Source organism: Pinus tabuliformis, chromosome 8 (assembly GCF_031772625.1).
Source record: "Pinus tabuliformis cultivar Carrire ecotype Pingquan chromosome 8, CPIR1, whole genome shotgun sequence".
In the NCBI taxonomy this organism is placed as follows: Eukaryota; Viridiplantae; Streptophyta; class Pinopsida; order Pinales; family Pinaceae; genus Pinus; species Pinus tabuliformis.
The window spans coordinates 767,951,636-768,095,814 of NC_142294.1; the positions used below are offsets into that span (position 1 = coordinate 767,951,636).

Consider the following 144,179-nt stretch of genomic DNA (forward strand, 5'->3'; position numbering starts at 1 on the left):
GCCCTAATTCTTCCGGAGCTGATTGTAAGAGATCCGAGACTTCATTCGCTGAGCCGTCAATGGCAGGTAAGAGCCAAGACCTTAATCTCCATTTTCATATTATGTTTACCTATTTTTATCCATTTTTTGGATTTCATGGGAAGGATTTGGAAAAGAGAAAAAATTGCACTCGGTCGGCGTGATTTTCGGGCATGGATCCGCGTTGACCGGGAGTTAAGAAAACCGCCAATCGCGCTGTTGGTGCCATTGCTTTTAAAATAGTCACACTGACCCCATGAACAAAGAAAAAACATGTTTTTTTCTCAATTTGACTGCTTGAATCCAAATTTTTCGTCAAACGATGATCATTGACTTGATTAAATAGTTTTTGCAAGAATAAAATCATTGAAAATGGTGGATTAGAAAGAACGAGAGCATGAGGATATCAATACTCAAGCAATAGCTGATCCAAATTGCTTGGAGGCTTTGAGGACATGTGGGCTCCTCGAGTTCTTTCTCACACCAAGGATGCGGGCTCAACCCGAGCTGCTACAATACTTGATTAGTCTCTGGGACATAAATCGAGAAATTTTCATCATCGGTGACCAAGAGCTGGATTTGGAGACTTTAGACATTTATTTCATCACAGGACTGTCTCGAAGAGGAGAACCAATCAACCTATATGGGTAGAGACCGATTGGGGCAAGCGGGTCCATGCCACTTGACAAACATTGCCCAGAAGCTCTCAAATTCAAAAGTGGCAAGATCGAGATCGCGACTGTTCAGGATCTTGTGTTGAGAGTGATACTATTGACGATCAAAAAGTGGTTGGGTCCCAAGCACCACATGAGACTAATAAGTTGAAGTTCTGTATGCTATCAAGTGCACAATGCCTACTATTTGTAATTGGGGAAAATCTATGAAAATCAACATGAAGTGTTAGCTATCAAAAGCTAAGGTGGGAAACCTGAAGCAATTTTTCTTTGGGTCTGTGCTAGTGACCTTCTTCCTGTAGCGGGTTCTATTGTTCCAATACCAGCTGACTGATGTGGATCTATTAATGCCACGAGACCCATGAATGGTTCGTTGGAGTGATTTGATGCCTAGGGTCACAAGGGGCCAACAAATGTCCTACAATCCTACCTTTTTCTCGTGGCTATGATGACAACTGATCATAGTGGAGGATTGGCCTTACAGCGGTACCGACTTCCGTGAAGATCTGGATATGTCGCTCCCACAAGGGGAGCATTTTGACGATGAAGGTAAAAAACAAACAATTTTTAGTTTTTGATGTTTTTTTAATTGTTTTTTAAATATATGTATTCGTGACATTTCAATTTTATGAATGCAAATGTTGGACCAGAATGCCTTAGCGGGATGTCCCCGATTTCCAGGCACATTGCTCGTTAGTTTGATGTCGCTCCTTATCAGGAAGGAAGTGATAATGAGGAAGAGATCGCACAGAACCTTGAGGGATTGACCCATGGTATCCCAGAGTATGCCCGGGTGGGTGATATCCCGTGCCAGTACTAGAGGCACACGGTCGGGGTATCAGACCGGATCCACTAACTGCTGACTCATGTAGTCCGAGCAGTTACATGCTACCATGAGCATCATGATGTTTAGTGCATAGGTCTGGCATTCCATATTTTTTAGGCTTGCGAGCCACCAATGTATTTCGAACACACATATTATTATTTTGGGGTTTTGATGTATGACAAACATTATTGACACACACACACACACATATATATATGCTATATTTCCCTACTTACTATGATACAAATGATTTATTTTTTTGTATTTTTACATGTTTCGCAAATGTCTATCCAACACATAATTAGCTAATGCATCTGTCAATGTATTTATATGTTTAGGAATATGATGATATGTAATGTAATCAAAATTTCTCTCCAATAGACGAATACGTAGATACATTCTCAATATTTGAGGGTTTCTAACGAAATATTTCCCATTGAGTTGAAGAACGACAAGCTGTGATTCAAGGTTGACAACCAAATCCCAGATGCCAAGAGCAATAGCTTATGACAACAATTCGATAACTGCGCTATACTCAGCGATGTTATTAGTTGTTTGACCTGGAAAAATACCTTGAAGATCAATCAACTCACCATGGGGGTCATAAATGGCCCATGTCGCAGATGATAGATTCCGGGTACTTCGGCAAGCACCATCAACAAAACTGATGTGAGGAGACACCAACATCTGCGAAGCAACAAAAAACATAATAAGCAAGAAAGTTGCTTGCAAAACAACACACCAAACCACACTGCACAAAATTGAATAACACACTTATTGTACAAAAGTAACCATGCAGGATGACCTAAGCATAATACGTTGTGAGAGAGTCCATGCTCGGACTCAGGGAATCGATCAACAGATTACCACCGGAGTTTTACCCTCTGACATGATGAGTAGGCATCGACTCGGCCAAATAATAGAGTAGAACTCATATAAGGCTTTGCCCCCATGTCCCCTGGGCGAGGGAGGGTTACGAGTTAGATGGCAACCCACTGTAATAATGGGAAATTAGTAAAAACTCGGGAAGGGAGAAAAAACCTGAATCCATGAGGGGATAAAGGGGCCCTCAGTTGAAAGCTCTTGACAATGGCAAGCGAAACTAACATGGCAACAGAGAAGAGAACTACTCAAGACACATAGACATCACCATCGGGCCAAACAGGAATGAGGAACAATGATGAGTGTCGTTCCAAGGTGTTTCCTCCAAAGACATTACTTCCATGATACTCTCGTCAGAAAGCAAAGTATTGACTAAGGGATCAAGAGATTCCAAAGTACCAAGCCACGGGGATTGAGAATACTCATTGAGAGGTTTCCTCGACACAAAAGGATTGGAGGATACTAAAGGTGAGGCCGAAACAATTTCCACATAATTGATTTCAACCAGACTTAGCAGCATAACCTCACCCCACATATCAACAAGATCTGGTGAAGGTATGACCCAAGGATCAGACTTGACCGAGATCATGTTAACAGAGGCAGCATGAGGAGGTGAGAGCAGAAAAATTCCCATCTAGGCAAGATATTTAAAAAGCCCTGCCCTCACACTCTCATAAAGAGCACTGGTGTGCTTGACATATGGAACATTTCAATCTGAGGAGGAAGAGGCAAAGAAGGATAGTTGGTCGACCATGACTATCTTCCCTTAATGGGGGAAATGAATCAAGCGGAACAGGGAGGAGACTACAACATGCATGACATGGTTCCAACTCCGTCCGAGTAGAAGATTATAATTGAGATTAGTGTCAACAATTTCTACCTCAACGTGTACTGTCTTTGCCCACCAAAGTAATGGCAAGGTTGGGTAAGACACCGAATGGTCACGAATCGCGCCCATCGAAAGCTTCCAAAGCATTAGGGGATTGGTCCAGAGTAGGAGAACCAATTGCCTTCCAACAAGTGACAAACATGATGCAGGTGGAAGCCCCTTCATCGATGATAGTCTTATGAATAGTTTCTCATTGATGATGGCCTAAATGAGAAAGGCAATTTGATGAGGCAAACATGGAATGTGGTTTTCTAGATCAAAACATATAAGAGTGGAATCAGCGGGATCAATACCCCCAATAGCCGATAGTAATGATTTTGGTTGAGACGGACAGCTTTGAAGTACCTCGAGGGTGGACATGGCCGATGGCGCTTGAGCCAAATCCTCAACAATATTATAGTGTTGAGCAGTGCGAGTGTTGGGATTGTACAAGGACTTTCGCAACACACCTCAAGAAGGTGGTCGAACAACGGAATCAAGGTTATGTCATTCGATATGAAGAGGACCAGAACTTGACAGGGTAGAACAAGAAGGGGCATCTTCTTTTTCTTTCCCTACTGTGAGGATAGGAGTTTGATAATCTTTTGGTCTAGTAGCCACATTGATGGGCGTACTCATCATGAACACTTGTGAACCTCAGGAAGCAGATGATTGATGTTGGTCTACCATGTGGGTTTGTTGGGATGGAAACGACTCTTTTAGGATAGTTGGGGTCCCTTTGAGCAAATGACTAACTTTGGATCGTCTAGGACAATCCTTAGTATTGTGATCCTCCTCACAAATGAGGCACGGATACTTAGGCTTCCGTTGAGAAGCATCACCAGCAGATGACATAGGATGACCCTGTTTTGGGGCATCAGCTTTACCCTTTCCTTTTCCTTTCTTCTTACCTTTCAAGGATTTGTCCCCTGTAGTAGAATAAAGAGCGTGGACCTCTAAGGTTTTACCAGGGCTAGGTGAATTCTGAGAGGGACTATTGGAAGCAGTGTTTGAGGGTGACTTCCATTTGGAAGAAGATTTTGTAGGGACCTAGGACACTGAACCAATTACTCCATCAACAGGAGGTGTAACCTGTGACTTCGATGTCGTTGGATTGGATGATGGCCTCGAAGCATTGGGTAATAACTCATACAAAGTGCCAGACTGAGAGTAAATGAGATTTAAGTACTGGGCATGAGCAATGGCTTGCTCCTCTGTGACGCACCCACCCATAGCGATATCGCGAGAAATTGGAGCGACGAATGATTTGGTGAACCATTCAGTCAGTAACTGATCAACAATCTCAAATTTGATCAGACGATGCCTACGTCTCCATTCATGGATGTGATCGGAGATGTGGGTCACAGTGTTTTGCTTGAACGATGTAAGAAAATAGGTTCCAATTTCATAGCGAACCAACAATTGGAAATGCGTGAGGAAAGCCATGGATAAAGAGTTGAAGTCATGATAAGTACTTTGGGGGAGCTCGATGTACCACTTGGCTGCAGCGCCTGTGAGAGTTCATTGGAAGAGACGAAGATGAATAGAATCGTCAACGTAGGAATTCGAAAAGCACCAGAGGTGATATGTCATCACATGGACTTGAGGACCTTCTTTCGTTTTCCCATCGAACTTCGAACAATCGCTCGGGAACTTGGATGGGACTGGAGCCAATATGGCAAATGAATAATTGGATCATTCATGAGTTGAGACACATCTGGAAAATCTATTGTAGTTGAGAACAATAATTGAGTATTGAAAGGCATTAGAGGTCGATCAGCGGGTCCAACTGGAGGATCCCATCCCTACTGGTAAGGATTTTGTCCCCATAGTGGAGGGTTTTGTCCATATGGCATTTGATTTTGCCCCCACTGTAGGTTACCTTACCCGTATGGGAGGATTCTGACCTTGAAATCCTTGAAATTGTCCAGCCATAGGTTGTTGATAAGCAACATACGGGTTAAAAGGATGTTGAGCTTGTTGACCTTGGACATATGGGTTTTGTACCTGCTGTCCATGGAAATACGAGTTGTGAACCTGTTGGCCATGAACAAAAGGATTTTGTACCTCCTACCCCTGGACATAAGGATTTTGCACTTGCTGCCCTTGGACATAAGGATTTTGGACATGATGTCCTTCGACATAAATATTTTGGACCTGCTGTCCTTCGACAAAAGGATTTTGAACCTGTTGCCCTTGGACATTAGGATTTTAGGCTTGATGCTGCAGGGCTTGACTCTGACCTTGTCCTTGCAAAGGTTGACCCCGTTGATATGTATATAAGGGTTGTTGTTGCCCGGGTTGGCCTTGCTACTGCAAGGGCTGACCTTGCGGCTACAAACGTTGTCCCTGTGGCTGCAGAGATTGGCCTTGTGAAGACATAGGTTGGTAGGTTTGTTGAACATACTGCATTTGTGGTTGCATGGTTTGTTGCAACTACTATGAGGGTTATCCCTGCGGTTGTTGCAGTGGTCCCTGTTGCTGCATCATCGGCCCCTCCTGCTACATGGATGGCCCTTGCTACAATGAAGGTTGCCCTTGTTGTTGCAGAGGTTGTCCTTACTGCTGCAAGGGTACTTGAACAATTCCTGGATTGAAACCTTGAAAATTTCTGAATTGTATATGGCCAAAGCCACCAGGAATGGTGGTCAGACTAGGCTAAATGTACTATCCAAGCTGAAGGACGTAAGGTGGATTTACCATTCCTTGGGAACTATATGGAACATAAGGAGTTTAGTACTGAACCTGAGCCTCATAAGGCTGCTGATACTGGAAATTGCTTGACCCAGACGGACCAACGAGATTTTGGACCTGTTGGTACTGGACATTGCTTGATCCAACAGGACCAGCAGGGTTTTGAATAGCACCAGAAGAAGGATGATTCGCACCAGCCATGTGAGCCTGCGAGCTACTCACATTAGTTATGCCCGACACCATAGAGACATTTGGATTCTGCCCCCCAGGTGGTGGCACAACCTGTGCACTTACTGGAGGGACCGAAGGACTAACAGAAGTAGGACTCGAGACCATCGGTTGCATGGGACAAGTGACTTGGACTGACGAGACAAGAGGGTTCAAAATGGTGAGTTGCATCGGGACTAAAGTAACTACAGAAATCACCATTTGTTAGAGGGTCGGGTTCCGAATGATCAAACTTGTGGTAGGCATAGTGCTAGACACCCAAACAGGATCATGATAAAGCGAAGAGGCACTAAGTGTACCTGAGACCAACTGTGCTAAAGTCACATAATTAGGAGGTAAGTCCTGATAAACACTAATGGGAAAGCTTCCCGTGTAGGGGAAACCTTTAGGAGGAAAATGATCTTCTTCCTCTTCGACAGTGTGTGGAGTGGAAATCTCCGAGTGACCCGGAGAGGAGACTGGAATTTCGCCTTCGGGTTCCATGGGTGGAAACAAGAGACGATGAACGACTGAAGATGTTCAAGGGGATAATTCCAAAGGAATATTGGGTTGATCGTACAGACTATATGGACACTGCAGTGATATCACAATAGGGTCGAACAAAGGATTCAGAGGATAAACAACCAGTCCAAGCTGACCTTTAGAAGTCGACCAAATCTTGGGAGTCTCAATAGGGTTATCCAGAGATTTTGGGACAATATCAAAAAGTGACCCAGTATCTGAGGGAGGTAGAGGACGAGATGAACGAGATGACAAAGGTTGAATGCTCAGAACAATTCCAAGTTCAACACCTTGGTCCTCAAGTGACTACGGTAATTCAGGAAATGGCTCCTCTGTGAATCTTTCAGACAGAGGAGAGGAAGAGGAACTAGGTGAATCGGATGGTTCAGCCACGATGACTTCGTCTCAAATAACAGGAAAAGAGAGATAAATTTCAAGGCTTTAAAATGCACTTTAAAAGGAATACTCACGATTTAGTCTAGAAAAGACTAACAGGGATGTTATGAGATCGTGATCAACAATTTGTTAAGACACATAAACAAATTGGTGCTCTTTCATGTTTTAAGAGTCGAGAAAGAAACAAAGATGACTATATCACTTTCGATTTGAAATGAACTCGAAAGGAGAAGCGCTGGGACGATCTTTGAAATTTAATGAGTCAAAAAGATCAAATGACTACTCAGGATGATCTAGGTAAAAAAGGATTACCAGGTAACCGTGAACTGCAGAATACCTCCTGACGAACTGAGAAATATGGGTAGGCAATCTCCCCGAATGTTGTGTTCGGTGTATCACGTTTACGATGCAGCAGACTCGGCTTCCTATGGGTAAAGGATTGTAACCTAATGGGGTCTCCCTTTATATACGCGATGGTACGGGGAGCACAAGTCTGTATTAGCGTTGTCTAGTGTCGAAGCTAACAACAACTGCTAGGTTTAAAGATGTCGGAACACGTCTCTAGCCTAGACCTTCTAGATGTGATCGTTAGGTTTCAAATGTGCCTTAGGTTAATTGAGTTCATTTTAAATTTTATCTTGAATTATGTCTCGGTTTTCAGGCCTTAGCGATGTGACTCGGAAAATCCTATATGTAGCTAAATGAGATAAGACTTCACTTCGATGAATTATTTACACTAGAGAGGGTAGAAAACACAATCAAATGCAAACAACCAAGCAACTAAAAGCAAAATGATTTTTTTTCACTACTTTATTTTTTGAAAACAAAATAATGAATAACTCTTTCCAATTCCTATTTTCCTAACAAGTGCACTTCAAGGAGTCATTTCAAAAGTAAAGAGAATTCTTTTTCTTTTCAAATGCAAATGCAACTCTAGTCTTCAATGATGCTAACTAACGTAACGTATTGATGCAACAAACTAGAATTGTGTACTTTTCATGAAATGACAAAAGGAATTTTTTGTAAAACACCTCATTGAAAATTTTTTCAAGACAATCAATCCTCAAGCAAATGAAAAGACACAAAAAAGAACTTCTTCCAAACTAATGACGCAATGACTCTACCAAAAAGCAAGACAAGCAACGTGATCTATGTTGGAAAGAGACGTTTAAACAATCAAACGAAACTTTTGAAACTTGAATGATGGAGATCAAAGCAATAAGAGGACTACAAATGAAATGCAAGGAGTAAATTCACCAACTTCTTGACTCATTGAGTTCACAATCAGCTGAATGGATGACAACCTAGATTTCCTAGAGCCACTAACCATCTAAAGACTCAAGAAATCAAGCAAAAGAAGCCAAACCAACAAGTACATAAAACAAGCCAAATCAAGCTTTCCAGTCAAGGAGAAATACTCTAAAACACGCTAAGAGGTAGAAATCAGGAGAGCAAGACACACTAGTTGAGATTTGGGGTAAACCCTAATCTCCACCTACAGGCATCGGTGCGACTGCCTAACTGAAAACAAGCGCCAGAAGGGGGTCGGCGCGACTGTTTTAGAAAAAACCGCGGCTGACTGAGGATTCAAAGGAAAAAAAATAAAATTTTCCTCGGGTACAAATGAGACTTGCTACTGTAAATTTCATACTCATAGCAGTGAACCAGGAAAAGTAGAGAACACTAGAGGGAAATGGTGATACTAAAAAAGTTCACACAAAACCATGAAATTACAACCAATAAAACAGAACCACTGTCCCCAATGGAGTCGCCAATTTGTGGTGTAGGTAAATTATAAGTGTGGACACAAACAATTCCTCTAGCCCGAGAGAGCGGGTCTAGCCACAAATAAACAATATATGGAAGATATCCTTAGTCTAGAATCAAATAAGAGGGCCTACCTCTTAGTACGCTATTCCGCTTGGTGATGACCTTGCTTCCTCGCTCTAGCTATTTTCTGTTTCTTTCCTTCGAACACCTGAAACAAGTCAACAACAGCAAACAACAAACGTGATAACATACAAATTGCATTCAACCTACTTAACAGGTCAATAAACATTAAGCCATAAACATGTGAGATGACATTTCATGTAGGAAATAATTCGATAGTTGCATCTATATTAGTTCAAGAAGAGATTACAACCGATGTCTTGACATTGTTGTTCTCCTCCGACATATCCATGTTCCCACATACTTCTGCTAGCATCTCATGGATAGCCTCAACAATGGTAGTCTCAAGGCTCTTCTGTTTAGTCTTCACACCAAACCAAACTCACAATTCTCCCTTAAACACAAGCTAGAAAGCTACAAACTATGGGTAGCTTGTTGACTACTCCAAAATCAAAACCTCAACTAGAACTTAATTAGGACTAAAAGATAACTTGTGCTTGGGAAAAAAAGAGGTTTATATAGCTTCGATGGAGGGGATATGGTTCCTCTTTTCATGGTAGAAGGCCTTATCTCTTGGATTAGTTCCATCCTAATAGGGGAAAGGAGCCTAAACTGACCTCCTCGACTCCATCCAGCCTAACCATTTACCAGACTTTCATTACGAAGCTTCTAAAGCTGGAAGCTTTGGCTCCATATTTTAAAAAAATTCCAAAAGAGGATTGGCGCAACTGAGAAAGGGCTCAGTCGATCCGATAGGAGCTAGGGACAGTTGTAATCCCTGCATATCGGCGCGAGGACGACATGGTCATTAGCGCCAGTCTTGTAAATTGGGATACATAGAAGATTTTTGGGAAATGATGCAAAAGGGAATTGTTATGCTCATGAAGAGGGACACAATGGGACTTTCTTCATAATAGGAAAGCACGTTGGGTACACTGTAGAGGTCCTCTAGTATCGTGGACGGGGAGTACAGGGACAATGACAAAATGTTGTGTAACAATATGTCATTGAAGTCGCAATGGAAGTTGATCGACCACGGTCTCATCAATCCCATGTGTCAGTCCTTCCATGTGGCGCTCCACCTCTGATAAGATCCTAGCTACCTCAGGATCCCGTAGCGCATCCCGTGCTACCGCAATGACCTATACTAGTCCCATTGCCTCCTCATGTGGTTGTCTCTCTTTGCGACAAAGACATGTAGCACCTACTAGTCAAACAGGTCCCATATCTGCATGAAAACATCAAATAGTTTAGTCTCTGGAACATCAAATAAACACACACAAAAAAAAATTGTAAACTTTCAAAAAATTAATGGTCAAAGTATCTTACCTGAAGCATCCCTTTGCTCACCCTTAGGCAACTCGAGCTCAGGATCATCACGAAAATCCATCCCTACTTAAGGATAATCATCAATAATGATGAACTGTCTGCGCAACCACCCAAAGAAGGTTGCTGAAAAGTTGATCGCGGATGGGCCTCCATGTCGACTCATGTGGTCTATCCACCTTCTCATCCATGGAGTCCTCAGATCGATGGGATCAAGCACAATCTGTTGAGGTTGTAGTAATGGTACCTTCTCTATAGCAAAAGGACTAAGATCATGCCATAGATGCAGTTCTTCAACTTCCCCTCCTTTGCTTTAGAAGTTGTTCCTTCAAATTGACCAAGACACCCTCACTCTAGTTGAATATTATCGGCTTTAGACACTCTATCCCATACTGCATGTATGATTTGCTTGCTACATGTAGTGTTGAGCTACCTACCAATCTTGCAATAATGAACAAGATCATTCTCAAAGGTAATTGGGTCACATCCTTTATGTTGATCTTTCCATCCCTAGTAGGAAGGGCTCAAGGTCTGTAATAGATAGCGATATAGTCTTTCACTGTCTCACCGCCACTTCTTCCACCCAGAAGAGAGATGGGGGCAACTCACTTTGACAATCCTGTCAGAAAGTAAATATCCTCTACTTGTATCCAAGTAGATTCTCCCCAGACTTGAATGCCTATGCCTGAATATCCCATGAGTGGACAAGGTATTTCAACAACTCCATTTGTTGCCTCATACAAAGAAGCCAGAAGAATTTTAACAACCCACAATTTTTTAGCACCTTAGCACCTAGATGGTAGCAGGGTCATTTTCTGCATTCAAGTCTTGTTCCTCATGCTCTCTTTATCTCCAAATGAATGTCATTTTGTGCTAATGGGTACTTGAAACATCAATAATGAATCCATTGGTCTCTCTCCCATGCAAAAAACCTGACAATATTTGAGGCAAAACTGAAAGAAAACTTAGGGAAATGCGCCCAACGCACCCCAACAGTGTTTACTAAACCTCTGCACCTCTGCCTAGGTGCAACGAATTTTTCAACACAGGGGAGTGCATTGGTCCCAGGGTGTTTTTTATGAAACCCAGGGGCCTCAAAACCTTGAAAATTTTGCATGAAACACACAAAAATGAACCATGGAAAGATAGAGAAAAGTTTTAGTTCCTGCCTGGAAGCAACAACACTCGAAATGGTTCCCTGGATTGGTCGCAATCAGATGTAGAAGATCGAGGGAAAAGGGCTCCAAATGCTCATTATTGAAGGTAACATGTGAAATGGTAAAAATAAGAAGTCATTATGAATATTTATGGTCATTTTCTCATTATTTTATTCATTTTTAGTATTTTGACCTAGATATGCTTCATTTTTACTATGAAACAATTATGTTTAATCCTTCTTGTGGCGTTTTGAGTAGGCCGACAACTGTTAGAAAGTTTTCATTATGTTTGAATAGGTTACTTTGACCACAAAGTATACTTTTATCTCTTTTTCGGGCTCTATAAACCTACGAAAAAGAAACCCCCCTGCAGTCCTCTTTCAACTCTTTTCAGACTCCCAAAATATGAAAAGATTGCAGAGCACTTGTCTTTTTGAACTCGTAAAAGTAAATGAAAAGACGTATACTCAGTATAAGTTTAACCCTTTTCGGGACTAAGATAGAATAGCTACAAAAAGGAATACCTTAGTCAAACATGGCTAAGAGGTTTTATTGGGTATTGTTTTCTACCTTTTCAGACCTAAGGGACTACCTACGAAAAGGGACATTTGGAGTTTCCTTTTTTGCCTCTTTTTTAAACTCTCTAAACATGAAAAATATGTTGAGTTTTACCTTCACTAGACTCATTAAAAAATCAAACAATAATGGACTTGCTGAATTTAGGCTTCTGTGATCCATATCAAATTTAAAGAGAAGATTTTTTGGAAAAAATCACATCATAATTCATTTGTCGACGAGTTTCGAACCAACTAGTTGACAAATGAATTATGATGTGATTTTTGCCGAAAAATCTTCTCTATAAAATAAAAGTAATGTACTTGTCGAACATGAAAAGGTCGAACCAATCCTTCACAGGGTTCATTAAATATACTCAGAGGGATTCATCTGAATGATGAACTTATGGATCAAGCATATGTTATCCTCCTCAAGCTTGTTAAAAAATAAAGAGGTATTGACCAATATGGTTGGGGAAATTGGGAAAACAAGAGATTCCATTTTTCTAATGGCAGCGAGTCGCTCTTGAACACAACACTCTTCCACTTCATCTTTGTGGCTATTAGGTTGGGTAATTTGCTTGTCTTTTGGTTATCATACCATTTTCAAATCCTCCATTTCAGTTTTGGGTCAATGTTGCCAACTCTATTTAATGTCATTAGTGTGTTCAAGAGAAGTCATTCAGTTGATCTCTGCTACAATACTATTAAGACTTCATTTCATGTTTGCCTTTCTTGATCCAGTTCCATGTTAGAATCATTCTAATAATTTTGTCTCAATCATGATACCTATTTCGTGTCATTGATGGGGGATACATCAAGGTCCTCCTGTGACGGATTGCTTCCTATCAACATCAACACATCATCGAGGAAGTTGACTTAGAAATTTGGTACCTTGGTGCTTGCATACATCAATGACAAGTTTCCTCGCTCTCGGCAACAAGTTTACATTAATGGCCTTCAACCGAAAGATTTTGTGTGGTGTTCGACATCAACTCATTCATTCACACCATACAGATTGTACCATAGTACCTTGAGATCCATTAACATCATCGATGGTTTCTCTCGCATCTGTTAATGGCTTAAATAGTTGGCTAGTAATTAGATGGTGTCTACCATGTTCGACTCCAGCTCATTGATTCACATGGTTAGACTCGTACATTGGTTGGTCGAGTGAATGAGATAGAAGACCGCGAACTAGTTTCATCCATCTAGGCTACGATTCCAAGAGTTATTCAAAGATCACAATGTATGATGGTCGTGATCATATAGACAATCATCCAGTGATGGGTCCACCAGTTGCATCTGTGGATGTGCCTTTTGATTATTGTACACGTTATGTTGGCTTATGAGTTGAGTATGAGTATGCCTCCCTCAGCAAATGAATATGTCATGTTGTAAATGTATTGTAACAGATGAAGCTCGTTGGTTGTCCTTGATCCCGACTTGTCACAAGGTAATGCACTTCAGTCGTCAGTCATCATCTATGACTTTTCACTTTAGGGGGAATTTTGTTATAGGCCATTTTGTCATACCCAATCAGTGAGCCTCTTAATGGGATCAATCAACACCCTATTCCCCCTTGTCACTATCTTGCACAAATCCCTAAGCATGTTCCCTTCATCCCCCAAAATTTTAGCCCTAAACTACATCATCTGAGCCAGTTTGAGGACCAACACTCCCTATAAGCCTACTGGGGTGCGTTCACCAACAAGTTGCTCCATTGTGGCCTGCATTGGTCACCAGTAGGTTGCTCCCCTTTACACTTGTGTTGGTTCTAGAAATCCAGGAGAATGATCAAGATTCCAGAAGCTTCCCCTTCTAGGAGTTTCCAGAAGTTGTTTCAACTACTTACCTTGGATAAAACATTTAGATCCTATCCTTCCCTACTTTGGAGTTTTCACCACTTATCCCTTGATCTTGTCCCTCCATCAAAGGTGGATCTCTTACCCTAGATTGGTAATTGGATAAGAACTCCCAACTTACCCTAGATTGGTAATTGTATAAGAACTCCCAACTTACCCTACTTCTCTATATATTCCCAACCTTCTATGTGGTTGGGGGTTGGCTTTTGGAGAGTGATTCTGCCCTTATTTTGTTGTAGTGAGTGGTCATCATCTCATGCATTTAGGGTGATTGGAGGTGCATATTGTGACAAGGAAAGGACAAGTCAACAACTTGGAGGAGCTCTTCTACAAGATCAACTGCTACTTATGGTTGTGATTTCCTTCCATTTATATTAATGCAAAGAATTCATTGTTTTCCTATATGTGATGTTGTTATTTCACTTATATCAATACCATGTTGATCTATTGAATGAAGTAATTAGATGATACTGTATAGATCTTGTAGTTTCTTGGCTTGTGTTATCTGACTGTGCAGGTTCTAATTTTTGCATTCAAAGCTGGAATTAGAGCTTCCAAGCTAAAGAAGGAGCAAAGGGTGCGAAGGATTCCACGTAGGCCTCACTCCATTATCTATTTACTTTAAGGAAAAGCATTGTGTTCCTTGTCTCTATGTTGTTCCAGGTTAGTCACCGACCCAGGGGAGATACTTTTGTCCGCAATCATAAATCCCGTATAACAATTACATTATTTAAAGATTGCAATATTTCTTTTTTTGAGAAAAATTAATTTGCAAAAGGGATTTTAGTGAGGGTAAATGTGAATGCACATAAAATGGAAGGATGCAAGAGTTCTTGAGTTACATGTTCTTCATTGAGTCAACCCAAATTGGTATTTCTAATGGAGCTCTTAAGAACAATAAAATGATGATATATAAAGAGAATCTTCTAATGACTATTGGAGTACAAGGAAATAGAGCATCATTATGTATAATGACATTTTCATGTGTCACTATAACAATTCAAATAGAGATACAAAACCATCGATTCAGATGAGCACCAAACCACTTATGTGTTAGAAAAGCAATTATTCAAAGACAAAAATATAAGTGCACATTGTTAGGATGAGAATTTAACCTTGAACCTTGGTGGTGGTTTGATACTAAGAAATAGAAGTGAAGATCTCCACCTCAACTCTATCTACAAAATCACAATTTTCATATTCACCCTTGACCTTGACCTATTGCCCCTCAAGTCCATACCTTGCATAAATCTAAACCCATAAATAATGAAATTGAGGCTTCAAACTTTTTATGCTTCTATTTGTTTTAAATGGGGATTCCCATCTCGCTAATAGTCACATGTGTGTTGTTTTTGTTGATGCTACTCCAATGGGTGGCTTTGTTTGGTGATGTCTTATTACTTCCAACTTACAAATTTCAATCCCCAACCATGTCAAGTAGGTTGTAGATAAATAGGTCACACTGAATCCACATTAAATATTTGGATAAACATGTGTCTATTTAAAGCCCTTGATTTGTGAAATCTGACCCATTTGATCCATCCATTTCCATTCACTGCTCCATGGTGTGCCAAACATAAAATGGCCATGACCATGAATGATTACTTAAACATGCAAATAAAGAGTAGACTAATGAAATAATATCTGCCATAGATGTTTCTTACTCTAGTAAATGATTGTTGAACTACCAAAGATTCAAAAAGAGAGATAGACAACTTCCTTGCTTACGAAGGCACACTATAGAGGGGTGCAAAGGCATTGACGGGGAAATTTGTAACATATATTCATCTTGACAAAAGCGTGGATATGGTTTGGAATGTTTGAGACAATAGAAGAAGTGGCCTTGGTTTATGACAAAACCACTCTAAAGATGAGGGGAACCTGTATCTTTCTCAACTATTTTTTGCACATGGTGGCGAAGACCCTCTCATAGGAACTCAAAACCATGTTAGCTTCCTTGATTTCAACTTTCAAAACCCAATAATAGGTCAAATGATGGTACATCAATGTATAGGAAAAGGTCCAACAAATTGTTTTTAGAAACATTTTAGCTATCTCCAAAACAAATTAATTTGCAAAGTGTGGATTAGATGAGTACATAATAAAGGTGTGGATTTGTTTTACCCATGAATGGTAAGAAGATAGGTGGATGGTTTGATAAGTAGATTCCAATTGGTTATGGATAGATGACAAAGCTTTGAATAAAATTGCACCCTTTAGAAAATGCATTTAGCATAATTAGTTTTGCTCATTTAATTTTGTTGATGTTCTTTAAAAGTAATAATAAAATTTCCAACATCCAAAGTACCTTTATATATTTTATTTACAATAAAAGAATTCATATAACTCCCGTGTAACTTTTCTTACATTTTCTTTTCCAAAATTGGAATGGGAAGTGGTCTACTAAAGACATAAACATAACTCACCATTTTAAATAGATTAATCATGACATGTCTTTGAAATATTTTCTTTATTTAATTAAAATATTGTTACTGTATCAAATAAAAAAGGCATAATTATAGGAATCATTTCAATTACATATAACAAATGTATATATACAATTCCTTAACTTAAAATGTAGTTTCTACATTTAATGATGGATGAAATGTTTAATCATGACATCTCAAGAAGTAGTGTCTTTACTTTCCTTAATTAAAGAAATGTTGGTGATATCAAATGGGAAAGGAAAAATGTCAAAGTTCATTTCAAATGCATATACATGATCGGTAAAGCTAAAATCTAATTTATATAATGATTAATGGATTAAATAAAGGTTATTCCATTCCAAAATGAGTTTGAAGTCAAAACTCTTTCCATATATTTTAGCTTGATATTCATTTATTATCATGGCAGAACATAATACATATCTCACAAATTGTAATACAAGTGCATGTTTAACAAATTGTTGGGACACATGACAAACTCCAAGTGGATATGGACAAGCAACGAAGGCCCAAATAAAACTACTCCCTTAAAAAATCTGACATATTTAAAATTGTTTGTTACAGTTTGGTACAATCTCCAACATACAGATTCTACAATGAAATACAATGTTGGATGCATTCCACCTCTTCTAACTCATAACACCCACTAACAGACAGTCGTTGAAGTTGCAACACCTGCCTCAATCCATGTATTCTCTTCAACCTCACACACCCACTTGTATTCAAATGCCTGAAAGATAACAATGATTCCATATGTGGAAACTCCTCCAATTTATTGCAGCGAACAATTGCCAACTTTTGAAGTTTTGGAAGATGATGTATCATATGTATTTTTGTCAAATTATCATAAACCCTAAATTGTAAATCTAGAGTGTAGTTGGAAATGTTCCAACCTTCTCCACATTATTACAATAAGGCACTATAAGAATGTGAAGGTTGAAGAAAACACCTCTAACAAATGATACTTCTGATAACCCTGTCCCTACAACCTCTAATAGTTGGAGCCATGGAAGTATGCAATTGTGAATGGAAGAGTCCAAAACCTTCAATATTTCTCTTTCTCCATTCACCTCCTCAAATGGCAACTTGTAATTACCCTCAACTCAATCAATTGGGCCAACAATCCAAGAGAAGGTGACAAACATTTCAATTCCTTACAATTATGAAGCTGCAATTCCTTTAGGTTCTTTAAGTCACTTAGCGAAGCCGACAAACATTTCAATTCCTTACATACATAGAGCTGCAATTTCTTCAAGTTCTATAAGTTACATATGGTAGTGTGTCCAACAAAGGGCCCACATCCAAAGCTTCCAAATTGCTTAACTCTCCAATTGCACTTGGCAGTTCCTTTAAATTTGTACCTCATATATATAATGTGACCTCTAATGTGCCACCCATGGAGGGAAAACTTCAATTTTCCTACAGTTAGAGAGATTTACATACTCAAGTATGCTTATATTTCATAGTGTTTCGCTTGACATGGTTAAATTAGTGGAAGAATCCAAATCAAGATGTTGGAGTTTAATTAATTTACAAAAGGAATCTTGCAACCTTTCCAAAGCGGGGCACTAAGACAACTTGATCTGTAGGAGGTTGGTTAAATGACAAAATAATTTGGAAGTCTCTTCAAAGTTGGGGAAATTAGATAACTGAATCTATTGGAGTTCAGTTAAATTGCCGAAGGAATCTAGCAAGCTCTCAAAAGTTTGGCACGTAATCAATTGAATCTGTTGGAGGTTGTTTAACTTACCAAACAAATTTGTTGGAGATTGTTTAAATTACCGAAAGAATCTGGCAACATATCTAATTTATTGCACTTTTTCAAGACGATGTGTGGAGATTGGTTGAGTTACTAAAGCACTCATGCAATTACTTCATTTTTAAGCATTTTCTTAAGTCCAATGCTCCTAACAACTGTATAAGGAAAAATTATTATGGCATTTATGTTAGATTGACCTTGTCCTCCAGTGAATATTCACTAGCAGGACTAATCACGATTAGTTGTAAGTGCTTTAAATTCTATATAGACTTTGGAATGCTCGAGAGGGGAGCCTAAATCTCGAATTCCTACAACTTTGAAGGTTCCTACAAAATGTTCGATAAGATTCCACTATAAGAGATCACTCTTTGGAATAATCTTCTTTCAAGACATACATATTTGAATATTCATTGAACAACCTTCTTTGGAAATGTGTAAGAAGTTGTCATATCCTTTTTCATTTCAGGATTTTTTTGTTCTTACAGTTTAGTAGTTTACTGATATGGAATAAAGGACACTGACCCAATCCAAAGGCTAAACTATATGCTAATTAAGTATTCAACCTGGGTGTTTTTATTTATTAGCTTTAGCATTTATTAAAATTCAGTTTGGTGTAATAATTCCGAGTGGCATGGGTATGCAAGTGAGAGTAAATGAGGTATAATTTATTGTCTCAAGTACTACAAATAAAAATCTAGTATTATGTTGGAAGATGCAAATCCTCATTTATATAGATCTCATCCTTAAAATTCATTGTAATTTATCTTGTGAGGCATGACATTGTTGACCATCATGCGCTGCCGGAGTTTAAAATGGGAGGGAGTATACTTTTTAAAACATTCAAATATAATTCTAATAATAATATCCTATATATCGACATATTATATATATATATATATATATATATATATATATATGCCCATATATAGGATATTATTATTAAAATTGTGCTAGGATTGCTCTCGCTCCTTTGCCTCCTTATGATGTTTCTCCTCTAACATGTGAATGGAAGATTCAACATTGGTTGGAAATTTGAAATTGAACCCTTGCTCCACTAAAAAATCCTGATGGTGATGATGATGGTTGTTTAAATATTTCCACAATCACTTATGATGACTACAATCCCTCCTCCTTCCTTCTCCAAAAACCAAGAAATGAAAATGAGCAATCAAGAAGCCAATATTGGTTAAGATCCCATAGGTTCATTGGCCTGGCAATTCTTAGGGTTGTGGCACAAAATTTTCGAAACATTGCAATGTTTTAGAAAAGCGCACATTTTTTCGTTTAAGGAAAAATCACAATATAACCTTCACCTCGATGTATATAAATCTATGTGAGTATCCATGTTGGATTCTCTTACTTTCTTCCCTGCCAAAGTAGGATGGAACCAAGTGAAGTTGACTCCATCCTTAGGTGTATTAACAGACACTCAGTCATCCACTCTATAAATGATGTTTTGTGGAGTAGATACCGTGTCGCATTTGTTGATACGTTTTCAACAAACGACGAAGGGCACAAGAGAAACCTCCCCTTAATTTTTTATTTCATCATTTAAGATATTAACAGTCTCTATCATCTCAACAGATTGAGGTAATTGAGCAAATTTAAAATTAAAATGACCATCTTAATCTTATACATATTTAGCATATTTAATATGATCAGGGGAAGAGAGAGCATATCAAAGACTAAATGGAGAAAGGGAACACCAAAAGGAGGAAATGAATGGAGAACATGTGTAAATATATAAGGCAAAGTATGATTAATAATTAATTTGTAATATGTGTTGATCTAAAATAATATATAAAATAAATAATAGAATAAAATTCAAATTTTAATCACAACACTAAGTATTATTAAATATAGAATAATAGACCAGGACAAACATTCCATGTATACAATTATAATTACAACATAGGAGAATTTAGGATTTTGTGTCCAGGTCTATGGCAACAAGAAATGGTAGGGAGTGAGCTTGGGTGTTGTAATTATGAGAGCGACAAAGCATGTAAGATTGCCCATTCTTTCTTTGGTAGTGAGACATAGGTAGTAAGGCTTCATTTTTTTCATATTCAAAGGAGAATGATGGTGCTATTTGCATTCCTTGTAGATTAGTATTGCATGACATTGCTGTGAAGGTAAATCCTTGATGTTTAATGGTATCAATGTCAATGGTAGACATTGTTAAGGTCATTCCTTGAGATTTATGTATAATCAATGCCCAAGCCATCTTAAGGGGGATTTGTTTCTTGGTAGTTTGTTCTATGAGTGGAATTGGTACATGCTTGGGTTGGGTTTGGTCCCATGGGGGGCCAATGTATTTATCTAATGCCACAACAACATATGTTGGTAAACTTCGAGGGCTATGTCCTAGTGCATATAAAATTTTCATGCATACTCAGAGAGCACCATTAATTAATCTTGCCTGGACCCATAAATTGCAAGATGGCATAACTCGTTGGCCTACAAATAAAAATGTTTGTTTTTCTAGTTGGGCATCATCCTGTTGGTGTGCTTCTAAACCATTTTTTAACTATGCAATACTTCGTGCAATTGGAAAATGCAAGGATTCGAGCATGGACTTGTTATGGTTATAAAAAAGAATGTTTGTTCCAAAGAGGTGGATTGAAGTGTCAAATCTTTGGCGCTCTTAGATGAACAAAAATGTGTTTGTCCTAGAATGAAGGAGGTTCCAGTCATTTATTGTTGGTGTAGCATTTTGAATGTTTTTCAATAGCTAGCGGAAGCGTGCCTTAGTGCTAAGAATGTCTTGTTGTCGAAACGTTGTTTGCAAATTGATTAGGGTGGTAAAGGTTATCCATAAATCCTTCCTTGGAGTTGCACCTACATAAAGAGGTTTTTCCATTTTCAATGGAAGGTGGCCCAACTCCTCTACAGGAATTATTGATTGTTGAACAAATGAGCAATGATATCTGTATGGAAATGCCTCAAGCAAAAGACTCAATCTGAATAAACAATTTTGATCCTATAGAACTCATCTCGTCGATTCGAATAGACTAAATATGTTTCATCTCTTCTTGAAACACTGTAAGGGATTGACCATTTAAAGGCTGCATGCCTCTGATAGGAATCCTAAGCCCCAAATGTATAGTGGTTGCATGTATGTTAAGTGTCGTAACACTAGTAAGGGCAACAACAAGTATTGGATCGTTGGCTAATGGTTTCTTGAGAAGATAACACCTCTTTGATGCAACTTATTAGGTAGGCTTTTCTGGTGCTTGTAGTTCCTTGGATGATAAGCCTTAATGGCTCTTTTGGTTCTATTGCTTGTGAGTGTTGTAGGATTATGTCAAATTCATGTTGTTGATTTGTAGATAACATATTTTTGGAAGGACATAGAAGATTGAGTTCTTGTATGACTTCTCCATTCCTTTGATTGTATTTGATGAAGTTTGGTGCAACTTCTAATACCTATTTTGATATTTGTAGTTGACCCCATGGGTGGGAAGTGTTGATTCCTTGGAGGCCCAACATGTCAAGAGAAGTGAATTGGACATTACCTATAGGGACCAATCTTGATAAACGTTTCCAATCATTTAACTACATGTATGATTGTATGTTAATATGCGTAGGCTCATCTTTAGATGCTTGGTCATCAAACGATCATTACTAGTGGGAACAAGGAAGTAAGTAACATGCCATGCATGGAAGTCATTTCTTATGCTCTCCCAATTAGCTAAAATGCCTTTTTTTGAAAGAGATATGTCTTTAGAGAAAGAGAAGAAGGGTTTATATAAGAGTAGCTCACTCCAACATAACTCAACAAAAGCATTAGAATATTTATTTGGTATTGTAATAAAAAGTGGCCATACATGGACAACTCTGGGGATGTGTCTTTTTTTCCACTTTTTCATATTTTTGTGCTTGGTTATGTGTCCAATCTTTTGCAAGTTCAAGAAAATACATAACATCCAAGAAAATAGAACGAGTCAAATACGCATAAATGAAAGTAGATCTAGAAGTAGTCAGACAATTCATGAGAGACTTGGTGAAATATTTGGTGGATGTGTGGCTACATGTGACAAGGGGAAACTTTTGGAGCATATGGAAAGTTTCCTGGGCACTAATGTCATGATCTACAACTGATTCTGAGTGCAACCATCGATAAGCAATTGAGGCAGGGTCATATGGATGTGATGTTGTTATATTTATGGTTAACATGTAGCGATAGATATCAAATCTCCCCTTTACTTTGGAAACATATTTGGTAATGTATTTCAAAACTACATGATGAGAGAGCCTAGGTGGAAATCTACATTTGCTCACCATGTTTAGAGTATGTTAGAATTATGGATGTTCAAGCACTCATCATTGCATGTTAGATGATATGTCTTTTGGGTTGTTTCATCAATGTAGAGTGATGATGCCATTTGCACCTTCCAAGGGATCTTATACCTACATTCAAAGATAACCCCTTTTTCATAGACATGTTTTCTCAGTGCACTTTAGATGTCTTTGAACATGATTTAAGACGTACTCATAGTCTTCAAGTGGGTTGGATGTAAATACCTCGTGTATCTAGCAATCAAGGGTAATCTTGAATGGATTGATGCACAACCATGTATGTGTCTTGATAGTAAACTTAAAATTAGTTTAATAATAATAATAATATATTACAAATCTTAATTTTAAATATTTAAATGGAAATTATTTAATAGAGATATAATATAAAATAAATAAAATTTAACTTTTTCACTTGTTTATATATGGAATTTATATTTATTAAATAGAAATAAGAATTATATATATAAAGAGGGCTAATTTTGTAATAAATATTTGTTTTTTCAAAGTCTCATTAGAGTTATGTACAAATTTTAAATATAAGTAAAGTTTCCTATGGTATTACTTCTTATCTAAAGTTGCATAATTTAATATGTATATAAACAATATACATGTAGGGTTTAAGATTCTTAGTAAGGAGTGTGTCTTACAGTTTGGGTGTAAGATTCTTAACAATGACCGTGTCTTATAAATTTCTAAGAATAAATGATACATATTTACTAAATTCTAATTGATGAGAAAAGTTTTATAAAATATAAACCTTTTGTGCATATTGAGAATCAATAAATATTTTTAAAGAATAACCATTGCTCATTTGCCATCAATCCAAATCCAAACCTTGATAAAGATATATATTCAGTAAAAAAATCTATTATGATTTCTTGGACGTTTCTTGCTTGCATACATACATACTACATGGAGATAGCGAAAAGGTATTGAATTATGATTTTTTGGACGTTTATAGCTTCCATACATACATACTACATGATGAGAGCGAAAAGGTATTGGAGATGTTATGCATATAGATATCTTGATATCGTTTACCCATTATATTTATTGATGCATATATCTATATACATGTATAAATAGGTGGAAGTATAGATGCATCATACTTATGCATGACTACATTGCACATTGTTTGGTGGGGCTCAAGCCAATTGTGGCATGAGTGAGTTTGTTCTAAGGTGTAGGTTTTGAAGATTTGCAACCTCAAAGGTAAGTCACTAGAGAGATTGTTCCGCGAGAGATCAAAGAGCTTCAGATACTAGCACTGTCCAATTTGGGCGATATTCTTCCCTGAAATATGTTCATGCCGAAGCTTTGAGATTATTGAGCGTGCCGATGATCTCAGGAATTGATCTAGATAGCTTGTTATCAGAGAGATACAAATATGTGAGGCTCTGGTTCATTCGTTGGAATTCCATAGTAAAGTTACCACGTAATTTATTTAACGTTTAGATCGGGAACTTACAGATGAAGGAGGTTTGTGATGGAATAAGGAATAACACCAACGAAGGAATTTCTACCCATGTATAATATTGTCAAGGAAGAGAGGTTGTCAATTTCTTGGGGTATGGAGCCATTAATGGCGTGTTTCTTTATATTAAGTAATGTTAAAGTCCGAGAAAGTTGGCCGATGGCAATAGGCAAGGTACCTGTAAGGTGATTGTTAGAGAAATCCAATGCCTTTAATTTGGTGCAATTGGAAAGGGCTCCCAATATAGAGATTTTCCCAGTGACGAAGCTGCTAGTGGACATTATGATGATCCTGAGCTAAACCAGCTTGCCCAATTCTCCGTTACATGAACATGTAGGAAGACTTGAATGTTCAAAACCATGAGTGGAAGCTGAAATTAGGGCATCGTCGAGCCACACTGTAAGGACCTGCGGTCCAAGAACTCACCGCCAGTGCAAAGTGCGATGGAGAACGCACGAATGAATTGGAAGAATAATGTGAAAGTGTGAGCGGTCACGTATGTTTATACGATGATTGAGCGTGGGCGTTCATGGAGTAAAGTCGACGGTTGGAAGTGATGGTTGAGGGCGTTGGTCGACGGGCCGACCAAGCCACAAGCATGGACAAATGCGTTGGTTGATAAGTTAAACGGGTCGGCCAAGGGAATGGCATAACCGTGGACAACGTATAAGTTAGTCATGCGATGGCTCATTTGAACCATCGCTCAACAAGCATCTTCGCTCTTCCAACAAAAGGAGAAGTGCGTGGGAATAAGAGGTGGCCGCAGCAATATAAGGAGGTCACATAAGGTGATGCGCCCAACCTTGGGCGAGGCTACACGAAGGAGAAACGCGCTGTCTTAATCTTGGGTGAGGGCGCGAGAGGAGGTCGCCCTCCGAACGAAGAGAAGGGCGTGCACGGGTGTGGCGCCCGGTTGTGCGAAGGAGCGCCCGACGGTGAACAAGGGCGTGGGCGCCCGGTTTGTGCGGCGACTTGGCACGAGTTCTTGGGTGACTCGGGTGAGCGCCCGCTCGTCGTGCAAGTGTGCACGGTGTAACTTTTGGTGAAGTGTTGAGATTGTGAACGGAGGTGCGACTCATGCAGAGGCGCCCGTGTGTGGCGACTTTGAGACGTGCCCAAGTTGGGCAAACAACACGATCGTGCGACGAAGTGAACGAAGGGTTGGTGAGTTATGCGGCGACCGTGCGGAGGTGCCAATGAGTTGGGCAACCGAGTTTGCTGAAGTTTGAAAATTGGCTAAGTGTAAATTTGGGGTTTCCCAAGATTTAACTTGTACTTTGTAAAAGTGGAAAATTATATTGATTCGGGCAGACTCATATTGCAGGGAGTTGCCCCTCCCTTTATATTGTTGTGGATTTCTCTTGTATAATGTTGTTTATGTGAATGTTATGGGATTTCACTTGTATAAAGGAACACATTAATAATACTTGGTTGCGAAACACAAACTAAGTAGGATAAGTGGAATGTTAGGTGTAGTCTACAATCGTAAGTATTAGTGAAAAGAAAACGATTGGTAGTGCCGCACCTCGCTATAAGCAGTTGAAAGACTACCGCAGGTGTAGGGGCATGATAGGTGGTATCCGAGTTGGTGAATTGAATCAAGGAGTTGATTCTACGAAGACCGAAGACTTGAAAGGGAGTTCAAGTTTTGCAGGTAACAGGTGGAATATCAGGGTGATTCAGGTGAATGGTGAAATAGGTTTAGTAGAGGAGAAGCTTAGTGCTTGGGCCATGCTGAACGACAAGGCATGGCAGGTTTGGAAGAATGTCAAGGGAAGCTCTTGCTTACCTTATACAAGTTGAAGCATATGAAAGAAGAGAACCCCTGGATTCGAGATAAGCTTGAAGTCTTGGAAAGGAATGTTGAAGACGAACTTCTTCAAATTGGTTGGACAATGGAGCAAGATGAAGTTGTAGATTGTGCTGACAAGGAAGAGGAAGCCGTGATGACCAAGGATGTTGCAGATGTGACAACAATGGAGGATGAACTTGAGATTGATCAAGTTGGACCAGGATCGTGTAGTTTGCAGACATGGGTGGATGAGGATACTCACATGGAGGAGCCTCATGATGATGATGTAAGTACTATTGATACTTGTGTTTCACTTGAGCATTTGGTAGATGGACCGTATGCAGGGAAGGGCAAAGTCAGTTTGCCGATGCTAGGGAGGATCTTACCATGGATGACTATGATGAGACCTTGTATGGAGAAGCAAGGATTGTTGACTGTTGCAGGACTTGTTGGGGTTGTTTGTGACCTTATGATAGAAGGTACAAAGGCCCGTGACAAGGGAGGAACATGATGATCATTGCGAAGGATTGGGTCATGCTTTAGCCACATGGAGAATTGGCTAAGTGCCTGGCATGACTCATGGACAGATTGAAGGGCACACACTTGAGGTACGATGATGCTTGAGTGGACTTCTCATGGCCGAGACCAAGAGTAAGTCTTGGTGGAACCTTCAGTGGGGGAGCTATGATGGAAGGGACTCGAGAGGATGATGATATGGTTGGGTGAGCGAGTTCACTAGACCGAAGATTGCAGACTTGGATGAGGATGACCGATTGTTGTGATGGGTCTACTTGGTTGGACTACATGGGCAACTTAGTCATGGACGTCAGGTTGGAGACATGGAGCATGACAGTCTTATGCAGGGACATTATGCAGGAGCACTTGTAGAGGTGTCACTTATGGGCATCCAATGAGGAGTGCCAAGGCAGGGATGTTGGGCAGGTAGATTTGCTGGTGTGACATGGGGATGTTTTACTTATGAGCCGATGGAGAGGTTGTGCACTTATGTACAATAAGGCCATGGACTTGGATGGAGTTGTGAGCAGGCTATGGAGCATTCCTACTACATGGAGAGCTAAGGCATCTTGCAGAGACCTTTGGGCCGAGACTTGTATGCTTGCTAGAGTGTTGGTTGGAGATGACTCATGGAGCTCATGATGACATGAGGTTGTGACTTTTAGGGGCCTCATATATGGTGGACTTAGAGGATCTGAGGTCAGAGACTTTGATGCAGGATGGGGTGCATACTTTTGAGTACATGTATGGGAATGGCTTGAAAGAGTGACTTGATGTGGAAGATCGATATGAGACACTTTGGAGTGATGGAGTTACAACGATGATGATGCTTTGGTGGGACACTTGGGCATGGGTTGAGCCGAGACTTAACCACTTTTGACACATGGGAGCTGATTGATCTATGATCATGGGCAGCACATGGATAGATGAGACGGGTGTATACTTGTTTCTATGGCAGACTTGAGGGATGACACATTGCAAATATGATGGAGGTTGCTCCATGGACTTGGATGTGGCACATCGAGAGTCGGAGTTTGATGAGATGGTCGCTTCATATTGAGGAGGCACACATATGGATGATGATGTTGGGGTAGATGTGGCTGATTTCATGCAGCACATTAGTACCAGACATCATGAACATCATGTTGCAGATGAGATGAGGACTACTTCATGGACCTGAGCATGGCTTACACTTATATGGAGATGGATTCTTGATCGAGTTGAGGATGTGACGGGATGTTCTAAGAAACAACTGATGGTGGCATGAGGAAGTGCATTCTCATGGTTTGGGCGTGACAGTTGGACTGATCACCCGACTAGTTCGAATCATGAGGGGATCCAATGTACAGAGAGATGTTAACATTTGTTGGAGTATCATGGCAACAGTTCACATGAGGACGACACATGATGAGGTCGACACGATATGTTGCAGTGGGCATGTAGCTTGAGATGGAGGGACCAGCCTTCCACGATGGGGAGCAGCATGTGGAGATTGTGATGAGATGGTCGATGATCATGGATTGAGATGATTTCCGGTGTACGACATACCGATAGGGTGTATACCTTGGTATGGTGATCTTGGTGACAGATGGTTGCCGGGATGACACATGATGGAAACGGGAGTTCTACATATGTTGCAGAGATGGTTGTAGTATGTGGAGGAGTTGACATCATGGGTGAGACAGTTGTTGATAATCTTGGTGGAGGGCTACCAGGATGGTATGTTGTCGAGGATGACAACGACTTCAGGTGGAGGAGGATGTAAGGACCTGCGGTCCAAGAACTCACCACTGGTGCAAAGTGCGATGGAGAACGCACGAATGACTTGGAAGAATAATGCGAAAGTGTGAGCGGTCTCGTATGTTTATACGATGGTTGAGCGTGGGCGTTCATGGAGTAAAGCCGACGGTTGGAAGTGATGGTTGAGGGCGTTGGTCGACGGGCCAACCAAGCCACAAGCATGGACAAACGCGTTGGTTGATAAGTTAAACGGGTCGACCAAGGGAATGGCATAACCGTGGACAGTGTATAAGTTAGTCATGCAATGACTCATTTGAACCATCGCTCAACAAGCATCTTCGCTCATCCAACAAAAAGAGAAGTGCGTGGGAATAAGAGGTGGCTGCAGCAATATAAGGGGGTCGCATAAGGTGATGTGCCCAACCTTGGGCGAGGCTACATGAAGGAGAAACGCGCTGTCTTAATCTTGGGTGAGGGCGTGGGAGGAGGTCGCTCGCCGAACGAAGAGAAGGGTGTGCATGGGTGTGGCGCCCGGTTGTGCGAAGGAGCGCCCGATAGTGAACAAGGGCGTGGGCGCCCGGTTTGTGCGACGACTTGGCACGGGTTCTTGGGTGACTCGGGTGAGCGCCCGCCCATCGTGCAAGTGTGCACGGTGTAACTTTTGGTGAAGTGTTGAGATTGTGAATGGAGGTGCGACTCGTGTAGAGGCGCCCATGTGTGGCGACTTGGAGGCGTGCCCAAGTTGGGCAAACAACACGATCGTGCGATGAGGTGAACGAAGGGTTGGTGAGTCGTGCGGTGACTGTGCGGAGGTGCCGATGAGCTGGGCAACCGAGTTTGCCGAAGTTTGAAAATTAGCTAAGTGTAAATTTGGGGTTTCCCAAGATTTAACTTGTACTTTGTAAAAGTGGAAAATTATATTGATTCGGGCAGACTCATATTGCAAGGAGTTGCCCCTCCCTTTATACTGTTGTGCATTTCTCTTGTATAATGTTGTTTATGTGAATGTTATGGGCTTTCACTTGTATAAAGGAACACATTAATAATACTTGGTTGCGAAACACAAACTAAGTAGGATAAGTGGAATGTTAGGCGTAGTCTACAATCATAAGTATTGGTGAAAAGAAAACGATTGGTAGTGCCGCACCTCGCTATAACCGGTTGAAAAACTACCACAGGTGTAGGGGCGTGACACACGCCATATCATGGGAGATGAGGGCTTGCCACAACGGACAGACCACTAGTAGTGAAAGATTAGCGAGGTTAAAAAACATGTGGTTAGTCATGAATCACCTCGATAAACACAAAAGTCTCTAGGCATCCGTCCCCTAAAATAACGCTTTCGACGTAACCATATAAAATGTTCAATTTTTTCGCATTGAAATGCACATACAAATGAGAAATATATTTAACCAAAACATATTTGATAGCAAAGGAGAAACGATCTCGTAATTAAATTGGTCTACAAGACCCGCATGATACCCTTGAGGGCTCTCCCAGTGATGCTGCTACGTTTGGTCTAGACGACCCGCATGATACCCTTGAGGGCTCTCCCAGTGATGCTGCTACGTTTGGAACGCTCAACGGTACGAAAGAAAAGCACAAAAGCACGCTTCGTTTTTGAAAGAAAAGCACAAAAGCAAATAAAACAGAAAGTTTTGGTAGATACACGTATTTTCTGGAAGCCTTTGAAACCTTTTGGCAATGGCACCAGAGTTTGATATTTCAAGTGCGTCAAACAAAGAATGCATGTTACAGAGAGTTGACGGGTGGTTGGCAGCAACAATGGAGGGCACAAAGCATCGAGGGTTGATTGTCAAGCAGTAAACCCTTGCTTTTAACCCTAACTTTGGATGTCACATGCATACGAAGAGACTACGGAGGGTTTGATTCCCATGCCCGACACAAAGTTTGAGGGAGGGAGGGTGCCATTGACATTACTCGTTTTAAGAAGCCAAAAAACTACTTTCTGTTCATTTCAAGATGCGGAAATAAAATAGAAATGATCAGAATTAGAGCTTTATGCCCTAGGGCAATGATCTATACGCATATATGGATGCGAGTATCGTGCATCTATTGGATTAGGTGTCGGGGTTCCTTTCAGCCCAGAAAAATGGGCAATCACCACTTGGGTACTTCATCACTGAATCATTATGGCGGGTGTAGGAGAAATTTGGGGTACCACATGTTGTTGTGGAGAAGTAAACATGAGCACAGTTCCCGTCCCCTTCCTCCAAATGCATATAATGTAAAAAGTAAGCCCAAAATGCTGGTTCTGGCCATTGACTTAGGCAGCCTTACTGGTTTTGCAGGTGCTGGGGTTGTAGCATGTGTTATGATGGCTGCTGTGATATATATCAACACGATGCTTCTGATAAAGGAGTCCATTTCAATTTGATTCTAGGATCGATTCCAAGATGATATCATATTTATGGCAAGAGGGTGGCCTAGATGAAGCAGACCTTGCCAGGGTCGGATCGAATGGAAGGGATTATAAGACCAAACTTGATAATGGAATGATTGTTTCTGCGGAATCCCATGAAATGATGAGTACTTCTATCATGAGACAGATTCAGGATGAGTTGTAGGTTATAGGCACAGCCAGGCATATAAATCTTGAGGTATTGCAAGGTTATATTTTCACAGCACAATGCCCATCTATTAAAATATGATTTCATGACCAATGTGAGTCTTGATGGTGCTTTGAAGAAAATCAAGGATACGCAGTTGTAGCGGAGCTGGCCGATGTGGCATAAAATTGCAGTTGGCACAATCGTCGATCTCGACTATCTTCATTTTCAATGCAATGCCCATGTTGTACTACAGGCAATTGGTTTTGGAATAGCCATTGCTTAGAGGTAAACATGGTCTTCACCGCCAGCTTTTTCTTTATCAATGAATATTCCTTCGTTGCTTGATTCAAAATATTCTACAGTCATATAAGTGCGAACGTGTTATGAAAAATTTTGATACAGGAATATCTGTTGTATTAAAATGCATGCTAACGTGGCATTACTCTTGTGAACAAGCGGGCACTCTTTTGCAGCAGCTCTCACACATATTGCTAAGGCTTGTGTCAAACCTTTGCTCTGAAATTGTGATAAAATTAGAAAAAAGCACGATAACAATTTTAATGAGAGTAGCATTTTCATATGAATTTCCCATTATTTTTCATTGAAATAGTTTCCATATCAAAATTGAAATACAGTAAAATACTCCAATCTTCTTTTATATATACAGAGAGAGAGAGAATGCTTCCCTCAACCATTAATATATGTTGTACAAGTAATGCTTTAAATTTCTTAATAAAATATCATCTGCAATAGAAGAAATTGTTACATATTTATTGCCCCAGCTATACGCCTGAAGGGAAATACACAATTAGTCAAAACTAAGAAAAACAAGTATCTTAGTATGCCATACCTTGTCTCAGTTCCCTTGAAAACTCAATGTCGTTTGATTTTTGAAAATCTCCTTTTAATAGTTGTCCAATGATTTTACTTTCTTGGTTGCATTACTGCTCATCTCTACAGGGTCCAAACCTTTTGATCCCAATGTGAGGATTGTTTATGTCTTATCTGATCTCAATTCCTTTGAACCACATGTCTTTGATATTCTGAATATCTCCTTTTTGGATTTTCCCAATGGTTTTACCTTTATTGGTTTCACTACTGATGGATTCTATGGGATCCAAACACCCTGATCCAAATGGGAAGATTATTCCATTGGGTGTGATGCCCTTTTCCCTTTCACTTCTTGACTTGAATTCACCCCCATTCGTGTTCTTTCCTAGGGAATATTAGGTGGGGGGCTAGCATAATCTGCTTCAAGCTAGCAACTTCGGCTTCAGATTTGTTTTTGTTGCCAGGGTTTCTTTTTCTACTTCTATTTTCTCATTCATGGAGGAGCCATCCACTCCTATAAGTGTTGGTGTTCAACACTTGGCTATCAGATGGGATTTCTATTCCACTTTCCTATTTTTTTCCTAAGGGATTCTTGGAAGATTTTTCAGCATCCATTCTTTGTGTTGGACATGAAGCCACCATACTCAAAGCATAAGTTTTTCTTCTGGACCTTGCCAACTATTTCAATCAAGCTATCTTCATCCAAGTATTTAGAGACTGTTAATTTTTAGGACAACATGTTCTTTGCAGAAGACAGAAGTTTCAATTCTCTCATTAGCCCAATTATTAAATCATTAGCAATCATGTGAAACATTATTATGATGACAGTAACTGAGAAAAGAACATGTACAATAAATAACGAAGACAAGCCAAGACAAGAGGACACAATAAATTGGCTCAAGCCAGGGAATATCCCCAAGATGGGGAAAACCCTTGATCATATCTTCTTATTATTAATATCGAAAGTTCAGCAGAGAGAGAAAGTACAATAACTTAAAGTCAAAATGACTTGACAATAAAAAGATCCAACCTTAGACAAGATGATGGCTCAGAAGGCTGTCATTCCAGCACTTTGTTATCTGTAGATACCCATGGTCTGGTTAGGGCTTCTTACAATACACAGCTGTCTTGCTTAACTGATTCAAAACACCTCCTTCAAGTGCGGTTTATCCAGGCATACTAGGAGCTCCCCTTTGCTGGTTTCTAGGGCTGATCTGAGATAGATTAAGCCCTCAAAACACTCCTGAAGATAGTGACATATCTGAGCAGTCTTGTGACCTCAGAACAAGCTCATTTAGGCCTGCGTCTTAACTGAACCAAACCTCAGGAGCTGCGGCCTTCCTGCACAAGATCAACCTCATACAAGACAGCCATAAACTGTCTTCCAAACAATCCTCTGACAAGATGATGGCTCAGAAGGCTGTCATTCCAGCACTTTGTTATCTGTAGATACCCATGGTCTGGTTAGGGCTTCTTACAATACACAGCTGTCTTGCTTAACTGATTCAAAACACCTCCTTCAAGTGCGGTTTATCCAGGCATACTTGGAGCTCCCCTTTTCTGGTTTCTAGGGCTGATCTGAGATAGATTAAGCCCTCAAAACCCTCCTGAAGATAGTGACATATCTGAGCAGTTTTGTGACCTCAGAACAAGCTCATTTAGGCCTGCGTCTTAACTGAACCAAACCTCAGGAGCTGCGGCCTTCCTGCACAAGATCAACCTCATACAAGACAGCCATAAACTGTCTTCCAAACAATCCTCTGATCCACGGTTACGTTCATGATGGATTTCGGCCAGCAAAAGCTTGTGAGAACTGCCAAGAATTTCCTTTCTCTCCTGTGGCTTACTTGACAGAAGCATCTCGACCTTGATGTAGAAGAGAGAGACCCAACAACAACTAGCCCTTTATCCTCCAAAATCTCGGCTATTTCAGACAAAAATGAAGCCCTTTCAATGTGTGAAATGAGGGAGACGACACTCCAATATATACAATTCGTTGTGGTCAAGAGACGTGACTATTGGGCTTATTGAGCCGACATATAGGTGAGGCTGAACTTGCTAATTTTACATGGGAGAAACATAAATTCAAAATCATACTTCTCCTTAGCTGAATTTGATGATCTTTATATCGATTTGGTCCTCTTGAATAGAGGAATTCAATGGAATGATTATCTCCATCAACGGAGCTGGCTGGAGTGGAATTGGGCCCTAGTTGCCAAATTTAACAGAGACATCTACCTTTGCAACAACTTGGCAGAGGTTGTGAATCGTGATATATCTACCACTAGTTTATGGGAAGAAAAAATGAAATTTGGAATCCTCACAGTAGAGCTCCAATTTCACCTTGATATCACAGATTTTGGGGTCTGTTGGTTGCAGTTTTGCATGTAATAACTAGAAGCCCAAAATTTTGATTTGGTATGGAGTTACAGCCTAATATGACCTCGAACCACTGTTTTTAGATTATTTGTGGCCAGTGGTTCATATTTAGTTGATTTTATGAATTTCTCTAGGCAAGAAGGATTTGGATTGTAAGTATCCCTCTCTAATATGTTTTCACATTCACTCTAGGAAGTGTTTGTAGTTACCATATAATTGGGAGTTGTTTTAATTTCTTAACTTTTAGTTGCTTTTTTCTATAAAATTTTCTTGTGGGAATTGGATTGTTTGAATCAGTACTAGAAAAGCAAAATGTAGATGTTGTGCTTTCATCTATTTCATGGAGGATAATGTGTTCATGTGAAGAAAGTGCAGGGCTTTAATATCTAAATTATATTTGTATCAGTATTGAATTGGAAATGGTTTTATGTGCTTCAGAAACCCATCTTTGAATCTTCACAGTGGAGCTCCAATTTCACCTTGATATTGTAGAATACAGGGTTTGGTCACAATTTCGCCTGTGATAACTAGAAGCTCAAATTTTTTGCCCTGGTATGGAGTTATCACCTCCTTGAACTCCTGTTTTTAAAATATTGAATTGATATTTGTGGCCTGTGGTTCATATTTGATTAATTTTATGATTGTTTTTAACCCAGAAGTTTTTGTATTCAAGTATCCTTCTGTAATATGCTTTATGTTGATTGAGTCTTGACTCTAGGGAATGCTTATAGTTACTATATCATTGGGCGTTGTTTTAGTGTCTTAAGTTCTGATGACTTTCTTCTGTAATTTTTTTGTGGTGCTGAGTTTGTTGAATCAGAACCAGAAAAAACAAATTTTAAGTCTTATGCTTTTATCTATTTCATGGAGAATAAGGTGTTTATGTGAAGAGAGTGTAGGGCTGAGTTGCATGATACAATGAAATGAGTACGAGTTTCTGAAATGAAAATATGCTGGAAATGTGTCTTCCCAAAAATTTGGAAACAAGGAAATGCTATATACATGTATGTATGTATGTGTATGTATATAAAGAGCACATTATATTGAAATCTTGAAAGAAAGAATTATGGATAGATGAGCAAGACCATCCAAATGACAAACATAAAAATGATAAGTAATGTTCCACCATCGTTTTTTATCATTAGTATCACACTTTGCCTCTTGTCTAGCCATTGCATCTACCTCGATCCTCTAGGGAAATCAGTGAACTCTACCCAGTTTTGATGAAACCACCTAATCAAAGCCTTAAAATATGGTATGAAAAGCTTAAGTTTCCTAACCAATGATTTTGATTTAAGTGACTGTTACCCATGACAGGGGAATTCAACAATCCACAACACCAACATTGGGGAACATAAAGGGCTTGATTCTCTTGATTGAATGCTAATCCCATACCTTCATACACGATAGAATTCAATGAAAATGTTGCAATCCTACCAATCCTGAAATCCTGACAGCTGTTAAGTTTGCTGATTTTTGAATGGGATATGAAATTATATATCCTTCATATGAAGTCTGATGAGGTCATAGCCACTTGCAAACATCTTGAAATAATCAATGGTAATGTTAAAAATTCAAGTAAAAAGATAAAAAGAAATGCTAAAAGTAATTAATGGTAATGTTAAAAATACTTAAAGGATAAAAAGAAAAGATAAAGGAAATCTCAAAAGAAAGATAAAGAAAATGGAAAGATAAAGGAAGTGCCAACTTTTGCTTCAAGAATTTAACGTTACCATTAATTGCCAATATTTTTTTGCCAAACCTAGTTAAATCAATTCAAGATAGGTTATTTAGTGTTTGAAATGCATCTCATGGATGTTGTATGGCTCGAAAATGTGTGTCCTTTTTTGCATACTACAAAGCATATTTCCCACGAGTGGTACATATTCATATGGTCGGATACATGTTTCAAGGCCGTACCACATTGATTTCTATAAAGAAATGCACTTTGTTTAGCACCTCAAGTGGTGTTTACTGCGGCATACCTGCAGGGTTTTCATATCAGCAATACTTTTAATATGAATATTGAATTGGAAACATTTTTATGTGCCTTAAAAACCCATTCGCCAGGTGTTCAACACCTATCTACGAGGTGGGATTTCTATTCCACTTTCTTATCTTTTTTCCTAAAATATTTTTGGAAGATTTTAGCATCCATTCTTTGTGTTGGACATGAAGCCACCATACTCAATGCATCTTCTACATTTGAAGGCTACTTGTTCATAATTAAGTTTTTTCTTCTATACCTTGCCAACTATTTCAATCAATATATATTCACCCCGAGTCTTTAGAGACATCCACTTTTGCACGCTACCGGACATAGGTTAAGATATATCTATTAACAGTTTATGGGAAGAAAAAATGATGCTTCCCCATAGTACTTTGAATCCTCACAGTAGGGTTTTGATTTTGCCTTGATATCATGGATTTCAGGGTTTATTGGTCGTAGTTCTTCCTGTAATAATTAGAAGCCCATAATTTTTACTTGGTATGGAATTACAACCTAATATGCCCTCAAACCACTTTTTAGATTATCTGTGGCCAACGGTTCATATATAGTTGATTTTATGGATTTCTTTAGGCAAGAAGGTTTTGTTTTGTCAATATCCCTCTCTAATATCTCATGTTCACTCTAGAAAGTGTTCACAGTAACTAGATAATTGGGAGTTGTTTTATTTTCTTAACTTTTGTTGAAATTCTACAAGGTGTGCAATAGAACAATTTTTGCCAGATAATTATTCCTAATGATTTTTCACAGCGTATTTTATGCCACTGCTATCATTGAATATTTATACTCAGGAAATCTCAACAGTAAATGCAGCAAAAACAATAAAGATTATATAGAAAGACAACCATGCACAATTGAGAGAATATTTTTATCCCGGGAAACCCAAACTTGGGAGAAAGCTTGACATCATTTCTTAGGAGAAATTATTCTTCAGCAAGGTTTACAAATCAACATTTTGTCTAGACATTTATGCCAATAATTGAATTCAAATACTGGTCAAACCTGGTCAAATTATCTGTTGGTAAATGTTGGTCAAACCAGCCAAAATACACAGAAGTCAAAGCTAGGCAATCACATGGTCAAAACTAGATTGCAGTCAACTTTGGCCTTGTGGTCAAACTTCAGTACTGCAGTCAAATCCATTGGTCAACATTTTGCACGTGCAGCCATTCTGCAGCCAAATTCAGTTAATGCCATGCGGTCAAATCTAGTCCAACCTCTGAGGTCAAGCGCGGTTAATTCTGGTCAACTCGGTCCAAAAACAGTTAGGTCAATTTTTGTCAAACAGAAAAAACTCGTTGGTCAAACTTGTCCTTCTCACACGTGCGGTCTCAAGAGGAGAAATGGAAATGATGAAGAGAGAGAGAGAAGACTTGCTCTTGCTTGTTCTTCAAATGAGACATCACAATGTCTTATTTATACATGTCAAAGGGGTGTGACAGCCCAAGGGACATGTCCCTTCACTAGTTGTCTGACTTGACTTTTTCTTGGGCTGACTTGTCTTAGTAAAATAAAAATTTACGTAATTTATCTAGGGCTGACTTGAAGACCCTTTAGCCATGCAGGAATACCTCCCAATGCTGCACAAAAAATCAAGACTCCCTCTTAACGAGGGAGGTATTCTTCTTAGTTGAAAACATATTTCTCCTTACTTGAAATTTCTCCTCCACAAGAAAAGTTCATGAGCTTGCTATGTTGATGTAATGTCTTCTCACATGCATGTCTATTTATATAGATCACTCCATCCTGGAGTAGGCAATGTGAGTATCATGGGCCATTTTATCCCTAGCCATATTAGCATGGCTCCATGGGTAAATGTATCTCCCCTGGTTAAATCAGCATGACCTAGCCAAATCAACATGGCTTCTTAGGAGAAGGTCTGCCCCTAGGCCCTAGTTTTTATACTATGTATTCTAGCTGTACTAGTGATCGAGGGCCATGATCCTTGGTACGAGAGCCCCATGATTCTTTTATTGTTGGATTAATAAAATAATCGAGTTTTGGGCTCAACTCTCTGTGTACTTTATTTGGTTTCACTGTTGAAGGTTTTTTCTGTGCAGAGTGCTAGAAAGTTGAGGGTTCCTAGTGTGTTTGTGTGCATGATTAACTTCAGACCAGATCTAGGGCTCAAGGAAAATTCAACATGGTATCAGAGCTTCTTTGAAGAGCACGTGGGTCAGAGTGTGCACAAAAGGTAGAGTGAGTCAGTGGAGGTTGTGTAAGTTCAGAGGGAGTCTAGCTTGAAAGGGAGATTGCGAAGGATTATCAATTGCCCTATGGAAGTTTGAATCTTCAGGTTCTAATGAGATAGAGAAGTTTTCAGCCCATGCATGGTCAACTATAAACCATGAGAGAACATTCATGGCAGTGCAAGGAAAGTCGTAGATCTTGCGAGCATAGGCATGGATCATGCTGGAAAAGTCATGTTGCATGCGAGAATACCATGCAAGACAAATCTTGGCCAAGTACAAAGAAGTTGTGGCACATACAAACATGGATATGGCTATGCAAGGAAAGTCATGGCTCATGCGAGGATGGTCATGAGAATGCAAGGAAAGTCATGACTCATGCGAGGATGGTCATGAGAATGCAAGGAAAGTCATGGAGTTGGAAGCATGAAGGAAATACCTTCCTCACTTAGAGGGAGTGTTAGATTTTGGGTAGCTCGAAAGGTATTTTCGAGGAAGGATAACTTGCCAAAAAGAAGTTTGTTGGGTGATCTAACCGAAGTGGGGTTTTGGACCCAAGGTAGTGGGTTTAGGACTAAAAGAGAAATAATAAGTTATTCTAAAGGGTCCAGAGGCTAAAACCCTAGATCTAGAGGTTTCCTAAGTGACCCAAGGAAAATGATAAATAGAGGAGGCCTAAGATGAGGCCTCACACATTATGTGCAAGAGAGATGTGATCTCTCTTTTACTAAGAGTGCCCTAGGAGGGCCAAGTTTTGCTGAAGGAGGCCAAGATACTCCTATTCTAAGAAGGCCATCAAGGGAGCAAGGGCAGCGGGGGCTAAAGAGTAAGGTCGAGGAGTTGAAGGCCTGATCTAAGGCCAATGTGGAAGTTTATCCCATGTTCCTGCTAGCTGTTGTGAAGAAAAGTCGGAGGAAGGGTTTAGGGTTGAGCCAAAACACCATAGTAACTCATTTGAAACAAGCAAATCGAGTTGAAGAAGAAGAGGAAGAACCTTAGAGAGTTGTAGTAGGAAATTGTGCAAGTTTATGGTCTATTTCGTGTTGGAAGGAAGGTCGAGTTTGCTCAGGAAAAGGTCGAGATTAATCTGTGTTTTCTATGCCATAATAGGGCTTTGTCCAAACCAAGTTTAGGAGGAAATATCACCAAGATTATGGGTATAATTTGTGCCCTAATTAGAGTCTGTTCAAGTTGAGTTAAGCCATCTAAATTCAGTGGGAGGTCTGTGTATTGTTCTATGTATAAGGAAGAGGATCGAGCCATTGGAAGAGGTCTTACAAGCCACAAATTAGACTGTTGTGGAGGGACAAAAGGCCATAAGTGTTGCGCTGTGTTTTTGTGGTAGGCCAAGCCCCCTAGGGAGGCCGAAACTAGTATCAGAGCCTTGGAACAAGAGTTGCGAGTTAGCTTAGTTGCAGAGAGATGGCTCTAGGGCAACGAAGGGACTAATGCATTGGAGTTTTGAGTTGCTAAGTATTGTATCTCAGTTTGTTTACAAACAAAGTTATGAACAACGTACTATAAGGGAAAAATGCATAGTGGCTTTGAATGGAAATTATACTAAGAGTAGTAGACCTACTTGGAAGATGATATATGCAAGTATTTGGGGTGGCCAATACTCAGTGAGAAGTTGGTGGATAGAGAAGTACAAGGAGGTGCTTCTCTGTAGTTAATATTAGAATATTCCTATTTAGTATTTAATACTCATTCTTCTAGCTGTTGCTATTTTTATTCGTTTAAGCAGTTTCTTAGATGAAACTGAGTGTTTCCAAAATTCTACATAGAAACTTGATGTTTCTATTATTGTAAATATCTCTGTATTATCATTGAGCTTCTTGCTCATTTGTAATTAATTCATTCAATATTCTTTTATGGTATCGGAGCCAGAAAAAGAGATTTCTTGAACAGTTATTCTCTTCGCATCCTAATCTCTTGAGTTCTTTCATTCCTTTCTAAGGTCGAGCCCTCTGTAAGCCAGGTAGCCTTCACTGAGTCTTAGCCTCGGCTTTGCTCACTGTGATAAAAGCTTACAGTCGTCTATCTCGATACAGAAATGGATTCTTCTCCTGCATTATCATTTCTTCATGTCTAAGCATTTTTTTTTGAGAAACTCTAGGATCTGGTTTAGAACAAAATTGCCGATTCTGTTTGGATAATCGCAGTCGGTTCTTCCTGCACCTCTGTCGTGTTCTCATAGGGCAGCAAGATCTTGGTGTCAGAAGTGGGATCTCCACAGGGTTTTAAGAAGGGACAGGGCGTGCAGCCATATTCACATTCTCTTCGATCAAACGGTGGCATCGAGAAATTCCGCAGAGCCTTGCACTTCATCCGCGTCGTCCATTTGATGGGATCGTGGTCAAACGAAGAATTTTTTGCCGTGGCACTCGTGTGTTAAAAAGGGCACTTACGACTTCTGATTAGACAAGGGAGACGGAATTGGCGTAAGCGTGTCGGGTATTTTTTTTATATCGTTCTCGCCCACGTATAATCGTTTTTTTGGTGTGTCGGGCATTATTTTTTTTATATATCGACCTGATTCCAATCCGGAAGGCAACAGAGGCGAATAAAAAGGCCAAATTCGATCAATCTGGCATGGCATCGGGGGCCCAGCTAAAGACAGATTAGTAAGGTGTTTTCGTAGGAACCCACCTGTGTTGTCGGCCCTCCACGGATTTTCTGCCCCTAAAGTTAGCGAATCAGCACAATTTGTGAGACGAAAAAGGACGTCGGCCAGGCATTCGCTTTCGCCGGATCCAGATCTGACCCCTCGGGGTTTCTCTTCTCGCTGGCAGTCATTACTAGAACTGATATTGAATTTCCCGTATAGTAGCGGCAGTCATCGTGAGTACAGGGAACTTGGGTTCTCCATTATTTACGGCAGCAGCAAGAAAAAAAAATTAGCAGAAATTCAAAAGCAGTGTGTACAGTTGCAGAGTAAAACGGAAGGTTTGCAATTTTCTGTGGAGATTTATTTCTGCTGGGTAGATATATATATATATATATTTTAAAAACCTGTCTTGCAGAACAAATTCTGTTTTTTGATTTGCACCAGGATAAGCGGGCAGCTACATTAAAATTTGTGTCAGACTTCTGTTTTGAAAATGGCCACGCTCACCAATCTGATGTTAGAAGGAAATCAACGTTTTAATGGCAGCAACTATAACATTTGGAAACAAAGGATGTTGACCATTTTTGAATACAGGCGTCTTGATCAGCTCATTTTGGGCAAAGAGCTTCGTCCCGGTACAACTGGTACCGATCAAGATAAATTTGATGATCGAAATCGAGAGGCTGTTATGCTTCTCAAGCTCTCTGTCGCTGATGATCAGTTACCGCAGATTCCTTCTGGCAAGACAGCTGCCGAGATTTGGGAACAGTTGAAAGAACTGCACGAAACATCTGACAAAAGCAGAGCTTTTTTCCTCAAAAATCAGTTGTTCTCCATCATGATGGACGAACATATGTCTTTACAGGAACATCTCAACAAAATTAAAGACATTCGAGATCAGCTCGAAGCTATTGGTAGGACCATGGAGGAAGAAGATATGGTAGTCATTACGTTGAAAAGTCTACCGAAATCTTATGAACATTTCATAGAAACACTCAACATTACCACCACAAATGTTGATTTGAAGTTTCCAGAGTTATGCACCAAACTCCTGCAGCAGGATCGCTGGAAACAACGGTTTGGTAGTGGTGCTTCATCAGTGTCTTCGGAAAATGCATTTGCTGCAAAATATCAGTCCTCTCAGTCCTTTCAGCAGAAAGGCTCTTCTTAGCCTTTTGATCCTGCTAGGAAGAAAAGTGTGCAGTGTAATTACTGTCACAGGTTCGGTCACATGAAGAAAGATTGCCGACAGAAGATTGCTTCTGAACAGAAGAAACAGGGAGGGCCCCATCAGACAGCAAATGTTGCAGAACATTCTGAGCAGACAGATTCTGCCTTTTACGCCTTTATGGCTAAAAGGTCTTCAGATCATGTTCCTTCCTCTGCCTGGTACATTGATTCTGGTGCATCACGCCATTTCTCTCACAGGCGTGATTGGTTTATTGACTTCTCACCTTTCAGTGATTCCGTGGTATTTGGCGGAGGTGAAAAGTACACAGTAGTTGGCAGAGGTACAGTTCAAATCCAGTCTGGTGGGCGCACACTCATCTTTCTGAATGTATACTATGTCCCTGGTATGGAAATCAATTTGCTGTCTGTCAGCCAGATTATGAGGAATTCTCCTCAGCTTGATGTAGTGTTCAGTGCACACAAGTGCTCTATTATTGACAGGGAGACTAGTCTAACAGTTGCTGTTGGCCTCGAAGACCATGGTCTATACAGACTACTTGACACCGGTGACTCTTCAGAAGTGGCTCTAGCAGCACGTGTCTCTCCCATCAGCACTCTATGGCATCAGCGATATGGGCATCTAAATATGCAGTATCTCTCTCAGCTCTCTCGGGAGGGACTTGTGTCAGGATTACCTGATATTCAGACTCAGCAGTTGGGGGTATGCAGCGCCTGTCAAGCGGGAAAGCAACATCGGTCTTCATTCAAGGATGGAGAATCTTGGCGCGCATCTAAGGTACTCCAGTTACTTCATGCTGATATTTGTGGTCCTATGAATACAGCTTCTATCACTGCTTGCAAATATTTTTTACTTATTGTTGATGATTTCAGTAGAAAGATGTGGGTGTATTTTTTAAAAAATAAATCTGATGCACTTAGTACATTTCAGAAGTTTAAAACCATAGTTGAAAAAGAGTCTGGCTGTAACATCATGACCCTTAGGACCGACAATGGGGGGGAATTTTGTTCTTCAGCTTTTGCCAACTTCTGTGATATTCATGGCATCAAACGTCAGTTAACCACCCCCTACACTCCTCAGCAGAACAGTGTTGTCGAGCGTCGCAACCGCACGGTTGTTGAAATGGCTCGTTCCATGCTACAACACAGGAGTGTTCCAAAAAAATTCTGGGCTGAAGCAGTATTTACTGCTGTTTATCTTCTTAACCGATCACCTACTCAGGCTGTTAAAGGGAAGACTCCTGAAGAGGTTTGGTCTGGCCGTAAACCTAAGATCAGTCACCTCAAAGTATTTGGCTCAGTTGCATATGTTTGGATTCCACCTGCTAAGCGCTCTAAGTTGGATTCCAAAAGCCAGAAACTCATGATGACAGGTTACAGTGATCATCACAAGGCCTATAGGCTGATAGATATAGCCACCGGTCGTCTTAGCTTCAGTCGTGATGTAGTATTTGATGAAGATAGAGGATTCTTTCAGTCTTCTTCTTCTGAGCAGTATTCTGAGGATCAGCCTCACAGTGTTCTTCTTCCGGTCGGTCCACCTGATGGGAGGGATGATATAGCATCAGTATTTGATAATACTCTATCTGAGCTTCCTCCAGAAAACAACCCTCCTCTTGATGCCCCTATTGCTCTTGAGTCTTCTCCACCTCCTCCTGATATTGGTTCCTCTACTCTTCGGCCTAAATGGTGGGCTAAAACCATTGGTGATCTCCGAGATGATGAGCTTCTTGAAGGTAGAATTTCTAGACATAAGAACAAACAACAGTCTACAGTCAATTTTGCTCTTATGGCTAACCTTCACAGTATTTTTGAGCCTCAAACCTATTCAGAGGCTAAGGGTACATCTGAGTGGGAACAGGCTATGGAAGTCGAATTCCAGAGTCTTCAGAAGAATCACACCTGGACACTTTCTGATCTTCCTGCAGGGAAAAAGCCCATAGGCTGCAAATGGGTGTATAAAGTGAAATACAAAGCTGATGGAACCATAGACAAGTATAAAGCTCGTCTTGTGGCTCGAGGGTTCTCACAGAAGGAAGGCATCGACTATGAAGAGACTTTTGCTCCTACAGCCAAGATGAGTACCATAAGGCTTGTCCTTGCCCTAGCAGCTCAGTTCAATTGGAAAGTTCATCAGATGGATGTAAAGAGTGCTTTCCTAAATGGTGATCTCCAAGAAGAAGTCTACATGACGCAGCCTTCAAGATTCAAGGTTGCTGGTCAAGAACAGAAAGTGTGTCGATTAGCTAAAGCCATTTATGGATTGAAGCAAACTCCTCGGGCTTGGTACATGAAAATTGATCAGTACCTGACAGATTAGGGTTTTCAGCGGAGCCCATCTGATGCAAACCTGTATATCAAGCATACTGCTGATGATATCTTGCTTGTGGTTGTCTATGTGGATGACCTTATCATTACTGGCAGCTCTGCACATTTGATCCATGGGATCAAAGAAGATTTATGCAGAACTTTTGAGATGACAAACTTGGGACTTCTTCATTACTGTCTGGGGGTTGAAGTTTGGCAGACTGAAAATCATATTTTTCTCTCTCAGTCCAAGTATGCAAAAAATCTTGTGGACAGGTTCAGAATGCAGGATTGCAAACCAGCCACGACTCCTATGGAACCAGGGCTCAAACTTTCATCACAGTCATCCTCTCCCCTTGTGGATGAAACTTTATTCAGGCAACTAGTGGGCAGTCTAAGGGACTAATGCATTGGAGTTTTGAGTTGCTAAGTATTGTATCTCAGTTTGTTCACAAACAAAGTTATGAACAACGTACTATAAGGGAAAAATGCATAGTGGCTTTGAATGGAAATTATACTAAGAGTAGTAGACCTACTTGGAAGTTGATATATGCAAGTATTTGGGGTGGCCAATACTCAGTGAGAAGTTGGTGGATAGAGAAGTACAAGGAGGTGCTTCTCTGTAGTCAAAGGAGGCAAAGGACTTGCCAGGTTTTAAGTAAAATGTGGATTGAAAGGGCTGAAGGAGAAGTGCTTCTCCAACAAGTAAGCTGTGTATTTGTTCTTGCATTGTCATTGGGTAGATTGCAGATTCCAGGCCCTAGTTTGTATACTATGTATATTAGCCATATTAGTGATCGAGGGCCATGATCTTTGGTATGGGAGTCCCATGATTTTTTTATCTATGGATTAATAAAATAATCGAGCTTTGGGCTAAAATCTTTGTGTACTTAATTAATTTCACTGCTGAATATTTCCGTTGTTCTAAAAAGTTGAGGGTTCCTAGTGTGTTTGCATGGGTGACTAGCCTTAGACGAGATCTAGGGCCTAAGGAAAATTCAACACCCTAGTCGTGGCATCAAAACGACTATAAGAAAATCATTTGTATAGACTGAGCCCTAAAAGTTATCTGAAGCAAGCTTGGAGTATTGGCTATCTTATATAGACATTGTTGTGAAGCTACCTTATTGACAATTTTGGTAAGATTTCTTAAGCTTATTTCTACCTTCTGTTTGAAGCATTGCTGAACCAATTTTTTGCGACCTACATTTGAAGAAAAATTATGAACCTGTTTTGTAGCTCTATACGAATTTGACTGAGCCCAAATTCATCCTTGGTTAGGGCAAACTTGAAGCCACTTTCAGAGGTCATCTTGAGATCACTATATGGGTTATTTTGACCTTGTTTGCTTAGTGCAAATTTAAAGCAGATCTTAAAGTTGTTCTTATAGACCTTGACATTATTCTTGTAAAAGATTGGAACAAGATTTTGAAGTTATCTTTATAGAAGTCTTGGGGTACTCCAAATCATTATGAAAGGAGCACTCGACATACTCCATTCAGTCATCAATTTGGAGGATCATCATCTATTAATATCTTTGTTCACTCATGCGAAAAGGAAGATTTTTGAGTTAAGAAGGCCAAAATTCTTGTGTGTGTGGGAGGGATGAAGCCCTAAAGGAGGTCGAGAGCCTCAGTTTGTAAGAAGAAGGGACCTTAACCTAAATTCTGGGCAGTCGAGATAAGCAAGAGGAAGATAACAACTTGGTTTGAGGCCGAGCCTCAGGTCTAGAGGGGACCGAGAAGCTTCAAACATTAAGGAGAGAAGATTGAGTTGGCTCAGGTATGTGTAGAGACCAACAAGGTAGAAACGGAAACTGCTATTTATGGGAGAAGGGCTTGTCTAACCCTAAGAGTTTTCAGGTTGTCTTATGAAATTTAGATTGTACTTCTGTTGAATTGAAAAATTTCCCTAAGAAAACATTGTTGGGTTTTTGCCTAGTTAGGGTTTTCCCAGGGTAGAATTGTGTCTCTTGTGTTTGGCTGTCTCTTTGTGATCCTACTTTCATGATTGTTTAACTGTTGGAATTTTTCATGTATAATTGCTTAATGACAAATGTAACTTGAGATGGATTAATGAAGAAATCATTGGAAAGTAATTATCATATTAGAAGATCATGAAAAATCAACACATTCACTCCTAGCCAAATCAACATGGCTCCATGGGTGAATGTATCATTCCCCCACTTAGTTAAATCAACATGATCCCATGGGAGAATGTCTGCTCGATGCTGTAAAAACACCAACACTCCCTCTTTGGGAGGGGGACATCCAAAATCATGCCAACCTTGTTTTTGAAGTATACAAACTTTGTTCTAGACAGAGGCTTGTTGAGTTTGTCCGCAATTTGCTTGTCTGTGGATATGTACTAGAGCTTCATTGCTCCCTTCTGCACTATGTATCGAATGAAGTGATATTTGATCTCAATGTGCTTCTACCTGTCATGAAAATATGGGGCCTCACGACATATTATACCCCGAGCGGTTGAATAAATGTGGGCCCCACAAGAAAAGCTTACAACGGGAAAATATGAATTGCCTTGAACTTTGGATTAAAGTTCTTTGTGTCAATATTGGCAGTCTTGGTTTCCCGCCTCTTTCTTATCGGATGATTTAGATCGTAATTCAAGTTACTCGTCGGGTGCTTACTGCACACTATGCTCTTTGAGGCTACGAATGTACCAAAATGTTAAACACACTTGCTTTGTAATTTTAGTTATTAATTAGTTAGGAGTGAGTCACATACTTGTAACTGAAATAGTTTTTCAAAGGAATGTATAAAAACAATGAATAACCAAGGAAAAGGGGTTTGGAAGCTAGGGTTGGGAATGATTTTTGTATCGAGAAGTCTGTGAGACATTTTCATACCCAATAAAGATTTCAGTTCTTGGATGCATTTACAATTTTTTTCTTGCCTTTGTTATTTTCTTTAGCTTTACATCATCTTGTTCCTTCTTATTAGTATTTTTGTGATCTGAATGAGTTTTATTTCTTGAAATATGTAAAGGTGTCTCTGAGTAGGTTTTTATCTGTGTAAGGTAGATAGGTTTATGCAAGTCACACCTACAATCTTATACAAGTAAAACTGTTACATTCATGATCCTTTATAACAAATACTATTTTATCCCTTTATGCATAATTGTTTAAAGTGGTTCTGCACTGAGTTCTAACTTCTTGAATTCAATAATACTTTGCTAAGGGAGTAGCTTCTTTTTCTACTTTCTTTTGTCATCCTTTTCAGCTATTGAGTTTGTGAATATTCAAGACGTTGCCTTCTAGTTATATAGAGTAATTCTCTGACTTCAAGTTCCATTGCACGACAAGCTTGCTTCCTAACAAAATTTATTAAAAAAAAACTCAGATGCCTAGGCATGATTCCCAAGCCAGGAATTGCCTCTAGGAGCTACTTCACTTCCCATGTACCTTAAAGCCCTGAGGTTGCTTTATGCACACTTCCTCAATCACACCATTGAGGAATGTGGTCTTTACATCCATCTGATGTATCCTCGGACCCATAACAAAAGCAAGAGAAACAATAGTTTTGATAGAAGTGTACATGACGACTGGAGCAAATGTCTCATCATAGTCCACTCCCTCTTTCTAGGAGAATCCTCTTGCGACAAACGATGCTTTTTACTTCTTGATGCTGCCATCTGTTGCATGCTTGATCTTGTAGATCCTCTTAAGAGTCACTGCTAACTTCCCTTATAGTATTGGAACTATCTCCCACACATCATTACTCATGATGGACTAATTCTCTTCCATCATGTCGTCCTTCCAAACCTGCTAGCTTGCTGGCTTCTCATAACTGGAAGGTTCATAATCAATGATATGGCTCATAAATGCCATAAAACTTGAGAAACTCTGAGGTTGTTTTTTCTCTTTGAAGGTACCTCTGGGAGTTGCATGCCCTTTTGCATCTTGCAAAGTGTGACGAAGCCATGTTGGCCTCTTCTTGGTCACAACAACATCTCTAGGCATGTCCAGTGGCTCTATTGACTCCTCCTGATAGTCTGAAGGATGATGAATAGGAATAGAGGGACTTGTACTTGTATTCTTCGGAACCTACTACTCCTCACTATCAATCTTCATGTGGGACTCTACTGGATGTCTTAACCAATATATATAGACCTCCCTCTCGAACATCAATCACTCTTGTAGTGTCTATGTTCGAGCCTTTAGGCCATACAAGAACCTAACCATCTACAAATTTAACTTTGTAACCTCTATCCTCCAACACCGAGATAGAGAGTAGGTTCTTCTTTAATCCTGGTACAAACAAAATGTCTCTCATGCGTAGAGAATCTCTAGATTCTAGCTGAAACAGTACTATCCCAACTCCCTTCACTGCATACTTGGCATTATCTCCAGGTTCGACTTGCTATGTTGAATCCTTCTTTGTCAAATCTGAGAGAGAATCTCAAAAACCTATCATGTGCCTAGAAGCACCACTATCCACCAACCAAATATCATTGTTTTTACAATAGTGCCTGAAAGAGCGGAGACGAGGAAATATTCCTTTGACTTCTTCTGTGGTGGATGCTCAGCATCATCAACATCGACTGCTGATGTATGCTGCTTTCCCTTCCTTTTCTTATGAGGACACTGCGAGGCATAGTGACCAAATGTATAACAATTGAAGCACCTGATCTTTGAAAGATCCTTCTTCTTTTGATCATGAATTGGAGCTAGTGTTCTACCAATATCTTTCTTATTAGAATTTCTTCTTCCTTTTCATTTTCCTTTTCTTGCATGATCTACAAGGGCTTGAATTTCTTCATCTTGAGTTCTCGACAAGCTATTAATGGACAACAATCTAGCCTCCACTTGGACAAAATCAATCCATAGTTTATCAAACTTGGGCAGCTTATCTCGTGCACAAATGCCTTGTGCAAATGGATCCCATGAGCAAGGAAATCCATTAAGAGTCATTGTAACAAGTTTTGCATCCTCAATGGTATCTCCAATGGCTCTAAAGTTTCTCTCAACTGAGAGACTCTCATAAGGTAAGAGACAACATAATCTGATCTAGCCATCATGACACTATGGAGTTGATGCCTCAAGGTTAGTTTCTTGCTAGTGTTGTTACTCTTGAACAATCCCACCAAAGCATCATACATCTCTTCGGCAGTATTCAACTTAGCAACATGTGGAATCAAGTGATCCTTTATGGAATCTATCAAGATTCTCCTAGCCTTGGCATCATTCTTCTTATGCTTTGCTTTTTCCCCAACTCCCTCTAGCCATGGAATAATCTTCTTCACATGATCTTGAAGGTCATTTTCTTCCAAGACAAGTAGTATCCTGGTCTAACAAGATCTGAAATTGGTGGCACCATCCAACCTGTCTAACTTTGAGACTTGGCACCATTTTGACAAGAGATAATGAATTAAATCAGGTCCTTGAATACTGGTCTCTAAGGCTGACTTCAATGGCTAATCTTTCAACAAAGCTCTGATACCACTTTGAAATTCTACAAGGTGTGCAGTAGAATACAATTTTCTTCCAGTTAATTATTTCCTAATGATTTTTCACACAGTATTTTATGGCACTCCTTTCATTGAATAATTACACTAAAAAATCTCAATAGTAAATGCATGGGAAACAATAAAGACCATAGAAAGACTTTGTTACATTTTGATTTTGTTATAGGTGAATGGCTGATTATAATTTGTTGAATGGTGTTATCATTAATGCCAATGTCGGTTCTTGAACGCTCTTAATATATGTCATGGACTACATCAGTAGGAAACTCCAATAGACAAGAAGGCCTGGGAGGAAGCAAGGAAACCCTAGAAGCCCCACACTTGAAGTTTTTGAGTATGAAGATCAGTGAATTTGCTCTGGAGACCTTCATTAATTGATTCTCCTCGTCAAGTCAATTCTAACGGTATGTGGCACATCACGAGGCTCCTCATGATGGAGGAGATATGCTTGATTAAAGTTTGAGGCCCATTCTTTGGTTAAGAAGCCCCAAAATTCGAATTCTATTGTAGATTAATGATTGGTCACATGATGGCATTATTATTATTAGTAAAAATGTTTCTTGATGGTTCTCACTTAGCAAAAATTCCCTCCTTGAGTTGGTATCCAAGAATAAATTAATTTTGGCTCCAAAAAATTTAATGTTGAAAATTCAAGTTTAAGTTTGGTTGGTCGGCTCAGTCAAAAAAATGATTTTTTAGGCATGATCTAAGGTCGGCTCCATGGAAGTTAGGTCATGTTGGCCCCCTCATCCTCTATAAATAGAGGGCTCAGTTCCTCTTCAAAGATCATCATTCTAACACATTTTCTCTCTGAGATTTATGAGGCCAAGGGCTTACACGCAGATTCAAGGAGAAGGTCGAGTTCAAAAGGGTTTTGGGCTTGCATTTCTTTTATTTTCTTGTTGGCATTTGGCTGGGTTTTATAACAGATCTCAATGACCACCTTCATCATACACTCTTTGCATTTGTTTGAGGTCATATTAGCACAGGTCTAGGGCTATACTCTTGATTATAGTGTGCAGGCCCTGAGGCTCTATTTTGGCCTCCCTGAGGCACACCTCTTGAAGATCAGATCTGAGGTATTGTTATAGGCTCGAACCTGAAGATTGTTGTAGTATCCTGAGGCTCGGACTTGAGGTTTATTGCCATATTCCATGTCCTTCTGTGAGAAGATTTGAAGTGTTATTTTGGGTCATCCTTCAGAGAAGAATTCACTTTTCTTAAGGTCTATCACTGAGACCTATTTAGCCTTCTTTTCAGATCTTAATGGCATTGATTTTGAAGGCAGTCCTGTGTAATTAATGGAGTAATTCCGACCTCTGTTGCAGAGGCATATAACCCTCAATTCAGCCCTGAGGAAGTGACATGTCACACAAAATTTAAGAGTTATTCGACACTAATTTGAGAAGCACATTTTCAAGTTCGTTGGCAGCTTGAAGAACCTTTTGTTGACATCTCTAAGGCATTAAAGTCACTACCTGAGCCCTAATCTGAACTATCTGAAGCACCTTCAGTGAGGCCTAATCTGAACATTGCTAAAGGCAGATTGAAGCAAATTCTAAGTGTCCTCTTGACTAGTTATTGCAGAAGTTTATAACCCTCCTATATGGAAACTTCTTGACATTCTCAGCCAGCTTCTGTGGAGATGTACTAGACAGCCTGAGGCCATCCTTTGCAGCTCGGACCTAAGGTAACATTTTGTTCTTTTCTGTGGCTTGGTTCAGATCTAATGCATGAGGCCATTTGGCTTGATTCTGAGATAGATCAGGTGTATTTCTGAGGCACTGCATGGGCATAGTTGCCTTATCATCTGAAGCATCTTCGTTGGATTCAAGGAGTTAGTACTGCAGGATGTTATTTGTGTGGACTTGTTGACTATGTTAAGTCCATAGAAGGTTTGCTGTGATGACTGGACTTCAGGGTTTGTATAATCTATAAAGATTGGCAGTATTGTGCAGAGGTAAAACTTGTTCTGTAGAAAGAACAGTGATGACAAGCAAGGATCATAATACCATGGCTAATTTGTGGTTGGAGCTTATGTGTTAGCTATGCACATCTTTGTTTATTAGACCAAAATGGATAAACATTAGCTAAAATGTTGCCAATAACAAAAGTTGGTCACTCTTGCTGAGAATGAAGCCTATGTATTGTTTTGACAAGACCTATTAATTGCTGTATTTGACAATGCAAGGACTGACATTAACCTGTATCCCTGAGAAAAACTAATCCGATGTCTGTGCTAGGCCAAGCAAAGAATATTCTTTATACATTAAGCAGATGTACCAGTGGTTGCATTGCAGAGAAACTCTTAAATGGCGCTATACCTCTAGGGTTTGATCCGTTGAACAAAAGCTGAGTAGAGTTGCTAGGGTTTTCATGTTGCAATATGCTGATGGAATACTGAGCAGAGAGGTTGATGTATACCATTGATGTATTGAGCAAGTTAATTTGACAGTGGTTTTTCTGAGATTATATTACTACTATAGAGCTGCAACATTGTGTTTGTATTATTGTTTTAGTTGTTGAGTTGATTGTTTGTGACCACGATATAGTATTGTAGTATTGATATCTCTATGATTGAACGAGGCTTATAATGTAGTGCTTGATGTTGGTCACAATGATGCTGCTAAGGTTTTATGATGGATGTGTATGACACTAGGGTTTTCATGTATGAACCTTTGATGAGTTAAAATATGTTGCTATAGGTGTGTTGAGCAGTAAGAGGGTTGGCTATGGTAAGCATTGCTAGTATTGTCATATATTGCTTTGAGCTATTGCCTTGTATGCATGCAACTGATGATAAGCGTGTGCTGAGCAAAGGGCTGAGTAATCTAAGAAGACAATTGTTGCTATGAATGTTGCTAATGTGGAAAATCCGTTTGATTGAAGCCTGGTGCTGACAGGTTTTGTCAAAGTTTCATTATGAGCAGCAGAGATTTTTCTATTGATGTACATGTTGAGTAGACACAGATATTGATTGATGAGCAAAGATCATATTGTTATTGAGCACAGGTGGACCCAGTTTGGAAATGAGATCAAATCTTGGTTTGCTTGCTGAATAGGATGTTAGGGTGGTGCAAGGCAGGAGAGTGGAGTCTTCTTCAGGTTAGAGCTTAAGAACACTTCAGGGTGGCAGGGTGATGCTAAGGTAGGTTGGAGCCTACGTAGGGCATTGGAGTGTCCTTCCAGTTGGAGCTGGTAAACCAAGCTGTTGGAGCATCCTTCTAGTTGGAGCTGGTAAATCAGGGAGTCAGAGCTTCCTTCAGTTTGGAGTCTATAAACTAGGGGGTTGGAGCCTCCTTCAGTTGATGCTGTAAATCTTGGAAGTTGGAGCTTCCTAATTGATGCAAATTTTTGAAGACGCATATTAAGAAGTGTTCGATGGTTTTTTCTGTTGAGAAACAAAGTATAGTGTATATTAAAGCTTGATTCCTCTTCTTGATAATTACTTGTGAATGTTATCTGCTTTCTTATTATTTATTATGTTCTTTTCATCAAGCAATTATACAAATGTTTAAAACAAAAGGATCACAAAGAGACAAAGAACACTAGAAATTAGGCTCCAATCCTCAACCAATCCTTCTCTTATAGAATCAGATCAAAATGAAATATCTAAGACCCAATACCAAGACCAAAAACTGCCACAAAGTTCCAAATCAACCCTCTTCCAAGTCTCGTCCAATCAAGTCGAAGTCAACGATGGTCAAATCTCTGAAATTTGGTCAACCCATGAAATTTTGCCCCCCTGTAATTCTGGCTCTTGAAATTTCAAGCTTGTAGTACCTCGGGAAAATTCACACATGTGAGCTGGACTAGGGCATAATACTTGTCTTCTCTCTCTCTCCTTTGACTTTCCTCTCTTCTTTGACTTTGGTTGTCTTCTTCTTCTTGTTTGGCACAAAAATTGATGTGATGAGGAATGAGTGAATAATTTCTAAAGTGGTCAAGTTGACTTCTATATATACATGTCCAGGAGGGTTGAATAGGTTCCCCTAGGGTCGACTTGGTCTTGTGGTGGACAATTTGACTTTTTGACTCAAGACAAAAAATCTTTTTCTTTCAAAAGTCCAAATGGGACTGGACTCAAGTACATAATTTTTGACTCAAAATAATTTCTTTTTGACTCTTTGACTCGATTGACTCTATAAGCATGAAGAACATGCTTTGACTAAAATAAAATAGTAATGATGAATATAATAAATATATCAATGGTACATTTGAATTACATTATGAAGATCGAGACTAGTTACATTTTCAACATTCCCTCTTAACTAGGGAGGTATTCATAATGACACAACATGATACTTTCTAGTTAAAATATTAATATAAGAAAGGATTTAGATTGATAAGCATCAACTTAACCGACATTGTCAAAAATAGCAAGGCCTTGACTAACAAGCTCTATCTCTCCACTAGATCAAAGCACAATGGTGGGAGGCATACATTTGGACACCACTGCCTCTATAGGCACACACCCCATCTGGATGTTCACCAGGTATGTCCTCACAGGACTATTCTTTTCTTGGATACATATCCTTAAAGAATTTTTGTCCTCGCGACTATTCTTATCTTGGATACAAATGAAGAATATTGGTCCCAGATGCTTATCCAATCTACCATTCTCCCTACTAGTGCCTTCACTAGGCTTACGACTGTTAGTCCTGGCCATAGTGCACGACACATGGAGAATATGGTGTCCACCTTGACTCCCTCTCAACCAGGGAGGAGATCCTTACTCCCTGTCAAACAAGGAGAAATAACCACAAGCCTAAGCTTGTCTCAAAAATACTCATCAATGCATCCGCTACTTATTCTTTCGTAGAGATTTGTTTGTAGCTTTTCAACTTCTATCTGCATTACGATCTTCGACCTTCCTTGTTTTCTAATAATCTTCATATCAAATCCAACGTGTCACCAAGTAGTTCATCAAGCAATTTATGGAGCCAGATTACACATGCCATCACATCTTTCTTCGTACTGCAATAGAATTCTGCTTCATGCTCTTCCAAGAAATCATATCACCTCCAATCATCATCAGTACTATGAACCCAATCTATGTGTTCTTGAACCAATCAGAGCTCCCTCTTTCCGGCTGAAGTCAGTGAGCTACTTCTTTTGTGCTGCCATCTAATCGACTTCTTCTTCCTTCTTAATCTTCATACTTTGCCATGTTCTTCCAATTCTTCCATATGCTAATCAAGCTTAGATAGATCTTGACTTGACCTGCAACCTTTATTAGAAGACTATGAAAGAACAAAAGGCAAAGTACAAAGATAAAAAAGCAATAGTAATAATCAAGCAGATGTAGGGTACTTATCTTTTTGAAGAAGGTCAACGCCCTCTTAATCTTGTACTTGTTCACCAACCTTGTTCCCATAATGTCATTCTTGTCATTCTCAAGAGCTATGTTTTCTTTTTATAGTGGAAACGATTAGTTAGGATTTCTGTTCTTAGGGTTTTCTAACTCAAATCTTTGCTAGGGTTTACAAACCCTAGATTCTCACAGTCTTCAGGATCTGCCATTTAAGAAATTGCAAATTCTACAAGCATACTGATAGGTTAGTTTGCAAAACCCTAGACCTAGTCTTTATAAGGAAATAATCTGAATGCTAACATATCAATTATGTAACGATCTTTAATACATATCTATGCAGACCCTTTTACTATCTTTCAAAAGATCATCACCATAACCTAGAGGACTTAATATAATCAACATAGATCATGAAATGCACAAAAATTATACATATCTCTTCAACCTTAGCTATCCATTCCTGCAGGGATCTGGTTCTATTTCTTTAGTTGACATGAGTAGACTTCCTTCAATAGAGGTACCTTAGACCTTCAGATATCGAACTAGGATGCTGATCATAGGGATTTCTTAGGGATGCTTGCAATGTTCTTTGCATATATATCCTCTATAGAGAAGGCTATGGTCTCTCCACCAATCTTCAGTCCCTTATCAGATTTTATTGTATTGTATAGGTCTGCTTTGATGATGTGATTAGTCTTTTCTTTTATGTATTGGAAGGGAGGTAACATAGCTGCTTCTCATACTTGTGCTTCATAACACTTCACATATCTTGTCACAGCTCTTCCACACAGTTCGCAAGGTCTTATCCTATGATTACGTTTCTTGCTTTCAATGGGTCAAACCAGAACGTCATAAATATCCCTCAGGTTCCTCGTATATAGTGCCCCAGAGTTCAGATTCTTCATCATTACGCGTGCCTCAGAGAAGTGTTGTCAAAGAGAATTTTGTGAACTATAGTGCTGCAGAAAGCTCGGATGTCATGTATAGTATTTATTGTTCAATGTCATGATGGATTCTTGTTCCTATAGCTCTTATTGTAGAAATAAGAGTCTCCTTGTAATGTCCCTCCTATGGCTTACATCATTGCAAAGATAATAGACTTCCTCATACGACTTACTGAAATCATTCATATTGTTCTTCATGCTTGTTGCTTGCCTCAACGAATTGTCAATTGCTTCAGAAATGGATGTATATGCCTAGGAGATATTTCTTCAGATTGTTTGAGTGACTGTTAGTATTCTTTGTTCATAAGAGAATGGATACCTTTTCAAAGGGATAAAACTAGCAGTTCTGATGCATGCCTCTGATCCTTTTTCTTCTTTATTTACTTGAGCGAAGGCTAGCATAAATCAAATATGACTTCAGTTTTCGTCCTACAAAAGTCCTTTGTTTTGGATATGGAGTGCTTATGTTATGAACCTTGGATGCCACAGAGAAAATTCGTATGGCACGGAAATTATGTCATAGTGTCATAGAAAATTTTGTATACCATAGTGCTACAAAAGGTTCAAATGCTAGAAGGTTTGGACTTGTCACAGGTTCTGATCTGCCATGTATACTTCTTGTCTTTTGTCACACTTGAGAATTCTTGATGTAGGTTGTATAAAACTCTTTCCCAAAATTAGATGCTTCAGAAAATTCGAATAGCGTAGGAAATCACTATTGAAATTTTGACTATTCCTTATTCTATCTTTATCCAGATCTGTACTTCGGTCTTCTTTTCTTCTTCATATTCTTGTAGCCTTGTCTTCTTCAAAGGGCGAGTAATTTTGTTTTCTATGTTCAGCCTTTAAGAATGAGTAACCTTGACTTCAATTTCAGATTAGATGTATTTGTGTTGATGGGCTTTGACCATAAGCTAGTGGATGCTTCTCCACAAGATTTCAAAAAGGATAAAGCTTGCATATACAGTAGTTAAGGAGTTCAAACTTTGGATATCTGACTAGCAATCCAAATATCAAATCTATCCTCCATTAATAACCCAAAAATTTTCATCACAACTTTGTTAATAGTTCTGGTCATGTTACTGTCCTTAGATCCCACGTTCACTGTGATAGAATGCCTTACATTTCATAGTAGATACAGTGCCATAGTAAACTGTTAAAATTGGCAACTAGGGCCAAACTCCGTGTGGGTCATCTTATTTATGGCAACTAATATTTTTCTTGGATCCCTCTCATCGAGAGGTGTAGGATTGATCTAAAGATCATTCGATTCCAATAAGTATTCTTGGAGATATGAATTTATTTGTGTTATGGGACAATTCGTCAAGGTCGGCCAACAACCAAATAAACCCCTCGTGTGCTCAATGTTTTAGTATAAATAGAGGTGTCTTGAAAGTCATTTGGACACACTCACAACTCTCTTGTGATCTCTTCCTCTCCATTTGTTTGGGTTTTAATGGAAGGAAGAATCCCTAAGAGAATACGCTGATCTAGGAGGTTTGCTTTAGCCCTAGACGAAGAGATCTATACGTTGCCCTTATCTACATTCATGGAGAAGAATCTTCGCTGCCCAAAAGGGAGGCTCTTATATTGCAGCAAGGGTGGGGATCAATGCTGCTATGAAGAAGCCCTAACGCTTTCCTATGGAGAAGCCCTAACTGACAATGTTACTTGGGAGCGGGAGCGGAAGCGGGGAGCGGGAGCGGAAGCGGGAGCGGGAGCGACCATTTTCAGAAGCTCCCGGTTTGGGAGCGAATCCCGGAGCGATTTTTTAAAAATATATATATTTTTTATATTTTTTAATTTTTGATACATATATGTCAACAAAAACATGTAGAATGATGAATTAGATATAAAAAACATAAAAAAGCATAGATTGAACCATATAACAACAATCATCTAGAAGTTATAATCTTCATCAACCACGTCCGCAAGTTAGTAACATAGTAACATACAACATATTGAGTCTCATGATTCATCAATCTTAAAGTTTCAAGCTTTCAAAATTCAATATATAACATTTATCATCATTGATCACCAAAGTTGTACTTGTAAGCTAAGTGTAACCATTACAACAAATAATATCTAACATGAAATGAAATGTTATAAAATGAAATGAAATGAAACAACTTTCATGAAGCATCATATTCATAATTCATTACTAATGAGTTATAATTGCCAACTTCAAACTTAAATTGTCATATATTGTTTAAAAAAATATCATAATAAATATGAAAGAGTCAATAGTTATAAAAGCTACTAGAAACTAGAAAAGAGAAGTAAATCTATTATCTATTTCTTATGCTTGGGCCTCTTGCCACCACGAGAAATGTCTAATTTTTTAGTCTTGTTGCAAAATCAGGATCTTTGTCATTAATATCACCCTCCAAGCATTAATATCTAGAGGTATCTTTGTCATTACCTTTGTATCTGTATAGGGATCTTTGTCATTAATATCACCCTCTAAGCATTAACATAAGATAGAAAAAGCATAGCATGTCAAGTCAAGATTTTGTTTGAGTGATGTGTACATTTTTAGAAGGGTCATGATAGAGGAGTTCGACAACCAATGTCACTAACATCAAGGTACATAGAGGGATTGGTACTCTTGATTAAATATGAGTTCCATACCCTAATACATGACAAAATTCAATGGAAACATTGCAATCCCCCAATCCTGAAATCCTGAAAAACTGATAAGTCTGCTGGATTTTGAATGAAATCTAAAATTCTACTTTCTCCATATGAAATCCAATGAGGACGAAACCACTCTCAAACATCCTGAGTCATTTCATGGTAATGTTAAAAATTTAAGTAAAAGGATGAAAATGAAAATTAAAGAAAATGTCACTTTTACTTTAAGAATTTAACATTACCATGAATAGCATATCAATACTAGGGCCTAGACTTGATCATTAAGTTGCCCCACTCAAAAACTATTTGTTTCTTTCAAAAAAAATTGCATTTCGAACATTACTACAAAAAAAAAAATGCAAAAAAGGCAAAACGCTCCCGAAAAGGCAGGGAGCGAAATTTTTTTTAGGGAGCGCGCTCCCGACCCGCTCCCGAGTCGCTCCCGCCCGGAGCGCGGATCGGGAGCGGGAGCGAGGGGGGGGGGGCGCTCCCCCGCAACACTGCCCTAACATAACCTATGAAGAGGTATATGCCGTCAAGAAGGGCAACAATGTAAACATAGCCTAGAAGAGGGTCAATACCTTAGATGGATGCCCTAGAACCTTAACGCAGTCTATGGAAGAATGCAAGGTCTGAAATTGCCCTAACCGTAGCAAGAGAGGGAGGCTCTAAGACAGCGTGGAGGAGGCCTGAGTTCCTCAATGGAGGCCGAGTTAATTGCTGGAGTAGTAGCTTGTTTTTAGGTCACTTTGGTGGAGGGCATAAGGGCTAGTTGTGACTGTTGGGGTATAACAAACCAACGTGTGGTTTAGGAATGCTGGAGAAGGGTGATCGTAGCTTTGTTACATATGTTTCCGCTGATGTGTGAGGGCTGGTAGGACTGTCATTGATGCCCCAACTAATCCGTGACCTTATTGTGAAGGCTGTCCTAACAATTGTTAGAATGATTAGAGAATCCCCTAAAAATGATCTGATGTAAGTGCAGCAGCATGATAGCAACAACAAGCATGCAAGGTACAACAAGTATGCACATTGGGACAACGAGCATGCAAGGTACGACAAGCATGCACATTGTGCAAGGTCAACAAGCATGCAAGGTACAACAAGCATACACATTGGGACAACAAGCATGCACATTGGGACAACAAGCATGCAAGGTACAACAAGCATGCACATTGGGACAACAAGCATGCAAGGTACAATAAGCATGCACATTGGGACAAGAAGCATGCAAGGTATAGCAACATCAAGCACAATGGGACAACATGGCAAGCATAGTGCTGCAAGCACATAGGACAATATAGAAACATGGCACATGATGCAGTATAGTGATGGGTATAGTCATGATTGGTGAAGCATGATGAGATGTAGCATAGTGATGCTGGGTGCGCATGGTGCAGCACGGAGAGGTGCGGCATGATGACGAGGTGCAACACAACGATAGGTGAAAGAGTCACCTTGGAGAATCAGTTGAAGCAGCATGTCTTCAACTGATCTCTTGTATCATCTTCTTAGAGATGATCTATGCTCTTATCTAGATAAGTCAAAGTGTTGACTTCTGTTGTAAATGTACTATCTCTATCTCTCTCTGCTGAACTATTGAAGAACATATAAGAAGAATTGATCAAGGGTTCCCCACATTGGGGTTTGTCCCTGGCTAGCGCCACATCTTGTGTTCTCTTGTCTTGGTTTGTCTTCTGCAATTTATATTTATGTTCTATCTGCAATTTACTTTAATGCTGATGTGATTGCTAATTTGGAAAATATATTGAGCTAACTGTGAAAATTGAAATAAATTGCTCTAGCACAGAACATATTTAAAATTAACATAAACTCAACTAAACTAGAAGTATGATGCTTGGTTGTGACAGACAAGTGCTCCCGCAGTAAGTTTAGATGCCACAAAAGGATGTCAGAGATTCAGACTCTTCTTAGTATTCCTTCATATCGTTTTCTTTTAGTCATTCTTCACTAGGTTTAGAAATCACTCCATGGGAGTACACAAAACTTGTTACTTGGATTTGTCATAGTGATTTGGATGTCTTTTGATCTTCTTTGCACACCAGACTTGATCTTGATTAGGGCTTCTTTAAAGATGCTCGTGCCTTCACCATAACTTTGATACCATGTTGAAAAACCAAATATAGTGTAGATTAAAGCTTGATTCCTCTTTTTGATAATTACTTGTGAATGTTATCTACTCTCTTATTATTTATTATGTTCTCTTCATCAAGCAATTATACAAATGTTCAAAACAAAAGGATCACAAATAAATAGAGAACAACAATAATTAGGCTCCAATTCAGGGCAAAACCCCACCAGGGGAAAACCCAACCAATCCTTTTCTTATAGAATCACGTCAAAATGAGATATCCAAGACCTAAGACCAAGACCAAAAGTTTCCACAAAGATCCAAGTCAACCCTCCTCCAAGTCTCCTCCAATCAAGTCAAAGTCAGTGCTGGTCAAATCTCTGAAATATGGTCAACTTTTGAAATTTCAGCCCCTGAAATTTCATGCCTACAGTACCTAAGAAAAAATTGCACGTGTGAGCAGAACTAGTGGATAAAACTTGTCTTCTCTCTGTCCATTGACTTTACTCTCTCTGCTTTGACTTCGACCGTCTTCTTCTTGTTTGACACAAAAAGTGATGTGACGATGAATGAGTGAACAATCTCCAAAGTGGTCAAGTTGAATTCTATATATACATGTCCAGGAGGGTCGAATAGCTGCCCCTAAGGTTGACTTGTCCAATGAGAGTTGACTTGGTCTTGTGGTGGACAATTTGACTTTTTGACTCAAGACATTTTTTTCTTTAATTTTTGTTTCAAAAGTCCAATGGGACTTGACTCAAGTACATAATTTTTGACTTGAAATAATTTTTTTGACTCATTTTGACTCTATAAGCATGAAGAACATGCTTTGACTAAAATAAAATAATAATGATGAATGTAATAAATGAATATGATAGATATATCAATGTTACATTTGAATTACATTATGAAGACTGACATTAGCTACATTTCCAACATTTTCGCCTGGAAGGGTTTCCACTTAAAATTTCTTGTGTACTATTTGATGTCGTGCATCGCTGAATGGTGTTGTTTACTGTTCACGTGATGTGATGTTGATTCACATTTGATCTAATGCTAATGTGAATTTAGTGCTTTGAAGATTAAAAATTGACTAATTGGAAGGAAATATTGATTCAACCCCTTCAGTATTTCCAATAGAAGTTGGGATTAAATGAATTGAATCCAAACTCTCCACAACCTTCTATTGAAAATTTAGTGGATATTAGTTTGGAATCAACAAGATGATCTACTCATGCTAATGAAAGTTGAAATGAAACCAGGTAACTTTCAGGAGAATGTAAGGTAGAGGGGCAGTTTGGTAACTTAGTTGTAGGTAGTCAGCTAAATAGTAAATCTTCCAAGAGAAAGCAAGGAACTAAGGATCAATCCAATTATGATTGCTCCTGTAGAAAGAGATTCCCAAATGAAAAGGGCTTGGAAGTTGCTGGGGTTGAAGATGAAGAAAACCTTCATGAGTCTGATGTTGTGGGCCCGAAAGGAGAAGAAAGGGCTTAAGGCTACGAAGGATCCCAACAGGCCAAAGAAAACTTGCTCAAAATTGTAAAGGTCATAAATAGTCACACAACTGAAGAGGGAAGATGGATATATGTTTCATTCTCTAGGAGCCGAGGGAGACAAAATGGACAAGAGAAATGCCTGGTTGCAAATTTGAGCATGAAGCACATGACATAGTTGTGAGTAGACAAATGTTACTATAAAGTACAATTGCTAGGGTTTGAGGCCATGTAGGAGAGAATTGGGTGCGAGATTGGATGGGGCACCTAATGCAGTCATTTCCTACGCATGCATAGAAAACAACTGACGAGCTTGTAGGTGAATGGTTATTGGCAGAGTGTGAGCAAAAATGATGGGAAAAGAGACAAGCCAAACACCGGATTGGCAGAAAGGAGTTACAATGAGATAGGCAATGTTGATGTAATACCATGTCAGTGGTAGCTCCCAAAGGGATTGATTTTATATTAGATCTCAATCAAATTTATACAAATCATTTGACTCATTGGTTTACTATCCAAGAGTCTATTCATCTTCATCTTCTTGAATATTTACAACTTTTATTATTTACATGGACACAAGTCTCGAAGGATTATGTCCAACAATTACAACACTATTATAAATGTGTTGGATTGCTGGTGGGTGTCCTCAACCAATTTTCTATGTTGATTTAATTGCTTGTACCGTGCGTGGAACCATCACCATGGTGGTTGTCACCACAAAATTTTGCAGCTTAGTGCAAAGCCTCACTAAGTACTCTAGGTCTAGGGCAATAATGAGATTAGATATGACTATCACGTGTCCTTTGTAAAAGTGGTTTGTGGTGCATGAAAACAACACAACTTTCCATATGTTATGCTCATTTCAATCAACAGGTTGGAGTTCTAAGACATTTTGGAGTGCCATCGAGGGTTATTGTCCATTGTCAAAGGGATTCAGAGTGCTAGGCAACTAGATTTTTCCACTAGTCTTCAAGTGTTTTTCTACATCAATTTATCTTCTTCCTCTTCTCACAAAAATCATGGCTCAATCATCAAGGGAAGTTGGAAAAGGACAAAGAAAGGGAGGAATCAACCCACTAATGTTATTCCCTCTCCTCCATTTTCTTTGGGCTTTGCTAGTGTTCTGTATGCTAGAAGTGGGGTTGCAACAACAATCTCAAATGCTAAAGACACTCTGTTTTAGCAAGGCAATAGGCTCAAGAGAACAAGTGTCCCTTGCGGAAGCATGTTACTGTAAATGAAGGGCTTGGGGCCAAGTTAGATGGGGGTGGGAATATTCCTTGGACATGTGGTTTTTGCCATAATCAATTTAAGAGCACTTACTTTCGAGTTAAAGGCCATTTGTTGGGAACACCTTGTGGGCTTGGAGCATGTTCAAGAGTGAGTACATTGAAACAAAGACAATTGGAAAGAGAGGCCAATGCTAGCTTGGCGATGATGGCAACAACATGTAGGAAAGCCAAGAAAGAGGATTCTCTTCCATTCTTAAGAAAATCATTTAGCAATTTTTCATTTGGGAGTATGAGTGCAGTTCAAGCAACAAAAAGGGGGCATTTGGTCCAATGGAAAAGATATTTCAACAAGAGGGTCCAAATGAGATTGATCTTACCATTGTGCATCTTTTCTTTCTCAACTTCATCTCGTTTAATGTTGCACAATCACCATTGTTTATTGAGATATGCTGAGCTCTAGTTCAAGGGGCTACAATAAGATATGTGCCTCTTGGTTTAGAGAGGCTTAGAATTACATTGTTGGTTAAGTTAAAGGAGGTGGATAAAATGCTAGAGTCTATTAAGCCGTCATGGCCTTCATCTAGATTAATTATTGTTTTAGTGGATGGCTAGATGCAACACGCCATCCTCCACTTCGTGGTGTTTTCCTTGAAGGGACTAGTGTTGTTGAAAGAAGTGGATTCTCTTGGAAAATACAAGTATGCACAATATATTTGAGAGTTGTTTATTAAATTTACTGATGATGTAGGTGTTGATTCTTGTGTGTAAATTATTACAAATAATACACTTGCTTGAAAGGGTGTTAGCATGATTGTGGAAGCTAAATATCCACAAATATATTGGACACCTTTCATCGTTCATTCTTTGCATTTAGCACTTAATTCTATTGCTTCAGATGTTACATGGATCAAAATTCTTATTGAGGAGGCATGCCATATTCACAAATTTGTATAAAACTATACAAATGCATCGAAATCTATAAAGAGTACGCGGTTTCCTTCCTCATTCATCATGCTTAAGAGGTTGAGGGAGGTTAAGACTGCTCTTGGGTTGACAATTATTTCAAAGTTTTGGTCTTTTTGGAGAAAGAAAGATCAAATTTATTCCAAAAAGGTCAGGGATGCACTATTAAATGATGGTTGGAGGGGGTAGATCTTACCATTAAGATCATGGACCATATCATCTCTTTGTTTTAGTTTGCAGTCAATGACCAACCCATTCTAGGAGGAATTTATGAGGGATGACATTCCATGATTGAGCTCATGAAGACCTTTATTTTACGAAATTAATGCCCTAAGAATAGGACATCAACAAAGACCTTTTTCACCAACATACATGATATTCTTGACACTTGTCAGTAGGTGGGATAAGAATTGTAGACCTTTGCATTGCTTGGTTCACTCATTGGATTGCAAATACTTCAACAATGATTGGCTCAACGATGGGCCTTTATGTAGATTCCCTACTCACATGGATAGTGAGATTTCATAAGGGAGGAAGGATGTGTTTAGATGGATACCTTAGGATAGAACATCCCTTGATGATGTTGGTTTTCTAAAGAGAAATTGATTTTCTAATCTGACAATTAATTTCTAGTGATTTCTTAACCAATTCATCTTATGTCACATATATCATTAATCAATTATACATAGAAATCTCAACAAAAATTCAATAATGATAGTAGGATCATAATGAGACAACCAAACACAAGAGACACAAAATTTTACCCTAGGAAAACCCTAACCAGGGAAAAACCCAACAATCTTAAGAGAAATTATTCAATTCAACAAAAGTGCAATTTGAGATGTATAGGACAACCTAAAAACTCCTAGGGCTAGACCAACCCTTCTTCCATGAACAGTAGACCCTAAACCATCTTTGCTAGTCTCATCCAAGGTCTAAGACACCTCGAAACTGTTCTTCAAGCTTTTGAGGACTCTTTGCCTCCTTGCTCCCAGCCTGCGACCCTCATGCAACTCGGCCCAAGGCCCTGCAACTTAGCCTTATCTGTGTTAGACTGAGATTTCGGTCCTCTTCGAGGGCTGCAACTTCCTATTCTTAGAACATAATAGAACTCTTCTTCTGACTCGTTTTCTTTGATGATCTGCAAGTTAATTGGGTTTGTTCTTCTTCTCAAGAGATGATCCGAATTGGTGTCTAAGAGAGGAGGTTGAGTGCCAATATATAGTGATCTTATGGTGCCCAAGGGGCATGTACCTTTGGTTGGGCCGACCTGAACTTTTTGGGCTGATTTGAGCACTTTTAATTCAAATTTAAAATTGTAATTTTCCTTCTTTTAATTGGGTGGACGCGTAGTTGGGGAATACCTCCCGCAAAAATCAACAGATGAGTTGGAGCAGGTCTTTGCAGATTTTTCCACTAGCACTGGGAGATTTGGAGGCTACGATTTTCTTAGAGACAGGGGGGAAATCCCTATGCTTGGTGGCAAACTCATGGGGCAACATGCCCTCTTCTACAACAGTTAGCCATGAGGATCCTCTCTTAGGTTACTCTCCTCTTATTACAAGAGGAATTGGAGCACATATGGGAATTTGTACAGTTTGAAGGAGAGGAGGCTTTAACAGTCCAAGGTAGAGACAATAGTGTGTGTGCACACCAACTTCTGTCTTATTTACAGGCAGAGGGAGGAGTGCTTCTTGATGATATGGGTTTGGACAATTGTGTTGAGTTGGCATTAGTCAACTTGGATGTTAATGAACTAGTGCTAGAGCTGGTCAATTTTGATGATGGTGATCCTCTTGAGGGGTTATCGTCCACATCAATCAATGTAGAGATTGGATTGGATGTAGAGGAGATGGAGAGAGTAGTGGTAGTGATTCTAATTTCGATGATGGTGACATGGAGGACTATTAATAGTCATAAGCTATGGGATTCCTCCATCTACGATTCTATTATCTACTGTATTTTGTGTTTCCCATTGGCATTCCCGCCTATAGTAACAGTGACTTAGTATCTATGTAATGCATTTTGATTTTGGTAACTTAGTGGGAAAACTATAGTTGAAGGTTCTAATTTCTTGTGAGTTTGTCCTTTTATCATCATCATTGATGTAGTATTAGTTGTATGAGTGAATTTGTATCATCTTGTAAATGTTTTAGTTTCTAAATTAAAAAAAATATATTGATTCGTTGTCTTTATTTCATTTTTATATGTGTAATTCACTAATTTGTTGTGTATATATATATAACATGTCCTCCATGTCCTGTTTCTAGGGTTGTTGTGTCTCGTGTTTGACACTTGTATTTCCATTTCCTCCATGTCTTTTGTCATCATGACAGGTGACTAGTCATTGGATGGCATCAATTCCCTTTTATTAATTTGTTGATGATGAATTGGGTGATTCTTTGTTCAAACGTCACACCCTTATAACTTAAATTCCTCTTGATCAAGCTATGGGTGGAACCCACAATCCAATGAGCGTCTTGTTTGATTGTTGGCATTGGAAATGCAATGGTGCTTTGTATAAATCAAATAGTGATATACACTTACGATTGTTCCTTGGATTTTGTGACAGCTAATAAGCATCAATAGACTTTGTTTGGGATTATTACCTGTAGCCATACACCTCAACCTATGTGACGATCAACAACTTTAGTTGTCATTTTGCAAACATAGGTTTAGACCAATTTTATTAGAATTGAACTGGTTTCTACAAAACTAGTTGGTCTGACTGGTTCTGTGGCCATGCCAATGTGATTGAAGGTTTCAAATTAGAAAAGATTGGTTCCATACAAAATTGGCTAGTCTGACTGGTTTTGGGGCCATACTAGACTCTAGTGTGCTTGAATGTTTAGGGTTGGAAAAGGTTGATTCATACAAAACCGATTACAAATGTCAAAATTGCCCAATTTTATACAGAACCATATTGCTGGTGATGGGGACCACTTGAACTTAATTTTTATCTTTTAAATATTAAAAAAATATAAAAGGTGAAACACTAAACCTAACCATAGGTTCCCTGTAATGCTATTTAAAGAGGTCCTAATCCTCCATTTTATGCACACATCTCATTTGAGCAATTTGGACCTTTCGAGTTGAGATTCCTAGTTTGATTTGGAGAACTGAGGGTTGATTTGAAGAATTTGTTGGGATGATTTAGAGAGTTTGTGAGCCAAGTTTCTTGGGCTGATTAGGCACTGATTCAAGGATCTGAACATTGTCGTTGGATGGATATCTTTAGGCCCAAGGGAATCAAGCTAGAACCATATCTTTGAGTCTAGTTATGTTAAGGATGTAGATGATGAGAATTTGGATGATTCTCTCATATGATTAACATAGTTTTATAACTCTGACTCAGATTTGGAACTGGCCAAGGGTCGACTTTGACTCCAACTTCGAATCAGTATCGACTAAGTGTAGTTGATTTCAATGACTCGATCATTGTAAAAAATACATATATATATATATATATATATATATATATATTTTTAATGAAAAAACATATTTTTAAAGATTTTCATTCATGTTTCCAAACTCAAAGCATTAGAATATAGAGGGAAGACAACATATGATCAAAGTATGCTTATGAATATATCTATTATATCAAAATGGCACCAAGTGCACTGTCCAATATATGTAATATATAGAGATCAAAACAAAAACACATAACCAAGGAGGCTCTAAATGGCCTCTATAACAAAACATCACTAGTCACTATTGCTAAACAAGGCAAGATCATCTCGCTCAGACTTTGAATCAAAGTCAGATGGCGAAACCCAAGGATCCTCCTCACTACTGCTCCAAAAACCAACTCCAACTCTTCACAAACTCCTCACAAATGCTCACACAAATGCAATGAGATAGATGTGTTTAAATGTGAGGGGGTTGGGTCACCTTTATGGGGTTGGGTCACTTTTATAGGGTTGGGAGAGGGGTAGAGGCATTAAGAAAAAAAATAAAACCAAAAAAAAATTGAGTTTGAAGTTTGAGTTGCCGCCTTTTTTCCCTGCGGACTAGCTTGGCCAGCTTAAGACGAGCTTTAGCCGAACCAGTTTTTCTACCTAGCCGACCCGGGCAGGTGTTTGGCTTGGTTTACCAGGTCGAATCCGATTTGGACTGGCCTAGTTTTAAAACACTGTTGATTAGATTGTATAGTCCAACGTCTAGACTATAGTTATTAATTAACGCTATCGTATTTTTGGACACTAGAGGCCATTTAGAGCCCCTCTTCGATGACGTATTTTGGTTTAGATATGAATTGCAATTTGCATTATCTTGGTTATTGCACCCTTGCTTGTTATATTTTTTAAACAGTTTTGAATACATTGCACTAGGCACAGTTAGTAACTTCGTAGAAATGGCTGCCACTATTCCACCTGGTAGAACCAATATTTCATAATGCCACAAGGGCGAACATGTCTCCGGCTAAGTCACCGGATTCGTCCTAAACTCCTGCGAATCCCGAATCCGGCGAATCCGACACGATTCGGTCCGGATTTGTGTCCAAATCACAAGACACGTCGTGTCCGTTTCGGACACGTCGTGTCCGAGGGCGTGTCGCGATTTTCAAAAGCGTGTCGCGATTTTAGGACACGTGTCCGGTTTCCAGGACTCGCTAAGCTCAGCGCGGGAACGAAAAGGGCGTGTTTGCTCATTAAATTTGTCATTTGGCAAGTGATTTGTGCTATTGGAGCAAGGAGTAAAGCATTTTGGCAGCTTCATGATCAAGTCTAGGCCCTAGTATTGATATGCTATTCATGGTAATGTTAAAGTAAAAGTGACATTCTCCTTAATCTTCATTTTCATCCTTTTACTTAAATTTTTAACATTACCATGAAATGACTCAGGATGTTTGAGAGTGGTTCCGGCCTCATTGGACTTCATATGGAGAAAGTAGAATTTTAGATTTCATTCAAAATTCAGCAGACTTATCAGTTTTTCAGGATTTTAGGATTGGGGGATTGCAATGTTTCCATTGAATTTTGTCATGTATTAGGGTATGGAACTCATATTTAATCAAGAGCACCAAACCAAGAGCTTCTGAATATGTCGCTCCCGCTCCCGTTTTCGCTCCCGCTCCCCGCTTTCGCTCCCGCTCCCAAGTAACACTGTTCCTGATGATATGGGTCTGGACACCACTGTTGAGTTGGCATTGGCCAACATGGATCTCAATGATCCAGTGCTAGAGCCTGTTAGATTTGATGACTTAGAGGGGTCAACCTCCATACCAGCAGATGCAGAGGCGACTATGGATACAGCGGAGTAGGAGGATGTAGAGGAGAGCAGTGGGGACCATGATGATGGGGACAGTGATGCTGATTGATGCCTTGAGGCTTGTATACCTGTAGTTGTTTTATATTTTCTATTTCTATTTGCCATTGGCATTGCACCAACACTACCTATGTAACACATTTTGATTTGATGACTTAATGAGAAAACTACAGTTGTCAGTGTGTTTATCTTACTATCTTGTAGTTGTAAGTTGTCTTTCAGTTATGAATTATGAATCATTATTTAAATTTTTAATAGATTTATCATTTATGTGACCAGTACCACTGACATTTATTTGAATTTTGTATGTACTATGCATGCTAATAGCTATAGATGAAGATCTATGTTTGAAATCAATAAATTTGTATCATTAATTAAAATTTGTGTAAGAAATATGATAATGTCTAATTTTTAATATATATGTATATTTTTTAATATATATATATATATATATATATATATATATATATATTTTTTTTTTTCATAAAATAATATATAAAATGTCCTAACGTGTCCTGTTCCGGGGGTCAGCGTGTCCGAATCCGACACCACGAATCTCGAATCCTACGTGTCCCGAATCCCCGTGTCAGGTGACTTAGGTCTCCGGAGACTTGAACCCACGCTACTTGGGACACAAATTGTGAACCATACCACTTGAGCTAAGTGCCTTTGACCCTTGCTTGCTATATAAATGAGAGAATTTGCATATCTGTATAATGGTTTGGATTCACATAGATGCACATGAATATATATAAATATTTTTCAGAACTTGAATACTTTATGTATTTTTTTTCTGCTTTCATTTATGGTTTTTGTGTGGTTTTGGTCTGGGTTCTAGTGTTTGCGGTCAACAGGTCCAATTCTAATAACATTGGTTTAGACTAAGCTATCAAATCCCTGTGTGGTGGGGGTCCCTTGTTCCACAGACAAGGGTGTCTCATACACCAATTTGATTTCTAGCTAACTTGTTACCTTAAAATTAGATAATTAAATATTATTAGGTAATGGCCCGGTGTTGTGGTGAACATTGACAATAAGAGAGTAAGAAGAAATCACTTTGCTTATTGCTTGCCAATAACAAACATGGAGTTTGGTGAATCTATTCATTAATTGTTTACTATGTGAATGGATAGATTTACAATTTGTTTAAGTGTTTTGTAGGCACAATCAAATAGCAGAATATAGAATCAGCTAGTAAATAGGTTTGGAGTGATTGGTTGAATTTGTATAAACAGAGTTATGTTTATATAATTGGCTTTGCAAACCAGTAAACCAAGCATTGAACCAAATCAGAAGCATATTCTTTCTTTTGTGTTTATGAATTCACATTATGAAGTTTGAAGCCTTGATTGTAGAGACAAAAAAAATATTTTAATTCCACAGAAGATCTCTCTTGTCTAGATGGAAGAGCCATAGGCCTACCATTTATGTATCAAAAATTCCCTCAGAGCCATGCTTGTCTTAGTGCATGAGGGAATAGGGTTTTATGATTGTGTATGACACACAAGAAGAGATACATGAGTTATTGAAATATCTTCCCTCTACACTGAAGCATGATGTGCACGACATTTTAATAGGTTGTCAAATGAGCTTGGAGGTGAGGAAAGCCAATAGGGCTACAAGCCTACAAGAAAAGGGCAACAGGGAAGGTGATGAAAGAGGTAAACAATTATATTTTACAAGCAATAAAATATTTAATTTCTTTTTTAAAAGACTTTGCTACATTCTTGCCATAATAATTGATTTGCAACCTCAGTTGTTGAGTGATGATAGTAATGGCCGAGGTAATTACATTTATTCTCTTGGTAGTTATATAATAAATTGCCCCATATTTAATATTAGTTGAGGGAATTGGATTTTCATTGTATGATGCACTTGGGTTCCTTGGATATTCGACTATAGCTATGAAGTCTAACAAATGGCTACTTGCATTAATTATATCAGATGATGCCCGTAGATTATCTCAACACAGGACAATTGCCAGCATTTCTTGTAAGCATGCTTTGAAAATTGGTGATCAATTTCTTAGTATTTCATAAAATAATCATGAAATCTCTTTTGTAGTTAAAGAATGTAGTACATTTATAAACTTCATGTTCCAGTGATTGTGTCCTATTATTGTTCTCAAGTTATATGTGATAAGTATCACACAATAGGAAAGAGTGTATTGACATCAAGGTAATTAGAATATGATTGGTGTTGATTTTTCAAGTACAATAGATACTAGCACTTATTTTCAAAACTGATAATTACTTCCAATGATATTGTGATTATCTTTAGCACTTCTAGTTAATCATTAAGCAATTATACTTGCGAAATTCAACCATGAAACCAGTGGGATAGTAGAGATACAATGAAACAATAATACACAGACAACACAAGATTTACCCTGGGAAAACCCACTTGGGGGAAAAACCCAAGAACCTTTTCCTTAGAGAAATGATTGATTTCAACAAGAGACACAACTGATCTTTTCCAATCAAAATAGAGTCAAACGGACCAGCAAGAGCACCCTGGTCAAACCTGTTCAAACTATTTTCTTATTAACTCAAAATGCTGCCCAATAGACTTGACCTGGTCTTCTCTGCTAGGGCTGAATTTTGGCCTCCTGCACCTAGAAAAAACTCAGACTTGCTAACCAGATATGCCCAAAAACTCAGTCACACGTGCGAGGTCAACAGAGAGGTAAAGTCCACACGCGCGAGGTCAATTTGAGAGAGAAGATGCTGGATTAGTCTTCGCCCTTCTTGTCCTTTTCTTATTTGCTCTGATCAAATTATGTTATGTCTTGTAAGGTCGAAGGGTGCTAAAAGGAGGAGGTTGAATGTCATATATATAGACTTCTTGGGAGGCCGAATGAGTGCCACAACAAGTTGGGCCAACTTGATCATGTGGAGGGCCGATTTGACTTTCTTGGTGCCAAAATATTCAAATTTAAAAATTTTGAAATGACATGAAGAACATGTCTTGTATTTATTATTGCATTTATATTTGAAGGGCTAAATTATTAAATATGAAGACCGACCATAGCTACAAAAATCCAATGCTCCCTCTTAGCTAGGGAGGTATTCATAATGACTTCACGTGTTCTTCTTGTTGAAAAATATCTCTAAGGGTAGGTTGAATGAGTTGGCTATATTGATATGTCAATCCATTATCCGTGGAAAGCATCTTGCATCAACATCATTCTCAACAAGTCGTCACTTGGAGCAATTCACTAATTATCCAAGTCGTCACTTGGAATTTGGTCAACACTTGTGACCTATGGAGAAACCTTGGGCTATTGCCATTCTTGCAAGCTGATTGAATTGTAACTCTCCCGTCCGATATTAAAGGCACTCACTTGCCCACTTGGGGAGCACTCTAGGCCTTGATGCTCTCTAGACCATTTCAACACTCACTCCAACCACTAGCCAAGTACCTCTTGGCAGGCCTTGATGATCTCGGGACCATTCTACCTTAACCACATTACAATGTGACTTGGCCAATACCTTTGACCGAGGGAGAATGTTTGTCCTTGATGCAACGATATCAACACTCCCTCTAATTAAGGGAAACATTCTCAACTACTCTAAGCTTGTCCCTAAAGTGTACAAACTTCACCCTGGGACAGAGGATTTGTGAGAATGTCAACATCCTACTCGTATGTAGAAATGCATTGGAGCCTTACTACTCCTTTTTGTACTATATCTAAGATATAGTGGTACTAGATCTCAATGTGCTTCAACTTGTCATCATGGTCATCTCCTGCACCTGTTCAAGCAATCCCGTGAGTAGCTTCTGAAGCCACACTGCTTCAGAACTTGCTAAACTAGCCGCAATATACTTGGCCTCTGCGATGTTGAGTGCATTAGTTGTCTGCTTCCTGCTCATCATGAAACAACATCCTGATGTGCTCTTCTTGTCTTCTGCACTCTCTGCCCAATCTATATATTCCTGCATTTGTACTTAATCAATTGTGACATATCTTAATCCATAACTGACTGTGCCAGGCAGAGATCTCAATACATGCTTGAGCCATGTTCCTTGGCTTAATCATAAACTATCTGTCTTCCTTCACTGCCTTTCTTACCACAACTGCTTTCTAGTCACCCTGTTTGGGTGCTCCCTTTGACACTGGAATAGGGCTTGAATGCTCACTCTATCACGAAGGGAAATCCTCCTGCCACTGTTGCCCCCTCTGTCACTGGAGTCTTGTCCCTGTCAGAAACAAGTCATATAATAACAAGATCAACCTTGATCCATTAATCTAAGAATACCAAGTCTTGTACAAAGCATTCTAGAGAAAACTGTTTTTCATAATCCTTTCCCTCTTCTGAATCCGTGCTTTGTATTTCTCTATGTTGCCATCTGTTGCATGCTAGATCTTGTAGATCCACTTGGAAGTCATCATTGACTTCTCTTCGGCACAATTTCCTTTATCATTACATCCTTCAAGCTTTCTGGCTTTCCTGCTCCCTCTGAACTAGGAGCTCTTCCAGTCATTAGGTACGATTATAGATGTTAGTACAATTTTCTTCCTCTAAATTATTGATCGTGGAGAATCCTCTTGCCACAAACTTTGCTTCATTCTTCCCAATGCTTTCATTTGCCGCCAGAGTCTTGGCAGTCTTTATGATGTACTTGCAAACATCATTAGGAAGCCATGGAAGAACGATTATAACCCAGCAAAAGAAACAAGAGCAAGAGGCTATTTAATAGCAAAACAATAATAATCGAGGAAGAGATTTATAAAGTACTCATCTTTGAGGATTGAAGAGAATTTGTCGGCTCCCTCGTAATCCTTGCCTTCTTTGCAAAAATCATAGAAATCCATTTGCAAACTTGGCATCTTTTTCCTCGTCATCAGCCATGTTACCTTTCCTTCATTGCATGAGCTAGGGATTCTTCATTCAGTGGAATCAGCGTCTTTTAATACTTTGGGTCTAGGGTTTTGTCCACAAACCTTGTGGCTTTCTTAATCATATCTTTCAAGATTTACTTAGGGTTTACAAACCCTAGGACAATTAGATTTTCCAAGAAGGTCTCAGAGCACAAGTGTTATGACTCTTCTTCTCAGCTCCCTCTTATTCTGGAGCAACTTTCTTGAACCAAATGAAATTGATCATTTATCAAATACTTTGAAGGAAAAACTATGCTGTATACTAATCTGTTCTAGTGACAGCAAGAATCAAGCAGCGACTTCAGCAGCATATTACAAGAGCCCTTAGTCATACAGGATATTTCCAGAAGGTATATTAGAGTCTGCAACTTCCAAAAACAATACTTCTGCTGATGAACACATATCTTACAGTATGATGCAACTCAGGTTCGTACAACAACTTAAATAAAATATTCTAGGCACATTTTGTCCATCTCACTCAGTTCCTTCTCTTGCCATAATCCAAATGATGTTATTGCTTCTTGACATATCAAGACGGCTTATATGCTACAGATCAGCAGATGTTCATTCATTGGTTGTAAGTCAATGATCTTACAACATCATCCAGGACAACAACATGCAGAAACTTTTATTCAGGACATACTTTTCAGGTCTTTTACAAACACTAAGACAGATGTGATCATTAAATTCTGTCATCTGCAACTAAGTCAATAGGTCTTGTTCAAGCATTTTATATATCCTTAGGATTTCAATACAAGTTGTAACTTCCGATTTCTCTTCTAGATCTTCTTTGCCTCACTTTACTGCCTTGCTTTCCAAGCTGTTCATCTGAGAGTCTTTTTCAGCTTCAGATAGTCCTGGTCCAGCTCCCTCTATTTCTGAGGTCCTCTGCTTTGTTTAATTTGCAATTTGGACCGCTATACTTAGACCTCAACTGTTTCTGCAAATCAGAACATGTATCTCATATCATCAACGAGTTCAATTTATTCTTGTACATGAATTAGATTGATTACAGGTCACATCAGTCTTCAATTTTATCCAAAGCCCTATGTAGTGGACTATTTAGTGTGTCTAATGTTCTTTTGTTGCAGCCACTCCTTGCATGCAAATTTCGTAGACAGATACACCCCTTTGAAGAAAAAATTATTGCTTTCCGGGCTTGTTCAACTTTATACACCAATCAAACTTATCATGCTAGTCACTTAACTTTTCAAGTTACCCAACTACTAACATCCTATAGTATTCAATCTCATAACTGACTCCAATTCTTTTACAAAGATCCCTTCTTTACTCATAAAGTGTAGTTCTCAAATTTTGACACTGTCCTTTCAACTTTGTTTGCAACTCAGCTGACAATCTTTATAGTATAAGGATTGCAATTCAACGAGACATCAAAATCATGCTTATTTAAACCTCTTTTACAAACAGACTTTAGCATACTTCTTATACCGAAGACAAGTTTTATGGCCCTTTTACTGGACTGAGATATTTCAGGTTTGATTTTCCCAGGCCTCTCGGATTCTTTTGATCACTCTCTGAGATCTTTCTGTCTCATTCTTCCTGCAGCCTTCCTCAGACAGGCTGCGGCTTAGTCCTGAGGTATTTTTCCAGCCTACTAAGAGATGGAATTTGGTCCTGCACCTAGGGCTTCAGCCCTTCTCCAGTCCTGGTCAAATTTTCGTTTTTAAACAGAGCTCGGATCTCGGCATCATTTGTTCCTGGATGAAGATAAGGACTCTGATCCTTTGAGGTAAGGGCTGTCCATAATTCTTCCGTAATCTTTAGACAACCCATATTTCAATAGAATTCTATCTTGGGCTTTTTTACATTCCTCATTTTGTTCTCCTTCTAGGGTTTTGACCAAAACTTCAATGTTGAACAGACTCGGCCCTTCTTCTTTTCTTCAAGGTCAAGGATTTAATCGAAGAATAGGGATTTCAAGTAGTGATCTCATTGGTCTTTCTTCACCATAGCTCTGATACTATGTTGATTTTTCAAGTACAATAGATGCCAGTGCTTATTTTTGAAACTGATAATTACTTCCAATGATATGGTGATCATCTTTAGTACTTCCAGTTAATCATTAAGCAATTATACTTCAGAAATTCAACCATAAAAGCAGTAGGATAGTAGAGAACACAATGAAACAATAATACACAAAGACAACACAAGATTTACCATGGGAAAACCCACTTGGGGGAAACACAGCACCTTTTCCTTAGAGAAATGATTCAATTCAGCAAGAGATACAACTGAGCTTTTCTAGTCAAAATAAAGTCAAATAGACCAGCAAGAGAACCCTGGTCAAACTGTCTTCTTATCAAAGTCAAAATACTGCTCAATATACTCGGCCTGGTCTACTCTGCTATGGCTGAATTTCGGCATCCTGCACCCAGAAAAACAAGGACCTGCTGCCCAGATATGCCCAGAAACTCAGCCACACGTGCAAGGTCAACAAAGAGGTAAAGTCCACATGTGCAAGGTCAATTTGAGAGAGAAGATTCTGGATTAGTCTTCGTCCTTCTTGTCCTTTGCTCCTTCGCTCAGAAAATAAGATATTATGTCTTGTGTGTAAGGTCGAATGGTGCCAACAGGAGGAGGTCGAATGCCATATATATAGACTTCTTGGGAGGCCAAATGGGTGCCACAACAAGCTGGGCCAACTTGGTCATGTGGAGGGCCGACTTGATTTTCTTGGTGCCAAAATAATCAAATTAAAAAATTCAAATTCTTTCTTTTGAAAATGACATGAAGAACATGTCTTGTATTTATTATTACATATATATCTGAAGGGCTAATTTATTAAATATGAAGACCGACCATAGCTACAAAAATTCAACAACTGGAACTGATCGACATGTGTCTTATATGATGTACATTGTAACTCTTTTATTTATTATTTGTGCCTGTGGCAAGAGACTCTTGTGATCAAATTTTGATTCTCGTGCTCATATGTTGATTCTCATGTGCTTATATATTATAACATCTTCCGTCATTGCAGAGCACAAGCTTTTTTGTATTTGTAATAATTATAAAAAAAACAACTGGTGCAGTGTACAATCTCATGGAAGTTTGGGAATTTATAGCAGCCTTTCTTGTCTTCAGAGCATTCATGGAAGACTGACAAATTATGACAACTTGTCCTGTCTTAGGGAATTTATTGAAGTCTAACAAATATGGCAGTTTCTCTTGTCTTTGAGAATTCAGGGTGGTAGAATCACATATACAAGTTTGTTATATAAGGTACACATGTATTCTTCTTTCCTTTACATGTCTTCTTCTCGATTTGTGCCTGAATATGAGGGCTTAATATTTGAGGCTTTAAACACTTGATTTCTGTGCACTATTTCTCTTGTGTGTATAATCCATTCATATATTGCGTTTTCAAATTTCTTTTTTAACTTCATTGTCAACCTATTTACTTGAGTTCAAGGAATATGGATATATCTACCAGATTTCTTGTTTAACATTTGATCTCCCAAATGAATTTCAGTTTGAACATGATATATTTAAGGTTGCTGTTGAGATTTTAAAAACCCTATGAATTTCCACTTTTGAAATCATCTGGTGTCATTAAACCCTGTCAAGACGCATTACTCTCTGCCTCCATGCCCATAAAGATTTGAACCTGTGTCATTTGCATGGTGATGCGCTCTCTGAAACCCTAGACTCCATCCTGACAGAACATAGTCTCCATCCTCTTGATTGGATGGCTAAACCCCAAATTTTGGGGGCCACCTTCTTAGGTTTAGGTGTTGGTAATCCTATGCTTTTGGGTTTGGTTACTTGTCAAATTTAGAAAGCAGGGAGTTGTGGTTTTAGCCAATCTTCTCTAGGTGATACTGCACATTGCAGGTTTCAAATTTATTGACACTCTTTGTGCAATATTTAAATTTTAAGAGAGCTGGAGTATTTGGTCAGTATCATGGTGCTTTTTAAAATTTTTAGTATGTTTAACTTTAAACTACTTGGGAGTTTTTTTGTAAAATATCCCTAAATCAGTTTCTGTGAACATTTGCAACTATCCATGTTAGGGATTTGATCTCATTATCTTTTGGTAGTTTGTAGACTACCAAACCTTTCTTTTGGCTTTACCTCCGAACGTGGTATTGGAATTGAAGTTTATTTGTAGTTTTTTAGGGATAGGGAGGGAAAAGATGTGTCTGTCTTGTTTGGATTGCTTTCGTTGCAATTTTTTTTGACTTCATGATACCCTTTTTGGAATAGGCTAGGTTTGTTTTGTATCATTAGTTGCCAATGTGCAGACATTTTGGGAGGATATTGACTGGAAACTCGAAAGAGTTGGTTGAGATATTGACTGGAAAGAATATAACTCCGAAGTTAGGGAGTGCTGACACAATTGACAATGTGAAAGCCACGATTCAAGAGAAGGAAGACATTCCTCCTCATCAGGAAAGACTGACATTTGCTGGAAAGTAGTTGAAGGATGGACAAGCCCTCGCTGGTTATCCAAAATGAATCTATGCTTCACTTGTTGCTTGTTCTAAGAGGTGGAATGCAAATCTTTGTTAGGACTTTGAATGTGAAAAGCCATTGCTGTCGAGGTGGAAAGCTCATACACCTTTGATAATATCAAGGAAAAAAATACAAGATAAGGAGGGCTTACCTCCTAAACGACAATGGTTAATCTTTGTTGTCAAGCAACTAGAGGATGGTTGTATCTGACTGATTACAATATTCATAGGGAATCACTCTCAATTGGTTGTGTTTGAGAGGTGAGTGTAGATCTCAAAACTCTATTTGGGAAGACAATTACTCTTGAGGCTGAGAACTCAGATACTATCAACAATGTAGGTCTATTAGAAAGTGAAATGAGGGTGGGGAAGGTGGTCCTATCTCTTCTTTCCCCATCATCTCATTTATGATGGGGCTAAAATTCAAGACAAGTAAGGAATTCCTCTAGATCATAAAAAATGTTTCTTTGCTGGAAAAAGTTTGATTATGACAAGACTTTGGGTGATTATGATATTCAGAAGTATCTACCTTGCTTCTTGTCCTTCATCTCCAAGGAGATATACATATCTCCATGAAGATGTAAACTTGTGAGACTATCACTCTTGATTTTAAGAGCTTTGATAGAACTGACAATGTGAAAACCAAGTTTCAGGACCAGAGAGAATTCCTACAAATCAGTAGAGGTTGATATTTGGTGGGACGCAACTTTAAGATGGAAGGACTTTTGCTGATTTATTATGAAAGAATTGACCCTCTGCCTTGTTCTTTGTCTGCATTGTGGTATGGAGATTTTTGTCGAGACTTGAATGTAATATCCCTTAGGACTCATGAGAATTTACCCTTAGGGTTAAAAGAACATATGACTATTTTGTACCACTATCACAAAATCCCTTTTCAATTAACAGAGATGCCATTGATTGCACAACGATGTAAACAATTACAGAATTTTTTAGCAATACCAACAGTGTATAGGAAGTTACAATTTCATAGTCTCACTCCAAGGGCCGTTACACCAGCAGAATTTGTGGTACAACGCTCAACAATTTAGAAACAGTAGCACTCTTTTTCAAAGATTACAATATCAATTATCCTATCAGCGACACAACTAACCAACTTACAAGATATTTCTGTCACTTCTCCATTTGCCTTCACAACTCTGCTGCCTTGTTAGCCTTAACAGGCCTCGTTGTTGCCCTAATAGGCCTTGCTGCTGCCCAGAGATGCCCTAAGTCCTTCGCTGCTGCCTGGATTGGGACACCACTGCTCCATCTCACCTTTCTGAGCTCCTTGCTGCCCAGACTCCACTCCATTGCATCAGATGTTGCCTTAGATAGGAGCTGCTGCCATAAGAAAGTCTTCAGATGTGGTCGTAGCCACAGGAGGGCTAAGCCGTAGAATTAAGCCTACGCTGCCATAGGAAATGCCCTCAAGATGGGTCGTAGCCTCAGATCGAGATTCAGGGGTATTTGCTTTGCTTGCTCAGATAAGTGCCTCAGAACTAGCACATGGAACTTTGCTGCTTCAGAACTGTTGTGCTGTCACTAGACGTGCCTTAAGATGGCCGCTATCTCGATTCTCAAGTAGGCCTCCAAGCTTAACTTTGCTGTGCAGATTACTTTGGGGAAAGTTACAGGGGTAATCCCCTTCCCAGGTCAAGCCATAAAGTTAACACGCTGCCACAGAGTGAGATGCTATTCCAACATAACCTTGGACTGGCCTACGCTGTTCGAACAAACCTTCACTCAAACAATGGCACAGAACTTCGCTGCCACATATTTACTTACTTAGAAACAATTGCTTACTTAGAAACAATTGCTTGCCACAAACAGATGAGTGATGTTTCAGAAATTATGCTAAACAGAATAGAAAGAAGGGATTGGCTAGGGTGGAATCTTCTACCACCGAAACCAATCACATTGCATGCCCTCAAGCAATTGCAAATTCGGGTGCTGCAAGATTATATTTGTTACAATACCATGCATGGGAACAACAAAGCTACTTCTTTTAACCATGGCAGTAGCAATGGCATTTGCAGAAACCTGGGGTTCGGACCCAACATGATTGCTGTAATAACCGGGAGAATGATACGTATGTGGACCCAAATGATGAGTTCCACCTTCTGCCCAGGGGTCAACCCTTCCCATATTATTCCATGAGAAGGTTCGACAATTTTGCCCCTGGTTGGTTTCCTTGAAGCAAAACTCAATCTTGTGGAAAGGCTTCCATATTCCTCCTTGTAAAAGGACGTGATAATAAAATCTGGCTTAAAGAGAGACATATTCTCTTGTCCCAAAGCAGCTACATCAAGCAATACATTCAACCTGTTCTGCTGTGTCAGAGACGTCCACTGTGCAGTGTGAAGAATACTTAGCTCTAGCCACCCTAGACCTGATAGGGAACACAAAAGGTACTTTTGCAGAAATCCCTTTTCTGTTTTTTCTTATGCTCAAGCTCTTTCTAAGCCCTGCACTACACAGCCAAAGCGTTGACCACTTGCACCAAGCACTTTGTATTTTGGCACCCTTCTCTCTTGCAGTCTTGAGTCATCCAATTAAGGAATTAAGAAATTCACTTCCATCAACAAATATGGTTAACAACCTTTGATTTTGGTGAATTGGGTATGCTTCTGTAAGAAATGGTCTCAATAACTACTTCACACCAACAGAGGGGGCATGAATACCAATATCTGTGATGCCCCCTTCCACGTGACTGTTGTCCCTTGGTGGTTTGATCTCACTGTCTTTTGGCGTTCCTGAATTATATATAGTTTATCCCTTGAAAATGCTGCAAACAGAACCAAGAAGAAAAGCCTACAAGATTGAAACATGCATCATAGAATAAACCTGAAACCCCAATGGCACCAAGAAGATTTTCATTAAACTCTCGGGAGAGGAATTCTTCCTTTATCCAACCATGCTTACAAACGGGGAACACCATCCTTTATATAGATGAGGAAAGGAATTTCCTATGCAACAAAATAATATTATTTAGGGAGGACCTTGAACCTAGTCTAAAAAGATTAGATCTAGTTTAACTAAAAATAATGATAATGTTAGTGGACAATGGCACATGTACAATGTGCAAATGATAATTCCCTTGGAGAAGTTTGATCCACCCAACTTCCAACTTCAATCGCATCAATGTGTCCATGTGTCTGAGCTTTGTGGTCCAACTAGCTGGAGGAATTTCTTTGTGACTGATTGCAGCGGGATCAACCAATGGACACCTATAACTCATATGCTCATGATTGTTTTTAACAAGAAGGCTTCCAGATAAAAAGGGCCAAAGTCTGCACCAACGACAGTGTTGTCAGTCAGTGTTACTAGACAATTTGTCAGGGCCCGCGGCCAACTTAGTTTGAATTTCCGGCGAGATATATGAACATATAATTGTGCGGGAAGTGATGGATCCTGTCAATTTCCTTTTTGTTCTCTCTCCAGTTTTTATCCCATTATTTAGTTGCAGCAATAGTATGCTCATGGTCTCAAATGAATTTATTTTGTCCTCTTGCTTTTCTAGTGTGACCAGGGCTGTCCCTTTCAACTTCTCACTAAAGCATCCACACCAAACTTCCTTCTTTACTCCCATCACTGACTCTTTGTAACCTTAGATCCGGTGCATGGGCATTGCCATCCAGTTTCCATATGGCAAAAATCAGAAGAGTTTTGGGATAGTGATCGGAACCTGCCATGTATGTACTCACATTTATTCTGGCTCATTTCATCCTGATCCTCTCTTCTGCCACTCAATAATTCATTTTTGTCAGCTCCACTCTATGCAGCTTTCTAATCCCTGAATTGATTCTCAAACCCCTAAATTCTTCAACAATTCACGACGGAAAACCCTTTAACAGTTGACTGACAGTCTCAGAAATATCGTCCATTTGGGGAGCCGTGACCTTTCTAACCCAACAACTAACCCTTTTTCTTGGAGAAAATTGAAGCTGGGAAGTCAAAATAGTTTGAAACAACAGCTTCAGAAGAAGAAATATTTGGAACAACAACCTCTCCTTATCAGAATTCGAAACTTGTGCTTGAATGTCAGTAATGTTGTTCAAGCATCCTTAGTTTCTGCTTCTTTTTTACTATGTGTAACACTCCCTGTATATTGAACCCTAGAGACTTCAACAGTACAGATAAAAGTTGGCAGATGTATCTTTCCTGACCTTTGACAGAGATAACTAGAAAGTGGCAGGCTCATTTTTTGTGGATACTCTTGAAGGAGAATGAACACATAGGCGAAATCTCACATCATTAATAATAGCAGGATTTGCATTAAATAGGTGAAACTTCACATCATTAATAATAGGATTGGCGTTAAATATGGTATACCAGAGAGTCGGGAATTCACTTGCACCTCACCAAAAAATTCACACTTCAAAAGAAATCCATCCTTATTGATAATGGCATCAGAAAATTCATTGTTTGAGTGTTTTAGGTCACTTGCATGCCATGGAACATGAGATGCAATGGCGCGTGGAAGAGTATTGCTCACACTTAAACATTCTACTAACAATATTTGGTGGTGCAATTATATCATTCAAAATATTAGTTTGTATAGTTAAAGGAAATCCGCTATCCATCTTCTCATCCAAAAGATGATATACAATAACGAAGTTATCTTTTATGAGATCCTCATTTAAATCTCCCACTTGGGCTTCTAGAGCAGCATGTGTTGCAACTGTAGTTTCAGCCAATGATTCTGCTTTGATAGGAGCTAGCTCCTCTGAGACAAGTTCTGTTGCCTCTTCAGTCGCAACAGCAACAACAGCCTGTGCTTTTGTGCCTTGTTTATCAGGTTGAGACAACCTAGTATAACCAAAGACAACAACAACAATGCTCTGTTCTCCTGGTGACAGATCTGCTAACAAAGCAAGCCAAGCATCTTGGTGCTTTTTGTTAATATCAGTGGATCCAGATTTTTGCCATGACATTTTCCTAGTGACTTCTTAATACTCTTTCCTTACCAAAGCAATCTTCCAACACAGATATAATCTACTATTGGAATCTGTGAAGAATTTTCCAATTGAAGAAATGTTTGTCATAAATCGTGCTATTACCTCTTTCCCTAGATTGTCATCAACTGGAAATGGTCTAACTAGGAAATCCACTTCAGCATCCTATGCATTCTTGTACAGGCTAAGTACCTTTTGTTTAAAATGCTTGTAACAGAGGGAATGAAAACCAAATTAGTGCTATGGTAAACATGGTACCTGGGAAATTCAAAACTAAACAAAACTAAGAAAAAGAGGTATATTAGTATGTTTTACCCGTTGGTACTGAATTTAATTTTCAGTCTTTGAAATAGCCTCAAAGGGGATTTTTCAGTTTCTTTTAATTCAATATATTTTCGTAGTTTGTAGATTGCCACACCTTTGTTTTTTGGCTTTACCTCTGAACCTTTTTGGAAATGAAGTTTATTTGCAGTTTCAAGGATAGAGAAGGGAATGCTATTTCTTACTTGTTTGAATTGTTCTATTGCAAAATTTGATGGACTTTATCATACACTTTTTTGGTATATGTTGAAGTTTATTTGCATTTTTAAGGATAAAGAGGGAAAGCTATTTTTTTTCTTGTTTGAATTGTTTTATTATAAAAGTTGATTGAATTTTATCATACACTATTTTGGTATGGTTTAGGTTTGTTTTGTATCAGTGGCTGCCAATAAGCAGATATTTGTAAACTTAAAGGAGCTAGTGAAGGTATTCATTGGAAAAACTATATCTAGAGGTAGTGAGTTCTGACAATTTTGACAATGTGAATGCGAAGATTCAGGAATGAAACTCACTGGAAAGCAATTGAAAGATGGATGTGCCCTTGTTGATTAATTATCCAAAAGGATTCTACAATTAATTTGCTGCCTTTTCTTAATGGTGGGATGGAAATCTTTATTTAGCTTTGAGTGGCAAAACCATTCTTTTGAGGTGGAGATCTTGGACACGATTAAGGAGAGTATACAAGTAAGCTAGGCAAAGATACAAGTTGAGGAGGGCATACATTCTAGCTACTAACAGTGAATCTTGGTAAAAAGCAATTGGAGGATGGTTTTACCTTAAGTGATTATAAACATTCATAAGAAATCATCTCTTTACTTGGTTTTGTGTTTGAGAGGTGGAATGCATATTTTTGTCGAAACTCTAATTGGGAAGACAATTACTCTTGAGGTTGAGATTTCAAATACCATGAACAAGTCAAGGCAAAAATTCAAGGCAAGGATGGAATTCCTTGAGATCATCAAAGATTGTTCTTTGTTGGGAAAGCAATGTGAAGATGATAGAACTCTAGCCGATTATGACATTTAGAGGAATCTATAATGCTTCTTTTCCTTTATTTTTGAGGGGGTATGCAGATTTTTGTGAATACATTCATTGATAAGAGTATTACAGTTGACGCTAAGAGCTTCCCCACAATTGATAAAGTGGAGGCTGAAATTCAAGATGAAAAGGGAATTCCTCTAGATCAGCAAAGGTTGATCCTTTGTTAGGAAGCATTTTGGAAGGATGCATTTGGTCCTTCGTGGTGGATTTTAAAAGTTGTATGGTGAGCCATGTTGGGAACCATAAATTTTTTAGTTGGGGTTGCAATTCGTTAAGAATTATGGTTTTTTTTATAGTACTTAACTATTTTTCAGATGTAAATTTGGTTTAATACTTAGAACTTTGTAATATAAGTTTGGTTTTAGATTTTAAAGGTTCGCCTTCTCATGTAAAATACATGTGATTTTCCTCTAGGAAAATTCATGAAAGACTTGGTTTATGCTTTTAATGATGTCTAATGTATTTTTTAATTTATCTAAATAGATAACATGCTTCTCATGTGTGGACTTGTTTTCTAATTTATCTAAATAGATATATGCTTCTCAATGTGTTAATGTCTTTGACTAGGTATGCTTTATTTCCAGGAGGCTAAATTTCAAGATAAAAAGGGAATTCCTCTAGGATCAATAGAGGTTGATCCTTTTTGGGAAGCAACTTGAACATCAGAGGAGTTAAATTATTCATAAGAATCTTTTGTTGCATTGTGGTATGCAAATAATCTAAGGTGTCTATTAGATCAATTGATTGTTTGACTTATAACATTGTCTTTAGTTATGTTTGACTTATACCATTGTCTTTAGTTACTCAGTTGATGATATCCGTGTTGATGGATTTATGTAAATGATCAAGTCCTTTGTAAGGTTTAGTGGTTTGATTTTAATGTAGAAAGATACTATAAACGAAACATTTCTAAAATTATACTAGAATGTTAATGTGACTTAATGTGATTGTAAGTATGTTATTAATTATTAACAAATTTGCTTTTGTGACACTTTTTTCCATTATTATCAGAGTACATGTCTTTTATAGGCATATCCATTTCATGTAGTTTGTGTATCTTTTAAAGGCATTTTGCGTGAATTCAAAGTCTTTAAAGTGTCTGAATTTAGCTTGGCGATGTGCGATACTAGAGAAGAATGGGGTTAGGTTTATTTGTTTTGTTGTTGAAGATACTCATTATTGATTGTGGAAAACCTAGGTCTTATACGAAAGTTGGCTTTACCTTGAATTCATGTTATTGGATTGGAAAGTGACATTCTATAGCCCACTCCACCAATAGTTTAAGCGTTCGAGCCAATGCCTCCTACAACAAATCGAGTTTAAGATAGATAACATAGTCAATCGAGTCGACGTAATTGACTCAATTGTTGACTCTGGAGCATCTATATAAAGGATAAGGAACTTACCTTTCCATCGAAGGTGTGAAGGAATGTGTGTATTTCATAAAATTTCTAGTATAATTCGTATCCATGACTTTTATCTTTTAATGAGATGGCTTTGATGGGGTTTGCAAAATATAAGATACCCCATATCTATGGGCCAACACTATCACTTTGAATTGGAGAAATTTCTGGGTGGCTTATGTATTGAAGTTAAAAAGGATAAGTTCATATTCAATCCTTAGATTTAAAAAGGATAAGTTCATAAAAGAATTGAAGTTAAATAAAATTAAGAACAGAGAGTTTGTAGGGTTAGCTAACCTTTACTTCATTTAGGTCATTTAGGTCCTTGTTATTGGAGGATGGGCCATTCCACAACCTTTGGGATCATTTGGAGGATGGGCCATCCCATTACCTTTGTAAAAAAATCCATGGTGCTCTTTTTATGGTTTCTTTCCTTTTATGGTACTTTGTGGGGAAAACTAAGGGATGCTTCCTCATCGTAGTTAGTTGGATGTTTATATATAACAATTTCAAGCTTACATTGAATAAATTATAGAACTATAATATTTAGGTAGGGAAATTCAATATTTGAAAGTAAGTCAAATCTCCACTATATAGATTGATCACAATACAAAATATGACAAAGTATTTTTGTAAAGGCCATATGAATAATAATAATAATAGTCTAATTTTAAAGTCATGGTCAAGCCCAAACACCAAATTGATGTATGAGATCACCTTGTTTGTGTAACAAAGGATTCGTCTTCACGTAGCAATTTGATTGCTAAAGTCTTCGAAAATTTACATACTTTACCCACACTCTAGATTTAAACATGTGGCCTCATACGAGGAAGCACATGTTCATAACCATTAGGTCGACTCATATACACCTACCCTTTTGATAGAAATCTTGCAATTGGGTAGGTTAGCGAGGCTTTAATGAATGTGATATGACTACAAAAATACTATACAACAATTGCAAGGTTTCAAGTCAAACTTGTAACTCGCTTCCCCGCATTTTTGCAGATGACATCCATCATAGTAAGTTAGATGTTTATATATAACAATTTCAAGCTTGTCTTGACTAAATTACATAACTATAGTATCTAGATAGAGAAATTCAATATTTGAAGGCAAGTCAAATTCAATATTAGACACCAAATTGATGTTTGAGATCACCTTGTTTGTGTAGGATCTGTGTTCACATAGTAATTTGACTGTTAAAAGTCCACAAAAGTGTACATCCTCTACCCCAACTCTAGATTTGAACACGTGGCCTCATATGAGGAAGTATATGTTCATAACCATTAGGCCCTCTCCTACACACCTCCCCTTTTGATAGAAAGCTTGCAATTGGGTAGGTTTAGTTTGACTCACTACTATACAACGACAAGGATCACAAGGTTTCAAGTCAAAGTCGTAATGTGCATGTTTTATAACCATGTATTTTGGATATTGCTATTCAAAGTGCTAAATATTTGATGAATAACACTTGTTATGTTGCATAAATTGTAAACTTACAAACACCTATATGAAAGTTAAATTATATTATGTAAATGAATTATATCTTTTTTTACTACCCACACATGACCTGAAAGTTGAATAGAAAAACAATTTGCCCACTAATGGGCTTCTATAAATAGTAGTCAATTTAATAAGAGGCAAAACTCGACTTGGTTGTGAGCCTAGATGCTAGGTGAAAACATTGCTCTGTAATTTCAAATTGTCTTCGTTTTATTATGAAGTCAATTTAATAAGAGACAAAACTTAATATAATAAAGAGTACTTACAATTTTCAAATTATAGTCTTCCTTTTTTACTATATTTACTTAATTTAATATTGTGTATTTTTTTTTTTTTTTTTTTTAATTTTTGTTTTTATTGATTGGACATGTGAAAAATAAAATGTCACAATACTTTATTTATTTATTTATTGGACAGTTGAAAATTAATTATGTCTTCCCTTTCTACTCTATTGACTTAATTTAATATGGTGTTTTGTTTGTTTGTTGTTGTTGTTGTTTTTTTTTTGTTTATTGTTTTTCTTGTAATTGATTGGATATGTGGAAAATAATTATGACTGCCCTTTCTATTATTTTGACTTAAATTTAATATGGTGTATGTATCATTTTACAAACTATGTTGACAAAATATGGTAATTCTTGCCTTTTTTTAATGGATATATGAAGAATAACCATCTTTTATGTTTATTACATTATTAATTTAATAGAAGGCAAATACCTATTTTAATATAATTTATGTACCTCATTTTACAAATTATATTGTTTGTAAAGGACATAATGTCTTTATAAGATATTGATTGCTAAACTCTCTTCAAGTGTAAAGATATTGATTGCTAAGATTTCCTCAAGGGTAAAGATGCTAAAAATGATGAAATCACCACTTTTTTTTATTATTATCTTACAATAAAGATGAGTCAATTTATTTATTAAAAGGTTTAGTTGGATTAGCATTTTCTTATCGAGTAAATGTAGGGTTTAATTATTTTAATTATTATATTTTAATTGGGTTAAATTTTTTATATGATATAAATGTTTATTGTTGGTAAATCTCTTTATTAGGTTTATTTTTATTTGTTATAATATTTAATATTTTATTTATTAGGTTTATTTTAATTTATCATCAATTATTTAATTACTATAATAGTTTATATATTATTTCAATTTTTATATTTAAACATTTATTATTCATAATTAATTATTTATTTAATGAAGTAATTATAATTATTATAATAATTTATTTATTGTTTATAATTTATAATTATTATTTGCAATTATTTATTATAATACTAATTTTAATATATATTAGGCTTAAATATTGATTATAATAATTCACATTAATAATTTAAAAACTCTTCATTGTTTTGAGTTTGTAACCTTTACCAACATTAATGTACCCGAAACTTTTAAGCATTGTTGATATGAAGTTCTTATTGAGTAAGATGGTGTTTGATTCATTTTTATTTGTTTGAAATGCTATGTTTTAAATGAGTAAAATTTTATATGATATAAAATTTTATTATTGAGAAATTCATTTATTTTTTATATTTTTAAGCATTGTTGATATGAAGTTCTTATTGAGTAAGATGGTGTTTGATTCATTTTTATTTGTTTGAAATGCTATGTTTTAAATGAGTAAAATTTTATATGATATAAAATTTTATTATTGAGAAATTCATTTATTTTTTATATTTATTTATTTACGATTTATTATGATAAGTATAATAATAATTTATTATGTTTATTTTTAAATATTTATTATAATAATTTAATATTTATTAGGTTTATTTTTAAATATTTATTATAATATAGGTTTGTTTTTAAATATTTACTATAATATTTATTTATTTATTTACCATTTATTATGATAATTATAATAATTTATTAGGTTTATTTTTAAATATTTATTATAATAATTTAATATTTATTAGGTTTATTTTTAAATATTTATTATAATTTTTTTTATAATAATTATAATTATTTATAATTTATTATGATAATTACAATAATTTATTAAGTTTATTTTAAAATATTTATTATAATAATTTATTAAGTTTATTTTAAAACATTTATTATAATAATTTAATATTTATTAGGTTTGTTTTTAAATATTTACTATAATATTTATTTATTTATAATTTATTATAATAATTTATTTATTTTATGTATGATATAAAGTTTATTGTTGGGATATGTTTATTTTTATTTACTATAATATTTAATATTTTATTATTAAATAATAATTAAAATAATTATTTATAAATTATTATAATAATTTATTTATGGTTTATAATTTATTAGGTTTATTTTTAAATATTTATTATAATTTATTTATTTTTATTATGCTTATTATAATACTTTTTCATTAACAAATAAAAAAGCTTCTCTTTGCTTCGAGATTGTGATCTCTACTAACAGGGTCAACCACGTGAAGGTGGAAGCTTATGTGTGCCCCAAAAACTTGTGTGCATTGTTGTTGGTATGAGGTTTTTAACATATCAACATGCACAATTGCTTTAAGTTAATGATTAATAATATTATGATTTGTTTTTAAAATATATTGATTTAATATGTTAAATACATTAATAAAATTAATGTATTTTTTAAAAATATATTAATTTTACAAGTATGAATGGAAATAAATTATGATAAAAATTTATAATTAATCATATTATTATTGCAATGTTTATAGTTATTAATAATATTTTTGATTTTTCTCAAGAATAAGTTAAAATTATATGTAATAAAATGTATGTATTTTATTGTAAGTGTTAAAGTTAAATGGTTAGCTTTTAAATGACAAATGCAAAAAATTGCAAGAAAAATCATTTAAAAAATAATAGAAAAAAAAAGTTTCAAAATATTTAAAAGTAAGAAAATTTAAAAATAATAAATATTATTTTATAATAGTGACAAATCAATACACCAAACACATTACAGGTTCAAATTTTATACAAACATAACATTGATAAAACCTTTCTAACATACACATGCAATATCAACACAAAGAAGATAAACATTACAAATTCATATACATGTTCAAATCAAAACACAACCAAACATTGACCAAACACTTCATATACATACATAAACAATTTCAAGTAAACAAACATACATATACAAATTAAAAAACAATGGACTTAACAAACCTATATTAAAAACACAGAATACAATTAATCACGATTACAAATCAATACACCAAGCACATTACAATTTCAAATCACATACAAACATACATCAAGAGACACATTACAATTTCTATTTTGTGTTTAATTCCAAATCACATACAAATATCCATACAATCACTTTGGCATAAACATACAAACTCAAATAAGCAAACACACACCTACATTATATATACACATTCAATTTTACAAAATAAAATTTATTGCAATCACAATTCAATATAAAAAACACACATTACAATTTCTATTTCATGTTTAATTCCAAATCACATTCAAATATCCATAAAACCACTTTGGCGTAAACATACAAAATACAAACTCAAATAAGCAAACACACACCTACATTATATATACACATTCAATTCTACAAAACAAAATTCATTGCAATCAAAATTCAATCACAAAACACTATATACATACATAAACAAATTCAAATAAGCAAACATACATATACAAATTCAAAGGAGTAAGCAAATCTACATTAAATACACACAATAAAACTCATCACAACTACAAATCAATACACTAAGCACATTACAATTTAAAGTCGATACAAAAACAAACACTCAAATATGCTTATGCAATTTTAAATAAGTAAGCACACAATACATTAATTCAAACCTAGATTATATCTACACATTCAATTCTACAAAACAAAATTCATTGCAATCACAATTCAATACAAAAAACACACATTTGCAATCACAATTCAATACAAATATCCATACAACCACTTTGGCATACACATACAAAATATAAATTCAAATAAGCAAACACACACCTACATTATATATACACATTAAATTCTACAAAACAAAATTCATTGCAATGACAATTCAATACAAAAAACACACATTAAAATTTCTATTTCGTGTTTAATTCCAAATCACATACAAATATCCATACAACCACTTTTGCATAAACATACAAAATACAAATTCAAATAAGAAAACACACACCTACATTATATATACACATTCAATTTTTCAAAAAAAAAATCATTGCAATCACAATTCAATACAAAAAAACACACATTTGCAATCACAATTCAATACAAAAAGCACACATTACAATTTCTATTTCATCTTTAATTCCAATCACATACAAATATCCATACAACCACTTTGGCATAAACATACAAAATAAAAATTCAAATAAACAAACACACACCTATATTATATATACACATTCAATTCTACAAAACAAAATTCAATGCAATCACAATTCAATACAAAAAGCACACATTACAATTTCTATTTCGTGTTTAATTCCAAATCACATACAAATATCTATACAACCACTTTGGCATATACATACAAAATACAAATTCAAATAAGCAAACACACACCTACATTATATATGCATTCAAATTTACACAACAAAATTCATTGCAATCACAGTTCAATACAACAAAAACATTAAATTTCAATTTGTGTCCAATTTCAAATCACATACAAATATTTATACAACCACTTTGGCACAAACATACAGAATACAAATTCAAAAAAACAAACACACAACATAGAATTTAGATTGAAAATATTGAAATAAAACATTTTCAAAATCACAAATATCCATACAACCACTTTGGCATAAACATACAAAATACAAATTCAAATAAGCAAACACACGCCTACATTATATATGCATTCAAATTTACACAACAAAATTCATTGCAATCACAGTTCAATACAACAAACACATTACAATTTCAATTTGTGTCCAATTTCAAATCACATACAAATATTTATGCAACCACTTTGGCATAAACATACAGAATACAAATTCAAAAAACAAACACACAACATAGAATTTAGATTGAAAATATTGAAATAAAACATTTTCAAAATCACAAATATCCATACAACCACTTTGGCATAAACATACAAAATACAAATTCAAATAAGCAAACACACACCTACATTATATATGCATTCAAATTTACACAACAAAATTCATTGCAATCACAGTTCAATACAACAAACACATTACAATTTCAATTTGTGTCTAATTTCAAATCACATACAAATATTTATACAACCACTTTATACAAATTCAAAAAAACAAACACACAACATAGAATTTAGATTGAAAATATTGAAATAAAACATTTTCAAAATCACAAATATCCATACAACCACTTTGGCATAAACATACAAAATACAAATTCAAATAAGCAAACACACACCTACATTATATATGCATTCAAATTTACACAACAAAATTCATTGCAATCACAATTGAATACAACAAACATATTACAATTTCAATTTATGTCCGATTTCAAATCACATACAGATATTTATACAACCACTTTGGCACAAACATATAGAGTACAAATTCACAAAAACAAACACACAATATAGAATTTAGATTCAAAATATTAAAATAAAACATTTTCAAAATCACACATAGACATACAATTTTAAATGAATAAATACATATTACACAATTCAGAATTTTATCAATTATATATATATAATCTTATTTAACTATACAAAATATAAAATAATACACAGGGAACCAAAAAAAAATTCAAAAAATCAATAAAAATACAAAATAATATAAAAATGAAAATAATATGAAATATAAAATAATACATCAAGGGAGAAAAAAAAACTTTCAAAAAAACAGTAAAAAACAAAATAATATAAAAATGAAAATTAAATTGAATAATTTGATTAGTATAGAGATATTTAGTGTGTTTTTTTTTAATGTATTTGTGTAAAATTGTATAATTTATATGTGTGCAATTATTATTATTTATTTATTTATTAATTTTAAAATATAAAATTGATATAATTGAAATGTAGAATTACATGTTTTAAATATGAATGCTATAAAGTAAATGAGTATAAAAAAATGTATTGTGATATGTATGAGTTTAAGGAAAAATAATCAACCCACAAAAAACTCTACACTACTCGAAGAAGAATGGGGCCCCATCCTCCTCGAGCATTTGGAAGGAGTTTTAACTCCTTCCATTAAAAAATCATTTTATTAATAACTGTATGTACATAATTTTCTCATAGTATTGAGAAAAGAAAAGAAAATAACTACATCAATATTTACATTGAGCAAAACCATAATGAGAACACAACCATTCCCGTGAATAAATCTGCAATACAACATATAAATATTACTTTGAGTAGAACCCTAAAGAAAAGCCATTCATGTAAATAAATCTGCTACACACAACCTACAAATATTATGCAAAAAAAAACACAAAAGGCAAATTTTATATTTTTTCTGATATACCTTCATTGGTACTTTTCAGAAAGTATAAGTAAACCTGCAACTTTTGTAAGCAAACCTGCCATTAAAAAAGAAATATAAAAAAACTAAAAAACAGTTAATTAAAATATAATATAAATATTCTATCTCAATATAAAAATGATAAATATAATTTATATAAAATATATATTATAAATTATAATTCCTTTTAATAATATAATTAATATGTTTTCTATTAAAAAAAAATCAGAGCTGACATTGACCATCTGCCCTGGAAATCAGTACATGCTTTCATATATACACGGGCGTGATGGGGCGTTGAATTAGACGAAGAGGTTTGTAATCCAGAATTCCCCACTGAAGCGAAAGAGCTAGAAGAAGAGGTTTGCAATCCAGAATTCCCCACTGAAGTGAAAGAACTAGAGGAAGAGGTTTGTAATCCAAAAGTCCCCACTGAAGCGAAAGAGAAAGAGCTAGAAGAAGAGTTTAATTCACATGTTGCATTGTTTTCGGAACAAAAAGAAATTTAATAAAATGATGCGATGAGAGCTCTTTAATACCAGCAAGTCGAAATATGGTTTAGATCAACAACAGGTTACACAGGTTCTGAACAAAAAGAAACTTAATTAAATGATCCGATGAGAGCTCTTTAATACCAGGAAGTTGAAATAGGGTTACACAGGTTCTGAACAAAAAGAAATTTAATTAAACGATGCGATGAGAGCTCTTTAATACCAGGAAGTTGAAATATGGTTTAAATCAACAACAGGTTAAACCAACAGGTTACACAGGTTCTGAACAAAAAGAAATTTAACAAAATGATGCGATGAGAGCTCTTTAATACCAGGAAGTTGAAATAGAGTTTAAATCAACAACAGGTTATACCAACAGGTTACACAGGTTCTGAACAAAAACACCACCATAGAGGCGAGCTCAATAACACCATAAAGAGTACAGGCGGCACAACACACAGCCATAGCAGGGTATACCAGAAGATCACGGGAAGCAGATTTACACCAAAAAAAGCAGGATATACTGTAAAACTAAAACGACAGAATAAACCCAAAAAAGCAGGGTATACAGTTAAGCTAACACACTACATGGTATAACCAAAACCGTGGATTAAACTACTAACATACCGCACAACTATAGAGGTTGTACCAAAAAACCATAAACATAACACACCGCACCAATGATGCTTGAATTGGCATGGGAGACAGTGGTTACATGATAAAAGCAGACTTGAGAAATGAATGAAAAATTAGATGCAGAGCCATTTATATATATATATATATATATATACATACATATACCTGGAATTGGGATTCCATACTAATGATTTCATTTTTTCAGTGAGGTAGGCTTTCAAATTTCACTCATTTCTGGTGCAAATGGCTAAATAATTTACAATTAAAAAAGAGTAAGGTTAATTAAATAGAATTGCTTCTGACAATGGAGCAGATATTGGCAGAAATATCAAAATTAAATGGGGTTCGATTCAAAATACAGGGTAATCAGATAGAATTCCTTCTGACAACGGAGCAATGGAATTCGATTCCTATCAATATTGAAAGATTATTGATCTCTATGAAAGAAATAAATGAAGAAATAAATCTAATAAATGTGGTGGACGCATCAGGTATAACTATTGAGGAGGCAGAGCTTTAAATTCAATAAAAATGACTGATGCACCGCGTTTAAACTAATTAACAGGGGAGATGCAGGCCAATTTATATATATACCTGGATTTGGGATTGGTAGTGATGATTCCATTTCTTCAGCAAGGTAGCGTTCGAACCGCAGCAACGCCAATGATCTGTTTCCTTCCTCCACTCATTTCTGGTGTAAAAAAGAATACAGAGCAATTAAATAGGATTGTCGCTGACAAGAGAGTAGATAAATTAAATGGAAATCAATTCTTACCATGCCTAGAAAGATCATTGATCTCCGTGATCCCAAGAATTGGAAACAACTCAATTGCCATTTTTCTTGCCTCCAATCTGTTTCACTCTGGCCTCCTCCTCCTCTATCCACACAGACAGACATGGACTCAAACTCGACGTAGACACAGACCGACCCAGACTCGAACCACTCAAACCACAGACTGACCGACCCAGACTCAAACCACACAGACAACCCACAAGGATGCCAATCTGAACATAGACAGAGGAGGAGGAAAACGCTGAGAACTGATAAGACTTTCATATATATAGCCATTCTCCATCTTCCTTCAACGGCTATATATTTTTGGCCGCCTACCTCCTCTGGAACCCTACACCGGCCGGCGCCTACCACCTCTGGATGAGGTGGTACCATCCACCGATTATAGATAGAAACTAACACCTGCTGTATATTCAAATTTTCAAGTTCCAGTTCATCTTTTTTGCTTTTATGGGAAGCCACTATCTCTCTCTTTCTTTTTTTGGGAAGCCACTACCTCTTTTCTTTTTTTTCAAGTGCCAGCTCATCCTTTTTGCTTTTATGGGAAGCCACTACCTCCTTTCTTTTTTTTCAAGTGCCAGCTCATCCTTTTTGCTTTTATGGGAAGCCACTACCTCCCTCTTTCTTTTTTTGGGAAGCCACTACCTCCTTTCTTTTTTTTCAAGTGCCAGCTCATCCTTTTTGCTTTTATGGGAAGCCACTACCTCCCTCTTTCTTTTTTTGGGAAGCCACTACCTCCTTTCTTTTTTTCAAGTGCCAGCTCATCCTTTTTGCTTTTATGGGAAGCCACTACCTCCCTCTTTCTTTTTTTGGGAAGCCACTACCTCCTTTGAACCGTCCACCAGATACATATTTCCGGCTTCTCCCTTCCTTGAACCATCCACCGGATACATATTTCCGGCTTCAACCTCCTCTGAAAACCTTCCATCGATAGAAATGGATCTTTGTTGTCTGTTCAATCGAGCCCACCCTGCTTTTTTGGGGAAAGTTCGGTCGATGCAATTTTATCCTCCGCAGCTTTTTCTTGGGTTCAGTTTTTTACCTTTTTTAACGAAATGCCAAATGCACATTTTTGCCAAATGGATTTGTATGTTAATTTCAAATTTTATTTTAAAATTTCATTTATGTCATGGATGTTTATGTTTGAAGCACTATGTGCCTAGGCTTCAGAGCTCAACATTTCAATGGAAATAGGAGGATTTACCTCAAAGCTTGCTAGTGGAAACAATTTTTAATTGTAGTTTTAGGAATAGACAAGGAAAAGTTGTCTTAATTGGTTTTTTGTTGTTGTTGTTGCAAAAGTCGTTCTTCTCATCGTACCCTTTTTTGTATGGGTTAGGTTTGTTTTGTATAATTAATTGTTAATATGGACATATTTTTGAGGTCGCTCACTAGAAAATTGAAAGATTTAGTGAAGACATTGGCTAGGGAGACTATAACTCCAAAGGTAGAGAGTTTTAACACAATTGACAATGTGAAAGCCAAGATTCAACACAAGGAAGACATTCTTCTTGAACGAGAAATACTAACATTTGCTAGAAAGCATTTGGAGGATGGATAAACCATCACTAATTAAAATATGAAAAAGGGATATGCTTCATCCGTTGCTTTCTCTAAGAGGTGGTGGAAAGCAAATATTTCTTAAGACTTTGACTGGAAAAAACCATTATTCTTGACGTGGACAACTCAAACATCATTCATAATGTTAAGGAAAATATGCAAGATAATTATAATTAGGGCTTACCGACTAACTGAAAATGGTTAACCTTCACTTGCAAACAACTAGAGGATGGTGGTGCAATCACTGATTATAACATCCCTAAGGAATACATTCCAATTGGTTTTCCATTTGAGAGGTGGAATGGAGATCTCAAAACTCATAAGTAAATCTAATTGGTTTTCTCTTTGAGATGTGGAATGTAGATCTCGTAACTCTAGATAGGAAGAAAATTATTCTTCAGGTTAATAGCTCAGTTACTATCAATAATGTCAAGGCTAAAATTCAAGACAAGGAATTCCTCCAAATCATCAAAGATTTATTTTTTCTAGAAAGCATTTTGAAGATGACAAATTTGTAGTTTATTATAATATTCATAGGAGTTCATCTTGCTTCTTATCCTTCATCTCCGAGGGAAATGTAGATCTTTGTGAATATGTTAAATTCTAATACTATTAGAGTTGATGTTATGATCTCTAATACAATTGACAATATGAAGGCCAATATTCAAGACAAGGAAGGGATTCTTCCATATTAGCAAAATTGGATCTTTGTTGGGAAGAAACCTTAAGACATAAGGAATTTTACATATTTAGTTTGAAGGAATTGTGGCGTAGGAATTTAGTTTTTGTTGTATTCTAACCACTTGTAGAAAGTGTACTGAGATTTACATTCTCTTGTATAGTAAAAAAATCATTCAAGAACCTTTTCTATAGCACGAAAATTAGGGGTTTGAAAATGATTTGTTTAGTTAGTAGGAATTGTACACACAGAACAAGAATTGAACTATGATCACATGAACATCTTAGGGAATATGAAGTTTTGTAGACAACAATTTAATTGGTTTTGGTTTGCTGGTTTAATTCCATTCTAGGAATGCCAAAATTCGATTCACTCACCACAATACACAAGGATAACACAATGTTCACTTTAACATCGATTCCAAACAAAGAAATAACAATAGTAATTTGTGTTACATGAATCTACTTTGTATCCACATGTGGAAAGGGAGCTTGGGAAGGTCGTAATACTCAAACTTGAAGATCCACACTTTTATTGGATTCTACATATCACAATGCGCTCCATTCCAATTATTGTTGGTTTCACCACAACAATAGGATATTGTCCCAACCTTTCAACACATTCATTCACTCATTGACATACAAATTCATACAAACAAATATTAAAACCAAAATGTGTTGTGAGCAAGACTACAAGTTGTTATGCGTACTATAAAACGTGAATATGAATAGAACATTAAGAAATGTATTTGTAAAGCCTCAAGTTCATTGCGAAATTAATTTCACAGTTCATACATTGGAACAAAATTCATAGAGGTTCTTTACACTGTTAATTTTTCCACGTTTCATTGTAGAGGCCCTTCGTATTTTCTTTTTTCACTCCCAAAAAAAACCCCAAATCTAGATTTTTGGAGTTCTTTTTAAATATTCCCAAAGATCTGAGATCAAATACTCGTAACCTAAATGGATCCTTTTCTTTAAATTATTAACAGAATCATACTTGTCTAATCCTTAACAAAAGATATCATTTCTAATTATTATTTTTTCCTCCAATTTATCCCAACAAAAATAATGGCATTCAACTATTGCTCAAACATGAAACTAAGACTCCTAAAATTTGAGTGGGGATTTTTTTTAAATCCACTTGCATCAAATTGACTCTCCACCTTGTTCTTTGTCTACATGGTGGTATGTAGATTCTTATCAAGACATTGAACGAGAAGAAAATCAGGTTTGAACTTGAGAGTTTTGACATAATTGACGAGGACAAGGATAAAGAGGGATTATCTCCATATTAATATAAGTTGATATTTCTTACGAAGAAACATGAAGATGGAGGGATTCTTGCAGATTAAAAAATTAGAATGAATCAACCCTCCACCTTATTCTTTATCCGCATGGAGGTATGGGTATTTCTATCAAGATATGGATTGGTAATACTATTACTCTTCGAGTCGATACCTCCAAATTGATTGAGACTGTCAAGGCTAAAATCCAAGACAAAGAAGAGACTCCTCCTAACTAGGGAAGCCTTTTGATTGTTATAACCCTCTTGAGATCAAATTTTACACTTGCTTGAGACACAATCTGACCCAAAATCTTCCCTTGAGTGACATCGAAAATGGTCTTCTTAGGATTTAAGAATATGCCGAACTTATGATATCTATAAAACAATTGTCTAAGGTGATCAAAGTGACTACTTCCTTCTTTGGAAAATAATGGCATGTCATTGAAGTAGAAAACTATAATTTCAACCATCAAACCCTTGAAAAAGCAATGGCCATGGCATGCTAGAATGTACTTCCAACATTAATGAAACAGAAACGCATCTTATGATATGGATATGTGTCCCAATGAGTAACAGATTTCGTTTTATGAAAATTAGAAGGTTTGAGGGTTATCTAATTGTAGTCTGGAAAACTATTTAAAAGATACATCAATTGGACACGAGAGGCTTCTTGGAGGATTTCCTCCATAGGTGCAACATGGTAGTTGTCTTTTAATGAAACCTTATTCAAATGTTAAAAATAAACACATAAACAAATATCCCTAGCTTTCTTCCCAACTAAGACCAAATTGGATATCCATTGTGAGTAATGAATTAAGTATATGACTTCTACTACTTCCATATTATCTAGTTCATCCCTAATTGGTTGTTCAAACTAGGGTTTTTCTTCCTATGTTTTTCCTTATAAGGCTTTGAATAAATAATTATAGATATGGCATGAATTATTTGTTTGGTCAATTTAATGTTCTTAAATTGAAAGCATAAATTATCGACTGGAATTGGTAAACTTATGAAGTGTAGGTGCACTATATATGCTAGAAGCCTATTCTTTCGTTTGTAAGATGATGGGTTATGTTTGTTTTGAGATTTTTGTTGTTATCCAGATTCCTATTAGAGTTAGATTTCTACAAATTAATATGTGGAAGTTAAGCTACTGTTAGATTAATCTACTAGGTCATATCTATTTGAGTATCATCCTAAAATTATGAATCTATTTAAACACATTGCTGCTATGAAACAAAGTATTAAAATTCAAATTATTTTAATGATCCTTCAAAATCTTATTGAAAAAATATATATACAAATTCTGATTCTAAAGAGCATGAAAGAAATCTCTAATTGCAGACTACAACATAGATACAAGTTCTAATTCTAAAAAGCATGAAAATACTAACTGCAATGAAGCAATAAAAGTTGAAGAACTAAACCATTAAATGAATGTAAGCATAAACGAAATAACGAAATGATAAACAAAATAACTAAGTTATAATGAAATAATGAAAACAATGAAGTAAGGAAACTAAACTAGAATGCAGTGATAATACGATAACATATAGCGATTAAATGAAAACAATATAAAACGATGAAATGAAATAAACTAAAACCTTGACTATTTGCAGGGGCCCTCCACATCCATTAGGTGTCAATCACACTCACATACAAATCGAATCACATAAAGGTAACTTCAGATTAATGCGCGAACAAAGGTTTATTTCACAATTCTTCAACAATTAACTATTGCTTCCTCCCTAGTATCGTTTACAGAGGATTCATACTTATATATAAAATGCGTGCTCAACAGTTTGAGACTTCTATGCCTACAGGTATGTTGATAAATCCTTATTCAAATTTGAAACTAAATAGAAAATTTAAGCGTTATTTTGTTGATTTTCTATTTGGAAAGCAAATCAAAGCAACGTGATGCATTCAGACTTCTACTGCTATGTGTTTGACCCTTACCTTTGACCGTGCCACTGTGTGATTCCTTTAGTGAATTGGATCAAGTGAATAGGAGGAGATTTATGAGAGGATCGATACTGAACTACCCATGTGCTTATTTGCTTCATTGGCACACCAGAACCCTGCAAACCATGGAGGTAGCTGCAAAATTATAAAATAGTTGTAGAATCATGTTAATTCCATAGCTAATGCAATCTTTAACATAAAAATAAGGCACATTAACAAATATGAAAAATAAGAGTTTTTACCTTATCAAAATCTATGATTTACTGCTTTTATTGAGTTGATAGTGATGATGAAAAAGAGGAAAATGGAGGAAAAAGGGTGTCAAAACAAAACAGTTATGGAACTCTACATTCCCCCACATTGAAGATTTTGTATGTCCTCATACAAAACACAAAATTGATATCTTGAACTACTGCATTTGCTTGGACACTTCTGCCAGTACATCTAACTTCATCCTTTTCACTTTCTTTCTAGTCATTTCCATCCTTGGTTTCCTCATGAGGATCTTGTATTTCAAGTTTATAACCTGTCTCTGTAAAGCCTTGTTTTTCTTCTTCAGTTTCTTTTTCTTATTAAACCATAGACTTAGATGTAAAAGGAGGTTGTCACTCTTAGCTATTTGGATTTCATTATGTGCTTTCAAGGCTTGATTTTCATTTTTAATGTACCTGTTTAATGTCTCCAATTCGAAGATTTCTTGTTTCAATATATTGATTATAGGAGGTTCTTGTGGTTCATTAAACTGGACTTCTTCTTCCTCTTGAATTGGAATTGATGTTCTTGCCACATCCATTTTCTCCATGGACTCAATATAGTCATAGATCTCTTGTTGCACCGGATCAATCTCTGGCGTTCTTTGTTTTGGACTTTGAGGAGGCAAGGTGACAGTTGGTGATGAAACACTCGGTGATGAAACCCTTGGAGGAGTTCCTGAATCTTCTTCTTCTGCCTCTGAGTTTTCTTCTATTTCTATATTGACATGCTCTGTGCTCCTTGAGGGTAGTTCTTTTGCTGAGTTGAGTTTGGTACTTCTTAAACCTATGACATGGGTCTTTTGAGTTTTCTTCCTTTCTGTTTTAGGCTTCTCTGCTTGTGGTGAAATCTCTGTTTCTTTACTGGCTTTCTTTCTTCTAACATTTCTTTTGTTTATTTTCTCTAAAACTTCTATAAGAGGGATGTCATCTTCTGACAATTTCTGTGGTTGTTGGGGTTCTTGTTCCTATGTCTTATCAATTTATCTTTTCCTTCCCCTCTTAGGTCTATTGCTATTTGGATGCCCATGAGTTTCTTCCTGAAAATGATTTCTTACGAAAAAGCTTTCCCAATTATCACCTATGTTTTGGAGATGAAATTCAACAAGTATTTTGACTAGACCATGGTGATACATTGTATTATCTATAAACTAAATTCTCCTCTGAACATTTTATGACATCTTTATAAGGCTATTCAACAAGAAATACAGAAGGTTTATCTCATTTTCTTCAAGAAAATTCATTAGCATCCGAATATGATAGAAAAATATACATCCAAACCTTCCTTCGTAGGTAACAAAATTTTGGATTATTAGAAGTAGATTCCTCCACTTACTTTTCAATGTTGTGCTTCGGATGCCCTTCTTGAAAATGGTGGTGTCCATGCTTGGTTTCTTCAGGAAAACCTTCTAGTCTTCTATTTCAGTACCTTTGTTCTTGAACCATATCTCTCTAATCCGCAACAGTCTAGTGGCTTCAGCTATAAATGAATTTGTCACTGTGAATTTGATGTCCCCTATCTCCACTTAGACTCCATCAAAAGCCCAGGCGAAGGATTTGGTCACTTCTCTATGGAAGCCATCAAATTTCTCTACAAATTCTAGCCACTGCACTTTCTGCAATAATTCTTTTGTTTATGGATACCCCTCCAAAAATTTCTTCCCTGTTGGCTCTGTCCTAGCTTGATAGGGTTTTTAGAGTGGAAAGGTCGAGAGTGTGAGCGATGGAATAATGAGAGCTTAGGTAGTGAGGGTATAAGGAAATGAGGTAGAATCTATCCGTTAAGATCATTCTTGTGTATGTTTTGGGCGGCTAATTCAATGGATTGGAATATGAGTTATGATGACTAGGAGTGAATGGCGAATTATGCATGATTTGACATGACACAATCAACTCTTTACGATAATGATTTTGATTTTTTTCGGTAGTACTATGCCTTATAATTCATATATGTAATGTTTTGATCCCTATTATTAAATTAAAGAAGTGCATACCTTTGATTTATTTGCTTGGTAACCTTGGGTTTCCTTTTATGCTATCTTCAAGTACTTTGCAGTGGAGGGAGTCAATCATTCCTTCAATTATATGATCAGAGGTGTTTGTCAAATTGGTTGCAGAAAGTCATCAGAGCTGCAGAAAATCAATAACTCTGTAGATATTTATTATTTTTGAAAAGAAAGGGATAAAAGAAGATGGATTTTTTCACAAAATGGGATACAAAGAAAATTTAATATGCCAAGAATTCTTGGTTTTCATCTTGAATTTTCTGCATAAACATGTCAACAATTGTTGGTTTTCATGTTTATACATATTTATTATTATTATTTATTTATTTTTATAAGAAAAAGAAAATTTTAAGGTTGAGAAGAAGAAGAATTCTTCTTGACCGTCTTCATATCAGAGTTGTCCTGGAAAATATTTACAAATTCCTCCTTTGTCATTGGTTTATGATAGATCCCGAGTCGATGTCCATTCACTAAGAGAGGAAATTTTTCTTCATCAATATTCCTAGTTCTAACTATTCCATTATCAAAAACATTTTGAATCTCATAAGGCCCAAGTTAGTGAGTTTGAAATTTTCCTTGGAATTTTTTGAACTTTGAATCAAAGAGTAATGCCCAGTCTCTTGGCTGAAATTTTCTTTCTTTGATGTATTTATCATGCCATCTGAACATCTGTTGCTGGACTAAACTAGTCTTCTGGATAGAATCTTTCCTTATTTCACCAAACTCATTGAGTTATCCCATTCTTTGCTTTTTTCCTTCTAATAAGTCAAGTCCCAACTTGACTACTATCTTGTAGGTCTAAATCTGGAACTCAATTGGAAATAGGACCTGCTTCCCATAAACAAGTTCATAGGGAGTATGTCCTATAGTGTTTCTCCATGTGGTACAATATTCGAACAAATATTTTGGAAGCTTTTTTGCCCAATCCCTTCTATGTAAGTGAATTGTCTTGGTGAGGATTGCTTCAATCACTTTGTTGGTAGACTCTACTTGTCAATTTGCTTGTGGATAGTATGGAGTAGATTTCCAATGCTTGATTTTGTATTCTTCCAATATATTTTGCACTACTCTGGATGTAAATTTATTTCCTTGATGTGTTACACTTTCTCTTGGGACACCAAAATGAGTAAAAATATCCTCAAAAAGAAATGAAACTACAACATTTTTAGTAGCAAAAAAAAGTGCTTTAGCTTCTACCCATTTAGTAACATAATCAGTGCATACAAGAATATATTTTTTTGTTTGTTTTGAAGATGGATTAATTGGTCCAACAAAATCCAAAGCCCATTTTTCAAAGGGTTCAATGAGTACTTGAGGCTGTAGTGGAATTTCATCTAAAGGAACATGTTTCCCCATTCTTTGACAGTTATCACACCTCTTAACATATTCCTTGGTATCCTTGAAAAGGGAAGGCCAATAATATCCTAAGAGAAGGACTTTATAAGCAATTCTTTTATAAAAAAAATGACCCCCAGATGGTTTGTCATGGCATGCTTTAAGTATTTCAAGTATTTCATCTTCTCTTACACACCTTCGGATGATGAGATCTGGTCCTGTCTTGTATAATTCTTCATTTATCTATGAATAAGATGCACTTGTTTGGATTATTCTTCTCTTTTCTCTAGGAAACAAAAAGGATGGTAACTTCCCTGAAGCTAAATAATTGGCAATATCTGCAAACCAAGGTGATTTAGTAGATACTGCAAAAATATATTCATCAAGAAACTTATCCTCTACAGGTGTATCATTGTTATCATTTTTAATTGTAGATAAAAAGCCAGCAATTGTGTTTTGTTTTCCAGGTTGGTCCAGAATGGTGATATTGAATTCTTGTAATAGTAATAGCCATCTTGTTACTCTACCATTAGTAACTAGTTTATTCATTAAATATCTAATGACGTAATGGTCTGTATGAACGAAAGTTTCATAGCCAGTAATGTAATGTCTAAATTTATTAATGGCCTAAATTACAATTAAAAACTCCTTTTCAGTTACAGTATAATTTAGCTCCATAAGAGTTAAATTTTTAGTGGTATAATAAATGGCATAAGGAGTGAGGTCTTTTTGTCCTAACATAGCTCCTAGAGCTGTGTGTGAAGCATTAATTGATATATGAAAAGGAAATTTCCAATTAGGTCCTTTTAAGATGGGTGCTTCAAAGATCTTCTTTTTCAAAGTTTCAAAATCCTTTTGACAATTAGAGTTCCAACTAAATTCACAATCTTTGGTGAGTAATTTGAATAGTGGAGATGCAATCTTTGTGAAGTTTTCTATGAATCATCTATAATATCCAGTAAAACCAAGAAAACTCCTAACATCTCGTTGACAACTTGGGATTGATAATTTGGAAATAATTTCTACCTAAGATGAGCCTACCTTAATTCCATTTCCTGAAATATTGTGACATAAAATAATTCCTTCATTAAACATCATAAAACATTTTTCATGACTTAATGAAAGATTTGCTTCTTTGCATCTTATGAAAACTTTTTCTAAGTTTTCAAGTGCTTCTTCAAAAGAATTTCCATAAACTATAAAATCATCCATATGCACTTCCACACAATCATGAATAAGATCAGAGAAAATTACTACTCTTTGGAATGTTGTTGGAGTATTGAATAATCCTATTGAAAATAACAACAAGAAATGCTAAAAATAGCATTGCTATAGATAACATTTCAGGATATATGATGGGCCCCAAATTTTGGTAACATTTTGGGCTCATTTGGCCTACTTACCTTGCTCAACCCTTCATTTTTTATCACTTATGCATCATTTCTTAGTATATTCATGTTATTTGTAGGAAGGAGGGCAGTCATTATGCCTATGTGGCTAATACATGATTATTTCAGGTTTTTTGACATTAAATGGAGCAAAAACCACGCAGATGGAGGCAAGGAGACAGCCAAGGTGGCATTGCGGGTTTGTAGGAAGGTTGTCCACAGCCTTGAATGACCTCCCTTGTGATCTCCACCCCAACTCCGAGCTCCAACAGCTATCACCACCGAGCTAGAAGGCAGCCAATAGATTCTACAGGAACATCAGTTTACTTTTAGTTGGACAGCCAAGCCCCACTAATTTAGGAGGCCAGCTTGGCCCTCATCATGTATAAATATTGAGGCTGTAGCCTTCGGTGAAAAACTTTTGAACCTTTGTTGCAGATTTTGAATCACGAGCTATAGCTTTGTTTCGCTTTTTGTAAGCCATTTTTGGCATGTTGTTAGACTTATGATTATGATCTTTTAATAAAAGGCAGGCAGATTTGAGTTCAATTCTGAGTTCTTAGAGGAGCTATAGCTCTCAGGTTTGGGCCCAACCTGAGAGCAATAGGCCTCCTTTCTTTGTATTGTTACTTGTCTTTCCTTTCAGCATTTCATTTCTTTGCCTTGACATGCATTTGGAAAACACAGTCTGCTGATTCGAATTTCTTGATGTGATTAAGTAGGTTAGTTTTATGGATAAAGTACTTTCAACAGTTTAGATTAGAGTAGGAGGATTAGAATTCATCAGAGCTCCAAGAAAAGGTTGATCGTACACTCACTTCCACCTCTGTTTAGAGATTGGGAGTGTAGACCGTGCCAACCACCAAAAAACACAGTTTTACATGTTCATGCACGCTTTAAAGTCATATTTCCAATGGTAGAAGTGTCCATGCATTTAGATCTTGAGCAATAACCCCCTTGTTTCAGCACCATGCACGATTTCTCTCTTAACTTACATCGCTGTTCTGTGTTTTTAATAAAACAGTTAGAATAGGTTGATGAATTCTCGGTTTTGTGCAAGACAGAGGTGATTTGTTTCATTTACACTGCGCAGCACCACTTCAACACTTCCTTATCCTTCTCAGCCGTGCCTAAGCCATCTCCTTATCTCCCAGCTAGATCCTTTGCCCACCAACTCTTCTATTACCCACGTTGTTCTATCTTTTCGGCCTTCCATTGCCTCTACCCTTCTATCGACCAACCAGCTTTACACACCCTCTCTCCATCTCATCTCTCTGTCCATAAGCCATCACAAGCTCCCCTCTCATCCTCCCTATCCACCCATACAGCTCACTCACTCCTCCATCACCCAAAACTCCGACTACAGAATATCCTGTAGAAGTTAGCAGACTTCCTGTAGAAATCCCGAGCTTCCTGTAGGATCCCCTGCAGACATCCTGTAGAAGCCTGCAAACACGGTTTCCAGGCACCTGAACGTTGCGAACTTCTGTGGAATGATGTTAGGGATCCCCTGGAACCTCTCAGAGTCCTCCTGACCTTTCCCAAGCCTTCCTCCCCTTGAACTACCCCTGCACAGTCAAGACTCAGTAAGAAGCACAATCACAATAACTCCAACCACTTGAGCAAAAATACAAAAACATGTTCTCTTCAATGGAAGTAGTTTAAACTCATGCATCTCATCTCACTAGAAGTAATGGCATCATTGTTAGGAGTTGCATTCCCACCATTGCATCGTAAGGATTAAGCTGGTCAGATTAGGGTTTACTAGGGTTTCCATGTTTTGTTGGCTTTCAATTCATTCTTGCAAAGTAGGTTAATTTCCTTTGAGATAGCTCTCGTTCATCACTTAAAAAGCTTCTTCTGAGAACATATAGAAGTTGGCTTGAGCCCTAGCGGACTTGTGCCAGCTAACCAAGTGACAGCTGCGACAAGAGCTAGTACTTGTGCATACAACACCGTCGCTTCCAAGTTTGTTACGAACTACCGGGTTGATAAAATTAGAGAAGGAAGCTCCAGGAGTTGTAGCATTATTGCTACAATACTGGAGCCCACCAATATATTCCAATTTTAATTTGTCCTTGAATTAAAATTTGAATTTAGTCTCACCAACTGTTTGAAAAATAATTAATTAATTCATCTTGAGTTAATTAGTTGGTGAAAATCAAACACGAAGTCTTTGTGAAGACATGCAAAATTTATCCCTTTGATTGAGGAAGTTATCCCTTAATTAAGGAGATAAGGATGAGTTGTATTTGAGTTGTAATTAGTTAGCTCAGTTAATTGAGTTAAGTCCAATTAAATTAGTTCCAAAAAGTTTGTGAAACTAATTGTGAGTTCAGTCAGTTAGTGCATGCATGCATGCAACTAGTGTTCTCCAGATAACTGAATATTCTCTCATAAATAACCAATGCATGTCAGTTCAAACAAATACCCAGTTGAGATTAAAGGCATGGATAGTGTACTATCAGTTGCTAGAATATTCCCATGTGAATATCTCTTGCATGTAGAAGGAATTCATTCCTTGAGGATTGCACAGTTGCTACAGAGGTCAGAGTAGTGTGTGAGGTGAGAATCACACAGGTGGCAACTGGAGGACCTAGGAGAAACTGCGCAAGGAAATAGGAGGCTTGGAGGACTAAAGGAAGGCATATGTGTTGTCTATTCTATTTATGAGTAGTAGTGAGGGATTTTACTAAGAGCTGGACATCTTGAGAGCTAAAGCTTTGTGTAATCCTGAGATATTTCCACTTGTATGATAATACAAATAGCGGGGTTTTTAGTTGAGGCTTTCCCCAAAGTATTCTTCTGTGTTTCATGTGTGATTGAATCTTCTTCTCTGTTATATGTGTTCTGTTTGATATTGCTCAAAATCAATTAAGCTTCCGCAAGTTTGATTGTAGAAGTAGATTAAGTATTTTGCTTTAGTACATTGCATAATCAGTTTAATCTACAGTGAGAATTTCTACATGGTATCAGAGCAAAGGTGATCAAAGCGGAGAACAATATACAAAGAAGGGAGAAGTTCGAAGTTTGAAGTTCTTGATTGTAGGTACAAAATTGATTTCTTATCACATCTCAAAGTTCACCAATGGCATTCAATGGCTTGAGACTCGAGTATGCCCTGGATGACAGCTCGAATTACATAGCATGAAAGGATCACATGGAAGTGGTATTAGAGGACAATGGTTTGAAGGACTTCATTTATGAAGAAGTCCCCAAGCCAACAATAGCTAATGCCCAAGAATTGGTAGAATGGAGGAAATGTGTGGCGAGAGTAAGGAGGATTCTTATGGAGGGAGTTTGAGACCATATTGTCTCGAGTCTCCATGGGAAGGAGACTCCATTTTTTATGTGGAAGATGTTGAAGGAACTATATCAGAACAACAATGACCAGAGGAAGCTGGGGCTGAAGGACAAGCTTCGGAAAATCAAGTATGAAAAGGGTGACACAATCTCTACATATTTGAACAAGCTCACCAGGTCCTGCAGAGATGAGCTTGGAAGTGTAGGAATCACGAAAACTGATGATGATATGGCGAGTCTTTCTCTCCTCGGTCTTCCTAAGAGCTAGCATAGCTACCAGGACTTAGTGAATGGAAGAGAGAAACTGTCAGATTGGGAACGACTATGGTTGGATCTGATGTAGGAGGATATCAGGAGAAGCACCAGAGATGGTTCTTCATCAAAGCATGATGATGAAGAAAATATAGCCTTAGCAAGTAAGGCGGGGAAAGGGAAGACTTCCCATTTCAAATCGAGTTCTTCCCATGGTGGGAAGAAGAATGACAGATCTAAAGCGAGATGCTTTAATTGTCATGAGGTGGGCCATTATGCTACTAATTGTCCATTGAAGAAATCTAAGAAGGGATCCTCGAAATGATCATATGGTGAGGCACTGGCCTCACAGTTTGAATTGGATTTTACCCTCATCACATGCATGGTTTCATCGATGGTGGGTTGTGTTTGGTACCTGGACAGTGGAGCCTCATTCCACATGACCGACGATAAGAGTTTATTCAGTACCTTGGAGGAGAAAGACCTCCAGATGCGCATAGAGATGGGTGATGATGGAAAGTACCGTGTTTCAGGTGAAGGTACGGTTGTGTTTCAGAGGGAGAATGGAGATCCTCTCACCCTAACTGATGTAAAGTATGTGCCTGGACTGAAGAAAAACTTGGTATTGTTCACGATGTTGGAAGACAAAGGCTATGATGTACTCTTCAATAAAGGAAAGGCATTCCTAAGACACATAGCCACAGGTCATACCAAGAGGATTGGGATTTGAGTGAAGAATCTCTACAAGCTGGAGGTAAATGAGTGTGCTGCGTTGAGTTCCAAAGCAGAATTGGTGCAAAGCCAAGACATTATCGAGTTATGGCATAGAAGGTTGGGCCACTTGCATCATGGGGCCTTGAAGATAATGCAATAGATTTCTACCAGACTTCCCAAAGGTAAACTTGAGCAAGTGGACACATGCAAAGGTTGTACCTTGGGTAAGTATGCAAAATCTTCCTTTCATGATCGAGACAGTCGAGCTGAAGCAATCTTGGAGTGAGTTCATACAGATGTGTGTGGACCATTCTCGACATCCTCCACCTATAAACAAAGGTATTATGTGATTTTCATTGATGATTTTTCTCGTAGATGCCACATCTATTTCATGCAGAAGAAGGATAAAATCTTCTCAAGGTTTTGTGAGTTCAAAGCCTTGGTTGAGAAAGAATCAGGAAAGAAGATCAGGGCCTTGTGAAGCGACAATGGTGGAGAGTATGTCTCTCAAGAGTTTAAGGACTTCTGTGCTGCAGAAGGAATTAAATGAGAGTTGACGACACCTCATAACCCACAGCAGAATGGGGTGGACGAGAGGAAGAACAAAACGATTGTGGGGGCAACTCGAGTGATGCTGCATGACCAAGGCCTACCACTTCATTTGTGGGCTGAGGCATGCAACACAACGGTTTACTTGCAGAATAGAAACCCGCATCACATATTTGGGATGAAGACACCAGAGGAAGCTTTCTTCGGGAAGAGACCAGATGTGGGTCACTTCAAAATCTTTGGCTCATCAGTTTATTGCCATGTGACCAAGGATGCCCGGAAGAAGCTAAAGCCGACAATAGAGTTGGGGATACTTGTGGGGTACACTGATACTCCCCACAACTATCGGGTGTATTTGCCTACCAGTTAGAGGACAGTGGTTCACAGAGATCTTAAGTTCGATGAACTGAAGGCCATGCGAGTTTCCCTTGAGAGGGAGCTCAAGTTGCAAGTAGAGGAGGAAATTTTGGTTCTTAAGGAGGAGAAACCTCAGACTGATGCAGAGTAGCCACATGCAGAGGTTCCAGGAGTGGAGACATCCACTCATGCAGAGTCTTCTAGAGTGGGGCATAAACACACAAGGGAAGTTGACAGATTGTTGATGGATGCAAGAGAGAATGTGGGAGAGCCATCTTCTCAGCGCAGATAGAGGAGGTCACATGAGCGATACACTGGTTACATGGCCCTTGTTGGGGAATGTGTAGAGAACGAACCATCTTCCTTTGAGGAAGCAGTGCAACAACCAGTCTGGGTTGATGCTATGGTGGAGGAGAATGACTCCATAGTTCGGAACAGTGTTTGGGATGTGGTTCCAAGACCGGAGAACAAGTCAGTTGTGAGTTCATGTTGGCTTTACAAGGTAAGCATGCTGCTGATGGTAGTGTGGAGAAACATAAGGCAAGGTTTGTTGCCTGTGGTTTCTTGCAGGTTGAGGGGATCGACTATGATGAGAATTTTGCTCCTGTAGCAAGGTACTCATATATCATATCGATGTTGGCACTATCAACACAGATGGGTTGGAAGATCCATTAGATGGATGTGAAGACTGCATTCCTCAATGGCAAGATTGAGGAAGAGGTGTACATAGAGCAACCGAAAGGATTTGAGACCTTCGATTGTGAGTCGCATGTGTGCCGACTCAAGAGAGCTTTGTACGGGTTGAAGCAAGCATCTCGTGCTTGGTACACCAGGATCAACAACTACTTCACTGGGTAGGGCTTCACAAAGAGTGAAGTGGATGCGAACTTGCACCACATCATGGTGGAAGGTAAGCAATTGATCATTGTTCTTTATGTTGATGATCTGATATTGACAGGTGATGATCAGTTGATCATGTCTTGCAAGGAGGACTTTGCAAGAGAGTTCGAGATGAAAGACATGGGTCTCATGCACTACTTTCTAGGCATGGAAGTGTGGTAGAAGGATGGGGAAGTGTTTGTGTCTCAAAGCAAGTATGCCAATGAGATACTCAGGAGATTCCACATGGAGAAGTGCAAGCCCATACAGACTCCTCTAGCAGGTAACTGGAGGAAGGAGGATGCTACTTCAAGAGAAGTAGTAGAAGCCACTATGTATCAGTAGCTTGTGGGTTCACTGATGTATTTAGTGAACACATGACCAGATTTGTGCTATGCGGTGAACCAGCTGAGTCAAGCTACGGTTCAGCCTACCAAGTTGTTTTGGAAGGCAACAAAGCATGTTTTGAGATACCTCAAAGGCACATATTAGTATGGATTATGGTATAGATGGACAGAGGGAGTGAAGCTACAGGGCTTCACAGATGTAGATTGGGCAGGGAGTCCATCAGATCGGAAGAGCACATCAGGAGGAATTTTTGACCTTGGTTCAGCTGCAGTTTCTTGGTACAACAGGAAATAGAGGTCAGTTGCACTTAACTCAGTAGAGGCTGAATACATGGCTGCAAGTCAGGTAACATGTGAGGCCATTTGGATGCAGAAAATTCTAGTTGGTTTGTTTGATTAGAGGATGGATCCAATTGTGATCTATTGTGATAGTCAGAGTTGTATCAAACTCTCTGAGAATCCAGTATTTCATGACAGGTCTAAGCATATCGACATTCAATATCATCATCTCAGAGACTGTGTGGCTAGGAGGATCATGTTGTTGTAGTATATTTTGACTGAGGAGCAAGATGTTGACATTTTGACTAAGGCATTGTCAAAGTGTAAATTCGAGTTCCATAGAGATAGGATTGAGGTGACAAATAATCCCTTTCTTGTTGAGAGGGAGTGTTGAAAATAGCAACAAGAAATTCTAAAAATAGCATTGCTATAGATAGCATTTCAGGATATATTCCAATTTTAATTTGTCCTTGAATTAAAATTCGAATTTAGTCTCACCAGCTGTTTGAAAAATAATTAATTAATTCATCTTGAGTTAATTAGTTGGTGAAAATCAAACATGAAGTCTTTGTGAAGACATGCAACAACTATCCCTTTGATTGAGGAAGTTATCCCTTAATTAAGGAGATAAGGATGAGTTGTATTTGAGTTGTAATTAGTTAGCTCAGTTAACCGAGGTAAGTCCAGTTAAATTAGTTCCAAACAGTTTGTGGAACTAATTGTGAGTTCAGTCAGTTAATGCATGCATGCATGCAACTACTATTATCCAGATAATTGAATATTCTCTCATAAATAACCAATGCATGTCAGTTCAAACAAAGACCCAGTTGAGATTAAAGGCAAGTACATTGTACTATTAGTTGCTAGAATATTCCCAAGTGAATATCTCTTGCATGCAGAAGGAATTCATTCCTTCAGGATTGTGCAGTTACTGCAGAGGTCAGAGTAGTGTGGGAGGTGAGAATCACATAAGTGGCAGCTGGAGGACCCAAGAGAAACTGCGCAAGGAAATAGGAGGCTTGGAGGACTGAAGGAAGGCATATGTGTTGTCTATTCTGTCTATGAGCAGTAGTGAGGGATTTTAGTGAGAGCTGGATAGCTTGAGAGCTAAAGCTTTGTGTAATCCTGAGATATTTCCACTTGTATGATAATACAGATAGCGGGGTTTTTAACTGAGGCTTTCCCCAGAGTATTCTTCTGCGTTTCATGTGTGATTGAATCTTCTTATTTGTTATATGTGTTATGTTTGATCTTTCTCAAAATCGATTAAGCTTCCACAAGTTTGATTGTAGAAGCAGATTAAGTATTTTGCTTTAGTACATTGCATAATTAGTTTAATCTACAGTGAGAATTTCTACAAATCCAAAAGGAAGTACTCGATAAGCATAAGTCCCCCATGGACAGGTGAATGTGGTTCTGTCTTGATCTTCAGGTGCTACCTGAATCTAATTATACCCACTAAAGCCATCCAAAAATGAGAAATATTTTTTTCTTGCTAATGTATCTAAAACTTGATATATGAAAGGAAGTGGAAAGTGATCTTTCAAAGTTGCTTTATTCAATTCCCCGTAATCAATGCATACACTCCATTTTCCATTTTTATTAGGAACGATTACTAGGGGTGAAACCCATTGACTATCTGATATTGGATAGAAGAAATTTACATTTAACAATTTCTGCAATTCCTCTTTAACAATTTCTTTTAAGTTTGGATTCATTCTTCTTTGTTATTGTCGAATTGGTCTAGGATTTTCTTCAATATAAATATTATGCATGCATGTTTTAGGATCAATTCCTTTCATATCAGTGTATTCCCATGCATATGAAGAATAATGTTTTTGCAATATTTCTACTAGTTTCTTTTTTTGTAATTATTCCAGGTTTTCATTGATGTTCAAGATTTTCCCTGGAAAAAATTGTATTGAAGAATTTCTAAATTTTTCCATAGAATGTAAAGACATTTGTCTAGATGATAGATATTCAATATTACATTGTTCTTGAAAAGATTGACTATTGTCATAATATAAAGAGGTTTCATTATTTTTTATTGAATTTAAAATTTGATCCTCCTTTATTTGTGCAATAGTGAAAACCGGTTGTATATCATCATCTATCCATTCTTCATTTTCTACTTCTATCATTGTTTTTGCAGGTGGGTACAATGTAAATTTCTTTGTCGAGCTTCCATCTAAGATAAACATGTCTCATGATCTACAACTAATAAAAGCATCGGCTATAGCTAACCATGGCCTTCCTAAAATTAATGGATGTCCTCCTAAATTATTCTTGGGTGTTAGAATCATGAAATCAACAGGATATTCCCAAGAATATAAGGATACATATATATCTTCTAACACACCATCAGGTTTAATTACAAACCTGTCTGCTAATTGTAACAATGTTGGTGTGTATTGAAGATTATGAAGCTTCAATTTATCCATAGTTTGTTTGCTCATTATGTTTATGGCTTTTCCTAGATCGACCAGTGTGTTTGGTATTTCAGTTCCATTAATGTGTGTTTTCACAATGGGGCTTCCTGGATCTAAATATTTTTGAATTATTGTTTTCTCCATCATGATATCTACAATTTTCCCGACTAGTTGAATTCTTTTTATTTCTTTTCTTTTTCTTCCTAATCCTTTAGTACTCAATTCCTTAATTGTTTTTGCAAAAATCGATATTTATTTTATTACTTGTAATAAAGGAATTTTTATACTTTTTTTTTTAAATTCATCTAACATATCATAATCAGGCAATATGATTTTTTTTCTACTCCTTTATCAATTTTCAACCCTTCAGGAAAAGGTGGTCTTGAGATAGATACTGAAGGCTTTTCTATAATAGGAGTATTATTAGAATGTGTGGGATCTTTTTGTGTTTCAATATTTTGTTTCTGAGTAAGGGAAATCTCTTCTTCAGAGTTATTATTGTCTTTTTGAGAATTCTTTTATGTTTCCTGAATAACAACAAATGGTTTCTTCCTTTCTAATACTCTACCAGACCTTAATTAAACATTGTTCAGATCTAATGGATTTATCATATAAGTTTGAGGATTTTGTCCTTCTAAGTTGTAAACAGGTTGTGAAGTTTTATTGTTTGGATTTTGGAGTGGTTGAATGGGTAATTGATTCGGTCTTTGTGAAAATGGAAAAGAAAGTTGTGGATTTGCATTTTGATATTGAGCTCGAGGTAACTGGTTGGTTTGAGGGAAGTATTGTGGTGTAAAATTTGGATAAGGTGGCATTGAGAATATCTTCGATAAAGATTTTTCCATCCTTGATTCCAAGATTGTGGTTGAGCCCAAGGCTGCCATGGCATAGGTGGATTCCAATTATTTTGTGAAGATTGTGCAAATTATTATAAGTAGAACTTGGGCGTAAATCACATAAAGAGAGACATTTGTCGACGCGTTTCGAACCAACCAGTTTGATTCATCGCCAGGACAAGTTGAAGAAACAGATCCAGCTTTGCATGCTAAATAGTCTGAGCAGAGCCTCCAACTGCTATCTTGACCAACGGCTAATTTTGACTTAGGGACTGCAGTCAAAAAGTCAAAATGATAATATAATGGGAGTTAGTTATCATACCTTAGATTATATAAAAGAAATAATTATAGATGTTGATTACATTATTAGTATATTAAATTTTTTTGACTTATATGAGAATTAGTTAGATCAAGGACCTAACTTATATATATATATGAATGTAAGGTAATTTTAGGATGATAGTTAGTTATAATAACTATATATTACTAGAAAGTTAAAATTAAATATAAATATATATATATATATATATATATATAAAATAATAGAAGTTAGTTGAAAGGTATAATTTAAAAAAGTAAATTAAGTGGGAATTAGTTATATTAAAGACCAATATATAAAAAATTAATATATAAGGTAGGTAAGTTAGTTATAATTACTATAAACTTAAAAATATGAAATAATTTTTTATGGTGATTACGTTATTAGCTGGTTAAAAAGTATAATAATAAAAATTGTAAATTCAATGGAAATTAGTTAGATAAAAGACCTTACTTTCATATATAAATATATTTATAAATATAAGGTAATTTTAGGGTGATAGTTGGTTATAGTAATTATATATTACTAATAAGTTAAAATAAGAAGGATAGATAACTAAAAGATACATAAAAATAAAAATGAATAAAATCCAATTAAGAACATAGAATAAATAAATAAAAAAAAATAAAAAAAATTAATAGACCCAAAAAAAAAAATTAATAATAATAATATATAATAGTTACGATTATATTCATTAATATCTATCAGGAAGAAATAAATAGAAAGAGCGCCTAACATAAAAAGAAGGAGAAGGACCGGAAAAAGTCCAAAAGAAGAAGGACAAACCCTAACGAAAGCAAAGAAAAATAAAGAGGGGGGGGGGGGGGGGGGAGGAAGAGAAAGACTAGGATGAAAGGGCAGGGATCCAACATCTACTGATCTTCCAGCCGTCATCTCTATTGAGATTGTTTGGCCTTCTTTCAATCTCAATAGCTTCCCTGAATTTACGATGATGGAACTGAGCAACTTTGGCAACAACCTTGGCCTCCTCTATACACACCTGATGCTTGGTCTTTTCTACATGCTCCGCCAATGCTGAAGACTTGGATCTCCCATGTCTTAGGTCGGCTGCATGTTCGCTGATCCTCTGATGGATGGAGTGCCCTGTTTCCCCAATATAGGGGGTCCCACAAGAACAAGGGATCAAGTAGACACCCTTCATGTCCTTAGGGTTAATGGGATCTTTCGCCGATTGGAGGGAATTGTGAATGGTGTTGAGGGGCATAAAGGTTGAGGGAATCTCATACCTCTTAAGGATCCGAGCAATCTTGTCCGTGGTTCCTTGGACATAGGGAAGATGGACACCTAGACGACGCTCTTTTGGCTCTTTCTTAATTAACGCATTTTTAGAGGCTTTACAGAAAGCCTTCTGACCTAGGCGCCTACTATATCCATTCTCCACAAAGACATCAAGGAGATGGGATCTCTCCTTATCAAAGCTCTCACTATCAGAAATCCTAAGGGCATGAGTAGCGAGGGTGTTAAGAACACCCATCTTCTGAGCAGGGAAATGATGGGAATCGGCATGAAGATACTGCTCAGTATGCATTTTCTTTCGGAACACAGAGTGGGAGAGATAGCCATCCTTATTCCTAGATATAAGAATATCCAGGAAAGGGAGGCAACCATTGACCTCTTTTTCCATGGTGAACTTAATGGCAGAGGACTGGCTGTTGAGGTGATTAAAGAAGTGATCCAGCTCCTCTGGGCCATGGGGCCAGATGACATTAGTGTCATCTACATACCTTTTCCAAAGCTTGGGAAGGAGACGAGCCGAGGCTAAAGCTTTGGCTTCGAAATCTTCCATAAAAAGATTCGCAACAATAGGGGAAAGAGGGGAACCCATGGCAACACCACAAGTCTGTTCAAAGAACTCACCCTCGAAACAGAAGAAAGTGGAAGTGAGACAGATCTCCACCAGATGCGCGGTATCGGGATCTGTTAGGCGAAAGATCACTTCCAAGGCCTCCTTTATAGGGATGCAAGTATAAAGGGAGACCACATCAAAGCTGACGAGAATGTCCTCAGGGCTAAGCTTAATATCCTTAAGCTCCTTAACGAAGGATGCAGAGTCTTTCACGAAGGACTTAGAGCGGCCAACCAGGGGCTTAAGCTTAAGGGCAAGGAATTTAGCCAGAAGATAGGTCGGATCGCCAACGGTGTTGAAAATAGGCCTCAAAGGGGCCCCTTCCTTGTGAATCTTCGGTAACCCATAGATCCTAGGAGCAATGGGATTGCTTTCAATGAGCTTGTGGCACAGGGAACTCACCGAGTTATTAGATTTGATGGCGAGAGCCACTATCCTAGAAATATTCTTCAGAGGTTTCTTGGGCAGTTTTTTATAACTGCCACTATTGTGAAGATGATCTAACATCTTGCTATGGTAATCATCCTTGTTAAGGATGACCGTAGCTCCTCCTTTGTCCACCTTCAGAACTACAATATCTTTGTTTTGATTTAAGGATTTTAGGGCAGAGAATTCCTCATTTCTTATTAACCCTAAGGACATGAAGGGTGTCTACTTGATCCCTTGTTCTTGTGGGACCCCCTATATTGGGGAAACAGGGCGCTCCATCCATCAGAGGATCAACGAACATGCAGCCGACCTAAGACATGGGAGATCCAAGTCTTCAGCATTGGCGGAGCATGTAGAAAAGACCAAGCATTAGGTGTGTATAGAGGAGGCCAAGGTTGTTGCCAAAGTTGCTCAGTTCCATCATCATAAATTCAGGGAAGCTATTGAGATTGAAAGAAGGCCAAACAATCTCAATAGAGATGACGGCTGGAAGATCAGTAGATGTTGGATCCCCGCCCTTTCATCCTAGTCTTTCTCTTCCTCCCCCCCCCCTTTCTTTTTCTTTGCTTTCGTTAGGGTTTGTCCTTCCTGTTTTGGACTTTTTCCGGTCCTTCTCCTTCTTTTTATGTTAGGCGCTCTTTCTATTTATTTCTTCCTGATAGATATTAATGAATATAATCGTAACTATTATATATTATTGTTATTAAATTTTTTTATTTTTATTTTATTTTTGGTATATTAATTTTTATTTATTTATTCTACGTTCTTAATTGGATTTTATTCATTTTTATTTTTATGTATCTTTTAGTTATCTATCCTTCTTATTTTAACTTATTAGTAATATATAATTACTATAACCAACTATCACCCTAAAATTACCTTATATATATAAATATATTTATATATGAAAATAAGGTCTTTTATCTAACTAATTTCCATTGAATTTATAATTTTTATTATTATACCTTTTAACCAGCTAATAATGTAATCACCATATAAAATTATTTCATATTTTAAGTTTCTAGTAATTATAACTAACTAACCTACCTTATATATATTTATATATATATATTGGTCTTTAATATAACTAATTCCCACTTAATTTACTTTTTTAAATTATACCTTTCAACTAACTTCTATTATATATATATATATATATATATATATATATATATATCTATTTAATTTTAACTTTCTAGTAATATATAGTTATTATAACTAACTATCATCCTAAAATTACCTTACATTTATATATATATATATAAAAGTTAGGTCCTTGATCTAACTAATTCTCATATAAGTCAAAATTTTTTAATATACTAATAACGTAATCAACATCTATAATTATTTCTTTTATATAATCTAAGGTATGATAACTAACTCCCATTATATTATCATTTTGACTTTTTGACTGTAGTCCCTAAGTCAAAATTAGTCTTTGGTCAAGATAGCCATTGGAGGCTCTGCTCAGACTATTTAGCATGCAAAGCTGGATCTGTTTCTTCAACTTGTCCTGACGATGAACCACACTGGTTGGTTCGAAACGCATCGGCAAATGTCTCTCTTTATGTGATTTACGCCGAAGTTATACTTATAACTATTATGGATCACAGAAGCCTCAATTCAACAATTGTGCAAATTGTTGAGGATTAAAACCTTGAGTTTGATTTGTTTGAGGATTTTGCTATGGTCTTTTAGCAATAAAGTAAATAGGGTCCACCTGATTTGGCATTCCTTCTTCATTAAACTCAACCTTAAGACCTGGTATAAAGGGACATTCTTTGTATCATGATTTTCCAAACATATAACACATGTTTCTATGCTTTTTAAATCTAAAGGATATTCTCTTAGAGCATGTTTCTTTCTACACCTAGGACAAAAGATGGATAATGCAACATTTTCATATTTATGCTTGTTTTGTATTTTAAGGGTGTCACTTTTCTCACTCAGTCTCCCTAAAATATGTGTTTTAAATTTATCAAGCAAACTACCTATTTATGCCTTACTGTCCCGATTGCAGATTTATTTATTCTTGATAAAAGAGGATCCCTTGAACTTTTTCTTGTTCTTGCTTTACCTCTTGAAAAATGTACACATAGATCACAAATATCTGTAAATGGTAACTAAGAAATATCTGCTTTTCCCATTAGATTGAGAAGATCAATCCACTCATCTTTAATGGATTTGAGTAAGAGATCTTTCAAAATCTCCTCATCCAAATTATTCATTTTTTCCCTTTTGATATTGTAAATAAATCTTTCGACAAAGTCTTCAAGATTCTCATCTTCTTTTTGTACCATTTTGAAGACTACATCTTTTCTGCTATGAGGCATACAATAATCCTTATATTTATCTAAGAATGCATCTTTCATTTGTGCCCATGTCCTTATAGAATTTGTTTCTAAACTCATAAAACATTTTAATGCTGCATCCTTTAAGGTGGTAGAGAACAATTTTAGTTTTTGAGCATCATGTAGATAATCGTATGATCTACATAATACTTCAAATTCAAAGAGAAATGTCTTTGGGTATTCACTTCTTATTCCATGAAAATTGGGGAGAATAGAAGGTGTTGGCTTGAGGGGGGCTGACCCCGGTTTAACGTTAGTTATCCAAACAAATCCCTACACTATTGGCCCTTTCGGCATCAATCCGCGGAGCGCGGACCGAAGTCTCACCCGAAGCAGTATGGGGGGATGTTGGAACCAAGTTTTTGCACCCTGAGATGGTCATGATATCGTTTTATTCCCTTTATTCCTGCCTTCGCATAGGTCACTTCACTCTAGGGCTTTCCAGACGAGCCCTTTATTCCGTCCTTCAATACCTCCGCGAAAGGGTACGATTGACCTTCGTGCAGCCCTAACCCTTGATCTAGACACTTTCGCGGTGCTAAGGAAGTGTACCGTTCAGATTCCTAAACTAGTCTAAGTGTCTTACTTATCTTGTTAGATACTCACAGTTAGCACCGTGTAAACATATATTCTTATATGCGTTCAATTATCCAACATAATCATACACATTTGCGCATCACATAAGCATTATAAAGGAAATTTATACATAAAATGATAAGATGCATTAATCAAAACAAAGACACAAAAATTGCAGAATACTTCTCTTTATTGATATCTTCCAAGTGATTACAGACTCTATTCACCCTGCGCACACAGCTACAGGGGTCCGCGAACTCAGCTTCAGACTTCCACCCTAGGCCTCTGCGCACTCAACTACAGAGCCTCTACCTACGCTACGACCTGAAACTTAGACTTCTTACTCCAGAGCTATGAATTTCTTACATGATCAATCCATTAATTAATTGATCGATTACTCTAACTACTTAGAGCTTAGCTTTTTTTATATAATCCCATGGTCCGTGGACCATGGGTAGATCTCTTTACATCCGAATTTACTTTACAAAACTAAGGGTGGACAACCCTTTATGACTTATCGCACCTACGTGCTCCGCGACTAAAAAATGAGGAGTTTTTATAAGCTTATTACAAAATTTGACCAAAACATGGGCTTTTAGCCCCAAAATTGTCCTTTGGGGGATCTCGTTCCCAACAGGCCCCCAACACAAACATCGTGACTCGCCCTCGAGTCACTCAGTAGGTGCGGATATCTTTGAGTGAAGCCCTTCCAACTCGACCTGTATGACCACAACCTCGGCCGTGCACTGAGCTACTGCCTGCTTCACGTCTTCCACTGTTTGCTCGGTCACTGCTACTGCGCTGTCAGCCTGAAGCTTTTGTTGCGTTGCCTGCAGAGGCATAAGATTGCCTTTGATATTTCCTATCACTGCGTAAGCCTCATCTAGCTAGGGCTTTAGTCTCGCCTTGAGCACTACTTCCTTGTGCAGCACTCCATCCACCTGTTCCTTTAGCTGCTTGGCCTCCTGCAGCTTAGCTAGTCTCTGTGTTAGTGTGATGGTTCGCGCTGTACCCTTAGCCTCATTGTAGCGTTGTTGTAGCGTGCGCGCTTCTGTTTCTAGCCTCTATACATTGGGGTCCTCCTGCAAGCTGGTCAGGACCTCAAATGAATGTTCAAACAATTGCGTGCAGTCTGCTACTACACTGTCCACTGCCGCTACTTCTTCTGTGACAGCTGTCACCCACTGTTTCTTCATTTTTGGCGGAGTTGAAGGCTGGGCCCTCAACTGTAACTTTGTAATTTTCAGGTTCAACTCCAACTGAAACTGTTCCATATTAGTCCGAGTATCATGCACACCTTTGGCCAACTTGTGGATGCATACCTTGATTAACTCCTCCTTCAGAATGGACAACTCTAGGACCATTTGGCATGCCTCCTTAACGACCTGCATAATCCGCTTGCTCTGATTGGTCACCTCGGTCTCAACAATGATGACATCATTTCTCTGTAGGGCCATTTGCTCGTTGTTGATCCACTATTTACTGATCATCTGGAGGGCATGGTGTTCATGGGCCCTCAATTCTGCAATTATTCCATCCTATAAGAGGTGGAGTGCTTCACACGGGAGCACTGCTAGGTTCAACCCTACTCCTTTTAGGGCACTGACAGTGGGCCTGTCATCCTCATTCTCTGTGATTAGTGCTCCATCAGGCAAAAATATCACACTGGAGGCCTTCGCGTGCAACATATCAGCAGCCTCTGAAGTGTCGATAGCCAAGTTGGTAGACACCGTGCCAACCTGCGACGCACTGGTCTGCAACTCTTACAACACTGTCTGGATAGCCCCCAGGATGATATGTTGTTGCTGCTCAAATTGTTACAGGGCCTCTGTGGTGACACCCCTCACTGTCTCACCGATATCATGCAAGTCACCCTCTGTTAATGTGATGGGGTCTAGTGAGGCCTTGGTCGCCTTTGGTTTCTTCCTAGGCCCTCCCTTCTCCATCTCCCTTAGGAACTTGATGTGGGCAGACGTCTCCTAAGGGTCTGCGTCGTGTTGCTCATCTATTTCCTCCTCAGTCTCAAGTGAAGGTGACCTCACGCCTTTATTAGAGCCTCGCTCTATTCCACTTGTATGCTTCCTCCCTGCTGCATGGCCTCGCGCTCCGCCTGAGCGTTATCAGTAGCCTCCTTTTTCCTTTTTTTGGCCAGATATGTCATCTTAAGCTTGGCCTCCTCCTTTTTCTTCTGCGTGACGGACTTGATTCCACCCACCGCCAAATCTATTGTAGAGCACCACTCTATCAACCATTGATCAAGCACCGCATCAATGGCATCATCTGTTGCCAGATACGACAAGTCGTACCATTTCTGCACATGGTCTTTCTGTGCCCTAATGGATACTCGATGGAAGTCGACTTTGTATTCGGTGTAGCCTTGCAGGTTGGCATACACCATAGGCGAAAATCGCGGTTTGCGATTGATGGCCATCCGTATGTTCATCTCCATCAAGGTCCAAAAGACCTTGTTGTCCCTGACTCACTGTGTGTCCTTGGTCGCCCATAGGGAAGCGTACTTCGCTGCTTCTCGGAGGTTTGGCATGACCGAAGGGAACTGGCTGTCCTTTGGCAGCTCCTACACTACCAACACCATTGACAACAAGAGCCACGTGTAGTGGAACGTCTTGCTGAGCTCTTGCGCTTCGCAATAGTTCACCATGAACTCCCTGCGAAGTTAATCCGACCAGTTGAACTGGACTCCTTCAGCGCACTATGATGTGAGCGTGACGACAGGTGCCGTCACCTCATCAACATGACACTTCCTGATCACCTTCCCCGCTAAGCTCTATGTGGCTACCCTCATAGCGGGGTCACAGATACTGGATATAGCGTATCCATGCGAATTATTCACCAGTTTAAACTTTTCTTTCATTGATTCTGCAAGAGCCTACTCGCCACCTTTTCTGACAAAGATCATGGCTAGATTCTCTCCTGTATATGGAAATCACGTTATCTGGTGAATCAACCTATATATGATGGGTATCGTCTTCTCCAGCCACAGACACTAATCATGCACCAAGCAGAACAGTTGCTTGATGACCAAAAATGTCACCGGGGTGCTGTTATAGTGTGTTACCCAAAGCAGGTTGAGCAACCCTGCTTTTTCTACTCCCTTGAGTCACCTCCACAGCTCCAATGTGGTCATTCCCATATTTGTATCAATGATGCGGCGCATCAGCTGCTCGGTCGCCAGGTGTGGGAACTTGTCGTGGTCCACCAAGTCCCAATCTTCAAGTTTTAGTAGTAGCACTCGTGCCAAGCGCGGACCGTCGAAAACAATGTCGTCAAACAGTAAAGGGTTTACAAGGGAGTATTACTCTCATTAATGTCCTTCGACACCTTGGACTTAGGCTTGCATAGAGGGACATACTCTGGCAACCGAGTAATAGGGTCCGCACCCTGGGTTTCAACTTCCTCCACTTCAACTCCCACATCCTCATCGTCCATTGAGATGTCTTCAATAGCTTCCTCCTCTAGTTCCAAATTTATGGCCTTGCCTTTCTCCTGTGTGGTGGCTTTTGGTGGGTTTCTCCTTGGCGATGCACGCATTGGTACGGCAGGTTTCTTTCCCTTCTTTTCCTTCATGATTTCCTTGGTTGGGGTCGGCTTTGGTCGCCCGCTCCATTTGGCCGCATTTCAATCATCAAATCATGAAAACTGACCTTAATGGTCACTTTCCGACCGACCTGTGTGATTTCTCCCTGGGTAGCGCAACTTCCTTCGCGTTGTCGCGAACCCTGTGACACTTCCTTGCTTCACACAATCCTCCAATCGCGTAGCTTCCCAACCTGGGCAGTGTAGTTTATAGTCCCGTGCCTCCTTTTAGCTGCCTGAAGCTCTACGACTGTGCTACCTTCATCTAGTCACATGGTCGGACACCGGTGTATGGCTTCAAGCGACTACCATTCACCTTTCCTGGGAAGGTATCTCCATTCAATTTGACCAGTTGTACCACTCCTTCGTCGGTAATTTCCTTAATGACATAGGGCCCTAACCAGAGCATTTTGAATTTCCCTATAAATTTATTAAACTTACTGTCATACAAAAAAACCAAGTCGTTTACCTTAAAGGTGAGTAGGTTAATGTGCCGACCATGCCATGCTTTTTCGCGCTTCTTTTGGACCTACTGGTGAAATATAGCTAGAAATCTTTCTTCCTCGACCTCATCCAGCTGTGCGAGCCTTTCCTCCATGGCTCCACGATCCATCATACCTGTGAGCACTTCTATGTGCAGACTAGGCACAATGTATTCCATAGGCATTACCTCTTCAACACCATAGACAATCCTAAAGGGGGTTTGTCCAGTCAACTTCTTGCATGTCATTCGATAAGCCCATAGTACTGCAGGTATGCATAGGTCTCAATCACTTCACTGAGCATTGAAAACCTTGGTCAACGTGTTCTCCAACATTTTATTGAATGCTTCCACCGTCCTGTTAGCTTGCGAGTGATAAGGCGTGCTCTTCTAGTGATATACCTGAAATTCCTCCATTAGTGCACTAATCGTCTCATTTAGAAAGTGCGTACCACGATCACTCATCAAGATCTTTGGACAACCAAATTGCATCAATACATGTTCAAAGAGGGACTTTGTAGTAGTCGCACCTGTGCAATCCTTCACAGGCTGTGCCTCTGCCCAACGAGTCAAATATTTCGTCTTGGTGATAATGTACCTTGCTCCCGTCTTTCCTTGGGGCTGAATGGGTCCCACAAAATATATCACCCATTTCTCAAAGGGTTGTAACGTCATCTATGGATTCAAAGGCATATCATCCCTCCGTGATGGCCTCCTAGTCCTTTGACACACATCACATTATTTATAATATGCTTTTGAGTCCCGGTGGAGGGTTGCCCACCACAACCCTGTGCGTAGAATCTTCTGTGCAGCTGCTCTTCCTGCATAATGTCCTCTCACAGTGCCCCCATGAGAGTCCATGAGGATGCTGCTTCTTTCAAACTCAGGTACATATCATCACAATATCTCATCAGACCCCATTTTGTATAGATTCCCAACTATGACAGAGAAATCTGTCGCGCGCACCACTAGTTCTTTCTTCTGTTGGACAATGTATCCTTCTAGGGCAGTTCCTATCGTTAGGAAGTGTATTATATCTTCAAAATGACCATCCGTGATGCACACTTCAAATAGTTGCTCGTGAGGCAATCCCTCCTCCAAATTAGTGGACTCTTCCCCTGTTTCGATGCGTGACAGATGGTCAAGTCCCGCGTTCAGTCATCGAGGCTTCACAATAACTTCAAAATCATATTCTTGGAATAGCAATAGCCATCTATAGATTCTACCCCCCAACATAGGCTTATTGACTAGGTACTTCAATGCGGAATGATCTGTATACATCTTAAAATGGCCTCCCAACAAGTAGTGCCTAAGCTTTTGGAGTGCATATACCATAGCTAACCCTTCGCGCTCTATGGTGGAATAGTTCTTCTCTGCCTTGGATAACCTTCGGCTTGCAAACACGATAGGATGGTCTAAGTCTTCTCCACCAGCCTATGTCAGTACTGCTCCCAACGCTATGCATGAGACATCAACATGTACATGAAACTCCTTCTTCCAATCTGGGAAGACTAGGATCAGCACAGTGACAATCTTTTCTTTCAATACATCCAGGCTCTTCTTACAGTCCTCATTCCAGCAGAATGTGAAATCCTTCTTCAATAATTTTTCCATAGCCGTGGTGATCTAGGCATAGCCTTTGATAAAATTTATGTAGTATCCCATATGTCCCAAGGTAGAACGCAACTGTTTCACACTCCTGGGCGCTTCCAAGTTCAGTATCACCATGATCTTCACGGGATCTACCATCAGTCCCTGTCTGCAAACCACATGACCCAGCAGGGTCCCGAAGGGAACATAAAACATACATTTCTTAAGATTGAGTGCGATCTGGTATCTTCGACAGGTATCCAGCATCAACTGCAAGCTTGCTACATGGCATTTTACCAAACCAAACACAATCCAGTCATCAAATTGTACTTCTAGGAACTTATGAATAAACTCTTTGAATGCAGCAACAACTACACATGAAAATCGCAGGTGCATTCTTCAATCAAAACGACATTACAGTGTACTAGAAATAACCCCACTAAGCCACAAAGGTTGTCTTTCTCCTATATTCCAGTGTAATTTTGATCTGGTGGCACCCCGAGAACCCATCAGTGAAGGAATATGCTTCCTGGCCACCTACATTGTCCAACACTTCATCAGTGAATGGAGTTGGGAAAGGATCATGATGCAAGTGTCATTCAGCTTTATGAGATCCACGCATATCCTTATTTGATCCTTCTACTTCTTCTCTTGTACCACGATTGGGCTTGCCCAGTCAGATTCTTCCACAAGCTCAATGATGCCTACTGTGAGCATCTTGTCTAGCTCTAAGTGGACCTCTTCCTTATACTTCAGATTGAGATGGTAAGGCCTTTGCTTAACCGGCTTCATGTCGGGCTTCAACATGATCTTCATAACATCTAGGTCCCTGATTATCCCTTTTAAATCGTAAACTTGGTAGGGAATAAATCTTGGTATTCATGGATCAATTCAGCGACCTTATCCACCATCGCATCGTCCCAGTAGTCTCCAATCTTTGCAAATTTAGGTTCTGCCTCAGTACCAATGTTTACATGTTTCGTTTTCAATGGCACGGTTATATCAGGTTCTTAATCTGCGGTCCTTCAACCTTACGGTGACCTTCTGTTTCCAAAATGTTCATCTTTCACGTCCTCATCCTTCTCTTCAGCGATTACATTATAGCATTCTAGCGCATGACTTAGCTGAGTAGCCCACTCAGGCTGAGTCAGGTCTAAAGGATCTTGCGGTATCCTAAAGATTGCTGCTTTCACCTCTTATAGCACTTCATCAATATTGTCAAACCCGTCTTCAAAACTAAATGTCATTAGGAATCCTTCACGCAGGATATCCCATTCACCTGTACCATGGCAGAGCTCTGTGTCCACATACCAGTTCATCAGGGTGATATCTAGTGTGTGGAAAAACAAGTGCACCCATTCAAGTTGGGGCTTCTCTCCATAAGCCTGGGCCCATTTGGCCAAGTGCACATGCGGATCATCCTGCCCATCATACTTGTCTGTCATTCTCATCTTCGGCTTCCCAAAGCGAGTTCTCATCATTCTCCTACATTCGTGCCAATCATCAAAGCTTCCCTTATGCGTACCCTACCATCTTGCAGATGTAGCATGCAGTGCCCAGTCCAATGCCTGGAAGCGTTACTTTTTTGGTACCTCCCTCCTAAATGCATCGAGAAAGATATCTACATCAGTCAAGCCATCATAAGTAGGCAAATTTCTTACCTCCGATGACACACAACGTAGCGACCATGTCATCATGTTACAATTGAACGTAGTTATTTTGTGTAACCGATTCTGCCAGCGCTCTAGTTCTTCGTCAAAGTCCAAAGTGCATGAACTCTTGCGATCCCATGTAATTCATCCATCTGTTGTTGGATTCACCCAATCTTAGTCTCGTGTTGTTATCTTATAGATACAGTCCAAATCGTCATCACTCTCATAATCGCGGACTGGTTCAGTATAACGCGATCCTTCAGCAGGATCTAGGGGTACAATTATGTGTAGTGATTTCTTCTCAAATATCATCTTTCGCTTCTTTAGGTTGATTACCCCGTTCATATTAGTAGCCTAGTCAATTCCCAGGAGCGTAGGATAGGGGTTGTTGTCATCCACAATTTCTATTACTTCAAAGTCAGCCAGCGCGCTCGCACCTTCAATATCCACTGTCAACCCCTGCATCTGCCCCATGGGGATGATCTTCTGCTGGTTCGCCATCCTTAGCTGAATCAGAGACCATTGCAGCACAATTCTCCCCAGCCGTTCCCAAGTCTGTTTAGGTAGGACGTTCGCATCTGACCCCAGGTCCAATATAACCTGATCCATGTCATACTCTCTTATTTGCGCGGTCAGTCTCATCTCTCGTCCCACCCTTGTTTTATGCTTACCTATCTTTTGCACTACGTGCGGCTCACACAGAGCATTTCCGACGCATCTTTTTATAAGATCTTGTAACCCCTTCACAGCCTTACTATCACGTAGTAACTTCATGCATGTCTCCAGGAAAGTTGTAAGCATAGAAGGGTCCATCTCTTGGTTAGGCTTATCCTTGCGTCCTTAGGTGGAGGCCTCAACGAAGCTCTTCTTTGCTTCCATGAAGGTTTCACGTGTGCTCTCCAAATCGAATTTAGCCTCCTTCGCCGGAGCTTTGCGAACCGATGTATTGTCTTCTGGCTGTTTCCTCTTGTCATCTCTTGTTATGATTCCACTTCGAAGCACTATATTCATGTTTGGATCCTCTTCGCGTGGCTCAGACCTCATCATCTACAGGTTCTGAGTAGGCTGTGATGGTAGTTCCCATTTGTCAGGTATCCTTGCTATCAGCATAGGATAGTCTTTCATTTCATCATCATACAGAGTGAAATACTTACACGACGGACGTGTTGGGTTAGTACAATCGTGAGCATAATGTCTTGGTCCTCCACAATTATAGCAGATCAAATGTCCCCAACCTCTGCTAGGTCCTCCTCCGCCTCGCCCTTATCCACGCCCCTGAAATCATGTCCTCCCCATCCCCGTGCTTTGGTTAGGGGGCCGCGTTTCGACCTGAACCCTATAGGCGGGAGTTCTATCCATCATCAATTCATAACTCTTGCAATTATGCTCATCATGCCCTACCGACCTACAGAAGTTTCAGAACAGTTGTTGTGGTGTCTGTACAAACTTCTGTAACAGATGACAGTTATTTGTATCATGTTTTCCTGCTCCCTGACAGATAGCGCACCATAACGCAGGCCCTGCGCTCAGTCCTGCCTAAGCTTCTGGCCTTAAGGGCATCGACCCTCCTCTTTCCAGGTATTTTGCAAAGATTGGGCAATGGTTTTTGTCATGCCCTGACCCTTGCATTTCAGACACCATACCTCTTCGTGCACCTTTGGTCGAATTCTTCTGTCTTGCTTCAAGATTTGCATCTCAAGGAAAATATTTTTCAACTACACATGGATTTGCTGAACCCAAAGATTTGGATCCTGCATCGGTGTTTCATGCAGCCTCATTGCGATCTCCAAGGCATCTACCTAAGTTTTTATCTTCTGCTGCAATAGTGAAACCCTTAAGTGTGGTAGGAGCGAAGCCACGAACCACTCGCGATGTTGCCCGTCTGTTAGGTTCATGTTAGCTTCATGGATTGTACACTTCAACCTCTGATCAAGTTCCCAAGGTGTCTTGCCCGGTTGCATCGCGATTTCTTTGAACCCTACAATAGACTGTGCTTCAAATTTAGGCCTACTGAATTCTTTATTCAGTGCTATCTGGATGTTTGCCACTCCAGCATTCAGGTTATCATTAGTGTACTTGATATACCAGGTTAGCGTGCAATCCTGCAGAGCGCTAACCAATGTCGCCTTCTTCATGTTATCATCTGTAACACCCTAAGCTTCCCATACAACTTTTAAAACGAACCAGAATTGGTTCAGGTCCTCATTCCCCAAGCCTTTGAACAAAGGCAACTTCACTGAATTTTCCATACTGAACTGCGGTGGAGGTGGAGGTGGTACGGGTGAAGTCGCAGGTGATGGTGGTGAAGTTGGAAGTGGTGTGGGTGGAGGTGGTATTCACGAGAATCCTTGCCTTATTAACTGAATAGCACTTCGTGGAGAAACCTTCGCTATTCCCTCTTCGTCACCTTGCGGAGGTGAAATCAACAGACTATATTCAAGACCCTTTTTTCCTTCGTTTCTGTAAGTTTTTTTTGCTTCGGGTAGCTCCAAACATCAAGGTAGCTACATAACCCGTTTCTCACACAATAGCATTTTAATTCAGGTATTGAACGATTTCACATACTTACCTTTGAAAAAATGTCGCTATGCCTCATTGTAGTTCACTGAGGTATCGACCGCAAATTCAGTTACAAGTCCTACTATGACGCGATCGAGCCAATAATTGACAACGCGGGCGATCTTATCCTACAATGCTTTCAAAATTCGCACTAGCTCCAGGGTCCACACAACAGGACTGTTAAGTTTCCACCTTCCTTGGCTATATTCCAGCTTCGCGATCCACTCGTATAGCTCAATCAGAAAGGAGCAGAAAAAGATCTCGTTTATCTCTATATACAAGTACCTGTCCAACCACTGTTGCTTTGTCAGTCGCGGGTTTCTATTCTCCTGTGCCGATAATTCGTGGATATTCCTATCTAACCAATCTCTAATCTTTTTCTTAGTGGATTCCAATGATACAACATCACACATCTCTTATGCAGATTCTGGTCCTGGCAACGGAACCATTTTTTGGCTTGAGGGGGCCTGACCCAGGTTCAACATTACTTAGCCAAACAAATCCCTACACTACTACCCCTTTCGGCATCAGCCCGTAGAGTGCGGACCGAAGTCTCACCCAAAGCAGTATGGGGGGATGCTGGAACCAGGTTTCCACTGCCTGAGATGGTCGTGATGTTGTTTTATTCCCTTTATTCCTACCTTCACGCAGGTCACTTTGCTCTAGGGCTTGCCAGATGAGCCCTCTATTCTGTCCTTCAGTACCTCTGTGAAAGGATACAACTCACCTTCGCGCAACCCTCACCCTCGATCTAGACACTTTCGCGGTGCTAAGGCAGCATACTGTGCAGATTCCTAAACTAGTCTAAGTGTCTTACTTATCTTATTAGATACTCACAGTTAGCACCGCGTAAACAGATATTCTTATATGCGTTCACTTATCCAACATAATCATAAACATTCATGCATCACATAAGCATTATAAAGGAAATTTATACATAAAATTCTAAGATGCATTAATCGAAACAAAGACATAGAAATTGTAGAATACTTCTCTTTATTGATATCTTCCTAATGATTACAGACTCTATTCACCCTGCGCACACAACTGCAGTGGTCCGCGCACTTAGCTGCAGACTTCCACCCTAGGCCTCTGTGCACTCAGTTGCAGAGCCTATACCTACGCTACGACCCGAAACTTAGACTTCTTACTTCATAGCTATGACTTTCTCACATGATCGATCCATTGGATTGATCGATTACTCTAATTACTTCAAGCTTAGATTTTTTTATACAATCCCATGGTCCGCTAACCATGGGTAGATCTCTTTACAACCAACTTTACTTTACAAAACTAAGGGCATACAACCCTTTATGACTTATAACACCTACGTGCTCCGCGACCACAAAATGCAGAGCCTTTATAAGCTTATTACAAAATTTTACCAAAACATGGGCTTTTAGCCCCAAAACCGTCCTTTGGGGGATCCCGTTCCTAATAGAAGGCAAGATGTTCTTCATTGTTAATGTTGTATCTTCATCGAGGATAGGGAACCCAAAAGGTTTTGTATTTCCTCTTCCTCTACCTCTACCACCTCCTCTGTTTCCTCCTCCTCCTCCAATCCTATGTTGTTCACCATTGACATTGTGTACTTATCCTTCTCCTTATTCGGCTATGATGGATTCCTCAGAATAGATATCTAGTTCTACAACAAGATTATCTAGTTTTTCTTATAGTTCTTCTGGTTTCTCTATCAATGGTTTGAAGTAAGTTTCTTCCTCTTCTTCTTTATAAGGAACTTCCAACTCTTGATCTAGAAATTGTTCTCTAGTTGTAGAAAAATTATTCCAGTTGTTGGAGATGTAGGATCTACTTCTATCACAACCTTTGTTGATGAAGTTGGTGAACCTTTAGATTGGATTTTGGATCTTAAGACTTTATAAGCCTATAGTGGTATGCTATGGATGGAATTCGAGTTTGTGTGGGTGGTGTGGCAATACGAGGTCGTGGTGGAGTAAGTTATGATGTAGGAATTAAACATCTTCCTCGACCTACAAACCTACCTCTAGAGTCTCTTTCCCTATGCATGTCATTTTTTTATTTGATTTTTTTTAAGGCTTCTATTTACACTTCCCCGACAACGACACCAAATTTTTTTATGAATTTAATGTTCTTAAATTGCAAGCATAAATTATCGACCAGAGTTTGTAAACTTATGAAGTGCAGGTGCACTATATATTCTAGAAGCCTATTCTTTCATTTGCAAGATGATGGTATGTTTATTTTGATATTTTCGTTGTTATCCAGATTCCTACTAGAGTTATATTTCTACAAATTAATATGTGGAAGTTAAGCTATTGTTAGATTAATCTACCAGGTCATATCTATTTGAGTATCATCCTAAAATATCTTATGTTATTCATCCTAAAATTATGAATCTATCTAAACACCTTGCTGCTATGAAACAAAGTATTAAAATTCAAATTATTCTAATGATCCTTCAAAAGGTTGTTGACAAAATATATATACAAATTCTGATTCTAAAGAGCATAAAGAAATCTCTAATTGCAGGCTACAAGATAGATATAAGTTCTAATTCTAAAAAGCATGAAAATACTAACTGTAATGACCTGAAAAATGTTGAAGAACTATACCATCAAATGACTATAAGCGTAAACGAAATAAAGAAATGGTAAATGAAATAACTGAGTTATAACGAAATAATCAAAACAACGAAGGAAACCAAACTAGAATGCTGTGATAATGCGATAATAGAGAGCGATTAAATGAAAACAATATAAAACGATGAAATGAAATAAAATAAAACCTTGACTGTCTGTAGGGGCCCTCCACATCCAGTAGGTGTCAATCACACTCACATACGCATCGAATCACATAAAGGTAACTTGAGATTAATATGAGAACTCATAGAAAGGTAACTTCAGATTAATACGAGAACAAAGGTCTGTTTCACAATTCTTCAACAATTAACTATTACTTCCTCCCTGGTATCATTTACAGAGGATTCATACTTATATATAAAATGTGTGCTCAATAGTTTGAGACTTCTACGCCTACAGGTCTGTTGATCAATCCTTATTCAAATTTAAAACTAAACAGAAAAAGCGTTATTTTATCGATTTTCTATTTAGAAAGAAAATCGAAGCAACATGATGCATTCATACTTCTACTACTACGTGTTTGACCCATGCCTTTGACCGTGCCACTGTGTGATTCCTTCAGTGAATTGGGTCAAGTGAATAGGAGGAGATCCATGAGGGGATAGATACTCAACTACCCATGTGCTTATTTGCTTCATTAGCGCACCAGAAGCCCACAAACCATGGAGGCAACTGCAAATTTATAAAATAGCTGCAAAATCATGTTAATTCCATAGCTAATGCAATATTTAACATAAAAATAAGGCACATTAATGAATATGAAAAATAAGACATGTAAGAGTTTTTACCTTATCAAAACCTATGATTTACTGCATTTATTGAGTTGCTAGTGATGATGAAAAAGAGGAAAAGGGAGGAGAAAGGGTGTCAAAACAAAACAGTTATGGAACTCTACATTCCCCCACACTGAAGATTTTGTATGTCCTCATACAAAACGAAAAATTTATATATTGAACTACTGTATTTTCTTGGACACTTCTGCTAGTACATCTAGCTTCATCCTTTTCACTTTCTTTCCAGTCATTGCCATCCTTGGTTTCCTCATGAGGATCTTGTATTTCAAGTTTATAACCTGTCTCTGTAAAGCCTTGTTTTTCTTCTTCAGTTTCTTGTTCTTATTAAACCATAGACTTAGATGTAAGTGGAGGTTGTCACTCTTAGCTATTTGGATTTCATTATGTGCTTTCAAGGCTTGATTTTCATTTTTAATGTACCTATTTAATGTCTCCAGTTCGAAGATTTCTTGTTTCAATATATTGATTAAAGGAGGTTCTTGTGGTTCATTAAACTGGACTTCTTCTTCCTCTTGAATTGGAATTGATGTTCTTTCTGCATCCCTTTTCTCCAAGGACTCAATATAATCATAGATCTCTTGCTGCAACGAATCAATCTCTAGCATTCTTCATTTTGGACTTTGAGGAGGCAAGGTGATAATTGGTGATGAAACCCACGGTGATGAAACCCTTGGAGGAATTCATGAATCTTGTTCTTCTGCCTTTGAGTTTTCTTCTATTTCTATATTGATATGCTCTTTGCTCTTTGAGGGTAGTTCTTTTGCTGAGTTGAGTATGGTACTTCTTCTTAAACCTATGACAGGGGTCTTCTGAGTTTACTTCCTTTCTGTTTTAGGCTTCTCTGCTTGTGGTCAAATCTATGTTTCATTACTGGCTTTCTTTCTTCTAACATTTCTTTTGTTTATTTTCTCTAAAAATTCTGGAAGAGGGATGTCATCTTCTGACAGTTTCTGTGGTTGATGGGGTTCTTGTTCCCGTGACCTATCAATTTGTCTTTTCCTTCCCCTCTTAGGCCTGATGTTATTTGGATGCCCATGAGTTTCTTCCTGAAAGTGATTTCTTACTAAACAACTTTCCCAATTATCAACTATGTTTTGGAGATGAAATTCAACAAGTATTTTGACTAGACCATGTTGATACATTGTATTATCTATAAACTGAATTCTCCTCTGAACATTTCCTGACATCTTTCTAAGACTATTCAACAAGAAATATGGAAGGTTTCTCTCATTTTCTTCAAGAAAATTAATTAGCAACCGAATATGATAGAAAAACATACATCCAAACCTTCCTTCATAGGTAACAAAATTTTGGATTATTAGAAGTAGGTTCCTCCACTTACTTTTCAATGTTGTTCTTGGGATGCCCTTCTTGAAAATGGTGGTGTCCATGCTTGGTTTCTTCAAGAAAACCTTCTAGTCTTCTGTTTCAATACCTCTGTTCTTGAAGCATATCTCTCCAATTCGCAACAATCTAGTGGCTTTGGCTATAAATGACTCTGTCATTGTGAATTGGATGTCCCCTATCTCCACATCGACTCCATCAAAATCCCAGGAGAAGAATTTGGTCACTTCTCTATGGAAGCCATCGAATTTCTCTACAAATTCTAGCCACTGCGATTTCTGCAATAATTCTTTTATCTGTGAACACACCTCCAAAAATTTCTTCCGTGTTGGCTATGTTCTGACTATCACTCCCATGGCCAAGAAGCTTCGTTTCAAAATTGTTTTGTTTGACAGGGTAGGATGGCTTGGTAGGGTTTTTAGAGCGTAAAGGTCGAGTGTGTGAGTGATGGAATAATGAGAGCGTGGGTAGTGAGGGTATAAGGAAATAAGGTAGCATCTATCCGTTAAGATCATTCATGTGTATGTTTTTGGTGGTTGATTCAATGGATCGGAACATGAGTTATGATAACTGGGAGTGAATGGAAAATTATGTACAATTTGACACAACACGATCAACTCTTTGCAATAATGATTTTGATTTTTTTCGGTAGTACTATGTCTTATAATTCATATATGTAATGTTTGGATCCCTATTATTAAATTAAATAAGTGCATACATCTTGACCAACTTCAAATCAGAGTTGTCCTGGAAAATCTTTACAAATTCCTCCTTTGTAATTGGTTTATGATAGATCTTGAGTCAATGTCCATTCACTAAGAGAGGAAAATTTTCTTCATCAATAGTCCTAATTCTAACTCCCCCATTATCAAAAACATTTTCAATCTCATAAGGCCCAAGCTAGTGAGTTTGAAATTTTCCTTGGAAATTTTTGAACTTTGAATCAAAGGGTAATTCCCAGTCTCCTCGCTGAATTTTTTTTTCTTTGATGTATTTATCATGCGATCTGGATCTTTGTTGCTAGACTAAACTAGTCTTCTGGATAGCATCTTGCCTTATTTCATCAAACTCATTCAGTTGCCCCATTCTGCTTTTGTGCTTCTCATAAGTCAAGTCCCAACTTGATTGTTGTCTTGTAGGTCTAAATCTAGAACTCAATTGGAGATAGGACCTGCTTCCCATAAACAAGTTCATAGGGAGTATGTCCTATAGTGTTTCTCCATATGGTACAGTGTGCCCATAAAGCTTCTGGAAGCTTTTCTTCCCAGTCCCTTCTGTGTAAGTGAACTGTCTTGGTGAGGATTGCTTCAATCACTTTGTTGGTAGACTCTACTTCTGGATGGTATGGAGTAGATTTCCAATGCTTGATTTTATATTCTTCCACTATCTTTTGCACTACTATGGATGTAAATTTCTTTCCTTGATCTGTTACAATTTCTCTTGGGACACCAAAATGAGTAAAAATATCCTCAAAAATAAATGAAACTACAACATTTTAAGTAGCAAAAAAAAGTTCTTTAGCTTCTACCCATTTAGTAACATAATCAATGCATACAAGTATATAATTTTTTTGTTTTGAAGATGGATTAATTGGTCCAACAAAATCCAAAGCCTATTTTTCAAAGGGTTCAATGAGTACCTGAGGCTGTAGAGGAATTTCATCTAAAGGAATAGGTTTCCCCATTCTTTGATAGTTATCACACCTCTTAACATATTCCTTGGCATCCTTGAAAAGGGAAGGCCAATAATATCCTAAGTGAAGGACTTTATAAGCATTTCTTTTGTCAAAAAAATGGCCCTCGCATGGTTCATCATGGCATGCTTTAAGTATTTCAGGTATTTCATCTTCTCTTACACACCTTTGGATGATCATATCTGGTCCTGTCTTGTATATTTATTCATTTATCCATGAATAAGATGCACTTGTTTGGATTATTCTTCTCTTTTCTCTAGGAAACAAATAAGAGGGTAACTTCCCTGAAACTAAATAATTGGCAATATCTGCAAACCAAGTTGATTTAGTAGATACTGCAAAAATATATTCATCAGCAAACTTGATCCGAATTTAAACAGGAATGCAACAAATTACAGAGATAACCATAAACACAAAGATGCAGTGGAAATAATACTTCATTTCATTAATGTAAAATACTGAAATATGCTTACAAACAGAAATGGAAATAAACCATCTAGGGTGATGGTAGCTTATCTCTGAGAAGAGATGTGGTGGTTATATGCCTCTGAATTGTGTTACAATGAGGCTCAAAGACATATTTATTGTTGAGAAACAATGGAAAGCCCTAAACATCATAAAACCTAACCCTAGAAGATGAAACACCAAACTGTGAGCCTCGTTTGGATAAATTGGTACATCAATTTCCCAGGGTCATAACTTTGGCACACGATCTCCATTTGACGCGCACAATATCTCGTTAGAAATATCTATTCGAGAAATACAACTTTGGGAAGAGCATCATTAGCCCATGGACCCATGTTGCTCCTATTTTTCCAAAAAAATGTCGTTTAGGGCCTCAAAATGGCTCCGGAAGTTCAGGACCCGAAAAAACTGCTAAAAATAGTAAATTGTGCTACAATTAAGGAAACTAAAAAGCTGAAAGAAACAATGGTGGAGGTCCCAGTGGACTTGGCAGGTGGCCACCAATATCCACCTGGATCATTTCTCCCCTCTTAGGAAGCAATGGTCCCCATTGCATTGAGTTCCTCCATGAGATGAGGAAACTTCTGCTAAACTTGGTCCCTGGTGAGCCACTTGCCCTGGTGAAGGAGTTGGCTTGCTTTGACAACTCGATACAGTTGGATATTTTGCTGGTGAGTGTGCTTGATCTGTGTGTCCATGATCCGATCAGTTGTAGCTTGTTCCATGCAATCTGGGTTTAACTCTGTGGGTGTGAGTTATTTTGCAATGTCGAATGTGTCTAGTAATGGTAGAAAGAATGGTCAAAGGTGGTCCACATTGAACACTGGGTGCAGGCCAAGGAATGGGGGAACGCTGAGCTCAAATGCATTGTCTCCCACAGCATTGGTAATGGTGTAAGGACCATATCGGAGTGGTCTAAGTTTCTGATAGGCTCCAGTAAGGTGTTCCTTTTGCAAATGCAACCAGACTTTATTGCCCACCTGAAACTTGTGTGGCACCTGATGTTGATCATGTCGCTGCTTGTACTTGGCATTTGATTTCTCTAGAATGTCATGGACCTGCTGGTGAATATGTTGGACGTGCTCAATGAAGTTGTTTGCCTTATCTGTTTCAGAATGGACATGAGTCGAATCTGCGTGAGTAGCTGCAAATGGCATGGCCACATTAAAGGGACATAGTGGCTGGAATCCTAAGCCCACCTGAAAAGGGTTGTGGCCAGTCGAGCTATGGAGAGGCCGGTTGTAGTTGTGCTGAACATAGGGGAGGCTCTCATCCCATGTGCGTGGATGCTTTGAGTTATACATACGCAGAATGTGTATGATCATCCTGTTGACAACCTCTGTCTGGCCATCAGTTTGAGGATGGAAGGTTGTGGACTTAGTGAGTTTCGTGTCCAGCATCGACCAGAGACTGGACCAAAATGTACTGAGGAACCTACTGTCCCAGTTTGAGATGATAGACTGTGGAATCCAAAAGTGTACCCACACTCGTTCAAAGAAGATTTTAGCAATGGCTTCTGCTGTGATATTCTTCTTGCAGGCCACCATAATGGCCATCTTCGAGAACCTATCGACAACCACAAAAACACAGTCGTTTCCATGCTTAGTGGAAGGAAGTTCTGACATGTAATCCATGGAGATGGATTCCTAGGGTCGACCAGGGGTAGGCAGCGGGGTATAGAGGCCTTGCTTCTAAATGGTCAATTTGGCAATGGCGCAGGCAGTGCATGATCTTATGTACTTCCCGACATCATGTCGAAGATTCAGCCAATAGAAATACATCTGCAGTATTGCCACCATTTTCTCAACCCCGAAATGCCCAGCAGCCCGACTGTAGTGTGCTTCCCAAATCATCTTGGCACGCTCGCTTGAAGGAACACAAAGGTGACCCAGGTGGCATAACAGGGCATCCTCGAGATGAAAATCTAGATTATGTTGACCCTCCAAGAGTGTCTGGTATGTGTGGTTGAATTCTAGGTTGCTTTTGTAGAGAAGTGTCCATTCATAAGCCTCGTTCCCGCAAGAGTTGAGCATGGTGGTTAACGCCATGATCGGTGGTCGACTGAGGCAATCTGCAACATTATTGGTGTTGCCCTTCTTATACTTCATATTCAAATGGAACTATTGCAGGTATATGGACCACTTCTGATGGCGATCATTCTGCAATTTCCCTTGGGTTTGTATGAACTGTAGGGGTCGGTGGTCTATGTGGATGACCATTTCCTTCCCCAAAATGTAATGCTTACATTATCGGCAGGCTTGCACAATGGAATACATATTTTTTTCATAAGTGGGATACTTTTGGACTATGTCTGAAAGTGTCTCACTATGATATGCCACTGGGTGCCCGTGTTGAGTAAGTATTGCCCCAATAGCATAGTCAGAGGCATCTGTCTCGACCTCAAATGGTTGTTACAAGTCTGGTAATGTGAACACTGGTGCCGAGCAGAGGTGATATTTCAACTCTATGAATGCCTCCTATTGAGATTCAGACCAAAATAATTTTGCTTTCGCTCCTACCTTGGTGACTTGAGTCAAGGGCCAAGTGATATGAGAAAATCCCAACACGAACCTGCAGTAGAAGTTGGCAAGACCTAGAAAGCTACGGAGCTCTGTCAGAGTGGTTGGAGATGACCAATCCTGAATGACTTGGATCTTGGCTGGATCCACATGCACCCCCTGTTCATCAATAATATATCCCAGATATTGAACCTGGGTCATGCCAAAAGTGCATTTCTCCGAATTGGCACATAACTTGTGTTGCCGCAGTGTTTGGAGAACCTATCGGATGTGGTGGAGGTGCTCTTCCCAAATCTGGCTGAAGATCAGGATGTCATCCAAGTATACCACTACAAATGAGTTGGTGAATGACCACAAGATGTCATCGATTAACATCATGAAGGTTGCAAGAGCATTCATCAATTCGAAGGGCATAACCAACCACTCGAAAAGTCCCTCCTTGGCTTTGAAGGCAGTCTTCCACACATCAGAGGGTTAAATTAGTACCTGGTGATATCCTGAATTCAAATCGATCTTGTTGAAATATTTTTTCCCCTTCAGTTGGTCAAGGAGGTCATCAATTCGTGGGATTGGGTACCTATTACAGGCAGTGATCTTGTTCAACACCCGATAGTCAATACAGAGTCTCCAAGTCCCATCCTTATTTTGTACCAATACGATCGGGCTCCCACAGGTTGATGAACTCGGATGGATGTGACCTTTCTACAACAACTCCTGAATCTTCCTCTTGATTTCATCGTTCTCCAGAATGGAGCGCCGATATCTTGGTCCATTGGGTAGCGGCGCACCTGGGGTTAGATCGATGGAGTGCTTGACCTGACAGTGCAGAGGAACCCCTGCGGGGGAGGTGAAAATGTCCTCGTACTCCTCAATGATCTTGTCCATCTGTAGTTTTCGTGCAGAGGGGACTTGTCTGGAGGTCATGGCCACCATCTTCTTCTTTCTTTGAGGGCACATCATCAACAAAACAAATTTCCCAGTTTTGGAAATGAGCTTATTGCATTGTTTTGAAATAACCAAAGAGATGAGGTGGTGCTACCCCCAGTATCCTGTACAAATTATTTCCCAAAGTAACAATAACAACACGTGACCTTGATTAATATACAACATGTCACTTCCACAAGTATGGTTATCCAAATAATACATCACAAACTTCAAGGGGAGAAATGTCACACAATACCTCATTCGTGAAGGGGTTGATGTTGTATGGAAGGCGACACTGCTGGCTCACGTAAAGATTCCATCCTTAGTGAAGCCACCCGATGGTGTATGGTTGTGGATGTGTTGTGGTCGGTAAGCCCAACCGCTTCATGACCTTTGCCGAAATGAGGTTCTTTCGGCTCCCGCTGTCAACAATGAACTGTAGCAGGGAGCCCTTTACCCACATCTGGGAGTGGAAGAGGCACTCCTCCTCTAGATCTTCAGGTTCCTCCTTCTGTATCTTTGTGGTGGTAACGGTAGCATTGGGCTTTGCATCGATAATCTGCTTCCCTTTGTCATTCTCCTTGTCGGGTTCTGACTCAAAGTCGGAACATGCATCTAATTCTGAAACCTTTAACTCGGGCACCAATGACTGCTTGGCCAGACACTCACTTGTGTTGTGAGTGGAGCTCTTATGGAACTCACACAAATTTTCCCGTGACCTTTTTCAGCGTCACGACGCTATTCTTTGCTTGCAGCTTTGGCGGGTTGTCTTGGGCCACCCCGCCTTGGCTTTGTCCTTTGTTCTACGGTTTGGGGGAACCTTTCCCTTGCTTCGGATTCACAAATCCAAAGTCTAGCTTCTTTTGTTTAAACTTTTGCTCGACCTTGATGGCATATCGGTATGTCGTGCCAAGCGAGGAGATGTTCAGGAATTCTATTTTTTCCTAGATGTACTTGTGCAGGCAGCTGCGTATTCGAGTATCAAATGATACTCTGGATCCTTGATACCCAACTTTGTGCAAAGGGTATGGAAAATATTGGTAAACTCCAACACATCTTGGTCCCTTCCCTGCCGCAGCGTGGTCCACTTTATGTATTGATCCTCATAGCTTCCGACATGGTAGTATTGCTCCTTGATGACATCCCGGAATGAATTCCACGTGGGTGCAACTGAAAATAGTGAGCCTGTACTTTCATCCTTCTACTCACAGTAGGTTTCCCACCAGTCCTTGACATGGGGGCTGCTTTGAGAAGAGCGAAAATAATTTTTTCCCGACTGGACCAATCATGAACAGAAAGATAACCCTCTAGCATATTTAACCATTTATCGACGACATATGCGTCTATTTGACCCTTGAATATGGGGATTTCAAAATTAACTTGTACCTTAAACGGTGTGGTGTTTCCAGAGTAGTTGTTGGAAGATGATGTGTCACCCTTGGGTAGCTGTTAAAGGATCTGGGCAAAGTTGTCCATCATCACATTCCTTTGTCGCTCAAGGCCTTCTTCGAGCAAGATTTTGATAAGATCTCCTGCCCCCTCGTATTTCTTTTCATCTGCCATGGGAGTTTGTCGAGATTTGCGAGGCTGGTCTTGCAAAGGTTCGACCAGTTCAAGCCTTAAGTCCTTATATCCC

The 144,179-nt window shown here is 38.1% G+C and overlaps 2 long non-coding RNA genes across 24 annotated transcripts; one reads left to right on the top strand and one right to left on the bottom strand.

Moving 5' to 3' along the window:
- Window positions 1–29,346: 29,346 nt before the first annotated feature.
- Window positions 29,347–86,037, top strand: LOC149237845 (uncharacterized). 23 transcript variants are annotated; one of them, XR_016246334.1, is made up of 6 exons: window positions 29,347–30,764; window positions 34,128–34,241; window positions 70,991–71,074; window positions 71,358–71,405; window positions 77,448–77,538; window positions 85,655–86,037. It is a non-coding gene; the product is annotated as an uncharacterized LOC149237845 (long non-coding RNA). The 23 variants fall into 23 exon arrangements; XR_016246335.1 differs by having other exon boundaries at window positions 85,672–86,037; XR_016246332.1 differs by lacking the exon at window positions 85,655–86,037 and adding an exon at window positions 84,410–84,788.
- A 7,992-nt stretch (window positions 86,038–94,029) lies between these two features.
- LOC149237846 (uncharacterized) lies at window positions 94,030–96,718 on the bottom strand. The gene is made up of 4 exons (XR_016245315.1): window positions 96,332–96,718; window positions 96,151–96,247; window positions 94,433–94,487; window positions 94,030–94,292 (listed from the first exon to the last, which is right to left on the bottom strand). It is a non-coding gene; the product is annotated as an uncharacterized LOC149237846 (long non-coding RNA).
- Between the last annotated feature and the right edge of the window lie 47,461 nt (window positions 96,719–144,179).